The 134272-nt window shown below is 33.3% G+C and overlaps 13 protein-coding genes, 1 long non-coding RNA gene and 2 pseudogenes across 20 annotated transcripts; 12 read left to right on the top strand and 4 right to left on the bottom strand.

The window, feature by feature from the left end:
• Positions 1–2835: 2835 nt before the first annotated feature.
• On the top strand, positions 2836–3466 carry LOC123892195 (two-component response regulator 24-like). Its single transcript, XM_045942012.1, has 2 exons — positions 2836–3078; positions 3254–3466. Exons 1-2 carry the CDS (start codon positions 2836–2838, stop codon positions 3425–3427), a joined length of 417 nt encoding a protein of 138 aa, XP_045797968.1. The 3' UTR covers positions 3428–3466.
• A 250-nt stretch (positions 3467–3716) lies between these two features.
• LOC123889315 (WD repeat-containing protein 70) lies at positions 3717–8121 on the bottom strand. 2 transcript variants are annotated; one of them, XR_006802449.1, is made up of 9 exons: positions 7597–8106; positions 6510–6722; positions 6206–6406; positions 5664–5771; positions 5406–5543; positions 5019–5270; positions 4582–4902; positions 4160–4480; positions 3717–4027 (listed from the first exon to the last, which is right to left on the bottom strand). XR_006802449.1 is itself a non-coding variant. In XM_045938597.1 (8 exons), exons 1-8 carry the CDS (start codon positions 8047–8049, stop codon positions 4313–4315), a joined length of 1854 nt encoding a protein of 617 aa, XP_045794553.1. In that variant the 5' UTR covers positions 8050–8121; the 3' UTR covers positions 4044–4312. The 2 variants fall into 2 exon arrangements, 1 of the variants encoding a protein (XP_045794553.1); XM_045938597.1 differs by lacking the exon at positions 3717–4027 and having other exon boundaries at positions 4044–4480; positions 7597–8121.
• Positions 8122–9066: 945 nt separating this feature from the next.
• Positions 9067–16915, top strand: LOC123889313 (pleiotropic drug resistance protein 1-like). The gene is made up of 23 exons (XM_045938595.1): positions 9067–9329; positions 9431–9551; positions 9905–9987; positions 10241–10336; positions 10388–10575; positions 10684–10760; positions 11090–11143; positions 11237–11312; positions 11408–11709; positions 11804–12085; positions 12172–12488; positions 12592–12750; positions 12801–12933; positions 13028–13184; positions 13255–13430; positions 13741–14073; positions 14770–15060; positions 15133–15216; positions 15318–15451; positions 15602–15829; positions 15921–16092; positions 16185–16439; positions 16552–16915. The coding sequence occupies exons 1-23, from the start codon at positions 9067–9069 to the stop codon at positions 16816–16818; spliced, it is 4248 nt and encodes a 1415-aa protein (XP_045794551.1). The 3' UTR covers positions 16819–16915.
• Positions 16916–19485: 2570 nt separating this feature from the next.
• On the top strand, positions 19486–21134 carry LOC123889319 (DNA-directed RNA polymerase III subunit rpc6-like). Its single transcript, XM_045938606.1, has 2 exons — positions 19486–19632; positions 20334–21134. Exon 2 carries the CDS (start codon positions 20336–20338, stop codon positions 21059–21061), a length of 726 nt encoding a protein of 241 aa, XP_045794562.1. The 5' UTR covers positions 19486–19632; positions 20334–20335; the 3' UTR covers positions 21062–21134.
• A 1560-nt stretch (positions 21135–22694) lies between these two features.
• LOC123889314 (pleiotropic drug resistance protein 1-like) lies at positions 22695–30933 on the top strand. Its single transcript, XM_045938596.1, has 21 exons — positions 22695–23104; positions 23353–23792; positions 24575–24938; positions 25266–25386; positions 25480–25562; positions 25645–25729; positions 25798–25957; positions 26072–26148; positions 26242–26295; positions 26385–26475; positions 26572–26873; positions 26962–27641; positions 27755–27915; positions 28039–28142; positions 28227–28383; positions 28861–29003; positions 29098–29430; positions 29856–30146; positions 30240–30323; positions 30425–30558; positions 30702–30933. The coding sequence occupies exons 3-21, from the start codon at positions 24583–24585 to the stop codon at positions 30931–30933; spliced, it is 3648 nt and encodes a 1215-aa protein (XP_045794552.1). The 5' UTR covers positions 22695–23104; positions 23353–23792; positions 24575–24582.
• Positions 30934–40334: 9401 nt separating this feature from the next.
• Positions 40335–47475, top strand: LOC123889312 (annotated as a pseudogene).
• Positions 47476–52284: 4809 nt separating this feature from the next.
• Positions 52285–60399, bottom strand: LOC123889308 (pleiotropic drug resistance protein 1-like). Its single transcript, XM_045938591.1, has 24 exons — positions 59740–60399; positions 59498–59618; positions 59304–59392; positions 59133–59217; positions 58841–59000; positions 58407–58483; positions 58262–58315; positions 58070–58160; positions 57583–57884; positions 57193–57474; positions 56664–56980; positions 56370–56530; positions 56168–56271; positions 55818–55974; positions 55605–55730; positions 55320–55489; positions 54725–55057; positions 54346–54636; positions 54173–54256; positions 53941–54074; positions 53603–53830; positions 53347–53518; positions 52896–53150; positions 52285–52688 (listed from the first exon to the last, which is right to left on the bottom strand). Exons 1-24 carry the CDS (start codon positions 60063–60065, stop codon positions 52422–52424), a joined length of 4386 nt encoding a protein of 1461 aa, XP_045794547.1. The 5' UTR covers positions 60066–60399; the 3' UTR covers positions 52285–52421.
• A 9873-nt stretch (positions 60400–70272) lies between these two features.
• Positions 70273–74353, top strand: LOC123892193 (annotated as a pseudogene).
• LOC123889320 (ABC transporter G family member 44-like) lies at positions 73821–77787 on the top strand. The gene is made up of 2 exons (XM_045938607.1): positions 73821–74715; positions 74991–77787. Exons 1-2 carry the CDS (start codon positions 74386–74388, stop codon positions 75303–75305), a joined length of 645 nt encoding a protein of 214 aa, XP_045794563.1. The 5' UTR covers positions 73821–74385; the 3' UTR covers positions 75306–77787.
• LOC123889321 lies at positions 75002–78478 on the bottom strand. The gene is made up of 3 exons (XR_006802450.1): positions 78233–78478; positions 77803–77858; positions 75002–75180 (listed from the first exon to the last, which is right to left on the bottom strand). It is a non-coding gene; the product is annotated as an uncharacterized LOC123889321 (long non-coding RNA).
• A 2723-nt stretch (positions 78479–81201) lies between these two features.
• LOC123889307 (pleiotropic drug resistance protein 1-like) lies at positions 81202–89208 on the top strand. 2 transcript variants are annotated; one of them, XM_045938590.1, is made up of 24 exons: positions 81202–81844; positions 81933–82053; positions 82159–82247; positions 82339–82423; positions 82537–82696; positions 83062–83138; positions 83248–83301; positions 83407–83497; positions 83676–83977; positions 84067–84348; positions 84459–84775; positions 85118–85278; positions 85379–85482; positions 85632–85788; positions 85870–85995; positions 86117–86286; positions 86552–86884; positions 86977–87267; positions 87357–87440; positions 87526–87659; positions 87756–87983; positions 88090–88261; positions 88373–88627; positions 88781–89208. In XM_045938590.1, the coding sequence occupies exons 1-24, from the start codon at positions 81534–81536 to the stop codon at positions 89045–89047; spliced, it is 4371 nt and encodes a 1456-aa protein (XP_045794546.1). In that variant the 5' UTR covers positions 81202–81533; the 3' UTR covers positions 89048–89208. The 2 variants fall into 2 exon arrangements, with proteins under 2 accessions (XP_045794546.1, XP_045794545.1); XM_045938589.1 differs by having other exon boundaries at positions 81238–81844; positions 85632–85995.
• Positions 89209–94409: 5201 nt separating this feature from the next.
• On the top strand, positions 94410–106408 carry LOC123892192 (pleiotropic drug resistance protein 1-like). The gene is made up of 20 exons (XM_045942008.1): positions 94410–95012; positions 95122–95242; positions 95343–95431; positions 95519–95603; positions 95705–95864; positions 96263–96339; positions 96372–96428; positions 96539–96855; positions 102241–102401; positions 102483–102586; positions 102789–102945; positions 103026–103151; positions 103226–103395; positions 103684–104016; positions 104104–104394; positions 104475–104558; positions 104655–104788; positions 105201–105372; positions 105484–105738; positions 105890–106408. The coding sequence occupies exons 1-20, from the start codon at positions 94699–94701 to the stop codon at positions 106154–106156; spliced, it is 3474 nt and encodes a 1157-aa protein (XP_045797964.1). The 5' UTR covers positions 94410–94698; the 3' UTR covers positions 106157–106408.
• On the top strand, positions 97298–102296 carry LOC123889316 (pentatricopeptide repeat-containing protein At1g05600-like). 3 transcript variants are annotated; one of them, XM_045938600.1, is made up of 3 exons: positions 97298–97574; positions 100377–101921; positions 102281–102296. In XM_045938600.1, the coding sequence occupies exon 2, from the start codon at positions 100402–100404 to the stop codon at positions 101911–101913; it is 1512 nt and encodes a 503-aa protein (XP_045794556.1). In that variant the 5' UTR covers positions 97298–97574; positions 100377–100401; the 3' UTR covers positions 101914–101921; positions 102281–102296. The 3 variants fall into 3 exon arrangements, with proteins under 3 accessions (XP_045794556.1, XP_045794554.1, XP_045794555.1); XM_045938598.1 differs by lacking the exon at positions 102281–102296 and having other exon boundaries at positions 97299–97574; positions 100377–101983; XM_045938599.1 differs by lacking the exons at positions 97298–97574; positions 102281–102296 and adding an exon at positions 97796–99265 and having other exon boundaries at positions 100377–101983.
• Positions 106409–108169: 1761 nt separating the features above from the next.
• On the top strand, positions 108170–116465 carry LOC123889310 (pleiotropic drug resistance protein 1-like). Its single transcript, XM_045938592.1, has 23 exons — positions 108170–108643; positions 108753–108873; positions 108974–109062; positions 109150–109234; positions 109336–109495; positions 109893–109969; positions 110137–110190; positions 110293–110383; positions 110544–110845; positions 110955–111236; positions 111486–111802; positions 112020–112180; positions 112269–112372; positions 112580–112736; positions 112819–113030; positions 113324–113656; positions 113745–114035; positions 114128–114211; positions 114305–114438; positions 114524–114751; positions 114986–115157; positions 115360–115614; positions 116022–116465. Exons 1-23 carry the CDS (start codon positions 108330–108332, stop codon positions 116286–116288), a joined length of 4290 nt encoding a protein of 1429 aa, XP_045794548.1. The 5' UTR covers positions 108170–108329; the 3' UTR covers positions 116289–116465.
• A 1012-nt stretch (positions 116466–117477) lies between these two features.
• LOC123889318 (phosphomannomutase-like) lies at positions 117478–123142 on the bottom strand. Of its 3 annotated transcripts, none has more exons than XM_045938603.1 (13): positions 122303–123142; positions 121833–121932; positions 121577–121675; positions 121064–121108; positions 120839–120905; positions 120448–120524; positions 119241–119276; positions 118996–119051; positions 118818–118917; positions 118616–118711; positions 118443–118532; positions 117900–117951; positions 117478–117764 (listed from the first exon to the last, which is right to left on the bottom strand). In XM_045938603.1, exons 3-13 carry the CDS (start codon positions 121643–121645, stop codon positions 117709–117711), a joined length of 744 nt encoding a protein of 247 aa, XP_045794559.1. In that variant the 5' UTR covers positions 121646–121675; positions 121833–121932; positions 122303–123142; the 3' UTR covers positions 117478–117708. The 3 variants fall into 3 exon arrangements, with proteins under 3 accessions (XP_045794559.1, XP_045794561.1, XP_045794560.1); XM_045938605.1 differs by having other exon boundaries at positions 121833–121896; positions 122753–123077; XM_045938604.1 differs by lacking the exon at positions 121833–121932 and having other exon boundaries at positions 122303–123139.
• Positions 123143–126447: 3305 nt separating this feature from the next.
• On the top strand, positions 126448–133973 carry LOC123889311 (pleiotropic drug resistance protein 1-like). The gene is made up of 24 exons (XM_045938593.1): positions 126448–127119; positions 127223–127343; positions 127456–127544; positions 127631–127715; positions 127795–127954; positions 128319–128395; positions 128505–128558; positions 128649–128739; positions 128825–129126; positions 129230–129511; positions 129615–129931; positions 130102–130262; positions 130365–130468; positions 130567–130723; positions 130803–130856; positions 130971–131116; positions 131224–131556; positions 131643–131933; positions 132030–132113; positions 132230–132363; positions 132449–132676; positions 132755–132926; positions 133020–133274; positions 133492–133973. The coding sequence occupies exons 1-24, from the start codon at positions 126806–126808 to the stop codon at positions 133756–133758; spliced, it is 4278 nt and encodes a 1425-aa protein (XP_045794549.1). The 5' UTR covers positions 126448–126805; the 3' UTR covers positions 133759–133973.
• The last annotated feature ends 299 nt before the right edge of the window (positions 133974–134272 follow it).

Genomic DNA, 134272 nt, shown 5'->3' with positions numbered 1-134272 from the left:
ACAGACAATAAATGTTTACTAATAATATTGGAAAGTAACGGTTGTTTCAGTGTGGTATTAATATCGTTAAAGATTTCAATTGATCAGTTGCTTTTTTTGGGTATAAATAGAAATTAATTGTAATAAATAAAAGAAATAGAAATTAATTAACATAAACTAAGAGACTACAAGAAGTCTTGCAATGCAAATATGCAATCAATAAAAAACAAAGAATCTAACAAAAGACTTGAGTTTGAACTATAAGTTAAGTTGTCAAATCTGCAGAGCCTCAGAAAAAAAAATATCGATCCATTATTATTATGATTACATAAATATTAGAATTCAATTATTATTTTTTGTCTATAGAAAAAAATAGTAAATACCATCTAAAATTCTTAACACAATTGTGAAGTCCTAAGTTCGAACGACCTTACCGACATTAGAATTCAATTTTAAATTTTGAGTATTGCTATATGTAGAAAAGGATAGGCTTCACGAACCTCCCGAAATAACATGTTAATTTCTTAATGAGTAGTCAAACATCATTCAACATCCCTTCTAGCAGAAAACATGGGAGGATAATGGTGAAATTAAGCAAACATAGAACATTTTCGCTATTTATCACGAAGTCTGCATTTGCGATATACAACATTTTCCTTGAATTTCACTTAAACTTTTATATATCAATAACCTTGAAATTAAATGTAAAAGTAACACGTATAAATAAGCTAAAAAAGTTTTTAATTAAGTATATACCATGATTGTTAATTTTCAGATAATTCAAGTATCACTCAATTTGACAGAGTGATCATCCAATTGACTTTTATTTTCCTAGCTAAGTAGTAACTCCCTATATGGAGACTTTGGGCTACTTGATCATAAAAGTAAAGAAAGTTTAGATTGTTGTTATATACACCCACTCATATACTACTATACACCACCTAACTTTTCATTTTGAAAAATCCTAAATTAAGTCATTAATTAATTAATATTATCATCACACGGTGTTGTTAAGTGTTAACCTTACAAATCTCACAGTTTTGGAGCTTTATTCCAATAATTTAACAGGTTCTATTCCTAAGGAAATTGGTAAAATTTCCAAATTGGAAAAGTTACTTGGACTTGAAGAATATCACTGGTGCTCTAAGAATACTCACATGTGAATATAACTGATATATGAAACGAAACAATAACAAACAACAATGGTTTGGTTAAGTTTGAGATCACGTGAAAAATTGAAAATTGAGAATTTTTTTTGTTTTTAAGTTTTGAGTTTATGGTTCGGTTATTCACTGTTTGGTTTGGTTAACTATGGATCGGTTCACAGTTAGAGAAATGTATTGAGATTAATGGTTCGGTTCGTAAACTTATAGTATGGTTCGGTTCAGTTCGGTTCTTCGGTTCGGTTCATGGTTAATAATGAACGGTCCTAATCTTCACATAGGAGGAATGACTGTTAGAGAAACTTTAGCCTTCTCAGCAAGAGTCCAAGGAGTCGGGCCTCGTTATGGTTAGTTAACAACATTTCTTTTTGCTTATATTCATAATAGAAAAAAGAAGTTGAAGTATTAAGACTTAGTTTGGATTAACAACATAACTAATCACATATAACATAAACTCTTATCACATAAATGCTTAAGTTTAATCTGTTTCTATAACAAAAAATAAAATAAAATCAAACTATTTCATGTAAGCTAAGCTATCCTGGTGAGCTTACGGAAATAAGCCAAAAACAGCTTATGTGTAATAAGTTGTTTCCTTAAGCTCTCTCAAACAATCTCACAAGTGCTTATGTCAGAAGATAAACTCAAATAAGTCAATCCAAGCAAACTGTAAATTTGAAAGTTTTGACCATGTTGTTAAAATTCTGCAGACTTGCTAGCTGAACTGTCCAGAAGAGAAAAACATGCAAATATCATGCCTGATCCAGATATTGATGTGTACATGAAGGTAATACAGAGGAGATTGTACGCATCACATGTTTCTAGTCATACTAGTAAGAATCAGTATAGAATCATTTTTAAACCGTCCATAAGCATTACATGTCTCTGGATTCACGAGACATATAACACTTTGTTTTCCAAGACGCGTTACTTATTTTATTTGAGAGTTAGTATTTGATTGTTAAGTTGTTAGACTAATTTTCATTAAAGAATTCCTAATGTCCTATTTAGATTAATTTTAATTGTAGTAAACACTTCTTAACATACCAAACAAAATGCATTTGTTTTTTTCCCACCAAATACATAACGTGATACAGAAGCAAAGAAAATAACGAACTGATGCAATTTCAGTTACAATACAGTTGAGTTTTTCAGTAACAAACAAAACACGAGTTAGTTAAATTAGTCAGGTAGTTAATTTGTTTGACAAAATCCAAAAACACTTTCTAATTATCTTCACTTCCTTCTTTCTCTTTTCAAAAACACTTTCTAATTATCTTCACTTTCCAAAAACACAACTTATATTACTATATATAGCATACCAAACTAGATAGCTAAATATATTCATTCACAACTTTTATCTTGTTCATAGCATATTCATCAATCTTCATTCTTCCCTTCAAGAATCTTGAGAAAGAAGAGTAATTCACAAGGCAAGTACTGCAATTGCAACATTATCTTGAAGTATATCTTTATCATGAAATTTACATTCTTTTAGAGATTGTAATTTACAACTAGCCATTCATTCATTCATTCATTCATTCATTCATTCATTCATTCATTCATTCATTCATTCATTCATTCATTCATTCATTCATTCATTCATTCATTCATATTTCAATCTTTTTGTCTCAGATTCTGGAGAAGATCAAGAAAAGAAAGTATCAATCTCATTTAAGGAGTTTTGTTCAAAATGGGAAATCAAGAGAAAGGGAAAGGGCTGATGGAATCTCAAAATTCTGCAGACAAATTAACAGCGCTGGTTGTAGATGACGATAAGCTTGTCCGAATGATTCATCAAGGTCTGTTGAAAAGAGCTGGTGTGAAAAATGAAGCTGTGAAAAATGGTAAAGAAGCTGTAGATATTCATTACAGTGGTCAAAGGTTTGACATTATTCTGATGGATAAGGAAATGCCTATCATGACTGGGATTGAGGTACATAGTTACATTATCACATATTTTGAGAAATTATAATTTCAAAGCATTAGTTTTCTTGATTCAGTTTGCTTCTTGTTGAGGCATTGTTTTGTATGCTGTGAAAAGGATGACATAATAGGTAATGATATCTTATTTTATTTTTGATAAAATGTATGCTGCATTTTTTATGCAGGCAACCAAGAAACTGCGTTCAATGGGCATACTTAGCAAGATTATTGGTGTGTCGTCGTGTACAGAAGCAAAAAAACAAGAATTTCTGAAAGCAGGGATAGATGATTATCAAGTGAAACCATTGACCATTGGTGTGCTTAATTCGATTCTTGAAGTTGTAAAAGCTAGAAAGTAGCATGGTCTTTGTGGACGATGTTGTAAGAAACTAGGAGAACCTTCGGTTTTACTGTAGATAGTTTCTTTTGAAAAATATTTGCAAGTTAACTGTGTGATTTTCAATTGTTAATTCAGTATGTCATAATTGAAATTTGAAGTTACTCAAAAGCTGTTTGTTGGTTACAGAGTTTCAAAGTTTTCATTAACTTAGACATATGCAGCCTGCAGAGGTCATGCATTTTCATGAGTCCTCTGAGTGTAGCATCTTTTCAGATAGTATAAACTAGCAAGATGAATATGATTACCAATTTTGATCAAACAAACTTATTACTAATAATTAATAATTAATCAAATAGTGAAACACGCTGATTTTTTCATTTAATAATGTGCATTTCCTATATATTGAACCTGAACATCAAAATCCAATGGATTGCTCTTCTTGCTAGAAATATTTGAAAAGTTGAGGCATTCTTTTATGATTGTTGTCAAGTAAGTGTCTAATCTATTGCTAGCTGTAAAACAAATCTCCGGCTTCTGAAACGTGCTTTCTAAGGATTGTTTCTGATACCAACAATTTAGTTTCATCACCATAGCAGTCATGTCCATACCATGCCAAATTCTATAATGCATAAGTGTTACGAATTAAGATATAGCATTATAATAGCTTTCAAAATACAATTTTACATATTACATCACATAATGTACACATTGATACTTCTTTAACAAGATCGATAATACTTTGTAGACCTACCAAGTTCAACATCATTCCAGCTGTATTAATGAAGCTTTGCCGAGGAGGATGCCTCCCTGCATGTTGGAAAAAGGAACAGTTTCTGAGTTCTGAATCACTGTTGTCTGCTGCCCCTTCTGCAATGATACCATCAATGATAATTTCATGATACACTCATTTCTCTTCATCCTCAGAATCTGACTTTGCAAACAATGGCTCGGGTTGAGTTTCGGCATATGCTGGAGCTATAAACTTTGGTTCTTTAGCTGCAACATCAGCATATTTTAGGATAGCTTCCCTTGGATCTTCATCCATCCATGTCTCCTTAATCATACCACCTTTCTGCAGTTAAGTAAAAAATATAATTACTATCAACTGTCATATTCTAAAGTATGAAGACCGGATAGTCAAGAAAAATGATAAGAAAAAAAATACACACAAACCTTTAGAAGATATTGGGTCAGTAAGCTTCCTTGACTTGTACCAACTCGTCCGCCAAAGCCAGGTCCTGTCATAGGTAGTTCAGGCTTATGGGACTTCAATGGATCCTTTAATACCTTCTCTCGCTGACGCTTGCGGCTTGGCTGATCTCTAAATAGAGGTAAAGCATGAGGATTGTGAATGACAGGATTTGCCTCAAAGTCATCCATTGATTTTTTCCTTGGTGCACGTGCAACACAAACAAGAGCTCCTCTCTCACTGATGGTTGGATCATATAGTATGTGAGTCCCTCCTTGGCTTTTATCACCAACAGTTGCAAAGATCTTTACAGATAAAAGTAAGTTCAAGAATTATTATAATTATAAGCAACAAATCATGTTTCAGAGAATGCAAGATGACGCCAGAAAATTATGGAGTAACATAACTTATAATTTGTTACCTGATTCAGTTTAGGATGCCAAGAACACTGAACAACACTGCAAGTGGGTGATATGCCAACTTTTGAAACAAGCTCAAGATTTAGTCTATCAAAGAAGCACAATAAACCTCCTGTTGCGCTATCCCTTTCTACAGATGTTCCAGTAAAAAATAGTTGCTCATCAGGACTGAAGCCAATATTTGTTTGTCCGTAGTGATTTGGCAACTCTTCAAATACCTTTAATGCTTCCTTTGTTTTGCGCAGATCCCAAACCTACAACATAATTCATTGGTCAATCAAGTTATGTCAGGAAGATTACTAGATTAGATAACTGTATATGTAGGCCTAGTAAAGAAAGAAAACAGCAAACTATGAGCTATCATTTCAAGTATGTGATCATTTATTTACCTTCAATGAATCATCAGAGCTCCTTGACAATAAGGTTCTCCCATCAGAAGAAAATTTCAGACTAGTAATATCATCCTCATGACATTTTTCAATATATATATCAGGCCTACTCCCCCATCCGGGTTTAATACTCCAAATCTGTGAAAATTAATTGAACATTCCAAACAACATAATGAGAAAGGTATAACTACGTAAAACATAAAAGCAAGACTTAGATGTCGACCTTATTACCCAATGTCAGTGAGAAATGATTTTTACCTGTATAGAACCATCTCCTATACCACCAGTAATGCATTTACCATCATGATCCCATGCACATGTGGTGACAGGAACTCTTCCAGGTCTCGCGAGCTTTGGTTTAATGACCTATCATTGAACAATAGCAGCCAGTTACCATCAGATTAATCACCAGTTTCTATTCAGAACATGTACAAAGCATAAAACATGCATATTCTTAACCATAAACAAAATAATAAAATTTTATTTTCCGTAAAGCAATAGTCCAGGGTAGAAGAAGGTTATTATAAAGTTAATGGCAATAAATAAATTTAAAATCTAAAGCAAAGTTGCAGAGATAGTTGTGCATGAAAATGTCTGAAGCAATAGATGTAAAAAACCCATTTTTAATATTTTGCAAAAAAATTCAAAATATTAATATACACATGAATCCCTCAAAGTTTCTATTTCAAGGATTCTCTTCTCTTACCCCAAAGATAGATGAAATATAAAGTGAAAATCATGGAACTACTCCAGAGAAAAAAATATGCCATGGAAGAAGAGTAAGGTGAAATTTTCCATACCTGCTTTTGAGTTGTGAAGTCATTTACATCCCATATGCGGAGCGACCCATCCTCTGATGATGTTAAAATAGTCTCCTTAGTTTTTGGGTGCCACTCTCCACATGTCAATCCAGTTATATGACCCTTGGTATTCTTTAAATCACGAATATACATGTCTCCCTTTACAAACTCACCCAGAGTGAGGCCATCACGATCATAAATCTTCAATGCAATGAAACAAAGTCAGGCAAAGCATAACAAATGGAAAAAACACTACAAAAGTATGAAAGAAACAGACAGAAAGTAATGTTAGGTTCTTATCTACCTTAGCTTGAGCTGATCCGGTCACACACAAAAAGCGATCGGCAGTTGGACTCCAGCTTAAATTGCGAATTTGATGCCCTTCAGACGGCTCAATTTGTCGAAACGATTGTAAACGAGAATTCATCCCTTGAAAATCATACATACGAACCATATAGTCGTAGCTTCCAGATAGTACTCTGGAACCGGTGTGATCCACAGCAAGAGCCGACACAACCTGTTAATAGTTGCCCAAATCTCATCATTAAAAATAAAACCAATAACTACAGCTACTACTCATTCATATAGTCAGTATCCATCTCCTAGTGATTTTAGCTTCTATTTTGCTTATTTGAGTGTACCTATTGGCGTAAGCATTTGTGAGACTCTTTAGGAAAGCTTATAGAAACAACTTATAACATGTTTGTTTGTAAGTTCATTTCCAATTATTTCCATAAACTCTTCATTATAGCTTATGGAAATAGCTTATTACTTATTATTCTTTATAGAAATAAATTCAACATAAGTACTTATGCGATAAGGATTTGTGCTATAAGCGCTTAATTAAGTTGTTTCTATTTGCTGATTTGAACTTTGAGGGTCCATTTGGATTGACTTACTTTTGAGCTTATGAAAAATAGCTTATGCAAATAAATGTAAGCTTTTATGTTAATTCATAAGTACTCACTAATGAAAATTGTATCTTCATAAGCTATTTTTTCAAAAACTACATTGACAAGCTCATGAATAATACATATTTATTTGCATAAGCTGTTTTCATAAGCTCAAAAATAAGTCAATCCAAATAAGCATTTGTAAGATTCACTAGGGGAGCTTAAAGAAACAGCTTATAACATGTTTATATAACTTATGAAAACAACTTATAATTCTTTAGGAGACTCTTGCTAGGATAGCTTATGAAAACAACTTATAACTTATTTTTCATTATAGAAATAACTTAAACTTATATGATAAGCATTTGTGCAACAAGCTCTTAATTAAGTTGATTATCCAAACAAAATCAATTTTATTCATTGGATGCAACACATGCGTTTGTTTGAAGCCATAAAATCACATAAGAAATAAAGTAGGTAGGAAGGAAGAAGATATACCTTAGTATGTCCCTTGAGCACAATCTCGTTACTAAGAGGAATACGAAAGCGGTTACTCGGTTGGTCTTCATCCGAATCGTCGTCTTCGTCATCGGAATCATCCAAATTGGAACCAGGTGGTGGCGGAGGGGGGCCAATCATCTCGCCATCATCATCCTCCTCCTCATTATGTGGTGGCGGTGGAGGAGGTCCGACGAGGGAGTCGTCGTCGTGGAGGGGAGGTGGAGGGGTAGGGTTTTTGGAGGAACGAACGGAATGAAGCCATTCTTTGGAAGAAGAAGAAATGGAAGGAAAATCGTTGGGGGTTTTGGAATTGGGAAGAGCAGAAGAAGAAGAAGTTCGGCGAGTAGCGTTGTGAATGGTTTCGAGAGGGGTTTGAGATTTGGATTGTTTACCGAATGAAAGAGGGAATTCAGCTCTAACGCCGTCGTATATTTCACCTTCTTCCTCCATTCTTTCTCGATGTGTTAGAGTACCACCACCACCACCACCTCTCTCTTCTTATACTCTAGGGTTTAAATCTATAAATTACCTTAAATTAAGGGACTAAACCATAATTATATACACATTATTAAGTAATAGTATGTATGTGATCGAAATAAAATTAGTCTTTTTTTGGGGTCATTTTGAAGAAAATTTTAACTTCCTTAGGCAAAGACCCTTTATTTATTTTGATTTTGATGTTTTTCTTTGTTTACAATGTGCCGGAGATCGAACTCATGACCTATAATATAGTCAAAAATTCAATGTTCGTGAATTTTTTTTGGACACTGATCTGAGCTATCCGACATGTGTCATACGAGTGTTGGACACCGTGACACGCCTAATCATAGAGGTGTTCGTGATTCATAGGCCACACATCTAGAATTTGTGTATCGACTCTTGTGAGTCCAATCCTCACAGTTTGTTGCTACCCTTCCATGTAAGGCTCTGTTTGGTAAAAATAAGCTATAAGCTAGCTTATAGCTGAAAAGCTAGCTTATAGCTTATAGCTAATAGCTGGTAGCTTATAGCTGAAAAGCTAGTATAATAAAATTAAAGTGTTTGGCAAATTTAACTATTGTAAGTATAAAATGACATAAAAATACATAGTTAGTGGTAGTTTTTTTTAAGTGTTAGTGGATAGTTATTACATAATTTAAAAATAAATAAATAAATAAAACTAATAAGGGTAAATATAGAATAAAATAAAAAAGCTATAAGCTATTAGCTCATACGCTATAGGATTAAAAAAAACTATAAACTAGGTAGAGAAGCTCCTTACCAAAACAATTGACATTTTTATCAAACAAACTTATAACCAAGTCCAATAAGCTATACCAAACAGTGCCTAAATAGGATAAACACGTTGTTGGAGGCGATTCAGTTTCTTTCCTATTGCATTGCATGTAAAATACATTTGTTAACATCTTTGAATATCCCAACAAATTTGTTTTACTTTGCAATTTGCAACATTGAAATCGCTTGAGAATGGAGAGTGACGTGAGAAGTTTGAAATGGGCTTCAATTCAGAGACTTCCAACTGTTGCACGTTTGAGGAGAGGTTTATTGACTACCCCTCAAGGAGATACCAATGAAATTGACGTTCACAATATTGGCTTGCAAGAAAGAACTTATTTGCTTCAAAGACTCGTCAAGAATAATATTAACACCGACGACGGCGGCGACGATGATGACGTGAACAATGATCAAAATAGTTCCTTGTTGAAGCTTATGAGAGATCGCATTGATAGGTATGCATGTCATGTCACAACAATATTAATTGTATTTGTGTGCATTATTATTATTATTATTATTCTTTTAATTGTATCTTGTTTTCTACTTTGAATGATAGAGCTGGAGTTGATATTCCTACAATTGAAGTTCGATTTGAGCACTTGAATGTCCAATCACATGTTCAAGTAGGAAAGAGAGCTTTGCCTACAATCACTAACTACATGCTTGACATTCTAGAGGTAATTAGTATTAAGAGCAAATTGAATTGACTTGTTTTTTAGCTTATTAAAATCAGCTTATGCAGATAAATAAGTTTTTTTTGTTAATTCATAAGTTCTCATCGACAAACATAGTATCTTCATAAGCTGTTTGTTTATAAACTATTTTGACAAGCTTATAATAATGCGTAAAAGCTTATTTATTTGTAGAGCTATTCTGCATAAGCTTAAGAATAAGTCAATTCAAACAGACACTTATTCATGTTTAGAGTTTGATATACAATTTATCTGGTTCAAAATTATGGATTGAAATATACGATTAATCTAATTCCCCCTTTATTTATTTATTTATTTATTTATTTTGTATTTCAAAGGCTCCGTTGAACTATATACTAAAAAGAAGAAAACCAAATTTGAATATTCTACAAGATGTCAGCGGAATAATAAAGCATAGCAGGTAATACAACAGTGACACTTTAGATTGAAGCGTAATTGGTGTCCGACATGTGTTGGTGATAACACAAACATGACACTGAGACACCTGGTTACATTGAATTACTTTCATTTTTGCAAATATTATCAATGTTGATGTGTCCGTCCAGTTTCAGTGTCGTGTTTGGTATCAGTTGGTATCAGTGTCTAAGTCGGTACTTCATATATCTCTAACTCCAAATTTATATATTTGCATTTGCTACTCTATATATCTCTAGGATGACATTGCTTTTAGGCCCTCCAAGTTCTGGAAAGACCACACTCCTCTTGGCCTTAGCTGGAAAACTTGATCCCAACTTAAAGGTTATTCATTTGTTAAACAGTGCTTTCACGTTTTGTTATCGCATTTTTTCAATTCTCAATAGGCGTAATGAGGTGCAATTTTATGAACAGTTCACTGGAAAAGTGAGTTATAATGGTCATGAGATGAATGAATTTGTACCCCAAAGAACTGCTGTTTATGCCAGTCAAAAGGATATTCACCTTGGAGAATTGACAGTCAGAGAAACCTTGGCCTTCTCAGCAAGAGTTCAAGGCGTTGGACCTCGATATGGTTAGTATTTGATATTGCATTTTGTGTTATTCATCTCAATTCAATTTCAAAACAGAGTTTTAAATTCGAGAGGAAAAATAATAGTAAAATGCCTTTGGTGTTGTGTAGATATACTAGCAGAGGTGTGTAGAAGAGAGAAAGAGGAAAACATTATCCCTGATCCAGATATTGATGTCTATATGAAGGTAAGAGAGAACAAAAATTTTAAATAGCTGCAGAGAGTTGCACTCATATTCAGCCAATGCGGACTCAACCATTGCATTTTTTGTAACATAAAAAACCTTTATGCAACGGCCCAAATTGCAGCCGCGAACCTTTAGTTAAAACCCGACTGTTTGCAAGTTTGGACGGGAGGACTTTGGGGGGAGTGGGTTAGAGGGAAAAATAGAGAAATCTTCCCTCCAAACTTGCAAATAGGGAGGGTCTGAGAGAGAGTGCAACATCTATTTCTTTTCTATTTATGAATAGAATGGCTAATAACAAAGTGGTTGGGCTTGTGACTTATAATACTTAGGCCGTTGCAACCGAGGACCAAAGAGCAAATATTGTAACGGAGTATATTTTAAAGGTAAACTTTGTACACTCAAAACCTTTTATGATCATCATAAGCTCACATGGAATTTGGTGTTAATTTATCTTTTTATTTGGTGTATATTTTCAGATTTTGGGACTGGATATCTGCGGAGATACTATGTTAAAAGGCATCTCTAAAGGACAAAGGAAATGTGTTACAATAGGTACAAAAAGTCTGATTTCAATATTGAAGTATTAGTATAATCACCACAATATTAATATGCGAGAATCATTAATCATTAAAAATGTATAAATACAGGAGAGATGCTGGTAGGACCAATTAAAGCTTTATTCATGGATGAAATATCTATTGGTTTGGATGATTCGACGACCTTTCAAATTGTGAAATCATTGAAGCAATTTGTCCACCTAGTCAAAAGAACTGCTGTGATCTCACTACAACAGCCATCACTAGAGACTTTCAATCTTTTTGATGACATCATTTTACTCTCTGATGGACACATTGTGTACCAAGGTCCTTGTGAACAAGTGCTTGGTTTTTTTGCTTCAATGGGTTTTATATGTCCCGAGAGGAAAACTGTTGTAGACTTTTTGCAAGAAGTATGTGCAACTTTTAGTCTTTCTACTGTCGATGGGGTTAGGACTTAGTAGTAAAATTTTTGACTATTTAACTTCGGTTGTAATGAAATGGTAGGTGACATCAAGGAAAGATCAGGAACAATATTGGATACAAAAAGAAAATCCTTATAGATTTGTGACAGCTAAAGAGTTTGCGGACGCATTTGAGTCATATCATGTTGGGAGAAGCCTTTGTAATGAACTTGCTACTCAATTTGACAAGTCTAAAAGCCATCCATCTGCTTTGACAACCAAAAAGTATGGCATTGGAAAATGGGACTTATTCAAAGCGTGCTTATCAAGAGAATATTTACTCATGAAGCGTAATTCACTTTACTATATCTTCAAACTTTGCCAAGTAGGTTTGATTTGAACAATGTTTAGATTTTTACTTTATGAAAACTTCACTTAAGTTCATTACTAACACCTTTCTCTTCCTCTAAGATTGCTTTGGTCGCCATCATCACCATGACTGTTTTCCTACCAACTCGAATGCATCATGATTCAGTAGCCGATGGAGGCATTTATGCTGGTGCATTGTTATATGGAAGTACTGTACTTATGTTGAATGGATTTGCTGAACTTGCTATGATGGTTGTGAGGCTTCCTGTGTTTTATAAGCAAAGAGACTTACTTTTTTTCCCTTCATGGGCATATGCTGTTCCGTCGTGGATCCTAAAAATCCCCATAAGTTTTGCAGAAGTTGGTGTTTGGGTATCCTTCACCTATTCTATCATTGGTGATCCAAATGCTGTTGGAAGGTAAAACTTAAAAAGTGCAACATTGCATTGCATTTTCAGTAAAACATATCAAGTTTGACTTTGGAATCTAATATATTTTGTGAATAAACATGTCTTTTTGAAGGACGTTCCTTCTTCTAGTGCTTGTCAACCAAATGGCTACTTTGTTTTGCCGATTAGTTGCTGCAATTAGTAGAGAAATGGCAATGGCCGCGACTCTTGGGACTTTTTCATTGGGAATGCTTCTTGTTGCGGTGTCAAAAGGTATCATAAAGACAAAGATATGAATGTTGATGTTTTTCCTATATATTATTGTTGTAGACTTGGAATAACAATTGTACTCTTGTTCTATATGCTTACAGACAATATACGAAAGTGGTGGTTATGGGAATTCTGGATATCACCTACTATGTATGGACAAAATGCCTTGTTGAATAACGAATTCCATGGGAAGACGTGGAGACATGTATGTTATTCACTGTTCTATATCTACATTTTTGTGCTTGCCTTATCATATAAAAATAATCACACGTTTGGATATGTATATGTTTTTATGAAAGGTTCCACCTAACTCAACGGAACCTCTAGGAGTTCAAATTTTGAAATCTCGCGGCTTCTTTACTCAGTCCTACTGGTATTGGATAGGTTTTGGGGCATTGATTGGATACACGTTATTGTTCGTCTTTGGTCACATTCTTGCGCTCACTTACTTGAACCGTTAAGTTTCATCAACCTTGAATGTTTTAAAACAAAATAAATAATAGCTTAAAGCATGTACTAATACTAGAAATTGATTATGCAGCACTTAAAGAACATCAGGTTGTTAAATCCGCTCAGTCGTTATCCAGGAAGCAACAATCTGTAAGGGATAGTAAACAAAACCAGAAGAGAGGAATGGTTCTTCCTTTTGAACCACAATATATCACCTTTGAAGACGTGACATATTCAGTTGATATGCCACAGGTAATTTATAAACAAAATAAAATTGCGAATGTTTGTTTAGGCCCCGTTTAATTTATGAGAACATTTTCTAAGAATTGTGTTGATTTTACTTCATTATTTCAAAAAATGTACCATCCATAGCGCTGACATTTCTTCTTCTCTACATCACAATGATACACTTCAAGCTTCTCACATCTTCTTATTAACAAGTTAAAATAAGAACATATTTTAGAAAATAAAAATAGAAAATGTTTTCACAAAGTAATCAGGGCCTTAGTTTTCAGAGTTCTTCAGCTTGCCGAACGGGCGAATCCTTACTCTAAACTTGTAGGAAATGAAGAATCAGGGAGTTATTGGGGATAGGTTGAACCTTTTGAAGGGTGTTAGTGGTGCTTTCAGGTCAGGTGTTCTAACAGCACTAATGGGTGCGACTGGTGCTGGCAAAACAACTATGATGGATGTGCTTTCTGGTAGAAAAACTGGTGGATATATTGGTGGGAACATCACAATTTCTGGCTATCCAAAGAATAAGGAAAGCTTTGCTAGAATTTGTGGATACTGTGAACAAAATGATATCCACTCTCCCTATGTTACTGTATATGAATCATTGCTCTTTTCAGCATGGCTCCGATTGTCTGCAGAAATAAATGCTGAAACCAGGAAGGTTAGTATTTGAGTTCCATGTTGAATAATTTTCTATATATAGATTACGCACACGCGATTGCACGCACGGACGCGGGAGTGCACGCACATACACACACTAAGTAAAAAAATTGGTGCCCCTAAAATTTCGGTGCTCTACGTGGTCACCCTCTGGAACCCTAAAATTTTTACTTTTGTAAATTTCTTACCACCTTTATTAATATTTTCACTGTTAGAGCAATTTTAGAACTCACCAGGTTACTTTGAACTTTGAAGTAGCCTATTTAGCGACATTTCATCAATCAGAAGGTGAAGAATTATTTAAATTTTCTATGGATTCTTATTAAACATAGAATTGGATAAGTTAGTTAACTGGCATTTATAATTGTTAGTTAGAGGTTTGAAAGATTCGATAGATATAGCTAATCGGAAGTATAAATTCCACTACCTGTATTCATATTCAGTTTATACGATTTCTTTCATCCGTTCAATGAAAATGAATCTTACAACACTAAATTTTCTAATTTCATATACATTCAATAATTCTCTTCATTGTTGGCTGTTGCATTCAAATCCACATATATTATTTGCATGCAAATTTTCTCAGCACTTGCATGCAGAAGTTCAACGCTTATTGTAATTATTAATGTTGAAGCAAAAAGAGATGGTTGGATGTATTATCTATGTTAACAATTTTGGAGCTAACTAATGGTTTCAGATGTTCGTCGAGGAAGTTATGGAGCTCGTGGATCTGACCCCACTAAGGGATACAATTGTTGGATTGCCGGGTGCTAATGGACTTTCGACGCAACAGTGCAAAAGGTTGACTATTGCAGTTGAGTTAGTGGCCAATCCTTCTATTATATTCATGGACCAACCAACTTCTGGACTAGATGCAAGATCGGTCGCAATTGTTATGAGAGCAATTAGAAATATAGTGGACAACGGAAGAACAGTTGTTTGTGCCATTCATCAACCCAATATTGATATTTTTGAATCTTTTGATGAGGTAAAATATTTTATTTTTAGTTTGTTTTTTCACATCAACAAACTTTTAATCATTATTTTCAACAAAATGTAGCTGTTCTTGATGAAGCAAGGAGGGCAAGTGATATACGCGGGACCAATTGGACATCATTCTTCCGACTTAATAAGTTACTTTGAGGTAGAATCGTGATGAAATTTTGATAATTGAAGTGCATGTTATTATACTCTGATTTTAATCTAGCTAAAAGTTTCACCTGCAAACTCACTTTTGTCGTAAAGGGGATTCAACGCGTCAGTAAGTTTGAAGATGGCTGTAACCCAGCAACTTGGATGTTGGAAGTCACTTCTCCAGAAAAAGAAATGGAATTGGGGATCGATTTTGCTGAGGTGTACAAGAATTCAGAATTATACAGGTATTTGCAATTCTATAAAGTTAATGACTATTGATCTGGAAAATAATCCTATAGAAAGCAATTTGACGGAAAACAAGAAGTATAAGCTTCTTTCTTTTTTATCATTTACAATTTTCTGATGTGAAATTATTCATGTGACATTTGTTTTAGGAGAAACAAAGATCTTATTTCAGAATTGAGCATTCCTGCTCCTGATTCTGAGAATCTTCATTATCCTTCAAAGTACTCAAGGTCCCTTTTCACTCAATGCAAGGCTTGTTTATGGAAACAACATTGGTCTTACTGGCGTAATTCGCGATACAATGGATTAAGGTTTCTCTTCACAACTGTTGCCTCCACCTTTCTCGGGTGCATGTTTTTTGGCATTGGCTCCAAAATGTAAGTCGAAAACTTGAAAATGCTATGCCTTTTAAACACGAATTCGGTTCTATTTTTTTCAAAGAGTAAGTCCATATCAATAAATTTACAGGGAAAAGCAACAAGATCTCCTTAACTCCATTGGCTCAATGTTGATCACTATTCTACTTATCGGTATCAAGAATGCAAATTCGGCGCAAGCAGTGGTAAGTACAGAGAGAGTGGTGTTCTATAGGGAAAATTCTGCAGGAATGTATTCTTCTCTAGCATATGCTGTTGGTCAGGCAAGTGGTGTTCTTCAGTCATTATTTAAACTCTCATATAAATACTTCAGTGTCTATGCTTTTTTTTATCCAATCTTCATATTTGCATGCAGGCTCTAATTGAAATCCCTTATGTTCTTTTACAAGCTTTGATCTATGGAACTATAATTTATGCAATGGTTGGTTTTAAGTGGAGTGTGGCTAATTTTTTTTGGTACATATTTTTTATTTTCTTCATCTCTTTATACTTTACCTACTATGGTATGATGTTAGTAGCCATGACCCGAAACCAAACCATTGCCTCTTTCCTTACCCGTCCGTCTTATGTATTATGGAGTCTTTTCTCAGGATCCGTAATTCCACCACCAGTAAGTTTTTACTTCCTCTAATGATAAGTGCTTATTATACTTTTTAATCATTTGTGTATGTAGTTCATGAATTAACTTTTATTCTTTCATTTTCTTTGACATGTGGTAAAAGAAAATTCCAATATGGTGGAGATGGTTTTATTGGGCAAATCCAGTAGCATGGAGTTATAATGGATTGGTGACTTCACAATTTGGAGGTATAAAAGATCATATTGAATCTAAGGGAAAAAGTGTTTCAGTAGAAGATTTTTTGGAAAATTACTACGGTTTCCGACATGATTGCTTGGGAGTAGTTGCAGCTGTAGTTGTTGGATTCACATTGACTTTTGTATTGGTTTTTGTCTTGTCTATCAAGATGTTTAATTTCCGATCGCGCTAAGGGTGTCATTATAAGTATCCTTGGTGAATAAACCAGATAAGAAGCTACTCGAAACCTCTGGACAGATAGTGATCGCTCAGACGTGATTTAGAGTCGATAGTAGCTTTTGTACTGTTTTAATTTTAAATTTCAGTGTACCTTTAAACATCAGAGACAAAAGGGTCTTCACTACACTATTCTTCATTTTCTTCTTGATTTCTTTAAAAAATAAGTTGGTTGAAACAATTATGTGACTTATTTTATGGAATAACAATTTGGTTTTATCAAATTTCTTATTTTTCTTCTCTTGCTCTTAACTCTAAACTTAATTATTGAATTTCCTTTATCATTTTGGAACAATTATGACTTCACTTATCAGCATTCAGCACACCATCACATAATACAAAAACCCCACCAACTGTATACTGATAAAAAGGGGGGTGCTAGGGTGAGAGAGCATCTAATATCTCTCACCAGTGAGTCATAGCTAAATACCATTAGATTAAGAGAGTCTATAGATCTTATTGTGGTTTATCTGTATGATATTTGTTTCCTTTTGTTTGACCTTGACTTTTTTCTTTTTATAATTCATTTTTTGAAATTTAAAATTACTATTATTGTTTTACAATTTAAAAACGTAAATTAAATTTCCATTAAAAAAAACCCAGAAAAAAATTAATCATCAATCTTCAAAACATAAATTTAATTTTCATCCAAATGAATTTTTTTTCAAATCTAGAAATAACTCATCTTTCTCCAACTTCATCTCCATCTCCTTTTCATTCTCCAATCTCCTTCTCTCTACCAACACCACAAACCCAAATACCAACCTAAAAACAAAGCTGTTGCTCCCAAAACAATAACAACCCCAAAAAATTGCTTCTTCTTTGGCAGGAGCAAAATTACTCAAATAATTTCAAATTAACTTGTTACTTCAAATCTATTTCTTTTTTAGAGCAAAAGAAAAATTTATTTGGGTTTGAATGTTTGAGTTTGGGTTAGGGAAAATGTTTCCATGAAAATTTTCGATGTATTTAATTTGTGAAATTTCATAGTTTGGGTGACTTACCATACCTTCATCTTCATGTTAGTATATTCTCTTGAAGATGAAGATTATGAAAAACATGTTTTTTTTTTTTAAATATAAGTTTTGTTATTTTAAATAATGGTAAATATTATTTTAGTATATTAGCATGAATAAATTTATTTGCTAAAAAATGTTGAATTTATAAAATTAAAACAATGGAAAAATAATGGCGTTTGAGAAGAACTGAAGAAGAGAACAAGAGCAATGATAATGTATAATATATGCATCATGCACCTTTTTCATTGAATGGTTGAGATTCATTATTTAAGTTGTCCACCCATGAGAGATATGAGACAGTCTCTCACGGTAGAACCCGCCTGATAAAAATTCATCTTCCCAATAAAATTAAAAAAGTTCAACTTTTCATTTTTTTTCTTCCTATGACGTTGGATGACCAAAGGTTTTGGATGCAAATTCGGATATAGATATTCAACCTAATGATATAAGTAAGAGACGAATTGCGATCTGCAGCTGGAAATTATCACGCAGTTTGATGCTGTATTTAATAATATCATTCGTTAATTTGAAATCAGACGGTCTAGATTGCAGATTAGTTTTAACTCATTTACACAATCTCAACGGTTTGATTGAGATCTCACAACTGAGAACGGTAATTGTGACATTGTTACAAACTTACAACACCAAATTTGATTATGTATGAGCTCATGTTAACTAATGTCTCTTTGTCGTCCAATTTGCACAACCTTATAATTTTTCATTAAATTGCTTCATATTTCATTAAACTGCTTCTAACCAAACACCATGCATTTTCAAAAATGTAATATCATAATACTGTTTAGTTGCAAGAGTTACACGTATATCATTTCAAACCCAAATGTCAACTTGTTAACGTGATAGATAATTACCTAAAAATAACTAGATAAATACTACTCCTTCTATTTCTTTTTATACGAAACTACTTTGGTTATAATATATTATTCATTTATTTTGTTTTGACCGTATTTTTTTTAATGTAAATATTAGCATATACTAAGATCTTGTTTAATTTGTTTTAATGAGTATTTTCAAAATATTATGTTTTTATAATTTTTACTAATAAACAATTAAAAATATTAATGATTAAAATTGTACATTGACATACGTGCAGTGGTCAAATTAAATCTTATATTTAGGGACGAATGAAATAGTAATTGGTTGGAATGATATGGAGTACCACCATAGAAATATTTGTGATTTACTGATTTCCATAAAAAATGTAGGAAATTAAATCCATCATTTCATTCGAGTCAAATAGAATTAAAAAAGAAAAATCAAATTGAAAACCAAAGTCGTGCAATTACAAAGACAAAATTTGTCATACTATTAATTATTATGTTTTTTACGGACATTTTTCCTACCATAGAATAATCACTAATAAAATTGCGTCAAAAAAAAATAATCACTAATAAACTTATGATTTGCGAGAGATTTTTTTCTCAATAATTTTTTTCATTTTTGGAATCTAAAATTGCCATATTCTTGGCCCTATCTATTACTAAATTTTTTTCTCACTTTTTCATAAACATACTTTCACAAAAAATAATTAATTTAGTAAAAAATAATTAATTAGAAAACCGTTCCGTCAAAAATAATTAGAAAACCCTAAGCATATACACATAAAAAAAAAAAAAAACGGAAAATGCAGCAGGCAGTGTAATTTGAATCACAAACAAATTGGAGTCGCACTAAACTCACATCGCCGGAAAACGCAGTCGGAATCGGTGGTCGTCAGAAGACCACAAGATACAGTGAGTATTTCCATCTTTTCCTTTCCATTTTCCGTTTTTCATTCCCTCTTCTTATGCGCACGCGGTGATGCGATTTCACCACTGCGATAACCGCCACTGCAAAATGTAACCCACCGGTGGTAGCAGAGTTCCACTCGGCACCACCATTCCTTGATTACGCCCTAAATTCTATTGCATTCTAGTTATAATCAAGTTTTTTACTGCAATTTTGAAAATAATAATTGTGAATTAGAGTGTGCTTAGTTTCTGAATTAACATGCTTAAGGTATGTGATTGTGCTCAAAATTGATTGTGCTCGTGTTTGTACTCAACATCTTTAGACAAATTGATCAAACAATAAGGTTATATGAAGCACGGACACCAGACACCGGATACGACACGGACACTGACATGTTGACACGATAATAAAAAATGACCATAATTAAGTGTAATAATAAGTGTCGATGTTGTGTAGGTGTTGTTCAGTGTAATCGTAAGTGTTGATGTTCCAACACCGACACATGTGTGACGCCCTAATCTGAAGAGTGTCCGCACATCTTATGTTATTTGGATTGGCTTATTTAAGTTTATTCTCCAAACTGTGGCTTCATAGTTACAATAGGCGATTCTTTTTCTTATTTCATCATGATTCATGGCTATTGGTGTTTTTAGTCACAGGTTTTTAGTCACTTTACATTTTTTCGACATTTTTCTCTTGCAAGGAATGAATCGTTTGAAAAAATCTTCTTCCCCTGAACGGAAACGACAAAGAGTGTCGTCTGAGCCTTCCTTGACAAATGACGAGCGTCTACTCTATAACCTCATACGTAGCAAGACAGACATAGGGATCTCGGCAGTAGACATGAAAAGAGACACAACCCTTCCTCCTTCTGTCAGTTCTGGGATCAATAAAATCCTGAAGGCACTTGTGGCCAAGGAAGTTATAAAGGACGTTCCTACCATTCAAAACAAAGGTAGAAAGAATTACATGGCAAAAGAATTTGTGCCTTCCACTGAAATCACCGGCGGGCATTTTTATAGTGATGGGGGTCTTGATACGGGACTTATAGACGCTCTAAAGAAAGTGTGTGTGCAATGCATTTCTAATCAGAGAGTTTCCACATGTGATGGATGTTTGGAGTGGTGTAGAAGGAGCGGAGTCTTTACTACTCAAATCACTGAAAAACAAATAAAAGAGATTTTGGAAACTTTGATTTTGGATGATGAGATCATGCAGATGACAAGTACTGGATATGGGGATTTTGCATCTATTCCTGTTGGCAAAACTTGTTACGTAAGCAAACGCAAGGGTGGAGTTAAAGGGGAAAAGAAATCTGTCAACAATACCCTCTTTCCATGTTTTTCTTGTCAACGAATGAGCTTATGTTCACCCGAAGGCGCCATCTCTCCAGAAACATGTGTCTATTTTCAGAAATGGTTGGATTTCTGAATGAGTTTATTACACTACTAATTTGTTTTGTTTCTTTTTTGAAATGACTTTCTTATTTATGACTCTCATACAACAGCTATTGCAGTTTATTTTTTCTTTTTTTCAACTTTATTGTTCAATGTATTTAATCTCCTTCGACATTAAAATAGTTGACTCAATTGCTATAAAAATTCTGTGAAATGATTTGCGCCAATTAGAAAATACACTGGTTGATGGTTATTGTTATCACTTTATCGGAGTAACCTATCTTTACTACCCGTTTTGTAAATTGATTTGCTGTACTGATGCACATTCAACATGTAGGTCAAGTTGAAAGAATGTATGACTTAATTCTCTCCTAAGTTTTTTTTTTTTTTTTTTTTTTGCTTTGTATGAATCTTAAAGTAGTACTAGTATGTTTTATTCTGGGAATAAAGTCATGTGAATCCAATTCCCAAGTAGTTTTTTTTTTTTTTTAAAAAAAACATGTTCAGCTAACGATTCAAATTTCTTGGAATCTTATTTATTTTTTAGAAAAAATCTGTAGAATAACCAATACTTGTTTGGTTTCAATGTATGATTAACGACTTTTCATTCACTTTATAATTTGAGTCAAGTATATTTCACTTGGGTTTAATTTTTGACCGTGGATTGATAAATTTTTCAACTCTTGTGGTTTAATCAACTTTGTGGAACAAATATTTTGATGTAGATTAATCATTGCTTGATACAAAGAATAGTCACTGCTATGTATAGGTAGCAGTTAATATTCATGTTGAAGTTGTTAAATGGTGATGGGTTCATAAGTTATGAGTGCAGCTTCAAAGTTGAACTTTATTTTACTTTTTACAATTGGAACCAAAAGGATCACCATTAGCTGCTATTCATAAGTTAATATTCATGAATCATAACTAATTAATAATAATTATTCAATTGTGATCCTTTTGGTTCCAATTGTAAAAAGTAAAATAAAGTTCAACTTTGAAACCGCACTCAAAATTTTCATGGGGATATAGCAACTTTATTCAAAAGATGAAATAAGAGAGACAAAAGAAAATTTATTTTTAGACCTAATTCAGAATAAAGTTGTGCAAATTTACATGTTAAAATAGTAAGTTTGTATTGGAACTTGTGCATTTTATATTAAATGTATAATTTTTTAATAAATAAATGTTGTTTTTCAATAAAAAATTACTACATTTTTTTTTTGAAAATAAAAATTACTACTTTTGGTTGCTTTAACATGTGCAATATTGCACATGTTAGACAAACCCTAGTTAAAAAGCAAGTTATTGGGCTCAAGTGGTTAATGAGTCCCCCCGAACGAATTGTTCGGGAGAACCCGAATTTGATTTCTGATGAGAACAACTCTTGACCAGACTTTAATTACCTCGCCGATGAACTTTGAGTTACTAGGGCCCATTTTCCTGAGAGGGTTAATAAAAATAAAAAATTGATAGTCTTGTTATAATTAATTTGGTAGATCTTAAATACAGCACTCTCCAGAGATTTTAGTGTGCCGCCAGAGCTGAAGCATTGCCATTTAGGACGGCTATATGCATTTACCTTCCATGTAGATTTTGAATATTAATGCTCCATTGTACAATTTGTTTTTTGTTGACAGGGATGCAGTTTTCTCCCTGCTGGCAGTAGTGGTTGTGGCAACGCGACTACAACGGCTCCTACTGGAGCTCAACCTGCTCCAGCTTCTGCTGGAACTGGTTACATTCCTTCTGCAGGGCCACCTTATGGCACACAGAGCGGCTCTACTTACGATCCACAGACATTTACTAGTTACAATGCATTTAGAGGATCTGCTTACGATGCAATGAGAGGACAAATGTTTGATGCTCAAAGAACTGGCTATGATCCATAGAGAGGTTCGAGTTATGAAGTGCAGAGAGGACATGCTTATGATCCATCAAGAGCAGCATCTGGTTATGATGCCCTATCAAGAGGTGTTGCTGGTCCACGGGGACAAGTTCCTCCTGTGAACAACATGCCTTATGGGACAAGTCATCAAGTCGATTCGGGAAAATCATTAATGAATTATCTTCCGTAGAGGTAGAGCCATGCACATGAATAAGCATTTTGTATTTTACTTCATATCATTTATTGGCTCCCATGTGTTATTCTTTTAAATCTCTACATTCAATTCAAGTCTCCATTTCTCTTCTTTTGTTGCTTCTTCAAAGTATAGGGACTAAAAAATATAGAACAATATTGTGTTTTCAACCATGTTTGTGAATTCATATAAAAGCTTTGGATGTTTTGTTCATGTTAAAAAGCTTGGATCTGACTAATGGTTGCAGATGTTCATCGAGGAAGTCATGGAACTTGTGGAGCTAAACCCACTAAGGGATGCAATGCAATTGTCGGATTAACAGGCATTAGTGGTCTGTCGACATAGCAGCGCAAAAGTTAGGCAGTTGCAGTTGAGTTAGTGGTTAATCGTTCTATAATATTCATGGATGAGCCATATTCCGGGCTAGATGCAACGGCTGATTCTATTGTTATGAGATAAGTTAAAAACATAGTGGACACCATTGGTCTTACTGGCGCATTCCACTGTACAATGCCATGCGGTTTCTCTTTACAACTGTTGTCGCTGTGTTGCTTGGCAGCATGTACCAGAACTTTGGCACTAAAATGTAAGATCAAACCAGAAACTGAAACTTATGGATTAGTCTTTGCCATATTGATAAAGATACTAAATTTCCAACGACGCTAAAATTACCGTTGAACACGGATGGTAAGAACCCTTTTAAATGATTTTTTCTAACATTTTGCAGATGTATTGCTTACTGATGTAGTGTTGATTTAAAACAGTTGCAAGTGTAAGACTGTTGGTTATAAATGATAGCATGACGATATTATAGTTCTAACAAATAATTTTACATTAGAAATTATTATACAAAATCATTTTCTTAAGAAGTATGCATTACAAAAGACAAAAAAAAAAACTGTAAAATTAATTATGTGTTGAGGTTTTGTTTAAAATAATAATATATTTTATTTTTTTGGTTTAGAAAGTAATAATATATTTGTGATAGTCATTACTTTTCTTAAGGGAAGAATAATATTTATTCGAGAGCAACAAAAGTTCACCGCATATGTAATTTTAAACAAGATCATTAATTGAAATATTTCTTTTTTTTATGGTAAGAATTGAAATATTTCTTTGAAGAATGAAGAAAATTATGATTTTTATTTATTTTCTTGATAAAAAATATGATTTAAGTCTTGAGACAATATGGTATGAAATCTTTGACTTTTTTTTGACTAATTTGCTTTGATCTGAAGACAAAGTATCTTGTAATGCATATGTATGTAGACATGCTAAATGGTCAAGAATAAAATTAATTTGGGTTTAATAAATATGATACTATATATGAATCATACATGCATGCTAATCTATATCCTCTAGAAGTGTTGAACAGATCCTATTTATATTTGCATCTTATGTGTATATCATACAAACAAACTTGTGTTTTTGAGCATTCAGTTAGAAAGAAAATTGTAATTGTTTGTCAGAATTGGAAATGGAGAGTGGTACTGATGTTGAGGGAAGATTCAGAGGAAGCAGTAAGAGAAGTATCAGGTTTAACAGTTCATCATCACTAAGCATCAGCAGTGAGGCGGATAATATCTTCCCTAACTCTGTTAATAGGGAGGACAATGATGATGAAGAGGCTTTGAAATGGGCTGCAATTCAAAGGCTTCCAACTGTTAGACGTTTGAGGAGAGGTTTGTTGATTACCTCTGAAGGAGTGGTTAGTGAAATTGATATACACAAACTTGGGATGCAAGAAAGGAAATATTTGCTAGAAAGATTAGTGAGAATTGCTGATATCGACAATGAAAAATTATTATTGAAATTAAGGGGTCGCTTGAACAGGTGACATTTCTACTCATATGTATACTATTAATAGTTAGGTTTAAGTATAATTTTGATCCCTATAATTTGTCTCATTTACAACTTTTGATTCTAGTTAGAATACGATTTTGACAACATTTTGTAGAATGTAATCTGTATTTTTTTCTCACATCATCAAAAATCAAACTCAAGTGTATAGGCGGGAAGACATTTTAAAAACCGAGTGACCAAAAAGTCGCAAATGAGGCAGAAGACTAAAACTGTATTTACATTTTATTGTTATTATTGTCGTTTTCTCCTGCAACATAAAGATGCACTAAAGTTTTCGCTTTCGTCTGGCATTCCCAGAGTTGGAATGGAGATGCCTACGATCGAAGTTCGATTTGAGCACATGAAGATCGAAGCAGAAGTTCACATAGGAAAAAGAGCTTTGCCTACCCTCACTAATTACGCGCTTGATATGGTAGAGGTGAGTAATAACAGTTTACAGATTGCCAATACCATTGATGTAGAAACTCTGATATACTAATTCCCTTATCTTTTCATTTTTTGGATTTCAAAGGCTCCATTTAACTATATACTAAGAAGAAGAAGACAAAAAGTGAACATTCTCAAGAATGTTAGTGGAATAATAAAACCTGGCAGGTAACAATGAACATGTATTCCAAGTATATATGATATGTATCAAGTATAATATACTTACATTTGCTAATCTATACATCTCCAGGATGACATTGCTGTTAGGCCCTCCAAGTTCTGGAAAAACGACACTCCTTTTGGCCTTAGCTGGAAAACTTGATCCCAAGCTAAAGGTAAGTTAAGACAAATGAAAATATGTTATTTATGTTTGTGCACTAACAATCTTTAATTTCATTATCAGTTCTCTGGGAAGGTGACTTATAATGGTCATGAGATGAATGAATTTGTACCTCAAAGAACTGCTGCTTATGTCAGTCAAAACGATCTTCACATTGGCGAATTGACAGTTAGAGAAACTTTGGAATTCTCAGCAAGATTCCAAGGTGTTGGGCTTAGATATGGTTAGTACACGACGTTGAATCTTTTGCTAATTTTTTCATCTCGATGCAATTCTAAAACATATGACAATTGAAAACATGACATGTTGATTAAAAAATATCATTGGTAAAATGCAGATATGCTAGAAGAAGTATCAAGAAGAGAAAAAGAGAGAAACATTATCCCTGATCCAGATATTGATGTCTTTATGAAGGTAACGTTTACGCAACATCTTTTACTTTTCCAATTTTCAAATAGAATGGATAATAACACAGTGCATGAGCTTGTGATTTGATAATATGCTTAGGCTATTGCAACTGCGGGCCAGAAATCAAATCTTGTAATAGATTATTATTTAAAGGTAAAAATTCATACACTCAAAACTTTCTTTGATATTTATACAGTACTATTAATAATTAATTTATAGTTTTACTTGCTTTATATGTTCAGATTTTGGGACTAGAGACCTGTGCAGATACTGTGGTGGGAAATGCAATGTTAAGAGGTGTCTCTGGAGGACAAAGGAAACGGGTTACGACAGGTAAACCAGACTTCATTTCAACATTGAGGTATACATCATCATTCACCATGATATATAGAGTAACAGTGAGAAAATATTTTGAATGTATCAATACAGGGGAGATGCTAGTAGGAACAGCTAAGGCTCTATTCATGGATGAAATATCTACTGGTTTGGATAGCTCAACAACTTTTCAAGTTGTGCAATCAGTGAGGCAGTCTGTCTACCATCTCAATGGAACTGCTGTTATCTCACTCCTGCAGCCACCACCAGAGACTTACGATCTTTTTGACGACATTATTCTACTCTCTGAGGGGCACATTGTGTACCTGGGTCCTTGTGAACACGTGCTTGAATTTTTTGCTTCATTAGGTTTCATGTGTCCAAAAAGAAAATCTGTGGCAGACTTTTTACAAGAAGTATGTGTAACTTTATTGCTTTCTACATTCCAAATCTATATGGATATGAGTGAATGTTAACTATTTAATTTTGGCCATTATGCTATAGGTGACATCAATGAAAGATCAGGAGCAATATTGGGCAGAAAGAGGGAAGCCTTATAGATTTGTAACACCTAGAGAGTTTGCGGAGGCATTTCAGTCATTTCATGCCGGGAGAAACCTTGGTAATGAACTTGCTACTCAATTTGACAAGTCTAAAAGTCACCCAGCTGCTTTGGCGACTAACAAGTATGGAACTGAAAAGTGGGAATTGTTCAAAGCTTGCTTATCAAGAGAACTTTTACTGATGAAGCGCAATTCATTTATATATAAATTCAAACTTTACCAAGTAGGTTCTAACAATTTGAACATTATAGTATTTCACTATGTATATGCTATTCTATTACTAATACATTTCCCCTTCTTCAAGCTTGCTGCGATGGCTATCATTACCATGACCGTTTTTCTCCGAACTGAAATGCACCATGATTCAGTGATTGACGGCGGCATATATGCCGGTGCATTGTTCTATGGAAATATGGTGCTTTTATTTAATGGATTTGCTGAACTTTCAATGACTGTTGCGAGGCTTCCAGTCTTTTACAAGCATAGGGACATGCTCTTCTACCCTTCTTGGGCATATGGTATTCCTTCATGGATCCTTAAAATTCCCATAACATTGGCTGAAGCAGTTGTTTGGATAGCCCTCACCTATTTTGTCATCGGTTACGATCCTGAAGTTGGAAGGTAAAAAAGAAAATTTTCAATATGAATTCAGAAAAACTTGTCAATTACTCTTCAACTCAGTTTGATTTGATCGCTAAGGTGTAATTAACGGTATCTTTTGTGTATGATTATAGATTATTTAGACAATTCCTTCTTCTCATAATTATCAACCAAATGGGTACCGGACTATTCCGATTTCTTGGAGCAGTTGGTAGAGAAATGACAGTAGCTCTAACACTTGCGTCATTTATGTTGTGCTTCTTCATTGCCATGGGTGGTCTGGCCCTCTCGAGAGGTACTACAGTTCATAGGTTGAAGTAGTTAAAGTTAATGTTTCTCCTATATATATATATATATATTTTATTGTCAGAATTTAGAATAACAATACTTTCCCTCCTTGTCTGCTTTTTGGTTTCAGATGATATAAAAACAGGGTGGATATGGGGATTCTGGATATCGCCTATAATGTATGCTCAAAATGGCTTAGTGAATAACGAGTTCCTAGGGAAGACATGGAGACATGTATGCTCTGCACTGTTCTACATCTACATTTTCTATATCTGATAAATATAGTTTGATGACTGGATACATATTTTCTTTTGAAAGGTTCTTCCTAACTCAACAGACCCGCTAGGAGTTGAAGTTTTGAAATCCCGTGGGTTCTTTACAGAGCCGTACTGGTATTGGATATGTTTCGGGGCATTGATTGGATATACATTATTGTTCAACTTGGGTTACATTCTTGCTCTAACATACTTAAATTGTAAGTTTCTTTACATTAATAAGAATATTTTATAACAAGGCAAATGCTACGGTGGACCACCTTCACAAGTGGTCCACCGTGGACAAGTGATCTACCGAATATGAATTTTACGAAATTCACTGTTGGATTGAATGTTTATATCGTATAGATCATCCATAAATTTTTTAAATTTTTTTGAAAATCATTTGATATATTATTGAGATCCATCAAGATTTACGTTATTTAATAAACCGTTAATCTTGATATGTCTCAATAACATATCAAATGATTTTCAATTTTTCTAAATTTTTCTATAGATGATCTACACGATATAAACTTTCAATTCAACGGTGGATTTTGTAAAATTCGTATTCGTTATAATGTTATTCATGACTGGTCCACCATGGACCACTTGATGAAGTGGTCCATATTAGAAATTATCTTTATAACAAAGCTGAGCCTAAAATATGAATTAATATTGCAAAACTAATTATGCAGCAATTGAAAAGCATCAGGTTGTGAAATCAGAGCAATCTCAAAGCAGTGAAGAGAATGGTCGAAGTAAAAGTGGAATGGTTCTTCCTTTTGATCCACATTGTATAACTTTTGATGAGGTCTCATATTCTGTAGACATGCCTCAGGTAACACATATATTCAAATGAAAAAGGTTTATATTCCACTCTCAGTTCTTAATTTCTAAATGAGTTTCATTAAATCCTTGTTCTAAACTTGAAGGAAATGAGGAGTCAGGGTGTCCTTGAAGATAAGTTGGTTCTTTTGAATGGTGTTAGCGGAGCTTTTAGACCAGGTGTTCTCACTGCACTAATGGGTGTCACCGGTGCCGGAAAAACAACTTTGATGGATGTACTTGCTGGTAGGAAAACTGGGGGATATATTACTGGAAACATCACAATTTCTGGCTATCCTAAAAACCAAGAAACCTTTGCAAGAATTTCTGGATACTGTGAACAAAATGATATACACTCTCCTCATATTACTATCTATGAATCCTTGCTCTATTCAGCATGGCTCCGATTGCCGGAGGAAATCAATACAGAAACTAGGAAGGTTGGCATTTGAATATCGTGTTGTGTATGATTTTCTATATACATAATATGTCGACAGTCACACCCATCTTTCTACCTACAAATGTGCATGCACACATATCATGTATAATTTTTGTACAGCTAGTTTACTGCCATCTGTGACCTTCTTGCTACATTCATTAATGCTTGCATTTTTTATGCATTATTTGAAACACCACGCGCGCGCGCGCACACTCTCCTTACTTTCGTGTTAAGTTATTATATGTTTTTAAGTATGATACAATTGTTATTAACCTGATTCACCAGATTTTTTTTGAGTTGCCTATTTAGACACACAACATGGATGATGAGCAAGTAATTTTTTAAATTTTTTGCTGTTGTATTCAAATTCATATGCACTTATTATTTTGGAAGCAAGAATAGTTTGGAGCTAACCAACGGTTACAGGTGTTCGTGGAGGAAGTCATGGAGCTAGTTGAGCTGACCCCACTTAGGGATGCATATGTTGGTCTCCCTGGTATTATCGGTCTCTCAACTGAACAGCGTAAAAGATTGACTATTGCAGTTGAGCTGGTGGCTAATCCTTCTATCATATTCATGGATGAACCAACTTCTGGGCTAGATGCAAGAGCTGCAGCTATTGTTATGAGAGCAGTTAGGAACATAGTAGACACCGGAAGAACAATTGTGTGTACCATTCACCAGCCCAGCATTGATATCTTTGAATCTTTCGACGAGGTAAACAAGAAGAGCTAAAATTCATAACAATTTATTGTTAGTTTGTTTTCTTCTTTTATAAAGATTTTGATCTTTATTTTCAATGAAATTAAGCTTTTCTTAATGAAACGAGGAGGACAAGAGATATATGTGGGGCCACTAGGACGTCATTCTTCACATTTAATTAACTACTTTGAGGTAGAATTATTCTGAATATTTTTTGAATTGAAGTGCATGTTTTACATCTATAATCTATCGTAGCATGAAACTTACCTTTGTGCACACTTTTTTTCATAAAGGGAATTCAAGGTGTCAGTAAGATTAAAGATGGCTACAACCCATCAACTTGGATGTTGGAAGTTACAAGTTCAGCAAAAGAAATGGAAATGGAGATTAATTTTGCTGAGGTGTACAGAAGTTCAGAATTGTACAGGTATTTTCTGTTGTGCGAAGTATTGAAGTTGAAACAATATGGTAGATAGCAAATAACTGCAAAAAACGCAAAACAATTGTTGTTGTGAATTGTTATACATGCACAGGTTATTTAAGTAGAAACTTATGTGACATTTTTTATAGGAGAAACAAAGCTATTATTGAAGAATTGAGCACTCCATATCCTGGTTCAAAGAGCCTTTATTTTCCTTCGAAGTACTCGAGGTCCTTTTTTACCCAATGTATGGCTTGTTTATGGAAACAACATTGGTCTTACTGGCGCAATCCGTTGTACAATTCAATAAGGTTTATCTTCACAATCGCTGTTGCCTTGTTGCTTGGGGGCATGTACTGGAAAGTTTCCTCCAAAATGTAATAAGAACTAACTTGAAACTACTAGGAGTTGTATATTGCTTTCAAAGTTTTGCTTCTAGTTATTCTAAATGTGAATTTCTTATTGCAGTGAAAACCAAAAAGATTTCTTTAATGTCACGGGCTTTATGTATACTGCTACTTTGATTATTGGTGCCAAGAATTGTAATTCTGTGCAACCACTGGTAGGTATAGAGCGAGTGGTCTTTTATAGGGAAAGGGCTGCAGGAATGTATTCAGCATTGGCATATGCTGTTTCTCAGGCAAGAACTGAACTTATCTTTATATACATAGTTCCATGTATGGAAATAAAGTTTTCTCTACATTTTCTAATCTTCAACTTTTCCTTCATGTAGGCTCTAATTGAAGTCCCTTATAATCTTGTTCAAGCGGTGGTTTATGGGATTATAGTTTATTCAATGCTTGGTTATGAGTGGAGCATCACTAAATTTTTATGGTACATCTTTTTCATGTTCTTCACCTTCCTTTACTATACCTACTTTGGCATGATGACAACAGCCATGACCCCAAACCTAGCTATGGCTTCTTTATTCAATAGTACGTTCAATTCGTTGTGTAATCTCTTCTCTGGATTCTTAATCCCACAACCAGTAAGTTTTAGCTTCCTTTGATGTTTATTTTTTATTTTTTTTACAAGCAGCTTCCTTTGATGTTAACTGCACAGGTTTCTACTTTACAAATGATTAATTGATTTTTGGCTTCTTTTCAATAATTTTCTGAAATGGGTTTGCAGAGGATCCCTATATGGTGGAGATGGTTTTATTGGATAAATCCAACAGCTTGGACTCTAAATGGCCTGGTGACTTCACAATTTGGAGATGTAAAGGATAGTTTGGATTTTAATGGAAGAATTGTTCCAATACAAGACTTTTTGCGGAATTACTTTGGTTTCACGTATGATTTTTTAGGAATTGTTGCAGTTATAGTTGTTGGATTTACAATAGGTTTTGTATTGATCTTTGCCATATGCATCAAGAAATTAAATTTTCAACGACGCTGAGAGTCGTTATATATTTAGTGTAGAATCAATTATTGTATTTTATGTGTAATAATGAAAAATCGCAATTTGCAACTCAAAAAATAAATCAGATGTAGATTAATATCATGCTTTAGAGTTACAGTTGTATTTTATCTATATCTTTATCTTTGTGGTGTTGTTAGGGATCAATATCTAAAGACTTCCAAGACAACAAGAATAGTATTTTCAATGGGATCATCTCTAAAAGGACAACATGTTTGCAGTAAGATCCACAGGCAGCATTGTCTGTGAACATCTGCTAAATAGACGTTAGACGGACTCTAGTCCCCTATTAGCCAAACTGCCGGAGATATAAGGAATAGTTAGCACTGGCTTGGTCCATGCTAGTCATTGTTTATTTCGCCAACTCGTGTTGGCCAAGCTAATATATATTAAATGTTTTTCAAAAAATGAAGGAAAGAAAAACGAAAAACCTAACTTTTCTGGCAAAATTTTGTTGCTAGACAAATCCATAACAAATAACTCTCATTAGTTGATTATATACAATTATAATGATTTATCATTCTCAATGCACAAAACATAGCAATTAGAAAATCCAAAAAATACGAGCCTAATTTCCCATTTCAATTTTTTACTTCCATATTTCAACCTATTATTAACATTCTAACAAATTATAATATTTCAATACATTTAAAAAAAAACCTAAATAAACATAAAGAATAAAATTAAGAAACGAAACAATTGTGACAAGAAAGATAAGTTGAATGTATTTGGTACCTTGAAGTTGAAGATAAGCTGATATATTAATTAGGGCATTTTGTTTCCCCGCAGACAATGTGGAACTTCAGTTGTGGGAAAACAAGACTGATGATGAGCCTCATTGGAGTTTAACCGCCAGGATGGTGGTTAGAGAGGGTGCGGCGGCGGTTTTCGCCGTCGTTATGGCTGCACGATGGTGGAAATTATCACGTTTAATTACAATTTTGTCCTCCAACTTTTCCTAATTTTAATTCAGTCTATATTTTTTAGTGAAATAAAATACTGTATATTATTGGGATTATTATATTTTGAACTAGTTAGAATTTTTTTTATATGAATTTAATTTATATACACCGTCACCGTAAAATGATTTTACGGAATTTTTTTTATATGAATTTAATTTATATACACCATCACCATAAAATGATTTTAAAAATAATAAGGATAAAAGTGAAAGAAAAAACGGTAAGTTATAAGTTTATAAACTACTTGAAATAGTGTTTAAAAAATAAACTATAAACTAGCAAAATAAACTATAAGCTCTTTTTAAAGAACTGTTACCAACAAGTCTTTTTTAGTCAAATAAATTTATAAGCTATAAGTTAGCTTATCTATCTTCCAAAACACAACCTAAGTCACCAATTTTTTTTTTTTTTTTTGATATAATGGAGGTCCTAGGTCCGAAAGGAAATTAGGAATAGTAATCCTAGCTTGATCATCAAGAAAAATATGTGTAATTTGAGTCGGACATGACTCATAAAAAATCACAGAAGAACCTAACTCACACCCGATATGCGCAAGAGCATTAGCACATCGGTTCGCTTCACGGTAAGTAGGCAAACTAAGACCTCCATTCCGATTGCATTAATCTTCTAATGTGCTTGAACACACTCCAACCTTCGGTAATGACACACTCCTCACTACTCAACCTCTTGACCACACTCAAGGAATCACTCCTCAGCTCCACATGACGGAACTCCAACCTCCAAGCAAGATGCAGACCTTCCAATACCCCCCATAGCTCAGTAATTATAATACTACAATCTCCTAAGCCTCTCGCATAACCTCCCACCCATTCACCACTGCTGTCACGAACAACTCCACCACAACCACAACTCCCTGCACTAGTCCTTGCGCCATCTGTATTAACAACAACCTAATCAAGCTCCGGCGGTTTCCAACCTATGTTTTGGTGCACACGGTTGCGGACGTGCACTATACTATCACCCCTCTTTGCTATATCATAATCTCTAGCATAATTCTTTATCACAACATGAGGGTTATATGGCCAGTTAAAGCTTCCATCATGTGCTTCCTTGTTATACCACTTCCAAATCGAGTGACAAGCAATAGCCCGAAAATTCGACCAATTCTCTATACCAATACCACCAATAGCTCCATTAATATTCAAATTAATCCACTGCTGCAGATCAGAATTGAAAAAACAGATGGCGCGACTGCTGATCCACGCTGCAAAGCCACACTCCCATGCATTTCAGACAGTCCCTTAATACATGAAGTTCTGTCTCTATACCATTTTAACAATATAAACAATACGGAGAGATTAAATGCATTTTACTCTTCCGATACCGAGTCAATACTCTGTCATGCTTCATTAACCAAACGAAACTTCGAACTCGCTCCGGTACATGCAATTTCCAGACCTTACTCCACACATCCTCACTCAATTGTTTGCATATCTTTGTAAATCCTTCATAATCTATCTGGAACTTCTATGACTATGATGAAGAAGATGCATCTCCTGATTCACTTATATTACGAGACTGTTTTTTCTGCGGTAAGAAGTCTTCGCACCCGGAAGTAAAATCATGCATTCTCAATTATAATAGATGCTTATTGAAAATCCTCACTCCAAGATTCCAAGCTAAAGTGCAGTACGGTTCCAAAAGCTTTACACACTCCTAAGTCCTCTGAGCAATACATGCATAACAACATCAGAAAACCATGAAACACTTACCTCGTGATGCTAGAACACTGTTAGAGGCGTTTGAATCCTTAAGAACCTGATAAAATAGCAAGTGCAATACCATTTTATTAAAGCCTTATAATTAATTGACATTTTCAAATTTTCTATCCACCATTATAAAGAGGTTTTGTGTATCGAAAAGAAACGTTACTCCAAAATTTACATTTTCACTTTCCTTTCCTTATTTCTTCCTCTGTCTTCACAACAGACATAAGAGAAGATTTAAGATGAACAAACAACTCAAACTTATCTTTCCATATTTCAGTCATTTCATGTCGGGAGAAACCTTGATAATAAACTTGCTACAAACAAGTATGGAACTGGAAAGTGGGAATTGTTCAAAGCTTGCTTATAAAGAGAACTTTTACTCATGAAGCGCAGTTCAATTATATATAAATTCAAACTTTGCCAAGTAGGTTCTAAGAATTTGAACATTATAGTATTTCACTTTATGTATAAACTATGTATTTAACGGTATCTTTGCCAAGTAGGTTCTAGCAATTCCTTCTTCTCATACTTATCAATCAAATGGGTACCGGACTATTCCGATTTCTTGCGTCATTTATGTTGTGCTTATTCATTGCCATGGGTGGTCTGGCCCTCTCGAGAGGTACTACAGTTCATAGGTTGAAGTAGTTAAAGTTAATGTTTCTCCTATATATATATTATTGTTAGAGTTTAGAATAACAATACCTTCCCCCCTTTTTTGCTTTTTGGTTTCAGATGATATAAAAATAGGGTGGATATGCACAAAATGCATGGCTTAGTGAATAATGAGTTCCTAGGGAAGACATGGAGACATATAGTGATCCTCTGCAAGCCCATTTCAGAAAATTATTGAAAAGAAACAAAAAATCAATTAATTATTTGTACAGTAGAAATTTGTGCAGAAGGAAGCTAAAACATACTGTTTGTGGGATTAAGAATCCAGAGAAGAGATTAAAGAAGCCCTAGCTAGTTAGGTTTGGGGTCATGGCTGTTGTCATCATGCCAAAGTAGGTATAGTAAAGGAAGGTGAAGAACATGAAAAAGATGTACCATAAAAGGCAATTAAGACTGATTCATGGTAAGATACCATAAATTTTGTTGCTAGACAAATCCATAACATATAACTCTCATGAGTTGATTATATACAACTATAATGATTTATCATTCTCAATGTACAAAACGTTGCAATTAGAAAATGCAAAAAAATAGGAGCCCAATTTCCCATTTCAATTTTTTACTTCCATATTTCAACCTATTATTAACATTCTAACAAATTTTTTACTTCCACTCGACGTAATTCGAATTGACAACGCAAATTTTATTAAAATTGAAATTAGTAATATAGAATAAATTAATCCATGTGTTATGTTTTAATCGGTCACAGTAAAAACTGCTTCTATGGTTGTACCAAAAAAAAAAGTTTCTATGGAACTGTTTCTAAGTTTTGTTCTTAAATATATTTAGTTGAATTAAAAATTAACTTAATTGAATATTGGCTTGAAGTTTATAAATCAAGTTGATATTAAAAAAATTCAAAGAAATATGTGTAGACAAATATAAAATAAACGGACAAATATAGCATTAATATTTTATTTTTTTTAGGTAATTAGTATTGCTTGCTTATTGATGAAAACTTTTCATATAAAAATTTTCAGAAAATAAAAAAAAATGAAAACATAAAATAAAAGGATGACTATTATTGTTTTAAGTAAGATTAAAAACATATGTGTAGACAAATATAGCATTAATATTTTATATTTTTAGGTAATTAAAAAAATGGATTTGTAGATAAAAAGAAAAAAAAATGTGGGAGAAGTAACAAATAAAGTGAGGTAATTTAGATTAAAAAATAAATAAAAATAAAGTGCGGTAATTTGAATTTGGGTTACATACAAAAAATTGGATTTGTAGATAAAAAAGAAAAAAAAGTGTAATCTACCTATATTAAAAAAACGTGACAGATGGTCGATGCCCAGTTATAATAAATATGTATAGGATATATTGATGTTCAATTAATAATTGATTTTTATTTAATAAAAAAATTGAATTTGTATAAAGCGAGGTAATTTGAATTTGGGTTACATATAAAAAATTGGATTTGTAGATAAAAAGAAAAAAAATTCGTCGTAGTTTTTAGATTAAAAAAAAAAGGTGGGAGAAGTAACAAATAGAGTGGGGTTTTGTGGTTATAATTAGACATTTAACTCATATTGACTATATGTTGGTTACAAGAATATATCAAATTAATTGATATAGCTTAGTAGTAAATGTAATAAGAAGTGTAATGAAAAGGTCAGGGGTTCGGATCTTGTTGATAAATTTTTTAGCATTTTAATATTTTACTAACTTTTTTTTGAATAAAGACACAAAATAACCTTAATTGAATGATGTGGCAAAAAATTAAAAAGGGGCAAACTGGGAATTTCTTATGTATATAGGTAGATAAGCTAACTTATCTCTATCTCCCAAACACAACCTTAGTCACCAAACTTTAGAAAGAATTCATCTCTTACTTGATTGAGACATCAGTCGGATATATTATTCAGAGTCATGTTCGAACTCCGGTCACTCTATTTATTCACCTTTACGCTTGTTCGGATGCGAAAGAAATCGAAAAGAGAGAAATAGTGAAGAGAGAAATAGAAGAGAAGAGAAATAGGAAAGAAGTTGAGTAGAAATTTTGTATTGTTTGGATGAATAGAAGTACAAAAGAAATATTACTAGAGAGAAATTAATAAAAATGGTAAAAGACCAATTTAGCCTTTATAATTATAATTTTAATATATTTCATTATTATAATATTTTTCACATCTACTAATAAAATTAAAATCAATAATTTAAATATCACCATCAATTTTTTTGACGAAAATATCATCACATAAAAATTAAAATTAAAAAATTCTGCAACGAGAAAAAAAAAAAAAGCTACCGAAGCTTAATAGCTTATGACGTTATTGTGTAATAATTTTTCTTTACGATATGATTTATATAATAGTGGTTATGAAAATTTTAAAAAAAAAATAAAAAATCATGAAATTGATTAGAGAGGTATCTTTAAATTTTGATTACTTATTGTCTGAATACATAGATGAGATTACAAAATCCAAGAGATTAATACTAAATTAAGAACTGAAAACATAAAAAAACTAAATCTTATACAAAATATAACATAACACGAAGTCAGCTCAACTAACATAATCCAAGTATCTGAACTCCATGCTTGCAGACCATGATATCTTGATCAACATGTGTATCTGAAATCAAATAAGTGGGGATGAGACAGTCACTTCGTTTCGGTGGATTCCTACTACCTAATTACTATTGGTGTCTACACCGGGACAACCGATGAACTAAAAGTTCCTTGATCCTGATTGTCGGTCTCTATACATAATTTCATAAATATAGTAATATAAAGGTGTATCACAAATTAATTATCTTGTTCGTTTTAACCTTCAAAGGACACTCTGAGGTGACCGGTCTCAGATGCCTGACATATCCGTCGTCGATGATTCTACGCATCGGCACAACATGAAGCTCACAATCGTAACTTGATTGGATTCCTCGGATCCTAACAACCATGAGTTTCCTTAACCTAACTTAATTATCCTATCCTGCCCATAAATTCCCTCTCGGGTTAAATAACTTGCCTTGATTTCCTGATTATGTAATTAACATTTTAATTAAGCATTACACTTGTAATATTCACAGAAAAAGGTCTAGGAAGGTCTAGGATTGAAAAGTATAAAAGAATTTCAAATTCCAATTCCACAGAGCTCTGAACTGGTATTATCGCTTAGCGAGAGTCAGCTCGCTTAGAGAGAAACAGACAAGATGTTCCAGAATCCATAAATATCAATTCACATCTCTGTTTTGCGATTTTCATCAGTTTTGCATAAATTTTTTAACACAATCTTTCTCATTCCTAGCCATAAATATCACAGTGTCTAATAAATGATTAAAATGGAGATCAGAAGCTTTGGAATTAAGCTTCTCTCATACACTAATTAACCCTAACGTATGTTATCATACAATAATTCATAAGCTCCTCTCATGCACTAATTCTTCCAACGTTCACCAAACCAATTGCTTCCATCTTCAATTCTGTTCACTTCCACTTTAAATCCCAGTTTATATTAAATACCCAAAGGTTCATAAATGCTTTAATTTCACATGCAACCACCACAAGTTGAAGGATTGGAAATGAATGAGCAATTTAGTGAATAAGGGTTTGGAGGCTAAGAATGAATGATTTGGGTTAAGGTGGAGAGGAAGATTATTGCGTGGCAGAGAAGGAAGTTATGGGTTCTAATCTTGCTTCTTGAGACTCAAAGAATTCAATTCCTAACCTGCATGCATGCAACATTGAAGTGATATTAGTGGGATGAGCTTTGATGTTGGGGGTGGTAATGAAAGAGAGAGAGAGAGAGAGAGAGAGAGAGAGAGAGAGAGAGAGAGAGAGAGAGAGAGAGAGAGAGAGAGAGAGAGAGAGAGAGAGAGAGAGAGTGTTGGGGTGAGAGGTGCTCTGAAAGTTGCTTTATAAAATATGAAGTAGCTTGGATCTGACTAATGGTTGCAGATGTTCATCGAGGAAGTCATGGAACTTGTGGAGCTAAACCCACTAAGGGTTGCAATGCAATTGTAGGATTGCCAGGCAATAGTGGTCTGTCGACAGAGCAGCGCAAAAGGTAGGCAGTTGCAGTTGAGTTGGTGGCTAATCGTTCTATAATATTCATGGATGACCCATCTTCCGGGCTATAGATGCAACGGCTGATTCTATTGTTATGAGATAAGTTAGAAACATAGTGGACACCATTGGTCTTACTGGTGCATTCCATTGTACAATGCCATGCGGTTTCTCTTTACAACTGTTGTCGCTGTGTTGCTTGGCAGCATGTACCAGAACTTTGGCAATAAAATGTAAGATCAAACCAGAAACTGCAACTTATGGATTAGTCTTCGCCATATCGATGAAGATACTAAATTTCCAATGACGCTAAAATTACCGTTGAACACGAATGGTAAGAACCTTTTTGAATGATTTTTTTCTAACATTTTGCAGATGTATTGCTTATTTAGAAGTATGCATTACAAAAGACTAAAAAAAAAAGAACTATAAAATTAATTATGTGTTGAGGTTTTGTTTAAAGTAATAATATATTTTATTTTTTTGGCTTAGAAAAGAATAATATATTTGTGATAGTCATTACTTTTCTCAAGGGAAGAATAATATTTATTGGAGAGCAACAAAAGTTCACCCGCATATATAATTTTAAACAAGATCATTAATTGAAATTTTTTTATTTTTTTTTATGGTAAGAATTGAAATATTTCTTTGAAGAATGGAGAAAATTATGATTTTTATTTATTTTCTTGATAAAAAATATGATTTAAGTCTTAAGACAATATGGTAAGAAATCTTTGATTTTATTTTGACTAATTTGCTTTGATAAGAAGACAAAGTATCTTGTAATGCATATGTATGTAGACATGCTAAATGGTTTAATAAATATGATACTATATATGAATCATACATGCATGCTAATCTGCATCCTCTAGAAGTGTTGAACAAATCCTATTTATATGTGCATCTTATGTGTATATCATACAAACAAACTTGTGTTTTTGAGCATTCAGTTAGAAAGAAAATTGTGATTGTTTTTCAGAATTGGAAATGGAGAGTGGTATTGATGTTGAGGGAAGATTCGGAGGAAGCAGTAAGAGAAGTATCACATCAGCACTATGCATCAGCAGTGAGGCGGATAATATCTTCCCTAACTCTGTTAATAGGGAGGACAACGATGATGAAGAGGCTTTGAAATGGGCTGCAATTCAAAGGCTTCCAACTGTTAGACGTTTGAGGAGAGGTTTGTTGATTACCTCTGATGGAGAGGTTAGTGAAATTGATGTACACAAACTTGGGTTGCAAGAAAGGAAATATCTGCTGGAAAGATTAGTGAGAATTGCTACTATTGACAATGAAAAATTATTATTGAAAATCAGGAATCGCTTTAACAGGTGACATTTCTACTCTTTGTATACTATTAATTGTTAGGTTTAAGTATAATTTTGATCCCTTCAATTTTTGTCATTTACAATTTTTGACTCTATTTAGAAATACACAATTTTGACTACATTTTTTAGAATGTAATCAGTATTTTTTTTTTCCACATATGCATTTTGAGATTGAACTTTTGATGATGAAACAAGTGAGATGTGTGTAACAACTCCGTTTATGACATGATAATTCTCACTTGACATTTGATTTTTATTTCATCAATATATACACTATTCTATAAGTGAGTTCTGGCCTAATAACTCATTTTCAATTTCATCAGTTCAGTTTTGACATAATTATATGACCTTTTACATCATCAAAAATCAAACTCCAATGTATAAGTGGGAAGAGATTTTAAAAACCGAGTGACCAAAAAGTCGCAAATGAGGCAGAAGACTAAAACTGTATTTAAGTTATATTGTTATTGTTGTTGTTTTCTCTTGCAACATAAAGATGCACTAATATTTTCGCTTTCACCTGGCATTCATTTCATGACATCCCAGAGTTGGAATGGGGATGCCTATGATCGAAGTTCGATTTGAGCACATGAAGATCGAAGCAGAAGTTCACATAGGAAAAAGAGCTTCGCCTACCCTCACTAATTACACGCTTGATATGGTAGAGGTGAGTAATAACAGTTTACAGCTTTCCAATACCATATGTCATTGATGGAGAAACTCTGATATACTAATTCCCTTATCTTTTCATTTTTTGGATTTCAAAGGCTCCATTTAACTATATACTAAGAAGAAGAAGACAAAAAGTGAACATTCTCAAGAATGTTAGTGGAATAATAAAACCTGGCAGGTAACAATGAACATGTATTCCAAGTATATATGTTATGTATCAAGTATAATATACTTACATTTGCTAATCTATACATCTCCAGGATGACATTGCTGTTAGGCCCTCCAAGTTCGGGAAAAACGACACTCCTTTTGGCCTTAGCTGGAAAACTTGATCCCAAGCTAAAGGTAAGTTAAGACAAATGAAAATATGTTATTTATGTTTGTGCACTAACAATCTTTAATTTCATTATCAGTTCTCTGGGAAGGTGACTTATAATGGTCATGAGATGAATGAATTTGTACCTCAAAGAACTGCTGCTTATGTCAGTCAAAACGATCTTCACATTGGCGAATTGACAGTTAGAGAAACTTTGGAATTTTCAGCTAGATTCCAAGGTGTTGGACATAGATATGGTTAGTACATGACATTCAATTTTTTGCTAAATTTTTCATCTCGATGCAATTCTAAAACATATGACAATTGAGAGAAACATGATTACATGTTGATTAGAAAATATCATTGGTAAAATGCAGATATGCTAGAAGAAGTATCTAGAAAAGAAAAAGAGAGAAACATTATCCCTGATCCAGATATTGATGTCTTTATGAAGGTAACAAACAACGCAACATCTTTTACTTTTCCAATTTTCAAATAGAATGGATAATAACAAAGTGCATGAGCTTGTGATTTGATAATATGCTTAGGCTACTGCAACTGGGGGCCAGAAATCAAATCTTGTAATAGATTATTATTTAAAGGTAAAAATTCATACACTCAAAGCTTTCTTTAAAATTTATAAAGCACTAGTAATAATTAATTTATAGTTTTACTTGCTTTATATGTTCAGATTTTGGGACTAGAGACCTGTGCAGATACTGTGGTGGGAAATGCAATGTTAAGAGGTGTCTCTGGAGGACAAAGGAAACGGGTTACGACAGGTAAACCAGACTTCATTTCAACATTGAGGTATACATCATTATTCACCATAATATATAGAGTGACAGTGAGAAAATATTTTGAATATATCAATACAGGGGAGATGCTAGTAGGAACAGCTAAGGCTCTTTTCATGGATGAAATATCTACTGGTTTGGATAGCTCAACAACTTTTCAAGTTGTGCAATCAGTGAAGCAGTCTGTCAACCTTTTCAATGGAACTGCTGTTATCTCACTCTTGCAGCCACCACCAGAGACTTACGATCTTTTTGACGACATTATTCTACTCTCTGAGGGGCACATTGTGTACCAGGGTCCTTGTGAACATGTGCTTGAATTTTTTGCTTCATTAGGTTTCATGTGTCCTAAAAGAAAATCTGTGGCAGACTTTTTACAAGAAGTATGTGTAGCTTTATTGCTTTCTACATTCTACAATCTATATGGATATCAGTGAATGTTAACTATTTAATTTTGGCCATTATGCGTTAGGTGACATCAATGAAAGATCAGGAGCAATATTGGGCAGTCAGAGGGAAGCCATATAGATTTGTGACACCTAGAGAGTTTGCGGAGGCATTTGAGTCATTTCATGTCGGGAGAAACCTTGGCAATGAACTTGCTACTCAATTTGACAAGTCTAAAAGCCACCCAGCTGCTTTGGCGACCAACAAGTATGGAACTGAAAAATGGCAATTGTTCAAAGCTTGCTTATCAAGAGAACTTTTACTCATGAAGCGCAATTCATTTATCTATAAATTCAAACTTTGCCAAGTAGGTTCTATGAATTTGAACATTATAGTATTTCACTTTATGTATCAACTATGTATATGCTATTCTATTACTAATGCATTTCCCCTTCTTCAAGCTTGCTGCCATGGCTATCGTTACCATGACCGTTTTTATCCGAACTGAAATGCACCACGATTCAGTGATTGACGGGGGCATATATGCCGGTGCATTGTTCAATGGAAATATGGTGCTTTTGTTTAACGGATTTGCTGAACTTTCGATGACTGTTGCGAGGCTTCCAGTCTTTTACAAGCATAGGGACATGCTCTTCTACCCTTCTTGGGCATATGGTATTCCTTCATGGATCCTTAAAATTCCCATAACATTGGCTGAAGCAGTTGTTTGGATAGCCCTCACCTATTTTGTCATCGGTTACGATCCTGAAGTTGGAAGGTAAAAAGAAAATTTGTCAATTACTCTTCAACTCAGTTTGATTTGATCGCTAATGTGTAATTAACGGTATCTTTTGTCTATGATTTTAGATTATTTAGACAATTCCTTCTTCTCATACTTATCAACCAAATGGGTACCGGACTATTCCGATTTCTTGGAGCAGTTGGTAGAGAAATGACAGTAGCTCTAACACTTGCGTCATTTATGTTGTGCTTCTCCATTGCCATGGGTGGTCTGGCCCTCTCGAGAGGTACTACAGTTCATAGGTTGAAGTAGTTAAAGTTAATGTTTCTCCTATATATATATATATATATATATATATATATATATATATATATATATATATATATATATATATATATATATATATATATATATATATATATATATATATATATATATATTAGAATAACAATACTTTAGAATAACAATACTTTCCCTCCTTGTCTGCTTTTTGGTTTCAGATGATATAAAAAAAGGATGGATATGGGGATTCTGGATATCGCCTATAATGTATGCTCAGAATGGCTTAGTGAATAACGAGTTCCTAGGGAAGACATGGAGACATGTATGCTCTGCACTGTTCTACATCTACATTTTCTATATCTGATAAATATAGTTTGATGACTGGATACATATTTTCTTTTGAAAGGTTCTTCCTAACTCAACAGACCCGCTAGGAGTTGAAGTTTTGAAATCCCGTGGGTTCTTTACAGAGCCATACTGGTATTGGATATGTTTCGGGGCATTGATTGGATATACATTGTTGTTCAACTTGGGTTACATTCTTGCTCTAACATACTTAAATCGTGAGTTTCTTTACATTAATTAGAATATTTTATAACAAGAATGAGCCTGAAATATGAATTAATATTGCAAACTAATTATGCAGCAATTGAGAAGCATCAGGTTGTGAAATCGGAGCAATCTCAGAGCAGTGAGGAGAATGGTCGAAGTAAAAGGGGAATGGTTCTTCCTTTTGAACCACATTGTATAACTTTTGATGAAGTCTCATATTCTGTAGACATGCCTCAGGTAACACCTATATATTCAAATGAAAAAGGTTTGCATTCCACTCTCAGTTCTTAATTTTTAAATTAGTTTCATTAAATCTTTGTTCTAAACTTGAAGGAAATGAGGAGTCAGGGTGTCCTTGAAGATAAGTTGGTTCTTTTGAATGGTGTCAGTGGAGCTTTTAGACCAGGTGTTCTCACTGCACTAATGGGTGTCACCGGTGCCGGCAAAACAACTTTGATGGACGTACTTGCTGGTAGAAAAACTGGGGGATATATTACTGGAAACATCACAATTTCTGGATATCCTAAAAACCAAGAAACCTTTGCAAGAATTTCTGGATACTGTGAACAAAATGATATACACTCTCCTAATATTACTATCTATGAATCCTTGCTCTATTCAGCATGGCTCCGATTGCCTGCGGTAATCAATACAGAAATTAGGAAGGTTGGCATTTGAATATCGTGTTGTGTATGATTTTCTATATACATAATATCATGTATAATTTTTGTACAGCTAGTTTACTGCCATCTGTGACCTTCTTGCTACATTCATTAATGCTTGCATTTTTTATGCATTAATTGAAACAACACGCGCGCGCACACACTCTCCTTACTTTCGTGTTAAGTTCTTATATGTTTTTAAGTATGATACAGTTGTTATTAACCTGATTCACCAATTTTTTTTGAGTTGCATATTTAGACACACAACATGGATGATGAGCAAGTAATTTTTTAAATTTTTTGCTGTTGTATTCAAATTCATATGCACTTATTATTTTGGAAGCAAGAATAGTTTGGAGCTAACCAACGGTTACAGGTGTTCGTGGAGGAAGTCATGGAGCTAGTTGAGCTGACCCCACTTAGGGATGCATATGTTGGTCTCCCTGGTATTAACGGTCTCTCAACTGAACAGCGTAAAAGATTGACTATTGCAGTTGAGCTGGTGGCTAATCCTTCTATCATATTCATGGATGAACCAACTTCTGGGCTAGATGCAAGAGCTGCAGCTATTGTTATGAGAGCAGTTAGGAACATAGTAGACACCGGAAGAACAATTGTGTGTACCATTCACCAGCCCAGCATTGATATCTTTGAATCTTTCGACGAGGTAAACAAGAAGAGCTAAAATTCATAACAATTTATTGTTAGTTTGTTTTCCTCTTTCAAAAAGATTTTGACCTTTATTTTCAATGAAATTAAGCTTTTCTTAATGAAACGAGGAGGACAAGAGATATATGTGGGGCCACTAGGACGTCATTCTTCACATTTAATTAACTACTTTGAGGTAGAATTATTCTGAATATTTTTTGAATTGAAGTGCATGTTTTACATCTATAATCTATCGTAGCATGAAACTTACCTTTGAGCACACTTTTTTTCATAAAGGGAATTCAAGGTGTCGGTAAGATTAAAGATGGCTACAACCCATCAACTTGGATGTTGGAAGTTACAAGTTCAGCAAAAGAAATGGAAATGGAGATTAATTTTGCTGAGGTGTACAGAAGTTCAGAATTGTACAGGTATTTTCTGTTTTGAATTGTTATACATGCACGATTGTTGTTGTGAATTGTTATACATGCACAGGTTATTTAAGTAGAAACTTATGTGACATTTTTTATAGGAGAAACAAAGCTATTATTGAAGAATTGAGCACTCCATGTCCTGGTTCAAAGAGCCTTTATTTTCCTTCGAAGTACTCGAGGTCCTTTTTTACCCAATGTATGGCTTGTTTATGGAAACAACATTGGTCTTACTGGCGCAATCCGTTGTACAATTCAATAAGGTTTATCTTCACAATCGCTGTTGCCTTGTTGCTTGGGGGCATGTACTGGAAAGTTTCCTCCAAAATGTAATAAGAACTAACTTGAAATTAATAGGAGTTGTATTTGGCTTTTAAACTTTTGCTTCTAGTTATTCTAAATGTGAATTTCTTATTGCAGTGAAAACCAAAAAGATTTCTTTAATGTCACGGGCTTTATGTATACCGCTACTTTGATTATTGGTGCCAAGAATTGTAATTCTGTGCAACCACTGGTAGGTATAGAGCGAGTCGTCTTTTATAGGGAAAGGGGTGCAGGAATGTATTCAGCATTGGCATATGCTGTTTCTCAGGCAAGAACTGAACTTATCTTTATTTACATAGTTCCATGTATGGAAATAAATATTTCTCTACGTTTTCTAATCTTCAACTTTTCCTTCATGTAGGCTCTAATTGAAGTCCCTTATAATCTTGTTCAAGCTGTGGTTTATGTGATTATAGTTTATTCAATGCTTGGTTATAAGTGGAGCATCACTAAATTTTTATGGTACATCTTTTTCACGTTCTTCACCTTCCTTTACTATACCTACTTTGGCATGATGACAACAGCCATGACCCCAAACCTAGCACTGGCTTCTTTACTCAATAGTACATTCAATTCATTGTTTAATCTCTTCTCTGGATTCTTAATCCCACTACCAGTAAGTTTTAGCTTCCTTTGATGTTAACTGCACAAATTTCTACTTTACAAATGATTAATTGATTTTTGGCTTCTTTTCAATAATTTTCTGAAATGGGTTTGCAGAGGATCCCTATATGGTGGAGATGGTTTTATTGGATAAATCCAGCAGCTTGGACTCTAAATGGGCTAGTGACTTCACAATTTGGAGATAGAAAGGACAGTTTGGATTTTAATGGAAGAATTGTTCCAATACAAGACTTTTTGTGGAATTACTTTGGTTTCAAGTATGATTTTTTAGGAATTGTTGCAATTATAGTTGTTGGATTTACAATAGGTTTTGTCTTGGTCTTTGCCACATGCATCAAGAAATTAAACTTTCAACGACGCTGAGAGTCGTTATATAGTTAGTGTAGAATCAATTATTGTATTTTATGTGTAATAATGAAAAATTGCAAATTGCAACTCAAAAAATAAATAAGATGTAGATTAATATCATGCTTTAGAGTTTCAATTGTTTCAATAGATTTGACAAAAATATGAATATCTACAACAGGCAATTAAGACCAATTCATGTGTGTCTGTGATAATTCATTACACACATACTCTTTGGTTTTCAAGAGAAGGGACCTTGGTAATCCTGAGTCCGTTTGTAAAGTAAGTAAATTTTGACTAAAAATTAATACATTCAAGAATCAAACTCAGATTCTTCCCAATGATTTATCTTTTTGTGAAGTTAACAATCCATTTGAACTCAATCACTTGACTTAATATGATAAGTGGTCTTTATTTCTAGGGTTAATGTGATTATTCACATATATGCAACGTAAAAAACACACTTTAAAATATACTCCATTAGTGTTGATTTAAATCAGTTGCAAGTGTAATGATCCATCACTTAAAGAAACACACTTTACAAAGAAACATATTTGTATGATATAACTGTATCCTTAAGCCGCCCCATCATATTTACCAACCCTAATTTCTTTTTTTCTTTTTATTTTTTATTTTTATAATCCAGTAGAGAGGGGTGATTTGAAGATCAGACTTCTTTATATTTTTATTTTATTTAAAGATCAGACTTCTTTATATTTTAAAATATTAAAACTGTATTAAAATATGAACCATTTGATGTTAATCAGATGACTGCATCATATCGACTGCAATCAGTGAAATGCTAGTAGGAACAGCTAAGGCTCTATTGATGGATGAAATATCTACTGGTTTGGATAGCTCAACAACTTTTCAAACCTTCTCAATGGAACTGCTGTTATCTCACTCTTTGCAGCCACCACCAGAGACTTACGATCTTTTTGACGACATTATTCTACCAGGGTCCTTGTGAACATGTTCTTGAATTTTTTGCTTCATTAAGTTTCATGTGTCCTAAAAGAAAATCTGTGGCGGGCTTTTTACAAGAAGTATGTGTAACTTTATTGTTTTCTACATTCTACAATCTATATGGGTAGGAGTGAATGTTAACTACTATTTAATATGCTATAGGTGACATCAATGAAAGATCAGGAGAAAATTTGGACAGAAAGCGGGAAGCCTTAAAGATTTGTGACACCTAGAGAGTTTGCGGAGGCATTTCAGTCATTTCATATGTAGGAGAAATCTTGGTAATTGTTAAGAATATAGATAGTTAGTTAATCAACTAGAGTTAGTTGATAGGTTACCAAGTTAGTTAGGAGGTTAGAAAGTTAGTTACTCCAAATAGTCCTATAAATAAGCTACTCCATTGTACATTTTGATTCATTCTTTTATCAATCTATATTCATTCAATATGAATTTCTATGAGTATCTTCCTCATGAATACTCTTATGCACTCTATCTTGCCGACATCTATGATCTTTATCCCTTTGATTCCATGATTCATAACATGGTATCAGAGCGATACCCAAGGGATGAAGACGAAGATTCCGCTGCCGATTTCGATTCAGCCATTGAGAAAGACGAAGATCTTTCTCGTGATGCAGCTATGGAGGTTTCTGCATCAGAAATTCAACCTTCAACCCTCTGCAATCACATCATTTTCGGCAATTTCGGGAATTCAGATTTTACTACCATTCAATCACCTTTGATCACTCCAATCAAGCCAACAATTGATGGATTTTCCATCAAGATTGGCAAGATAACATGTATTCTTGCGGATTCATGTTGCAGCATTATCGAGGAATCTGCGTTCCAAGAATCTGAGTTTGCCGCTTCGGAAGACGACGAGAAATCGAAGAATCTTGATTCTGAAGTTGTGGCTTCTGAAGCAATCAAGGGATTGAACCACAACGAATCTGAATTTCGCGTTTCTGCAGAAATCAAGCAATCAGAGAATCAGGTCAAAGGTAGAGTTCCGTTATGATCTGTTTACGGCGTTGCCGCCATAAGGCTTTTCGCTTCTTGGTTCTATGTCGGAAAACAGAAACAACAAATCAGTAGCACCGCAATCAACAACCAGGTTTGGCTTTTCGAACTACATGATGAGTGCATCGTCGATTTTGATCCCGGTGGAATTATGTCAGTGATTTCCAGTTCTGCTACTATGCTCTCTATTATGTCAATTTTCGATTCAATTTCACTCTTTCCCTTCGATCCCAGTGGAACTTTCCTATGTCAAATTGGTCTTTGTTTTCTGTTTGGTTTCTGTTTTCCAAACTCATACTAAGTATTCTCTTACTATGAGTTTGAGGGAGGCTATCACAATATAGGGGTCAGCTCTGTAAGATGGTTCAAGTTTTGGTTATGCAACATTGTTCAAGATTGATTGATGGTAGTTATGACTTCAATACCTTTGGAAGCATACTTGTGTGTTTGTGATGATTAGTTGTTATTTGCCTCAATTGTGAAATTGAATGAATTCTTAGAATCAATGAATAAGTGTAGACTTTGTTGTAAATGAAGTAAAGTCACAATTTCTTGTGGATTTCTTTTACCTGGTTTTGGTCTGTGCAAGACTGGTTTATGGGTCCAAGTCTTATGTGATTTGTTCTCTCAGTTCGATTAGAATGTTGTGAGTATGGATATAACCTCTTGAGTAGCAGATTGGTTATAATGCTCATGGTTTTTGTTGCTTACTAGTAATTTGTTTGTGTCACTGCTACTATAATTTTGGCTGCTCAATTTGGTAAAGACTTTTTGGAAGTCAACATGTTACCTTCTCCTGATTTGCCTGTGTTGATATCCTGGTTTGGTTTCACAGTGTTAAATGTCTATAATTGGGTTATTTGAATCAAGCTATGGATTGAGTCTGAGATTGGAATGTCATCTATGCAATTTTATGATTCTTGCTTGCTCAAAGTAAATGTGGAGATGGTTAAAGTGGATTGTTGCTTAAAGTGGAATGTCATCTATGAAAGCTTTGGATGTAGTAATCGGTTCTCTGGATGTTCATATGTGGGAGTTCCTTTTGCTGTTTTGGAGTTGGTAATCTATCATCATGATTAGTTTACTGCTACAGTTTGAAATTGTTTGGATTTGGTTTGGTGGAGCATTGCTTAAACCTATACTATATGGAGGAATTACTTGGATTTTAGTAGCACAAGGCACTGTCAGTGTTGTTGGCCTTTGTAGTTTATGAGTGGTTTATTGGAGTTGCATACCATTGATAATTCCCTGTTTTGGAATGGTTGCTGATACTATCCTCCTGCAAGTTTGATTTGCTCACATCAGAATTTGTGAAGGTTTGACTTTTGAGGCTATTGGTGCAAATTCAAACAAAGCACTTTCATTGGAGATTATCATAACATAATGTTTTTTTGTTACACGAAAGTTTGAGAACTACATGTAATTCAAACTCAAATTGGAAAACTTTCCAATGTTGAGTTTGAGGGAGGCTGTTAAGAATATAGATAGTTACTTAATCAACTAGAGTTAGTTGATAGGTTACCAAGTTAGTTAGGAGGTTAGAAAGTTAGTTAGGGAGTTAGTTACTCCAAATAGTCCTATAAATAAGCTACTCCATTGTACATTTTGATTCATTCTTTTATCAATCTATATTCATTCAATATGAATTTCTATGAGTATCTTCCTCATGAATACTCTTATGCACTCTATCTTGCCGACATCTATGATCTTTATCCCTTTGATTCCATGATTCATAACAGTAATGAACTGCTAGGGGGTGTTTATGGTTCATGGTTCATGAACTATGTTTCAGTTCAGTGACTGAAACCATTTTTTATAAAAGTGTTTCAGTTCAGTGACTGAAACCATTTTTTATAAAAATCAGTTACAGTTCGGATTAGAACCGGCTTACATCTTTAAACTGGTTTAGTTTCAGATAACTGGTTTAAAACCGGTTTTCTTTAATAAAAATCAGTTTATTTTTGAAAAACTGGTTTTAAACCATTTTTAGAAAAAAAAACTTTTTTTCCCGGAAAAATTGGGAACTTTTTTCAAAAAAAGATATAATTTTTTTTTCTGAAAAAATATTGAAAACCTTTTTTCCGAAAAAATATCGGAAACTTTGTTCTAGAAAAAACACCGGAATTTTTTTCCCCGAAAAAATCAGGAACTTTTTTCCGAAAGAAATCGAAAAAAAATTCCTGAAAAAATATCGGATACTTTTTTCCTGAAAAATCAGGAACTTTTTCTCCGAAGATAAAAAATTATGGCTATATTGGAGTTTAACCGCCAGGATGGTGGTTAGAGAGGGTGAGGCGCCAGTTTTCGCCGTCGTTATGGCTATACGATGGTGGTAGGAAGATAATTCGCGGAAATTATGATGTTTAATTACAATTTTGTCCTCCAACTTTTCCTAATTTCAATTCAGTCTATATTTTTCAATGAAATAAAAGCCTAGTATATTATTGGGATGAGTTTAATTTATATGCACCGTAAGTGTAAAGTTTAATTTATCTACCGATTGGGATTCTGAATCCGACACCGAACAAGACCACCCTCAAGAGCCTCACTGTGAGGAGGCATCTGACGAAGACCTCTTCGGCTGAATTTGACATGCTGATCAAACTTCAGAATCAAATGGATCACTTTTTAAGGATTGACTTAACCTAAAATCAATCTTGAGACCTTTGTTTTTTCTCTTATGTTACTCTGTTTGGTGTCTTAGCCTACTTCTCTAATGTTGTTGTTGTTATTAGTAGTCTTTGTTTTCAGGAACAAGTTAATACCAAGCTATTCCTTAAGTTTAGAGAGGTAATCTCTCAAAATTGTGAATGAGGAGGATTTTGAAAGAATAAAATTAAGAATAGGTAGGGTGTATAAAAATGATATGTATTTTCATGTAAGTGAGACCAAATAGAGTGATCAAATGTTTGTGACCATATAAGTATTTTTCTTAAGGTGAACAAAAATTTGACTCAAGAAGTAAAAGTTGAGTGTCCTTAACGCCTTTGGAAATTGAACATCTTGATTGATACGGCAAAGACCAAAGCAAAAGCTATTGGAAATGCAACATTAACAATAGCAACCACTCCTAGAAAATCATGCTTGAAACCAAAGTAATTTCTCACAAAACCTTCTACTGTTTGTCTTCCATCATTGGTATCAATGTTGTGTTTTATATCTCCATATTGTGAAGCCACTAATCCATACAAACTCCAAGCCATTGGATTTATCCAACTGTACCACCTCCACCACACTGGAATCCTCTGTTACCCCAAACCACAGAAAAATATACAATGAATTAGCTATATACTGATGTGTGAATCGATCGGTTGAATGCACTGGAATCCTCTGTTACCCCAAACCGAACTAAGGTTATAAGGTCAGACTCTTACCAATGAGCTAACACCTCAAGGGAAAAAAGCATGAAATCAAAATGCAATAAGACTTTGAGGAAGTTACTTAAAACTTACTGGTCTTGGGATTACGAATCCTGAGAAAAGATTCCATAAGGTATAGAATGCAGAGGAAACTATAGTCGAAATGTGGTTGTTTGGGGTCACGGAAACTGCCATCATGCCAAAGAAGGTGAAGTAGAGGAAGGTGAAATACATGAAGAATAGGAAACACAAAACTTTAGCCACATTCCACTCAAAACCAATCATAGCATAAACTATAAATCCATAGACCGCAGATTGTACAAAAACATATGGAAGCTCAATTACAACCTGCAATGCAAAAGAATATTTAGATTGTACAAGTGAATTATTTACACATATAGTTTTAAAGATCTCAAAGCCAACTACGATTTAATCAGAGCGAAAATCTAAGATGTTGTTCACTTTTGTTTGGAATAGTAATTTGTTTAGGAGGATATTGCAACAGTCAAACAAAAGACGAGTTTTTAAACTAAGGGATACTTGCCTGACCAAATGCATATGGGAAAGCTGAATACATTCCGGCTGCTCTTTCTCTATAAAAGACCGTTCGTTCTACAGAAACCACTGGCTGCACCGAAGTTGAATTTTTTATGCCAATTAAGAGAACAGCAGCATACATGGACCCCATGGCATTAAAAAGATCTCGTTCCTTTTCACTGCAATTATTTGATATGAAATTTTACCATTAGACAAATAAAACTTTATATTACACAAACATAAGATTTTGAATGTGATATTACATTTTGGAGCCAAGGTTCCAAAACATGGTTCCAAGCAAAACAGCTACCACGGTTGAGTACAGAAATCTTATGGCGGTATATAGAGGATTGCGCCAATAAGACCAATGTTGTTTCCATAAGCAAGCCATGCATTGTGTCAAAAACGATCTTGAGTACTGTGAATGAAAATAAAGATCTTTTGAGCCAGAAGCTGGAGTACTCAATTCTTTGATAAGTGCTTTGTTTCTCCTGAAACAAATTTATCAGCATACATTGTATGCTTTGTATCAGTGCTTTCTAGTAGATTATTTTTCAGTTCTATTCCATAGTTTGATTAGCTTTCATACAAGAAAAAATACCCGTATAATTCTGAATTTTTGTACACTTCTGCAAAATCAATCCCCAATTCCACTTCTTTAGATGAAGTTGTGACTTCCAACATCCATGTTGCTGGATTATAGCCGTCTTTAATTTTGCTTACACCTTCGATTCCCTTCATCACAAAAAAGAGTGTACATGTTGAAATATTAACGGGAAGATAATTATTAGAAGCATAAAATAATTTTCATTGCATATCTAATTTCAACATACTTCAAAATAACCGATTAAATTAGAAGAATGATGTCCAAGTGGCCCCATATAAGTCTCTTGCCCTCCTTGCTTAAGTAGCAAAAGCTGCATTTCATTGTAACAAAAATATTAGAAACTTTACAATGGAAGAAAGCAAAATAAAATCTCAAAATTCTTGAGTTTTCATTTTTCACCTCATCAAACGATTCAAATATATCAATGCTAGGCTGGTGGATGGTACAAACAACTGTTCTTCCGGTGTCTACTGTGTTCCTAACTGTTCTCATCACAATAGCTGCAGCCCTTGCATCTAGCCCAGAAGTTGGCTCATCCATGAATATTATAGACGGATTGGCTACCAACTCAACTGCAATAGTCAACCTTTTGCGCTGCTCTGTTGAGAGACCGCTAACACCAGGCAGTCCTACTAATCCGTTTCTTAGTGGTTTCAATTCCACAAGTTCCATAACTTCCTCAATGAACATCTGCAAGCATTACTCAGATTCAAACTTAGAAACACTGATAAAACATACAAGTATTTGTGCACAAATTTCAAGTTATTCTGATGCCAACCTTCCGGGTTTCAGCATTGATGTCAGGGGACAATCGGAGCCATGCTGAATAGACTAAGGACTCATAGACAGTAACATGAGGAGAGTGAATATCATTTTGCTCACAGTATCCAGAAATCCTTGCAAAGGTTTCTTGCTTCTTTGGATAACCAGAAATTGTGATGGTCCCCTCGATATACCCACCAGTTTTTCTACCAGCGAGCACATCCATCAGAGTTGTTTTGCCAGCACCAGTCACACCCATTAGAGCAGTGAGAACACCTGGTCTGAAAGCTCCACTGACACCTTTCAAAAGAACCAACTTATCCTCAACAAAACCTCGGTTTATCATTTCCTGCGAGTTCAGTCTAAGCATCTGAGAATCTTTTATTCACAAATCACAATAATGTCTGAAAGTTCAATATGAATTTTTGCCACTGTCAATTATATTCATCACTACTTAAGATCATTAGAAACTTTGACTTTAATTGTAATAACTACTTCTAAAATCACTCATAAGTCATATATAATTGATTGTGATTTGCTGACAATGTAAAACTTTTTATGCTGACAATGTGTCAAAATTAAACTCTTCACTAATTTGGTTTCTATATTACCTGCGGCATGTCAACAGAATATGTAACTTCATCAAAGGTGATTGAATGTGGTTCAAAAGGAAGAACCATTCCTCGTTTCCTACTATGATTTGTCTCTGCAGCAACAGTTTCCTGTCCACTAGATAAAGTACTAGGAGAGATGCTTCCACTTGTACATTCGCCGTTTCTCACTGTGAAGTAGCTCCAATGTTATCCATAAGGTGTTATGTGAATTGAAAATCTACTATTACTAATCTATAGAAAACACCATATTATAAGTAATTATGAATTGTGACATGCAACTACCTCTATTTGAGTGCTGTGAAAAGTTATCCTTTATGAACTTCAATACGTTAGTTCTTTTTCTGCTATCACCATTTTGCTCATTGTTTTGAGATTCCTCTGGAATAACAGTTTGATGCTTTCCAAGTGCTGCATGATAAAAAATTTAGTATATTAGAGATTCCTCCGGGACTAGACTTGTTTGTTTTATTATACATCTAAGGCGAAGACACTCACAATTCAAGAAAGTGAGAGCAAGGATATAGCCAAAGTTGAAAACTAATGTATATCCAATCAAAGCAACCACACCAATCCAGTACCAGTATGACTCGGTGAAATACCCGCGAGATTTCAAAACTTCAACTCCTAGTGGCTCCGTTGAGTTGGGAAGAACCTTTCATAAGAAGACATACCAAGACATCAGCACATTATATATATTTTTTGATGAGTAGGTTTAAACTCGGTACTCTAAAGTTTACAACATTCACGCATATTGCACATCAACCATTTGCACTAAACTTGGTGATAAATCAGATTATTTATATGATAATGAACATAGAAAATAGTAAAAAAAAAGAAAAACTTACATGTTTCCAGTTATTACCAAGGAACTCATTATTAACCATGGCATTTTGTCCATACATCATAGGTGATATCCAAAATCCCCATATCCACCATTTTTTTATACTATCTGTGAGCATAAAGCAATGTAAAGGAAGGAAAACTCTTAGTATAATACATAATGAGACACACACTGATTTTTTATACTATCTTATTTGTTTATTCTACCTTTTGATAGGACAAAACCACTCATGGCAAAAAGGTTGGCAATTACAAATGATCCAAATGTTAAAGCAACTGTCATATCTCTCCCAACTGCTGCAATGAATCTGAATAATCCAGAAGCCATCTGGTTTACTAGTACAAGAATAAGGTATTGTCTGAAAAATCTGCATTTGGTAGTAGACAGGTAAATGCCTATCATTATATGTTTAGTAGACAGGTAAATAACTTATACATAAGTACTTATATGATAAGTGCTTGTGCTTAATTAAGTTTCTTATAAAAACATATCTTTCTTACCTTCCAATATATGGATCAAAACCAATGACATAATAGGTGAGGAATACCCAAACAGCAACTTCCACAAAAGTCAAAGGGATTTTTAGGATCCATGCAGGAAGAGCAAATGCCCATGGAGGATAAAAGAGGTATCCCCTTTGCTTGTAGAAAACAGGAAGCCTTGAAACTACCATGGAAATTTCAGCCAATCCATTGAACATTATCACTACAACACCATAGAACAATGCACCTACATATATGCCTCCATGAGTCACAGAATCTCTGTGCATCTCAGTCCGGAAGAAGATAGTCATCGTAACAATTGCCATTATAGATAGCTTAAAGGAGAAGGAACCATCATCAGTAGTGGATTTGAATAATGTACAACAAATGACTCCCACATTGTGTGAGAGTCGAGGTTAAGGGTGGTTTATAAACACCCACCGAAATGCTTTTTAACTAAGGCCGAAAACGGATAATACCTAGCAGTACAGAAGACTTGATGTCATAACATAATGTTAAAATGAAAATTAAGAATTTCAAAACTTACTTGGCAAAGCTTGAAAATGTAGACAAATGAATTGCGCTTCATAAGTAAATATTCTCTTGATAAGAGAGCTTTATACAGTTCCCATTGTCCCACGCCATATTTCTTGGTTGTCAAGGCAGATGGATGGCTCTTAGACTTGTCAAATTCAGTACCAAGTTCATCACCAAGTCTTATGCCAACATGAAACGATTGAAATGCATCAGAAAACTCTTCAGCTGTGACAAATCTATAAGGTTGTTCCTTGTGTTCCCAGTACTGCTCTTGATCTTTCCTTGATGTCACCTATAATAACATAATAATTTTCATAGAAAAAATTAAATTGTTATTGCATAGTATGGATTATAAATCCTTCTATTTTCAAAAAAATAGAGAAGAAACAATGACACTCACTTCTTGCAAAAAATCTGCCACTCCTTTCCTGTTAGGACATTTAAAACCGATTGATTCAAAAAATTCAAGTACGTGCTCACGAGGACCCTGGTATATAATGTGACTATCAGAGAGTAGAATAATGTCATCAAAAAGATTGTAAGTCTCTGGCGGTGGCTGCAGGAGTGAGATAACCGCGGTTCCTTTGAGAATGTGGACATATTGCTTCATTGAATTCACAATTTGAAAAGTTGTTGAGCTATCCAAACCAGTAGATATTTCATCCATGAATAGAGCTTTATACGGTCCAACCAACATCTCCCCTACATTTATATATTCATAATAATCAATTTATTTGAAGTGATTAAGGCTGAGTTTAAGTTATGGTAAAGAAGAAAATACTAACAACTACTAATATACAGTTATTGAAGTGATTAATCATGATGTGTGTTAATATATATTTTTTGATACAAGATGTGTGTTAATATTGAAATAAGATTTGTTTTACCTGTTGTAACGCGTTTCCTTTGTCCCCCAGAAATACCTCTTACCATTGCATTTCCTACAAAAGTATCAGCACAGATCTCTAATCCCAAAACCTGAAAATGTACAAAAAAATAAACAAAAGACTTTAAAACATGATACTAAAATGTATTTATTATGATGACTGAGATGGTTTTGAAAGTATAAATTACTTTACCCTTAGTACGTAATCTGTTATCAAATTTGTCTTCTGGCCTTCAGTAGCTATAGCCTGCGAGCATTATGAATCAAAAGAACAGCCACTTTATTATCAGTCTCATTTCTATTTGTATGGAAAAGATATAAAAGAAGCTCTATATTACCTTCATGTACACATCAATATCTGGATCGGGTATGATATTTGCTTGTTTTTCTCTTCTGGACAGTTCAGCTAGCAAGTCTGCAGAATTTGAACAATATTATGGTTTGCATGGATTGATTTATTTGTGTTTATCTATGGACATAAGCACTTGTGAGACTGTTTGAGAGATCTTATGTAAACAACTTATGCGATAAGCTCTTTTTGGCTTATTTCCATAAATAGCTTTTGAAAACAGCTTATACGCTTACATGAAATAGATTGATTTTATTTTATCTTTTGTTATAGAAACATATTAAACAAAAGGACTTATGTGATAAACGTATATGTTATAACTTATAAGTGTCTAATTATGTTGTTTTATCCAAACAAATTCTTAATACTTCAACTTCTGTTTTCTATTATGAATATAAGCAAAAAGAAATGTTGTTAACTAACCATAACGAGGCCCGACTCCTTGGACTCTTGCTGAGAAGGCCAGGGTTTCTCTAACAGTCATTTCTCCAATGTGAAGATCATGTTGATCTACATATGCAGAAGTTCTCTGGGGCACAAACTCATTCATCTGATGACCATTATAAGTAACCTTTCCAGAAAACTGATCATGAAGTCGCACAACAATACCGATTTAGCTAGAGATACAAGGTTGAAAGTAGAGAGCTAAAATATGAAACCGTAGATAATATAAGACTCGTGCGCATGTGTGTGAGTGTTCATTTTAATGTCTAACCTTCAATGTTGGATCAAGTTTTCCAGCCAAGGCCAACAAGAGTGTAGTTTTTCCAGAACTTGGAGGGCCCAAAAGCAATGTCATTCTGAAAAGAACCAAATTGAAACATGTTATATTGATTCAAGAGATCCAAAGAGAAATCAATGAATAGAGCATTATTTGTATTGATACCTTGAAGGCTTTATTATTCCACTAACATCCTTCAGAATATTTAAATGTTGTTTTCTACTTGGAATTACATGAAGAGAGTTCAATAGTCCCTTCAAAGTTAAAATTTTAAATGAAGAAAGCAAATTGTTTAGTTAAAATATCAAATAAAAAATAACATAACAAGTTAGTACTATTTATAAAACTGAGTAGTTTACCTCAACTATATTAACCATGAAGTTAGTGAAGGTTGGCAAAGATCTGCTTCCTACACGAGCTTCTGCTTCGATATTCAAGTGCTCGAATCGAACCTCTATCGTAGGAAGATCAATTCCAACTCTGATACCATCCAACGAACAAGAAAAGCATGATAACATTGATAAGCAAAGAAACCAGTGTATTTCAAAAGCAGCATCTCTTTTAAAATCACAAGAGGAACAAAAAGTAATGGAATATAAACCTGTCAATTCGATCCTTGAGTTTAAGCAAAAACTTTTCATTGTCCTCTTCAGCAAGTCTAACGAGTCTTCCAAGCAAATCTTTTCTTTCTTGCAACCCAAGTTTCTCGATATCGATCTCAGTGGCTTCACCTTGAAGTGAAGTAAGCAAACCTTTCTTCAAACGAGCAAACGTAGGAAGTTTCTGAATCGCAGCCCATTTAAGAGCCTCTTCATCATCATCTTGTTGGTGAAAAGAATTTGAAAAAATCTCATCAGCATCAGTGTTCCTCCAAATTGATGAACTACCAATCCTAAAACTATCTCCACCCTCCATCGCCATCGCCATCACCACCACCACCACAACAACAACAACAAAATGTAATTGTAACTAACTACAAATTTGGAGAAAATTAAAGGGTATATTGAAAATCATTAGCTATTTGTTAACTTATTTTACGGTTTATTTCTGTTGATGTTGTTTTGTGTAGACAAAAGGACCCTTTTCCTTTCTCTTTGGAATTTTAATGAATGTGAAACAAAATTAAACAATGTTGATGTGTGTGTGCGTGTATGTGTAGAGAGTCACAATGATACTCTTCATTTTATATGTTCATATTCCATAGTAGAAGTGGCGGAGCCAGAATTATTATATAGATTGGGTAAAATTTTACTTTTGTGATATAATATATAAATAGTTTAATAAAAAATCTTAATTTTGTCATAAAAATTTCATTTTGCCCTAAACTAACCCTTAAAAATACCAACAATTTTAGTCAGGGACAATCCCCACCCCAGCTAGCATAGTAGTAAGTTTATGAGGCAATGTAAGTAGCCACCACCAACATGCTAGCTATATTACACTGTACAGATTATTATTATTATTATTATTTTCTTTTTTACTTCCTTTTAGGGAAAAACATCTTCAAATAAATGATGAATGAGAATGAATTATCGTATCATGGTTTACTAAGAGAAATTTCATTTTTTTTTTAGATATATTGATTAATTGTATTAATGTATTTAGTCTACATTAGTTATTCAATGTATTTGAATCCTGGGGCGGGGCGGGTACCTATAGATATGAGTATTAATCAATTTATTTTCTCTATTTATTTTCTTTGTATAAATATTGTTGAAAAAAGTAGTTTTCCACTTTTAACTCTTTTATTTATAAAAAAACACTACAACACAACTGAAGTCCATATGGAGGTAGGGCTGAATGGGAATACCCGAATCCCATAAGAATACATGAACCCCGTTGGGTATGGATTTAGGTATCTAATTTTCATCCCCATTGAGACTTGGGATAGGTATGGGGATACCCGAACTTTATGGGTTTGAGTTTGGAGAGGGCAAAATATGCCCTGCCCCATTATGATGTCTATTTAAGATGGAATTTCTTAGGCTACTAGATAAAAAAGAAATTGACTACTTTATTAGACGGTGTATGTGACTTTATGTTAGTGTATTTTTGGTTCTCTGGTGAAAAAATTGATTCTATAAAGTTGATTATGATTAAAATAATGTTTGAATACAATCATATAAAAGTGAGTTGAGTAATAATTTGAGTATTAAATTAAATTATAAGAATAATAAGCTACAATTTCCAACTTCAAGTAAAATTAAATTTTACTTGAGCAATCAAACATATCAAAATTTTATTTTATTTTTTTGGTTACAAAACATGTCAGAATTAATTATACCCCTCTAAAATTAGTTTTAGCTCACCCGAAAGTTAAACCAAACATACACGTAGTCCAATAGTTTTTTAATTTAAAAACAAAATATATGCACGTGTAATAATAGTTCAAAAAATTGCATGATTTCCTTCAAATATGTTTCATTCTCTATATATCTTTCTCCAGTATCGATGAGATTGCGATATCTTGCTATTGTTGGAACATTAAAAATATATCTTACGAAAAGCTCGTGTAGCTATGATATATTGCCAATAATGCTCATCAGATTTTTTCTTTAATTAATAAATAAACAATTCAACACCAAAATATAAAGACAAAAAAAATTAAAAAGTTAGGTAGATATTTGAAGACCTTCATCAAATTGATGTGCTTTTTGTGGATAAGTTGAAATTGAAAGGTTGAATGTGCTAGTACCTCATGATCCATGAACCTGCATTATTTTGTCAAAAATAATAGTAATTCAAAAAGGTGCAAAAGACCTAACTTTCACATTGTGACACATTATTGTATGATCTCAAATTAAAAGAGTACCAGCACTTTAGTATTTTCTAAATTGTAAAGGGTTATGCTAAATAGTGCTCGGGATACTCTTTAAGTATTCCATTTAAGAAAATTATTTATTCAAAAAGTAAAACATTTCAATTTTCAATACGTTGACTTCACACATTTTCATAAATATTTTACAAAAACTTATTATTTAAGGTGTTTAAAGAGTGACCCGAAGGTCTTGGGATGGTCTAGTACTCTAGTGGTGTGTTGAAATAAGCTCCTTTTAAAATTTCATGTTTGATTTATATATATATATATATATATATATATATATATATATACCAATTTCGATGGATTATAGCTATATAGTTTTTTTTGTCATATAGTTTAGTGGTTAGAAATTTTATCTTTAAGGTGGATAAGTGGATGACTAGGATTCGAACTTCGACCCCTGCATATATAAATGTCTCTGCCAACTGAGTTAAGTTCACAGAAAAGTTTATATAGAGCTCTATTTTAACTTTAAATGGGACTCTCGCAAGTGAAAGTGTGATTGAACCTCTTAGATTAATCGGTCCTTGAACTGAATACCAAATTTCAAAACTAATTTTTGAAGTGTATTAATTTGTAACAAAATACAAATAAAATTAGATAAAAATAAAAGTTAATATGTACTATTTAACTTGAATTTTAAATCAGATATGGTAGCTTTCTTTGATTTAATTTTGTTTATATTTTACTAGCGGGCCAGACAGGCGCCTGCCTGTGTCTAACTTATGTCCAAAAAAAAGACATGTCTTATGTTATGGTAAGTTTGTTAATAAAATATTTTTGCTGCTAAAAAAAGATGTGCCTTATATTATGGTAAGTTTGTTAATAAAATATTTTGGTTGCTGCTAAAAAAAATCAAGCATATTGTTGGTATTATGAAAAGTCGACACCAAAATTTTTGTATCCTGATTTTATTTAGATATAGATTGCAAAAGAAAGTACACAATTAACAAACTTTGGAAATGCTTGGTTAAAAGTTTTGTTAAAGATCAATACATTATCACTTTTAACCTAAGCACGAACTCTGACACGGACATCGCGACACGACACGGACACTGCGATACCGCTAATGTAAAAAATATAAGACACCGACACCGCTACAAATTGATAAAACATATAAATTGAGAATCAAAATATATACATGTAAATCAAATTTGAGCAAGTTACTTCTAAAAAAAGTTTTAAAACAATATATGATTGTAATAAAAATGTAATGTTTTTGATCCTTCATTAATTAATATTGTTGTTTCAACACATCTTTAACTCTTGTAGATATGTCTGATATGTGCCTAAGGAGAGTATAAGCAAAGAAAAAATAATTTTTTTTGGGACACTTATTCGACACGTGTCGTACGAGTGTCTAACAGATGTTGGACACCGATCAAAGGAGTGTCAAAGTAAAGAAAAAATTGAGTTTTTTCCGATAGCGATATGAGCTATCCGACACGAGTCGTACGAGTGTTTTACGAGTGTCGGACATCGCGACACCTCTAATCATAAAGGTGTCGGTGCTTCATAGCTTTTAACCAATATAAGAAGGTTATTTCTTCGTATTATAAATTAAAATTAATGGTCTAAATATGTATTAATATGTATTAACTATGTCCCTAAAAATATACTAATTTTTTATTTTTTTAGTCCTTATAAAAAATATTTATTGTTTTTAATCGTTTCAAATTTACAATTCTAGTTGATATTTGGTTCTTGTTATTTTTAGTTTCAGTAAAAAAATTTTATATGTACACTAATATTGGATGCATCTCCCTTGATATCCTAATATCGTTGCAATTCACCCGCCATAATACTCTTAATCCAATGCAACAAAAAATTCAATTACTAAATCAATCTCCCACCATAAAACGAATCCTCTAACAAGTTCAAACGTCAATAATCACTGGACCTACTAATGATTGGTTAAACTTTGTCCTCTTTATTAAAAAAAATCAAATAATAACAATCTATTTTAATTTTCTTTTTACGCAATATTAATAACAATCTATTAATGCATATGGTCACGGAACTATGATATATAATAATAATAATAATAATAATAATAATAATAATAATAATAATAATAATAATAATAATAATAATAATAATAATAATAATAATAATAATAATTAATAACCTATTGATGCATATGGTCACGGAACTATAATCGAATATTAATAATCTATTAATGCATATGGTCACAAAAGAAGAAGAAGAAGAAAAAAAAGCTGGAAATTTGTGTTTCATTGGCTTACTAAGCATTAGCAATACGCAAGCCATTAGGTAATGCTAACTATTTTTTAATGAATGAATTTATTTATACGATTAATTGTTATTGTTATACTATGATTTACCCATTTTGTCAACTTTTACTTAAATAATTTTGAATGAAGTTTTTCTTTATTAATTAATCTTTCTTAACATATTACTCCCTCCGGTTCTTTTTACAAGAAACTTTTGACTTTTCAGGTTTATTCAATAATTAATATACAGTATTTGGTTTATATCATAGATCAAATATATTAGTTATTCAATGTACCTAAAAAATTGATTGTTTCTTATAAAAATGACCAGAGGTAAAATTTGATTAAATCACATGAAAATTATTCATGTTGATAGTGTAAAATATTTTACATGAAAATTAAACTCGCTGGTTAGAGAGCTGAATATATTTTAATACTAATGTAATTTAAGGTATGACTTCTTTCAACTTGGCTCAGTGTCATTCCAGATTTTATTATTTCGGTTATGTTAAATGCACCAAAATAACAATGTTACTCTTCCTACCGTCGTAATGTCCTCGTTTCTATACATTTCAAAAAAGAAAGAAATGAAGCATCTGAGAAGGCCACCATGGAAATAGCAAGACAACAATAGCAGATGTTGATGAGATGAAGATGATACATATATATCACAACTGTCGAAAATTTCTAGTTTATAAATCAAAGTATTAATATGAGGGTGTTACAATTCATTCAAACCAATACTTCAATCAGATTTTTATTCTTAAAAAAAAGCAAAATGATTTTTACGAAAATCTATTTGAAATAACTTCAAAATTAAGAGATTTTTGGAAATTTTGATATCCAATTTTTTTTCAATAAAATGATGAAATACCTAAAATAACATTTTAAGAATAACTATTCAAACTTTGTCAACAAAAAAAAAATATAACTATTTAAACCAAATTTTCACTTTTATAAAAAACTTCTTTATAAATATTTTTTACGCAAAATTATATTACACTACAAAAATCTATTTAAAAAAAAAATATAACAAACATGTGAAGTGAATCCATTAACAACTCTCAAATTGTGTAACTTTCACTTGTTTGATGGACTAAGAGAGTTGTGTAAGTTATGGCATGACTTGATGACTTTAAGATACCCTTCAAAACTTAGAGTATGTCAATAATTTTAGGTAATACTTCTGCGACTCATACATATTTATTATAATATAAAATTATGTGATTCGTATATCTAAAAACTATTTAATATGATCCAGGGGCGTCTCTGAGTTTTAGGAGACTCTGTGCAAAATTTAAAAGTGATCCCTTAATAAAAAAATATAAATTTTTTTTCAAAAAAAAATTATCGATTTAAATTGTATATAATATAATAAAAAATCATTTTTATTCTTGTAATCATATAAATTATCAATATTAAACCAATTGCATTAAATCAAATAGAACAAGAAATACAAAATAATTATCTTTGTATATAACGTCAAAAAGGAACATCTTAATCTAAGATTAAATTTTATGCAAAGATTAAAATTGACTAGAACTATATTTCCGAGTATAGATAACTAATCTATTGATACTCATATGATATTTTATGAACATTAATAATATATAACTATTATTTTAGGACCTAAAATTTAACCTATTAATATACATCTGATATTTTATGGGTATAAATAATATATAAGTAATATTATATGACCTCAAAATTTTGAGTTTAGGCCCGATGCCGTCGCACTTCCCGCACATGTGTGCAGGCCGGCTCTGATATGATCCATTAAATAAGTCAATTTATGTACAACAACAAAAAAGTCAATAGTAAATCGATGATACGGTACTTTAAATAAAATATTTGAATCATTTTTTAGATACTAAGAATAAAGTATAATTAACCTATGAAACTCCAATAAAAAAAAAAAACGAACAGATCATTAACTTATGAAACTCCTGTAGATATCTCCATTAGAGATTCTCTTAGAATAGTTCAGTGATCGACCTATATTAATTAATATTTTATTTGGATAAATAATTAGGGTCATGCAAAATAGTGTCATTGGGGCACTAGTTAAGCATATTTAAAAAGGAAATAAAAATATAAAATTAATAATAGGAAGATGAGTTTGTGCATATTTAATAGGTGGCATTTAGCACGGGGAAGTAAAATCTTTTCCCACCATGAGCAAGTTGGCTTTTTGCCCTTGGATCAAATAAGGAACATAATTTTATCATGGTCTCTGCACATTATATTTTTCTTTCTTTTCTTCCACACTCAGATCTGGCCTAGGAAGCACCGACACTTCAGATTAGGCGTATCCGTGTCGGACACGTGTCGATGATTACACTAAATTATGTCATTTTTCCAAATTTTTATCGGTGTCAACGTGTCAGTGTCGTGTCCGATGTCCGTGATTCATAGGATCTGACAGACCATCTCTATAACAGTATAACCCTTCTCCTTCGCCCAGCCAAAATTCATGTTCATGTTCAAACTCAAACTAATCTTCTCCATTAACTTCAAAACTACATGAACTTATAGATCCATCTAACAAGAACCAAAATTTCGGTTTCCCTTACCAACACATTGATTCGGCTACAAAGGAATATGAAACCCATGATCTTATTTATTTGTCAATAAAAATATAAATTTTCACATGATATTATCATTAATAGATTGAAATCATAAACGATTCCATTTGTTAATTAGTTGAAACTTAAAACATCCTTAGCATGATATTGGATGGAAAAGATCCAATTTATTAGATCTGGAACAACATCTATGTAAAGCTTGCACCAATTTTGTCAAAATGAAGATTTTGATAAAAAAAATATAAGAATTCAGATGAATTAAGATTTGTGTCGCTGGGTATATTAGTTTGATGATGATATGTATTTACATATATTTCTTGGTTTCAATCAGATTCAAGAACCTCCAATTAACTGGAGGAAAATAAAAATGAAATGTTAATTATACATAGAATGGTTGTGGGAAGAGAATGATTGTGGAAGACAATGTAAAAAATATAATGCGGAGAGACCGATAAGTAACTTTATGTGATGTTTGTTATTCCTATTTATTTTAGTTATTGTCTGATCATAAGACGATCATTCAATGTTTTGAGTCATTTTTATGTATTTTGAGTCTGGTATGTAAATAGGACTTAATTGTAATCCTTCGTCCAAAAAGAGGCTTTTTGGTGATAACTTGAGTCAAGACAGACCACTGGACCTAAAGCAAGACAAAAAGGGTTCAGATCTATCTCATGTTAATTAGAGTCAAGACCCGAGTTCCGTACAACAAGGATTGTGTGGAGTCGCATGTGCAGTCAAAGCTCCATGTATGCTGTGAAAGAAGACAAAAGCACTACCGGACGAAGCTAAGACAGCTGGCAGATTTCTCATGTGCAGATTGTATTGTCTGTTGTTATCTTAAGGGAATATGTCTTATTCTTTTGGGCTGTCTTATTCTAAGTGGTTAGGGCCCATAATCCAAGATTGATCTCTATATAAAGGAGCCAATAACCCTAAATCTATATGACATGACATACAAGGAGAAGGAAGTGCTAGCTTGGAGGCAGAATACCTAAGTTTCGTGGAGAGCTACTTGAGCCGCTGCCGCAACTCTGATGCAATTCCGATAACTGGAGGCGCGACGTTTCTGACTTGGAGGTCGAGACATCATCTCTAGGTGGTTGTGTTTGTAGGTTTACATTTCTATTCTCATCTGATGTGTAGATCTATTCCTCTTGTTATTTGTATTGTAAAGCTCACCATGAGCTAAACCTCTTGATGTTGGAATTATGTGAAGTTCAATGAAAGTTTAATGTCATTTATGTGATGTGTTGTATGTTGTTATGCTATTTTGGTTCATTTGTTATTTTGTTATATATTTGATTCTGAGCTTGATCAACTTAGAATTAGATACAAGTTTATTATTATGAGACATCTAATAGTAAATGGATTGAATGAACTAATATGGTTAAATAGAATATGGACACATACTTCTTACTCTAGGAATTAGACATCACATAAGCCTTGAGGCCATTGTGATTTAAAACAAGCAAGATCTTTTCTGAACTAAAATGAATTAAGCGTGACCTAGACATAGACCCACCTTATCCCTCATTTTATTATCTAATGTTGTAGACATACACCACAAGGAAGCTTGGTCACAATAGTCATGACGACACTTATCACACACAAGCATTAAACCGTAGTTGAACTGATCATTGATTCCAAGAACTTTCCAACTCTTGTCATCAAAACCTATTTTCATTATTGTCATTTATATTCTCTGTTATAAAAACCCAAAATGATATTTTGTTACCTTTATGCTCATAAGTTAAGAGTTGAAATTAAGTTCCACTCGCAATCCCTGTGGGAACGACACTCTATCTTATTACTTTTCTGCAATTGACTGTGTATACTTTTACAAGTCTTACAAAGGCCGGACAAAGACCATGATAAAATTATGTTCCTTATTTGGTCCAAGGGCAAAAAGCCAACTTGCCCATGGTGGGAAAAGACTTCACTTGCCCAAGCTAAATGCCACCTATTTAATACGTTGAATGCACAAGTTTCAAGATAAATTTTATATATTGGTATGCTTAACCAGTGCCCTCAAGGGCACTCTTTAGCATTTTTCAAATAATTTATTTACACTTTATAGTGTAAGCGCTTTTGTCTAATCTATTTTTAAACCAAAAGATAAAATAAATTTAAATTATTATTTTTGTATAACACAAGCATTTATATCAAACGAGTTTATAGCAAAAAACTAGTTGATAGAGATTTTAACGGATAAATTAACTAATTTAATTTGAAGTGTCCGGTAAAACTAGGTAGTAGTTGGATTGACAGAAGTATAAAATGACGTAGAAAAAATGGTTAAATATGTTTTTAACTCTCTATAATTTAAAAATAGTCCCTACATTTCAAAAACTATTTAAAAAAACCTTATAATTTGTCTTCGTTGCCAATTTAATCATCGATGTTAAATTTTTAACCGATTGCTGATGTGACATCAATTTCTATTAAATTAAATGGTCTTGCTAACTAGTGTTCTGACTCCCGAATTACTCTTTAAGCGTGTGTTTGGTATATGTGAATTACTAGAGAGAGAAGTTGAGGCGAGAAAGATAGAAGAGAAGATGGACATTTCTCTTGTTTGGCGGACCACATAAATAAGGGAGAGAATTAAAACGTGTGGGGTGATTCTTTATATAAGTGTAGGGCCGACACTTATATAAAGAATGACAATTTTAGTATTATTATGATTAAATTTTAATAAAAATTGGATGTAACTAAATTTTTTTAGGGTGCGATTAGAAAATTTCAAAGTTATATTTTTAATATTGACTTTATTTTTAGTTTCGTTTTTAATATACTCTACATGATCCTATCTTTAAAACATAATCTTCAGTATTCTTTTAGTCAAAAAAGAAATAATAGCTTAAGGGGAGGTACCGTATATTTTCCTTTTATTATATTTTTAATTTACTAATTAAGAAAATTAAATATAGTAAATATATCTTAAAATGTGTATAGTGAATTTTTTTAATTGAAATTAGTTAATATTTTTAAATTAGAATAATATTATTTTTAATAAAAATTTACCTTTTTTTTTTCAAAGACACTAGTTGGCCAAAAAGAAAAAATTCACATAAAAGTGAAGTTGTTTTTTTTGTTGACTAAACTTAGACAATAATAAAAATAAAATGTCTTGAACAAAAATAGAATAAAATGTTAGATATCATAAACTTTTGAAGAAACATTGTTCAAATCACAGTCAAACTAGGATGAATTTCTAAAAAAAGAAAAAGTGGAAGATATTATATACACAATGGATGTGCATTTGTTTAAAAGGCTAAAATGTAAACAAAATCAAGAAATAACACACAATAAGAAACAACACAATATATGAATCATGCATGCATGCTAATCTGCATCCTCTAGAAGTGTTAAAAAAAATAAAAAATAAAATCCTATTTCTATGTGCATTTTATATGAATATCATACATACAAACTTGTGTTGCTGAACATTTAGTTAGAAAGAAAATTGTGATTGTTTGTCAGAACTGGAAATGGAGAGTAGTATTGATGTTGAGGGAAGATTCAGAGGAAGCAGTAAGAGAAGTTTCGGGTTTGACAGTTCATCATCACTAAGGATCAACGGTGAGGCGGATAATGTCTTCCCTAACTCTGTTAATAGGGAGGACAATGATGATGAAAAGGCTTTGAAATGGGCTGCAATTCAAAGGCTTCCAACTTTTAGACGTTTGAGGAGAGGTTTGTTGATTACCTCTGAAGGAGAGATTAGTGAAATTGATGTACACAAACTTGGGTTGCAAGAAAGAAAATATCTGCTAGAAAGATTAGTGAGAATTGCAGATATCGACAATGAAAAATTATTATTGAAGTTAAGGGACCGCTTTAAAAGGTGACATTTCTACTCATATGAATATTATTAATCATTAGGTTTAAGTATAGTTTTGATCTCTATAATTTGTCTTATTTACAATTTTTTACTCTCTTTCGAAATATACAATTTTTGACTGCATTTTTTATGATGAAATAAGTCGGATGCGGGAATTCTCACGTATTAACTCAGTTTCAATTTAATCAGTTCAGTTGTAACATAATTATATGACCAATCACATCATCAAAAATCAAACTCAAGTGTATAGGTGGGAAGACATTTTAAAAACTGAGTTACCAAAAAGTCCCAAATGAGGCAGAAGACTAAAACTGTATTTAAGTTTATTGTTATTGTTGTTGTTTTCTCCTGCAACATAAAGATGCACTAATGTTTTCACTTTCACCTTGCATTCATTTCATGACATCCCAGAGTTGGAATTAAGATGCCTACAATCGAAGTTCGATTTGAGCACATGAAGATCGAAGCAGAAGTTCGTGTAGGAAAGAGAGCTTCGCCTACCCTCACTAATTACGTGCTTGATATGGTAGAGGTGAGTAATAACATTGATGGAGAAACTCTGATATACTAATTCCCTTATCTTTTCTTTTCTGTTATTTCAAAGGCTCCAATTAACTATATACTAAGAAGAAGAAGACAACAATTGAACATTCTCAAGAATATTAGTGGAATAATAAAGCCTGGCAGGTAACAATTGAACATGGATTCCAAGTATATATGATATGTATCAAATATATTTAATTTAATATACTTACATTTGCTAATCGATACATCTCCAGGATGACATTGCTGTTAGGCCCTCCAAGTTCTGGAAAAACGACGCTCCTTTTGGCCTTGGCTGGAAAACTTGATCCGAAGCTAAAGGTAGCTTAAGAAAAATGAAAACATGTAATTTAGTTATATTTTCCATTTTCAATTTCTAGCTAGGTAACAATCTTTAATTTCATTATCAGTTCTCTGGGAAGGTGACTTATAATGGTCATGAGATGAATGAATTTGTACCTCAAAGAACTGCTGCTTATGTCAGTCAAAACGATCTTCACATTGGCGAATTGACAGTTAGAGAAACTTTGGAATTCTCAGCTAGATTCCAAGGTGTTGGACATAGATATGGTTAGTACACGACATTGAATTTTAAAACATATGACAATTGAAAACATGATTCCATGTTGATTAGAATATATCATTGGTAAAATGCAGATATGCTAGAAGAAGTATCTAGAAGAGAAAAGGAGAGAAACATTATACCTGATCCAGATATTGATGTCTTTATGAAGGTAACAAACAACACAACATCCTTTACTCTTCTTATTTTCAATTACGAATAGAATGAATAATAACACAGTGGATGAACTTGTGACATGAGAATTTAGGCAATTGCAACTGGGGGCCAGAAATCAAATCTTGTAATAGATTATTATTTAAAGGTAAAAATTCATATACTCAACTTTCTTCGATATTTACAAAGTACTAGTAACAATAAATTTATAGTTCACTTGCTTTATATGTTCAGATTTTGGGACTAGAGACCTGTGCAGATACTGTGGTGGGAAATGCAATGTTAAGAGGTGTCTCTGGAGGACAAAGGAAACGGGTTACGACAGGTAAGCCAGACACCATTTCAACATTGTGGTATACATCCTGATTCACCATAATAGAGTGACAATAAGAAAAACGTTTGAATGTGTTAATACAGGGGAGATGCTAGTAGGAACAGCTAAGGCTTTATTCATGGATGAAATATCTACTGGTTTGGATAGCTCAACAACTTTTCAAGTTGTGCAATCAGTGAAGCAGTCTGTCCACCTTCTCAATGGAACTGCTGTTATCTCACTCTTGCAGCCAGCACCAGAGACTTACGATCTTTTTGACGACATTATTCTACTCTCTGAGGGGCACATTGTGTACCAGGGTCCTTGTGAACACGTGCTTGAATTTTTTGCTTCATTAGGTTTCACGTGTCCTAAAAGAAAATCTGTGGCAGACTTTTTACAAGAAGTAAGCGTAATCTAAGAAGTAATTGTAACATTATTTCTTTCTACATTCTACAAATCTATATGGATATGAGTGAATGTTAACTATTTAATTTTGGCCATTATGCTATAGGTGACATCAATGAAAGATCAGGAGCAATATTGGGTAGAAAGAGGGAAACCTTATAGATTTGTGACACCTGGAGAGTTTGCAGAGGCATTTCAGTCATTTCATGTCGGGAGAAACCTTGGTAATGAACTTGCTACTCAATTTGACAAGTCTAAAAGCCACCCAGCTGCTCTGGCAACCAACAAGTATGGAACTGGAAAATGGGAATTGTTCAAAACTTGCTTATCAAGAGAACTTTTACTCATGAAGCGCAATTCATTTATATATAAATTCAAACTTTGCCAAGTAAGCTCAAACAACTTGAACATTACAGTATTTCACTTTATGTATAAACTAAGTACATGCTACTCTATTAATAATGCATTTCTCCTTCTTTAAGCTAGCTGTGATGGCTATTGTTACCATGACTGTTTTTCTCCGAACTGAAATGCACCACGATTCAGTGATTGACGGGGGCATATATGCCGGTGCATTGTTCTTTGGAAATATGGTGCTTATGTTTAATGGATTTTCTGACCTTTCGATGACTGTTGTGAGGCTTCCCGTGTTTTACAAGCACAGGGACATGCTCTTCTACCCTTCTTGGGCATATGGTATTCCGTCATGGATCCTTAAAATCCCCATAACAATTGTTGAAGCAGTTGTTTGGACAGTCCTCACCTATTTTGTCATCGGTTATGAACCTGAAGTTGGAAGGTAAAAAAGAAAATTTTCAATATGTATTCATCAAAACTTGTCAAGTATTATTCAACTCAGTTTGACTTTGAACCCTAATGTGTAATTAACAGTATCTTTTTGTGTATGATTACAGAGTATTTAGGCAATTCCTTCTTCTCATACTAATCAACCAAATGGGTACTGGACTATCCCGATTTCTTGGAGCAGCTGGTAGAGAAATGACAGTGGCTACAACAATTACGTCATTTATATTCTGCTTCTTTGTTGCCATGGGTGGTCTGACCCTCTCAAAAGGTACTATTGTAGTTCATATGTTGAAGTAGTTAAAGTTAATGTTTCTCCTATATATTATTGTTAGAATTTAGGATAACAATACCTTCCCCCCTTTTTTGCTTTTTGGTTTCAGATGATATAAAAATAGGGTGGATATGGGGATTCTGGATATCGCCTATAATGTATGCACAAAATGGCTTAGTGAATAACGAGTTCCTAGGGAAGACATGGAGAAAGGTTCTTCCTAACTCGACAAACCCGCTAGGAGTTGAAGTTTTGAAATCCCGTGGGTTCTTTACAGAGCCGTACTGGTATTGGATATGTTTCGGGGCATTGATTGGATATACATTATTGTTCAACTTGGGTTACATTCTTGCTCTAACATACTTAAATCGTAAGTTTCTTTACATTAATTAGAATATATTATAACAAAGATGAGCCTAAAATATGAATTAATATTGCAAACTAATTATGCAGCAATTGAGAAGCACCAGGTTGTGAAATCAGAGCAATCTCAAAGTAGTGAGGAGAATGGTCTAAGTAAAAGTGGAATGGTTCTTCCTTTTGAACCACATTGTATAACCTTTGATGAAGTCTCGTATTCTGTAGACATGCCTCAGGTAACACATATTTATTCAAATGAAAAAGGTTTGCATTCCACTCTCAGTTCTTAATTTTTAAATGGGTTTCATTAAACTTGAAGGAAATGAGGAGTCAGGGTGTCCTCGAAGATAAGTTGGTTCTTTTGAATGGTGTTAGTGGAGCTTTTAGACCAGGTGTTCTCACTGCACTAATGGGTGTCACCGGTGCCGGAAAAACAACTTTGATGGATGTACTTGCTGGTAGAAAAACTGGGGGATATATTACTGGAAACATCACAATTTCTGGGTATCCTAAAAAGCAAGAAACCTTTGCAAGAATTTCTGGATACTGTGAACAAAATGATATACACTCTCCTCATATTACTGTCTATGAATCCTTGCTCTATTCAGCATGGCTCCGATTGCCGGAGGAAATCAATACAGAAACTAGGAAGGTTGACACTCTATTTACTTTCATGTTAAGTTTTTAGATGTTTTTAAGTATGATACAGTTGTTGTTATCCTGCTTCACCAGATTTCATTAATTTTTCTAAAATGTTTGCTGTTGTATTCAAATTCATATCCACTTATTATTTTCAAGTAAATTTTCAGTACCCAAGTGCATAATTTCGAGATTTGGCATAATTATCATAAATTTTAGATAGAACTATTATGTCCTATAAAATAATGTTGGAAGCAAGAATAGTTTGGAGCTGACCAACGGTTACAGGTGTTCGTTGAGGAAGTCATGGAGCTAGTGGAGCTGAACCCGCTAAGGGATGCATATGTTGGTCTCCCTGGTATTAACGGTCTCTCAACTGAACAGCGTAAAAGATTGACTATTGCAGTTGAGCTGGTGGGTAATCCTTCTATCATATTCATGGATGAGCCTACTTCTGGGCTAGATGCTAGAGCTGCAGCTATTGTTATGAGAGCAGTTAGGAACATAGCAGACACAGGAAGAACAATTGTGTGTACCATTCACCAGCCTAGCATTGATATCTTTGAATCTTTCGACGAGGTAAACAAGAGCAAAAGTTCATAACAATTTATTGTTAGTTTGTTTTCTTCTTTTAAAAAGATTTTGATCTTTATTTTCAATGAAATTAAGCTTTTCTTAATGAAACGAGGAGGACAAGAGATATATGTGGGGCCACTAGGACGTCATTCTTCACATTTAATTAACTACTTTGAGGTAGAATTATTCTGAATATTTTTGGAATTGAAGTGCGTGTTTTACATCTATAATCTATCGTAGCATGAAACTTACATTCGGGCACACTTTTTTCGTAAAGAGAATTCAAGGCCTCGGTAAGATTAAAGATGGCTGCAACCCAGCAACTTGGATGTTGGAAGTTACGAGTTCAGCTAAAGAAATGGAAATGGAGATTAATTTTGCTGAGGTGTACAAAAGTTCAGAATTGTACAGGTATTTTCTAATTTGTGAAGTATTGAAGTTGAAACAATATGTCAGATAGCAAATAACTGCAAAAAGCAGAGGTTATTTTTTTTTTTTTTTGACAAACATGCACAGGTTATTTAATTAGAAACGTATGTGTCATTTTTTATAGGAGAAACAAAGCTATTATTGAAGAATTGAGCAATCCATATCCTGGTTCAAAGTGCCTTTATTTTCCTTCGAAGTACTCGAGGTCCTTTTTTACCCAATGTATGGCTTGTTTATGGAAACAACATTGGTCTTACTGGCGCAATCCGTTGTACAATTCAATAAGGTTTATCTTCACAATCGCTGTCGCCTTGTTGCTTGGGGGCATCTACTGGAAAGTTTCCTCCAAAATGTAATAATAACCAACTTGAAATTACTAGGTGTTGTATATGGCTTTCAAAGTTTTGCTTCCATTTATTCTAAACGTTAATTTCTTATTTCAGTGAAAACCAAAAAGATTTCTTTAATGCCATGGGCTTTCTGTATACTGCTACTTTGGTTATTGGTGTCAAGAATTGCAATTCAGTGCAACCACTGGTAGGTATAGAGAGAGTAGTCTTTTATAGGGAAAGGGCTGCAGGAATGTATTCAGCATTGGCATATGCTGTTTCTCAGGCAAGTGTTGAAATAGTCTTTATGTACATAGTCCCATGTATGTAAATAAATTTTTGTCTTATTTTCTAATCTTCAACTTTTCTTTCATGTAGGCTCTAATTGAAGTCCCTTATAATCTTGTGCAAGCTGTGGTTTATGGGATTATGGTTTATTCAATGCTTGGTTATGAGTGGAGCGTCACTAAATTTTTATGGTACATCTTTTTCATGTTCTTCACCTTCCTTTACTCTACCTACTTTGGCATGATGACAACAGCCATGGCCCCAAACCTAGCTATAACTGCTTTGCTCAGTAGTGCATTCAATTCATTCTTTAATCTCTTCTCTGGATTCTTAATCCCACAAACAGTAAGTTTTAGCTTCTGTTTGTTAACTGCACAGATTTGTACTGTACAAATAATTAATTGATCTTTTGTTTCTTTTTAATAATTTTCTAAAATGGGCTTGTAGAGGATCCCTATATGGTGGAGATGGTTTTATTGGATAAATCCAGCAGCTTGGACTCTAAATGGGCTAGTGACTTCACAATTTGGAGATAGAAAGGACAGTTTGGATTTTAATGGAAGAATTGTTCCAATACAAGACTTTTTGCGGAATTACTTTGGTTTCAAGTATGAATTTTTAGGAATTGTTGCAGTTATAGTTGTTGGATTTACAATAGGTTTTGTATTGATCTTTGCCATATGCATCAAGAAATTAAATTTTCAACGACGCTGAGAGTTGTTGAATATTAGTGTAGAATCAACCATTGTATTATATGAGTAATAATGAAAACTTGCAATTTACAACTAAAAAAACAAAGCAGATGTGGATTAATATTTAATATCATGCTTTAGAGTTATAATTTTTTTTTCTCTTTTTCTTTATCTTTGTGGTGTTGTTAGGGATACAAGTTAATTGCTGATATAGTGGAAGGTTTTTAGGATCAATAGCTAAGATAGGAGTTGTAAGTTGTAACTGCTTATAGAGATGTTTTTGAGTTTTAAAATGTATGAAGTATTAAAGTTATGACCCCCAAGACAACAAGAATAATATTTCCAAAGGGATCATCTCTAAAAGGACAACTAGTGTTTGTCTCTAACATGTTAGCTGTAAAATCCACAGGCAGCATTGACTGTGAAAATCGGCTAATTATCTGGCCGATGCTAAATAGACGCTAGACGGACTCCAGTCCCCTTTTAGCCAAATTGGCGAAGATATAAGGAATAGTTAGAATTGGCTTAGTTCACACCAATCAGTGTTGGTTTAGCCCATGCTAGTCATCGTTTATTTGGCTTGCTCTTAATTAGGTGTTGGCCTTTACTGTTGGCCAAGCCCGCACAAAATATATTTAAAAAAACGGAAAGAAAAACGAAAACCCTAACTTTTCAGGCAACATTTTCATTATCAGCATTGCTTATCAAAGAGAAGCCAAACTTAAAGACTTTAAAGAGACACAGACAGTGCATAAAAGCAAGAAAGAATATGAAGTGTGAACTTACTAGCAACGTCCCACAAGCCGAAGTTGACAATTCTCCCGTCCGTAACATAAAAATATCTACAAGCAAGACAAATTCATGGTATGTGAGTGACAACTGACAACAATGATAATTATAATCATATATATGAATATCTACAACAGGCAATTAAGATCAATTCATGGTAAGATATCATAAGTTTTGATTTGATTAAGACAAATCCATAACATATAACTCTCATGATTTGATTATATACAGCTATAATGATTTATCATTCTTAAACCACAAAACATAGCAATTAGAAAATGGCAAAAATAGGAGCCTAATTTCAAATTTCAACATATTTATTAACATTCCAACAAATTATAATATTCCAATACATCAAAACCCCAAAAAAAAACCCTAAATTAACCCTAAATTGTGACAAGCAAGATAAGTTGAAATTATTTGGTACCTAGAAGTTGAAGATAAGCTGATATATTAATTGGGGCATTGTGCTTCCCCGCAAACAATGTTGAGCTTCAGTTGTCGGAGAAGAAGACTGATGAGCCTCATTGGAGTTTAACCACCAGGATGGGGATGGTGGTTAGGTTAGAGAAGGTGCGGCGGCGATTTTCGCCGTCGTTAAGGCTACACGGTGGTGGCAGAAGATAATTCGTGGAAATTATGACGTTTAAGTTCAATTTTGTCCTTTGTCAAAAAAAAAAAAAGTTCAATTTTGTCCTTTTGCTTCTAAAAAACGAAAAGTACAATTTTGTCCTCTAACTTTTCCTAGATTCAGTTAAGTAACGTACTTTGCGAACTTCCTTAAAAAAAAAAACATTTTAAGAGGTGATATAAGGTAAAAAAGAAAATGCTTAAGTTTTTATCTTTTAACAAGATAAAAAAAAAAAAAAAAAATTGCATTCATATAGTGTTGTTCCCGTTAAGGATCTGGACCGGTTCTGTGGAAGAAACTAGAAGTGGGATGGACAAAATATAATGTTGATGTTGTGTTTGTAGTTGGTTATGGTGAGACTTCTATAGGTCTTTGTTTTCGCGATATTAATGTGCATTTTATGGTAGCAACCTGTTTACTTCGTATAGTGGAAGGCAGAGCATGAGCTCTATTACATGCTATGAACGAGGTTATTTATCGTGGATTTGAACGAGTTCAATTTGAAAACGATTCAAAATTGTTGATTGATGCTATCCATTCTAAAAAATGAGGCAATTCGAAGTTTAATTTAATTGTTAATGACATTATTATTCTTTTTAGTGGACATGTTGATCTTATAGAGGATCCTTTACTCATATGTTTAACCTTTGGCAAAATTACACCGTAGATATTTTATCTTATTTTTTCGTAACACTTTCATTTTTTTGTAACACTTTGATTCTTATCTTATTTATTTAGAAAAAATAAAGGACCTAAATATTACAAATAAAAAAAAGACCATAGTATTACAAAAGAAAGATAAAGGACCAAAGTATTAAAAAAAATAAAGATCAAAGTGTTAAATTTTTTTTGATAAAAACATGGAATGTAATTCTGCCTTAACCTTTTTATTTGAGATCATACAATGTGTCATGTGTGTATGAAAGTTATGCACAAACCAATAGCGGCATTTTGAACCTTTTTGAATTATTATTTTGACAAAAATAACGCAGGTTCATGAATCATGAGCTACTCACACATTAAACCTTTTCAATTCCAACTTACTGGACCACAATATATGTCGTTTTGACACTTTTATGAATATTAAGAAATGTAATGAATATTGTATGAAAAAGAGAAATTATGAGTTAGTTTACAAATTTATCCTTTATTAATTGTATGAAAAAGATAAATTGAAGAATTGAAAGAAGAGAGAGAAATAAATAATTAATGGTATAATAGAAAAAATAACATTTAATGTTTTATTGGGAATGTAAAGCGACATATATTGTGGTACACATTTTTCATCCAAAGTGACAAATATTGTGGTACAGAGGGACTACTATATCGGGCACTAGTCAACGAAGTTAAAAAAATAATTTTCACATTAAAAAAAATAGAATACACAAATTTATTATTTATTTACCATATTCAATTTCTTAACTAATGTCTTAGTGACATTAGTTAAGATATTTCTCTTGTGGAGAGGTTTTATTGTTATTGTATATATTATGGCATATCTTGTGCCTTTTCCTTTCTTAAATAAATTTTTCTTTAGACTTTTACTAACCACTTTCAAAATAAACACGAAGAATTATTGTAAAAAAATAATAATTATAATACTCATGCATCAAGTTTAATAATGTTGGACGTAAGAAAATATTTTAAGAAAAATTAATAATTGATTTTCTATCTTTTTTTTAAGTTCAACCATGATTAATTTCAACCGTTAATTAATTATTATGTAGAATCTTTCTTTTTAAATTGAAAGACTCAAGTGTTCAAGTAGAAGCTCCAAATAGTAGCATTACCATACCACATGATCAATATGTATTCATAGTAAAAACAAACATATACACTGATTTTATAAATACTAAATTGATCAATCTTACAATTTTTTGATTAAATGTGTGATTTAATCAAATAGATATGTTAAGGCACATGTTAGTATTTTCTAATTATATATTTAAGATTAATTAAAGAAACAATTCATTCAAAATTATTTGTAAGTAAAAGTTGACAAAATCGATAAATCATAATTCTTTTTTGTGTAAATTGAATGTCTTTTGCATGCAAGTGCAGAGACTAATTACTCAAACCTTGTGAGATCTAAATAAGTGGTAAATTCCCCTTCAAAATTTTAACACCGTCGCTGCATGCTCAAGTCAAAGATCAAACTCAAAATCTTTGATAAATCATAGTATATTAATATATTAACAATAACAATTAATCGTATAAATAAATTAATTAAAAAAATTTAGCATTACCTAATGGCTTGCGTATTGCTAATGCTTAGTAAGCCAATGAAATCACTGCTGATGACATTAGTTTGGTTATGCTTAAACACCCAATCACAAATTTTAGTATTTTTAATCCCTTTCCCCTTTCGAATCAAAATATCAAATCACAAATTTCCAGATCCTTTTTTCTTCTTCTTTCGTGACCATATGCATTAATAGATTATTAATATTCGATCATAGTTCCGTCACTTCCGTGACCATATGCATTAATATTGCGTAAAAAAAAAATATCGTTATTATTCGATTTTTCTTTTAGAATAAAGAGGATAAAATTTAACTAATTGTTAGTTGATTCATTGGTGATTAAGGCTGAACTTGATAGAATTAATTTTTTCAAACATTTCCTAATGCAAAGTCACATACGGCGTCTAATAAAGTAGTCAGCTTGTTTGTCCAATTGATATTATATTAAAAATGTCACCTCTAAAAAAGTCAACTTTTTAAGCTTCCTAAATATAATCAGTGATGTCAGTTAGGCCATTATTTATCCAAAAAAAATGTTCTCTCCAGTGTTACGTTTAGCTTAATTAGAATAATTGAGACTGAAATGAGTAAAAAGGAAAATAATAATAATCTCTACAACGTAATATAGCTGCAATGTACGTGGTGGTTACATAACATTGTTTATTTTTGTTTCACATTCATTAACTTCCAAAGAGAAAGGAAAAGGTTATTTTTGTCTACACAAAACAACATTAACAGAAATAACTGGAAAAAAAATTTAGCAAATAACTAATGATTTTCAATATACCCTTTAATTTTCTCCAAATTTGTAGTTAGTTATAATTTGATTTTTTGTTGCTGGTGTGGTCGTGGTGATGGAGGGTGGAGGTAGTTTTAGGATTGGAAGTTCATCAATTTGGAGGAACACTGATGCTGATGAGATTTTTTCAAATTCTTTTCACCAAGAAGATGATGAAGAAGCTCTTAAATGGGCTGCAATTCAGAATCTTCCTACTTTTGCGCGTTTGAGGAAAGGTTTGCTCACTTCACTTCAAGGTGAAGCTATTGAGATTGATATCGAGAAACTTGGGTTGCAAGAAAGAAAAGATTTGCTTGGAAGACTTGTTAGACTTGCTGAAGAGGACAATGAAAAGTTTTTGCTCAAACTCAAGGATCGAATCGACAGGTTCAAATTAAATTATTTTTTGTTCATCTTTGAAATATACTGGTTTCTTTGCTTATCATTCTTTTTCTTGTTGATTGGATGGTATCAGAGTTGGTGTTGATCTTCCTACGATAGAGGTTCGATTCGAGCACTTGAATATCGAAGCAGAAGCTCATGTAGGAAGCAGATCTTTACCTACCTTCACTAATTTCTGGGTTAATATAGTTGAGGTAAAATACTCACTTTTATAAATAGCACTAGCTTGTTATGTTATTTTTTATTTGAGATTTTAACTAAACAATTTGCTTTATTTCTATAACATTTTAATTTTGAAGGGACTATTGAACTCTCTGCATGTACTTCCAAGTAGAAAACAACACCTAAATATTCTCAGGAATGTTAGTGGAATAATAAAGCCTTCAAGGTATCAATACTAATAATGTTCTATTCATTGATTTCTCTTTGGAGCTCTTTGAACCAATATAACATGTTTCAATCAATTTGGTTATTTTCAGAATGACATTGCTTTTGGGTCCTCCAAGTTCTGGAAAAACCACACTCCTGTTGGCCTTGGCTGGAAAGCTTGATCCAAAATTGAAGGTTTGAATACTCACATACATGCGCACGTTATCTACGGTTTTCATATTTTGGCTCTCTACTTTCAACCTTGTATCTTTAGCTAAGTTGGTAATGTTGCGTGACTTCATGATCAGTTTTCTGGAAAGGTGACTTATAATGGGCACGAGATGAATGAGTTTGTGCCGCAAAGAACTTCTGCTTATGTGGATCAACATGATCTTCACATTGGAGAAATGACTGTCAGAGAAACCTTGGCCTTCTCAGCAAGAGTCCAAGGAGTCGGGCCTCGTTATGGTTAGTAGTTAACAACATTTCTTTTTGCTTATATTCAGAATAGAAAACAGAAGTTTAAGTATTAAGACTTTGTTTGGATAAACAACATATTTAAACACTTATAACATAAGCGTTTATCACATAGATACTTATGTTTAATCTATTTCTATAACAAGAGAAAATAAAATCAAACTATTCTCAATAAAGCTAAGCTATCCTGGTGAGCTTACGGAAATAAGCCAAAAACAGCTTATGTGTAATAAGTTGTTTCCTTAAGCTCTCTCAAACAATCTCACAAGTGCTTATGTCAGAAGATAAACTCAAATAAGTCAATCCAAGCAAACTGTAAATTAGAAAGTTTTGACCATGTTGTTAAAATTCTGCAGACTTGCTAGCTGAATTGTCCAGAAGAGAAAAACATGCAAATATCATGCCTGATCCAGATATTGATGTGTACATGAAGGTAATAGAGAGGCTCTTTTATACTTGGTGAATCTTCTATATCTTTTCCATACAGATAGAAATGAGACTGATAATAATGTGGCTGTCCTTTTGATTCATAATGGTCACAGGCTATAGCAACTGAAGGCCAAAAGACTAATTTGATAACAGATTATGTCCTAAGGGTAAAAATAACTTAACTTTCAAAACCATCTCTAGTCATCATAATAAATACTACATTTTAGTATCATGTTTTAAAGTCTTTTGTTTATTTTGTTGTACATTTTCAGGTTTTGGGATTAGAGATTTGTGCTGATACTTTAGTAGGAAATGCAATGGTAAGAGGTATTTCTGGGGGACAAAGGAAACGCGTCACAACGGGTAAAACAAATCTTATTTCAATATTAACGCACATCATGATTAATCACCTCAGTAACTTCATTTTGATAGACAAATGATAATATATTAGTAGTTGTGTTAGTATTTTCTTCTTTTCCATAACTTAAACTCAGCATTAATCACTTCAAATAAATTGATTATTATGAATATATAAATGTAGGGGAGATGTTGGTTGGACCTAATAAAGCACTATTCATGGATGAAATATCTACTGGTTTGGATAGCTCAACAACTTTTCAAATTGTGAATTCAATGAAACAATATGTTCACATTCTCAAAGGAACCGCGGTTATCTCACTCCTGCAGCCACCACCAGAGACTTACAATCTTTTTGATGACATTATTCTACTTTCTGATAGTCAAATTATATATCAAGGTCCCCGCGAGAACGTGCTTGAATTTTTCGAATCAATGGGTTTTAAATGTCCTAACAGGAAAGGAGTGGCAGATTTTTTGCAAGAAGTGAGTGTCTCTTTTTCTTTCTTCCCTTTTGAATAAAAAGAAGGTTTTCTAATTTGTACTATGCAATAACAATTATTATATTATTATAGGTGACATCAAGGAAAGATCAAGAGCAGTACTGGGAACACAAGGATCAGCCTTATAGATTTGTCACAGCTGAAGAGTTTTCTGAGGCATTTCAATCATTTCATGTTGGCATAAGACTTGGTGATGAACTTGGTACTGAATTTGACAAGTCTAAGAGCCATCCATCTGCCTTGACAACCAAGAAATATGGCGTGGGACAATGGGAACTGTATAAAGCTCTCTTATCAAGAGAATATTTACTCATGAAGCGCAATTCATTTGTCTACATCTTCAAGCTTTGCCAAGTAAGTTTTGAAATTTGACATTTTCATTTTAATATTATGTTATGTCCTAAGGTATTATCTGTTTTCGGCCTTACTCAAATCCATTACTGATGGCTTCCCTCTCCTTTTAGCTGTCTTTAATGGCAATTGTTGCGATGACCATCTTCTTACGGACTGAGATGCACAGAGATTCCGTGACTCATGGAGGCATATATGTAGGTGCATTGTTCTTTGGTGTTGTAGTGATAATGTTCAATGGAATGGCTGAAATTTCCCTGGTAGTTTCAAGGCTTCCTGTTTTCTACAAGCAAAGGGGATACCTCTTTTATCCTCCATGGGCATTTGCTCTTCCTTCATGGATCCTAAAAATCCCTTTGACTTTGGTGGAAGCTGCTGCTTGGGTATTCCTCACTTATTATGTCATTGGTTTTGATCCATATATTGGAAGGTAAGAAAAATATATGTTTATACAAGTTCTGAGTGTACCTGTGAATTGGACCGTTGTTATACCATAAGACCTTATCATATAAGTGCTTATGTATAAGCTATTTCTATAATAAAATAAAGTCAAATTGTTTTCATATAAGCTATGCTTGAGAGTTTACCAAAATAGGCTGAAAACAACTTATTGATATGTTGTAAGTTGTTTATGTAAGCTCTTACATACAGTCTTACAGGTGTTTATGCATGTAGATAAGCTCAAATAAGAAAATCTGAACAATCCCTTGATCTTTTTCGGTTTCTTTCCCAAATAATGATATGCATTTATCCTTTTTACTACATGATGCAGATTTTTCAGACAATACCTTATTCTTGTACTAGTACACCAGATGGCTTCTGCATTATTCAGATTCATTGCAGCAATCGGGAGAGATATGACAGTTGCTTTAACATTTGGATCATTTGTACTTGCCATCCTTTTTGCTATGAGTGGTTTTGTCCTATCAAAAGGTAGAATATCATGGATATAAAACAAATTAAAAATCAGTATTTGTCTCATTATGTATTATACTAAGAGTTTTCCTCTCTTTACTTTGCTTTATACTCACAGACAGTATAAAAAAAGGGTGGATATGGGGATTTTGGATATCACCTATGATGTATGGACAAAATGCCATGGTCAATAATGAGTTCTTTGGTAATAGCTGGAAACATGTATGTTTTTTCACGATTATATGTTCATTTTCTGTGACTTCATTATCACATAAATAATCTGATTTATCACCAAGTTTAGTGCAAATGGTTGATGTTGCAAAAAATATATATATAATGTGTTGATATCTTGGTATGTCTTCTTATGAAAGGTTCTTCCTAACTCAACGGAGCCACTAGGAGTTGAAGTTTTGAAATCTCGCGGGTATTTCACCGAGTCATACTGGTACTGGATTGGTGTGGTTGCTTTGATTGGATATACATTAGTTTTCAACTTTGGCTATATCCTTGCTCTCACTTTCTTGAATCGTGAGTGTCTTCACCTTAGATGTATAATAAAACAAACACGACTAGTCCATGTACTAATATACGAAAAAAATTATCATGCAGCACTCGGAAAGCATCAAACTGTTATTCCGGAGGAATCTCAAAACAATGAGGAAAATGGTGGTAGCAGAAAAAGAACTAATGTATTGAAGTTCATAAAGAATAGCTTTTCCCAGCACTCAACTAGAGGTAGTTGCATTTGCATGTCACAATTCATAATTACTGAAAATATGGTGTTTTCTATAGATTAGTAATAGTAGATTTTCAATTCACATAACAACTTATGGATAACGTTGGAGCTACTTCACAGTGAAAAACGGTGAATGTACAAGTGGAAGCGTCTCTCCTAGTACTTTATCTAGTAGACAGGAAACAGTTGCGGCAGAGACAAATCATAGTAGGAAAAGAGGAATGGTTCTTCCTTTTGAACCACATTCAATCACCTTTGATGATGTTACGTATTCTGTAGGCATGCCGCAGGTAACGTAGAAACCAAATTAATGAAGAGTTTAATTTTGACACATTAACCACAAAAAGTTTTACATTGTCAGCAAATCACAGTTATGAGTATTTTAAAAAGTAGTTATTATTATATAGTAAAAAAAAAAAGTAGTTATTATAATTAAAGTCAAAGTTCTAATGATCTGAAGTAGTGACGGATATGATTGATTGACGGCATAAAACATATTTACATTGACAATGGCAAAAGTTCATATTAACTTTCAAACATTATTGTGATTTGCAGGAAATGAAAAACCGAGGTTTTGTTGAGGATAAGTTAGTTCTTTTGAAAGGTGTCAGTGGAGCTTTCAGACCAGGTGTTCTCACTGCTCTAATGGGGGTGACTGGTGCTGGAAAAACAACTTTGATGGATGTGCTCTCTGGTAGAAAAACTGGTGGATATATCGATGGGAACATTACAATTTCTGGCTATCCAAAGAAGCAAGAAACCTTTGCAAGAATTGCTGGATACTGTGAGCAAAATGATATCCACTCTCCTTATGTTACTGTCTATGAGTCCTTGCTCTATTCAGCATGGCTCCGATTGTCCCCCGACATCAATGCTGAAACCCGGAAGGTTGGCATCAGAATCACTTGATAATTGTCCATAAAAAAATACTTGTATGTTTTAACGGTGTTTCTAAGTTTGAAACTGTATAATGCTTGCAGATGTTCATTGAGGAAGTTATGGAACTTGTGGAATTGAAACCACTACGAAACGCATTAGTAGGACTTCCTGGTGTTAGCGGTCTCTCGACAGAGCAGCGCAAAAGGTTGACTATTGCAGTTGAGTTGGTAGCCAATCCTTCTATAATATTCATGGATGAGCCAACTTCTGGGTTAGATGCAAGGGCTGCAGCTATTGTGATGAGGACAGTTAGGAACACAGTAGACACCGGAAGAACAGTTGTTTGTACCATTCACCAGCCTAGTATCGATATATTTGAATCTTTTGATGAGGTGAAAAATGAAAACTCAAGAATTTTATTATTTGTTTTTGCTCTCTTCCATTGTAAAGTTTCTAATATTTTTGTTACAATGAAATGCAGCTTTTGCTACTTAAGCAAGGAGGGCAAGAGATATATGTGGGGCCACTTGGACATCATTCGTCCAATTTAATTGGTTACTTCGAAGTATGTTGAAAATAGATATCCGATGAAAATTATTTTCTGCTTCAAATCGTTATCTTTGTACTAATATGTCACTTATGTGTTGAAGGGAATCCAAGGTGTTAGAAAAATTAAAGACGGTTATAATCCAGCAACATGGATGTTGGAAGTCACAACTTCATCTAAAGAAGTGGAATTGGGGATTGATTTTGCACAAGTCTACAAAAATTCAGAATTATACGGGTATTTTTTCTTCTATATGAAAGCTAATCAAACTATTGAACTGAAAAATAATCTACTACTAGAAAGCACTTATATAAATTGTACTTATTGTTTCAGGAGAAACAAAGTACTTATCAAAGAATTGAGTAATCCAGCTTCTGGTTCAAAAGATCTTTATTTTCTATCACAGTACTCAAGATCCTTTTTGACACAATGCATGGCTTGTTTATGGAAACAACATTGGTCTTATTGGCGTAATCCTCTATATACCTCCATAAAACTTTTGTACTCAACCTTGGTAGCTGTTTTGCTTGGAACAATGTTTTGGAACCTTGGCTCTAAAATGTAAGATCAATTTGGAAAAATGTAAATATTTTTATGGCTTCAAAATCTTGTGTTTGTATAACTTCTTTTTTATCTAACAGTAAAATTTCATATCAAATAATTGCAGTGAAAAGGAGCAAGATCTTTTTAATGCCATGGGATCCATGTATGCTGCTGTTCTCTTAATTGGCATAAAAAATTCTACCTCAGTGCAGCCAGTGGTTTCTGTAGAACGAACGGTCTTTTATAGAGAAAGAGCAGCCGGAATGTATTCTGCTTTCCCATATGCATTTGGTCAGGCAAGTATCCCTTAGTTTAAAACCTGCATTTGGTCAGGCAAGTATTCCTTATTCTGTTTCACTGTTACAATATCGTCATGTGTAAGTAATTCATCTTATCTTGCATTGCAGGTTGTAATCGAGCTTCCATATGTCTTTGTACAAACTGTGGTCTATTGCTTTATAGTTTATGCTATGATTGGTTTTGAGTGGAATGTGGCTAAAGTTTTGTGGTGTCTATTCTTCATGTATTTCACCTTCCTCTACTTCACCTTCTATGGTATGATGTCAGTGGCCATGACCCCAAACAGCCACATTTCCACTATAGTTTCCTCTGCATTCTATGCTGTATGGAATCTCTTCTCAGGATTCATAATCCCTAGACCAGTAAGTTTTAAGTAACTTCCTCAAAGTCTTATTGCATTTTGATTTCATGCTTTTTTTTTCCCTTAGATGTTAGCTCATTTGTAAGAGTTTGACCTTATAACCTAAGTTCGGTTTGTTGTACTAACAAATTCCCTGCATTCACCGAATTCGCAGAGGATTCCAGTGTGGTGGAGGTGGTACAGTTGGATAAATCCAGTGGCTTGGAGTTTGTATGGATTAGTGGCTTCACAATATGGAGATATAAAACACAACATTGATACCAATGATGGAAGACAAACAGTAGAAGGTTTTCTCAGAAATTACTTTGGTTTCAAGCATGATTTTCTAGGAGTGGTTGCTATTGTTAATGTTGCATTTCCAATAGCTTTTGCTTTGGTCTTTGCCATATCAATCAAGATGTTTAATTTCCAAAGGCGTTAAGGACACTCAACTCATACTTCTTGTATAGGAAATCCTATAGGACGCTTATTGTATTTTTCAGATTTACCAATCAAATATTGTATCATCACAGCTAGAGATTAGATAGTGTAAGTTACATTAGAAACATACAATACAGTTGAATATAGATCCCATAACCATTATTGTCTTTTTTTTTTTTTTTTTTCTTTTTCCAAGAAGTTAAATTATCTCATCCAAATTGATACTTTAAGTCAGTTAATTATTAATCAAAAGTTTATTACAAGAAAGTACAAAATCAAAGAACTAGTCCAAAAAATGAGCACCCTCGCTCGCTCGCACGTAAGAGTGAACAACTATATTCACTTATTGTCAAACTTTACTACAAGAGCAACACAATTGGTTCTTCTTGCATAACAACAACACTGTACAACTAATCTGAAGCAACAACAACAACACAATTGATTGAGATTAGTCCCATATGAAGCAACTCCAGGTTTCTAGTCCCATCCACATACAGCATTTTAAATCCCCTAAGGATTTAAAACGACTCTTTCTCTGCAATCCAACAACAACAAGAAGAATGGGTTCGATTCGAACAAGTACAGGCTCCGTTAAGAAGAAGAAGAAGAAGAAGAAGAAGATGAATAAGGTTCTTTCATATCCTAGTTTATCTAATTCGGAGTTCGGTTCTGTCATCAAGTGGTTTCAATTCCCTCCTGAATCCCGATCGCAGTTGCAGAGTATTGAACCGTGATCCTCTCTACCAAGTTTAATGTCAATCATCACTGAACCAATCAACAATTGATTTTTTAAGATCATAGTTTATAATTAGAGAATATTATAATACACATCTTATTCAGGCCTACCGATTTTTTTAAGTGAAATTATGGATTCGAATCCTGATCTCTACATATTATAAGCAATGTTTCTATCAATTGATCGCGAAACTAACGGGTACAATTCTAATAATCCATCTAAATAAGACATGGACAGAATAATTTCCCTTTAAAATTTTAAATAATAAGAAGGAAAATTAAGTTTGACATGGAGAAAGCGACAAGTAATGGACAAAATGAAGAGTGGACCAAATATTTGGGTGAAGAGTGAACCGAATCTTTGGATTTTTTTAATTGGGACCAAAATTGTAGAAAAAAAATTGTAGATTTAATAAAAATCAAAGAAAAAACTGAAATTTATATCCTTTACTAAACTACAGCCGGACAACTTTTTGTCCTCTATGCAAATTATCTAAAATAATATTTTGCCTACCAAATATCGTACAAAACAAAATTTATTCAATACTTTATAAACGTTTATATTTTGTTGTCATGTTCGTTATTTTTTTTTTGGTAAACTAAAGCTATTCTTTGCGCGCAACTGAAGAGACTAATCCCCTCGAGATAACTGAGATCCATTTAAGGGGTTCACCTCTCCCAACAAATGCTTCTCCATACGCACCGACCGGGAATTGAACTCATGACCAAATGGTTAAGGGACCCAAGTATCTACCACTGAGATCCATTAACACTATGTTGGTCATGTTCGTTATTTTTTGCAAATCAAACAAACTCTTAAAAATACTCATTTTTAATTAGAAGTCCCCTTTACGGTTTTAAAGACATAATCAATGATATCATCATGCCATTATGTATACTAACTAGGGGTAACCCCGTGCGTTGCACGGGTTTGATTAAAATATATAATTAAAATATTTTTATAAATAAAAAATAATAATTGTGATAACTATAATCACATATATTTAAATAATAGATATTATTTTAAAATATGATTATATTTAATATTAGTATATGGGTAAAAAAAAGTTGTTTAGAAATATTAGATTTTTTATTAATTTATATCGTAGTTTGTTCATATTTTAATGTAATAGATCTCTTATAATATTTCATAAGTTTGAAAGGATGTATCATTTTTTATTTTATTAGTGTAATCATATAAGATTTTAGTTTTCTTTATATGAGTTGCAATTTTATAGTCAGATGTCACTTTGTTTTTTTATTTTTGATGTATCCCTTATTTTATTATTTTTAATAAGAGTTGGAGGCATACCTAATTATACTTGTAGACAATATTGCTCATGAGAAATGTTAAAATAAGTTTTGATTATAGAATATGATTCATATATGGTGGCTTTGACTATTTGTTCCACGAGATCTCATTTTTTGAAAATTATGTCTCAAACAGCGTATTTGCTTACCACGTTCTATGCAATTTAAGGTTCCAAATAGCTTATTTACTTACTCATCTCTCGTTCTCTTGGAGTTTAATCTCACTTATTCACTTGCTGAAATTTTATTCCAACTTTATTAGTCCCAATTTTTTAGTCTATTGTTTGGTTCACATTTTTTTTTGCTTGGTCCTTTTGTTTTTGGTTTGTTTTTCTTTTTCTTGGTGGGGTTTGTGTCTCTTCAAAATTATTGTTAATTTTTGTCCCTCTTATTTAATATTTTCTTGAACATTTATTTTATTTTTCTTATTATATTATATAAACTTGAATATTTGTTGTTGTCAATATATAACTTTGGACGAAGATTTTATATATTTGAATTTAGGTTTAGTTATTTGGTTAAGGTAAATAAAGTCTTATAGATGAATTTAAGATTTAACATGTGTCATTTTCTTATTTGCTTAAAAAAATGTCATCTTATTCTTATAAATATTCAACTATTTTATTTTCAGCCGTAACGTAAACATTCTTTTAGAATATGTAATTAATTTATCCAAAAAGTTATATTATTACGTAAATTAAATTAATAATTTTTGAATTATTGGTGAATTTTAGTTGTGTGTAAATATGTTTAAATATATGTGTGATTATATTTTCTAAATATATGTAAATATATTTTAACATCTACGGTTTTAATAATTTCTAAAATTTATTTTGACAAATGAGCATCAACAATTTTTATTTAATAATTTTTGTCTTTTTTTAATTTAATTTAGAAAGTTTTTAGTACAATTCTAAGTGGGAGGAAAAAGTATATTAGCACAATTTCTAAACTAACATGTTTTTAGCACAATTCTTTTCATCGATTCATTTTATGGTTGTAAGAATAAGATGTCATGCGTAGATTAAAATAGGACCATCTATTAAAATTCATATATATTCATATTGAACCATCCAGATTTAGGCAAGTGTTATACGATAAATGCATGAAGATTATATATTTGGACAACCTCTAAGTCAAGTTGAATCAATATACTTCTTGCAGGTATTACAATTATAAGAACCACATGACTTGAGTATCAACTACAAAAAAAAAAAAAAACTTATTTTAATTTCTACTTTGTTATTGTTTCTATATTTCTCTTGATTGAGATCAAGTAGATTACCTACACATTGTAGACAATATAGTATTTAAAAATGAGACACATATTTATATTTCTAAATTATTTGGATTGTCTTCTTTTAATTGAATTCCTCCAACATCAATATACCCTCGATCTATATAAATTTTAAGGGACTTCAAAATCAATAAATAGAAGTCTCTTTTATCCTCTTCAACTTATTCACATGAAAAAAATTAATTATATTCCCATTAATCAACAATTTTTTATACAAATCTTTTACCTTATATAAAATAATAAATGAAAAAGAAAATAAGAAACAAATAAGCTAAAACATTAGACTAATAAAATAATAAATGAAAAAAGAAAGTTGTCTAATTACAAACATTATATTATATCAATTAAAAAAAATGATGGTTTACAAACTGCCATCAGAGTTAAATACACATCCTCACATGAGGTGCCATTTCATAGGTTTACAAACATTCATAGGATGCAACGTAAGCAAAAATAGAAGTATGTTTTATCCTGTTCTCCTCCTTCACATGAAAAAATAGTCATATTTATATTAATCGATTCAACTCAAAGTTTAATTAATCATCGAACAAAACACCGGTTGATATTTAAAAAAATATCCAACCTAAAAAAGAAATATAAAAAATGATTAGAGATGTTCTAAACTCAGAGTAATAGAAAAATTCCAATTTACAAACATATTAATAGGCAACTATCACATATATGTATATCAATTTCTTAATCAACCAAATGTAGACGTACCTGATACTCTAAGAGGTTAGATATCATCACCTACCAAGGACAAAAATCAATATACTTATGAAGTAACTATATATATGCACACAATAGCTTTTAACTCAATTCAAGACACTATAATGTGTAACTTTAACATATGGAAGGTGAAGAAGCATAACTTTTTCTCATGGAGATGTTAGACAAAGAAACCATAGAGTTTTTGCTATGAGATAGATAAATTAAAATTTTGTTAAAACATAGAAGGTAGACTTCCTGATATGGTGGTGGTGATAATTAGCTTTCGGGTTAACTTTATATAGAGCTTGTGTTTGATAATTAGCTAAATTAACATATTCAATATTAGTGTCTCCAAGAATTCTTTGTTTTCAATTGCATTAATAGGGAAATGTAACATACAATATATATTTTAATAATATATTGCAATGCAATTAAAACAATAACATGATGCATCATTCAACCTTTCATTGCTTGCAATTCATTTTTGTCTCAATTCAACAACAATAAACTGTGTTAGTTTTTTTTTAATATATTATTATTATTTATTATTAGAGTAACTCTATTATATGAAAAAATATGAAAAGGTTTTAATAGAGATTGTAAACTTTTCTTATAGAGTGTCACATCATCACAATGCTTGCTTGTGAACAACTCAATCTTCCTTTTAAAGGATTGTTTGATAAATTTATTTGTCATAGTTAAAGAATAAGAGTTAAGGAATACGAAAGAATGGTAGTTTAAAAGTTGGTGTGACTAAGTTAATTATTTTTTTTTAAATAATAGCACAATAGTAATTAATTAATAAACAATATAACTAAAGTATTTTTTTTCATAAAATTTATTTATTTATTTTGTCAAGCATGAAATTTTTTTGAGGAGTAATTTTTTTATTTGGTTTATTTATTTAAAGTAAAATTTTACAAATTGCAAATCATATTTACGCATGCATGATTTATATTTTATGTTTGGTAGTGTAAAATATGAAAGAGCATATATCTATTCATTGTTCTTTTGTAATTTGATCTTTTTTTTCTTTTCTTTCATTCATTATTATTGGGAGTCATTATTATTGTAACATATAGATAATTATTTTGGAGGATGAATGGACACACAAAATAAATTGTGGGACAAATTTTAAATAGATATGAGAAGCTCTCTAAAGCATGTCACATCATCACAATGCTTGCTTTTGAGCAACTCAACCTTCCTTTTACTAGTAAAAGATGTGTGTTTATAACATTTCTGTTTTAATTATTATAGTACCATGATGATTCTTTATTTATATTGAGGCTGCTTTTATTAAGGAAGTAGCAAAGAGATCATAACTGGCAAATTCGAACACATTCCCTCAAACTATATGGAATATGAACATGTGCTATTCCAATTTTCACGTCATAGAATATAAAAATCACCCATGTTACTTCATTTCTCTCAATATATATACCTCAACATTGTCTGTTTCACATTCATTCATAAAAGAAAGTGATTTTTTCAATACCCTATACTCCAAATTTGTTTTTAGATACTAGTTACAAAATTTTAATTGGAGTATCATAAAGGATAAACCATTTTTTGTTGATATTGTTAGTTGTGATGAAATGATGGAGGGTGGAAGTAGTTTTAGGATTGGTAGTTTATCAATTTGGAGGAACACTGATGCTGCTGAGATATTTTCAGATTCTTTTCACCAAGAAGATGATGAAGAAGCTCTTAAATGGGCTGCAATTCAGAATCTTCCTACTTTTGCGCGTTTGAGGAAAGGTTTGCTCACTTCACTTCAAGGTGAAGCTACTGAGATTGATATCGAGAACCTTGGGTTGCAAGAAAGAAAAGATTTGCTTGAAAGACTTGTTAGACTTGCTGAAGAGGATAATGAGAAGTTTTTGCTCAAACTCAAAAAACGAATCGATAGGTTCAAATTCAATTATTTTTTGTTCGTCTTGTGATTTTAAAAGACATGCTTTTGAAATACACTGATTTCATTGTTTTTCATCCTTTTCTTGTTGATTGGATGATTTCAGAGTTGGAATTGATCTTCCTACGATAGAGGTTCGATTCGAACACTTGAATATCGAAGCCGAAGCTCATGTAGGAAGCAGATCTTTGCCTACCTTCACTAACTTCATGGTCAATATAGTAGAGGTGAAGCACTATAACTTCACTAACTTTCTAAGTGATTTTATATTGAAGGAGATTCTAACTAAACAATCTTGTTTTATTCTTTAAAATTTTAATTCTGAAGGGCCTATTGAACTCTCTGCATGTACTTCCAAGTAGAAAACAACAGTTAAATATTCTCAGGAATGTTAGTGGAATTATAAAGCCTTCAAGGTATCAATACAAATAATGTTCTATTCATTGATTTCTCTTTGGAGCTCTTTGAACCAATATAACATGTTTCAATTTGGTTCTTTTCAGAATGACATTGCTTTTGGGCCCTCCAAGTTCTGGAAAAACCACGCTCCTGTTGGCCTTGGCTGGAAAACTTGATCCAAAATTGAAGGTTAGAACTCTAAAAATAAGACACACTTGCACACATCTTAACTATGTTATTCTTAGTTTAGCTATAGTTTCCAATCTTGAATCGTTTGGTTTCATAATCAGTTTTATGGAAAGGTGACTTATAATGGTCATGAGATGAATGAGTTTGTGCCTCAAAGAACTGCTGCTTATGTGGATCAGCATGATCTTCACATAGGAGAAATGACTGTTAGAGAAACTTTGGCCTTCTCAGCAAGAGTCCAAGGAGTCGGGCCTCGTTATGGTTAGTTTACAACATTGATTTTTGCGTATATTAATTACTAAAAAGTGAAAACACAAGTCGAAATATTATGACCTTGTTTGGGCAAACAACTTTATTAAATGCTTATATCATAAGCATTTATCATATAAGTGCTTATGTATAATTTATTTCTACAATAAAAGATAAAGTAAAATCGAACTATTTTAAATTAAGCTATATGTTGTTTTCATAAGATATCCTGGAGAGCTTATGGAAATAAGCTGAAAAGAGCTTATGGACATGTCATAAGTTTCTCCATACGCTCTCTCAAATAGACTTAAAAGTGTTTATGCCAATAGATAAGTTCAAATAAGTCAATCCAAACAAATCGTAAATGTGAAAGTTTTCACCATGTGTATAATATTGTTCAAATTCTGAAGACTTGCTAGCCGAATTGTCCAGAAGAGAAAAAGATGCAAATATCAAGCCTGATCCAGATATTGATGTGTACATGAAGGTAATATAGATGCTCTTTTATAACATGTATCAAGAGAATATTTACTCATGAAGCGCAATTCATTTGTCTACATCTTCAAGCTTTGCCAAGTAAGTTTTGAAATTTGACATTTTCATTTTAATATTATGTTATGTCCTAAGGTATTATCTGTTTTCGGCCTTACTCAAATCCATTACTGATGGCTTCCCTCTCCTTTTAGCTGTCTTTAATGGCAATTGTTGCGATGACCATCTTCTTACGGACTGAGATGCACAGAGATTCCGTGACTCATGGCGGCATATATGTAGGTGCATTGTTCTTTGGTGTTGTGGTGATAATGTTCAATGGAATGGCTGAAATTTCCCTGGTAGTTTCAAGGCTTCCTGTTTTCTACAAGCAAAGGGGATACCTCTTTTATCCTCCATGGGCATTTGCTCTTCCTTCATGGATCCTAAAAATCCCTTTGACTTTGGTGGAAGCTGCTGCTTGGGTATTCCTTACTTATTATGTCATTGGTTTTGATCCATATATTGGAAGGTAAGAAAAATATATGTTTATACAAGTTCTAAGTGTACCTGTGAATTGGACCGTTGTTATACCATAAGACCTTATAATATAAGTGCTTATGTATAATCTATTTCTATAATAAAATAAAGTCAAATTGTTTTCATATAAGCTATGCTTGAGAGTTTACCAAAATAGGCCAAAAACAACTTATGGATATGTTATAAGTTGTTTATGTAAGCTCTTACATACAGTCTTACAGGTGTTTATGCATGTAGATAAGCTCAAATAAGAAAATCTGAAAATCCCTTGATCTTTTTTGGTTTCTTTCCCAAATAATGATATGCATTTATCTGTCTACTACATGATGCAGATTTTTCAGACAATACCTTATTCTTGTACTAGTACACCAGATGGCTTCTGCGTTATAGGACTTAAAGCACATCGTCTAAGTTTTCTTCTCCTTGTGTCAATTTTTTTTTTCTTCTCCTAATAAAATACAGATTTTTCTACTCACACCCCAAAAAAATCTGGTTACACCCCAGATTAGATTGACTAAAATACCCGTACAATAAATTAATTTTCCAATACAATCCAAAAACCTTACGTCTTGCCTCCATCCCCTTCCTCCTTAATTCACACCAAAACCTCAAGTTGTCGTCGCCGTCGCTTAAACTGCCGTTGCCGTTCTCCGCCGCTCAAATTTCTGCCGCGTTCATCTCCATCTACGCTTCTGAAACTCAATTTGAAAGGTAAGTTTTTGAGTTACCTATTCATGATTCTAGGATTTCTTTGAGTTCGATTGTGAATCTGCTACAAGTTCCTTATGAAATTAGGTTGATTTTGAGTTTCATCTCTCAATTTTGATTTTCTGGATTTGAAGTGGTTAACGTGAATTCATTTCACGTACAGACGAGTTTGTTTGTTTACATATGTAAACTGAGTTTGCGTATTATCTATCTGAACTGAGTTTACGTACGATTTCTTCTGTTTAAATTAACTTGGTTATGTATGTAATTTGTTGGAGTTAGACTAAATTCAAATCCTTCCCAATTGATGTCAGCTTGATTATTTTCACCTATACCATTGCATTTACTTACAAAAATGGGTGATCAATGAATTGAAAATTGATAGTAATAACTAATAACTTCTAAAAGAAAAATTGTACCTTTCCGCCCTAAAACCAAAAACTAAAAATGAGCCTTGCGACGAGACGCGGACATCCCCATGCTGCGGTTCACTCCGGTCCGTTCTCGGGTTGGGTTAGGAACCTTTCAAATTTATTTACCCTGGTTTTAGATTGACAAAAATAAAATAAGTAAGGAATGGTTTTAAATTGGTTCGGCACACGACTTTGTGGAAAATTTAGAACTAAAGGAACAATCACATCACATAATTAATAATGTGAGAAAGAATCCTAATGAACACTCACACATTTTAGTGCACTTACCCCTCACGGGTTTAGGGTTCTTCTTCCAAAGCCTATACTTTCCGCTTCATTCACAAGCAAGAATTAGCTTTGTCCTTGTTCTAGGTTTTGCTGTGGCTCTTTCAGACCTATAAATCACAACTGCAACACCATTTTTCTTCCTAACCTTTTTAGCCCATTTTAATAAATCACCACGTGTAGCAAACACTTTGTCAGTGGTAAATACAACTGTAGAATCTACTAATTGTGCATTTTGAGGTTCCACTCCATCTCTAGGTGCGTTAACATTTTCATTTTCCATGTCCGTTTAATACATAAAGAAAGAAAAAGAAAATTAAATCGATTGAAAATCATGTGTAAGTTGTAGAAATCTATACTATAAGTAATGACTAATGAGAGTTTACATAGATTAAAAAGAAAACAAAAACGAAAGGTAAGTGTGAACTGAGTTTACATAAGATTATGTGATTTGAGTTTAAGTAGTTATGTATTATGTAAACTGAGTTTATTTAAGTTTATTTAAGTTTAGAAATCCCTCAATTGAGTTCAAGTAGTTTGTGTCAAAATATCATTTCTCTTAAATCAGTTTGTGTGTAACTAGATTTTTTTGGGGTGTGGGTAGAAAAAATCTAAAATACAGTGGTTTTCATAAAAATATCAAAACATAAAAAAGGCCCCTCGTTTGTCTTCCTCATCTCTGGCGTTCTGTACTATAAAGAAGGTCGTGTCTCTGTTGTGGGCGGCCATTGGGTCGAGGAGTTTTGTGCTTCACAACCCTTCAGTCGCGTTGCCACCGTCGTATTTCCGGTTGTTGGCATCACTTGAGTTACTTGGTAATATTTCCAGATTTAGGGATTGGGAGTTATTTGGCTTTTCTCTTTCAAAATTCCTACAGTTAGATTGAATCAAAAGAAGGAGAGGATCTGATTCCGTCTCGTTCAGCTACTTCCGCCACTCACTTCATCGTCGCCCCCGTTCGTCGTCGTCGCTATTCATCCTTCAACTCAAGGAACTGTGAGTTTAATCCTTCCTTTATCCTAAATAATAGTTAGATTGAAAACTAAATTGGTTCAGATTCCAATATATTGTTCTTATTTGGAATCCATCAAAATTTAATCATTTTTTCCATGGTGCTTAGTTATCCAAAATCGTTCTTGTTGTTTTGAACTTAATACAAAACAGAAAGGGTAAATATAGGGATTTCTAGTTGAGAACTGATTTAAGAGAAATGATATTTTGACACAAAATTTAATTCAACCGATGGTTAACGAATATGATAAGATATCATGACTCAATAAACCATCCACTTAACATAATTAACCACTTAAAGTGTTTAAACTGTAGCACCGGGTTCGCCTGATAGAAGTCGGTGTCCTACAATTAAATTCAATTATGTTATTTTTCATATAATTACTGGTGTTGATGCGTGTCAGTGTCGTGTTTGGTGTCCGTGTTTCATGAAAGCTATTATTGATCAACTAAATTGTGTTCAAATAAACATGATTTTCATATGTTCAGATATACTATACTCCTATAACCACAATTTGTGTTCAATATTCACCTGAAAATCATGGTTAACTACATTTCATAGATGTTAATGATTTACTATTGTTGTTCGGTACTTTGCATTGGAAGTATTGTACAAGAAAATAGTATGGACATAATTTTTGGGTTTAATCATATATTATGTATCTGTTATTAGGTTTTATCAATGTTATTGGCTGATTCCATGTAGTCTTACTTTTATCTTGTTCAAAATTATATCAACCTTTTTGAAACTATTTGTGTGGATCAGAAAAATAAAGATGAAGAATAAAATTATTGATTATTTTTTAAGAGGAAAGCATATGGGAATGAGGGAGATAAAAAAAAAATAGTTTTCACAACTGTACTGGAAAAAGCTCTTGAGAATTCAAGAATTGAGGAAAATGAGAAGCTTATTTCCAAGTCACCAAAACTCGCATAGCAATACTTTAAGATCATTCTAGTCATTTATTCACTTTAATTATTTTTATAATCAAATTTGTGTTTGAATTGCAAATTTACGAATTAAATTTGTGATATACAATATGATTTATATATTTGATTTATGTATTAAAATTTTAAAAAAACTTTGCACTCCCAGATTTTTTGTTAAGTTCTGCTACTGCATGAGTATAAGGTGGCCAAGGGTGTTGAATCCAACTTACCTTTCTCAGATTATAAGAACTCAAAAGAACCCTTTAAAGGCTTTGGACATTTTCAATGAAGCCAAATCAAAGTACCCTAAATACTCTCACAATGGTCCTGTATATGCCACCATGATCACTATCCTTGGAACATCAGGGAGACTCAAAGAGATGAGGGATTTGATTGAACAAATGAAACAAGATTCATGTGAGTGCAAAGATTCGATCTTTGTGTCTGCTATTAAAACATATGCCAAAGAAGGGCTAGTAGATGAAGCAATTTCTCTTTATAAGAACATTCCTCAGTTTAACTGTGTGAATTGGACACAATCCTTCAATTCCCTTTTGGAGATAATGGTGAATGAGAATAAGCTTGAAGATGCTCATAGTCTTTTTGTTGAGAGTTGTTGTGGTTGGGAAGTGAAGTCTCGTGTTCAGGCGTTGAACTTGCTTATGTATGCTTTGTGTCGTAAGAGTCGATCGGATTTGGCATTGCACATATTTCAAGAGATGGATTATCAAGGCTGCTGCCCTAATAGGGATAGTTATTTAATTGTGATGAAGGGATTGTGCCAGGAAAAGAGGTTGCACGAGGCCACTCACTTGTTGTATTCAATGTTTTGGAGAATCTCTCTGAAAGGTAATGGTGAGGACATTGTAATATATAGAACTCTTTTGGATGCTTTATGTGATGATGGAAAATTTGATGAAGCTGTGGAAATTCTTGGTAAAATTTTGAGGAAAGGGCTGAAAGCTCCAAAGCGATGTTACAACCGACTTGATCTCAGTCAATGTGGTGATGGTAAAGATGCTGAAGTCACTAAACGCTGGATTCATGAAGCTTTGGTCAGGGGTTCGGTTCCTAGTACTGCTAGTTATACTGCCATGGCGGTTGATCTATACGAAGAAGGTAAGATAGACGAGGCTGATAAAGTTATCATTGAAATGAAAAACAAACGCTTTAAACCAAACCATTCTATTTTTGAGGCAAAGGTAGCTGCATTGAGTATGGTTGGTAAGGTAGATGAAGCAATCAAGGTAATTGAAGAGGACATGGTTGAAGTCAATTGTCTACCAAATGCTAAAGTTTATAATGTTCTCTTGAAAAACCTTTGTAATGCAGTTGGAAATTCGACGTCAGTGCTCAAGAGCTTGAACAAGATGTCTAAAAAGGTAAATTGCATGGCTGACAAAGAAACGTATAGCATTTTACTTGAAATGCTTTGTCGTGAGAGAAAGTATCTTGAGGCAAGCCAACTTCTGGAGCAGATGTCAATTAAATCATATTGGCCTTGTGCCAATAGTTACAATTTGCTCATTGAAGGTCTTTGTTCCTTAGGCAGGCAATATGAAGCCATTATGTGGCTGGAGGACATGATAAGCCAGGGAAAGCTTCCTGAAATTTCTGTTTGGTATTCATTAGCGTCTTCATTTTGTAACCCTGAGATGATGAAAGTGTCCTCTGAGACATTTAATCGCCTAAGAAGTTTGTGATTCTGAATGTAAGTGTAAACTAGAATGATTCATTAAATAATGAATAGAATCGTGTTCTACCATTTTTCCCCCAAATATACTTATGCTTCTTCATTAGCTTTAAAGAATTGCTTTATAGTTTTTGCCTTTTGCAGACCATTGAAGTTTGGTATTCATTGATGAATTCAAACCAAACATTGTTAAATCAATGGTGCATGAACTTTTGCACGAATAATACATATCTTGTTCGACATAATTTGATTGACCAAGTTCGTTGCACGAATATTGGGCCTGTTTGGATAAGCAACTTAATTGCATAAGCATTCATTCGTCTACTACCTGATGCAGATTTTTCAGACAATACCTTATTCTTGTACTAGTACACCAGATGGCTTCTGCGTTATTTAGACTCATTGCAGCAGTTGGGAGGGATATGAATGAGGCTCTCACACTTGGATCATTTGTACTTGCCATCCTTTTTGCTATGAGTGGTTTTGTCCTATCAAAAGGTAGAATATCATGGATATAAAACTAATTAAAAATCAGTGTTTGTCTCATTATGTATTATACTAAGAGTTTTATGCTCACAGATAGTATAAAAAAAGGGTGGATATGGGGATTTTGGATATCACCTATGATGTACGGACAAAATGCCATGGTCAATAATGAGTTCCTTGGTAATAGCTGGAAACATGTAAGTTTTTTCACTATTTTATATGTTCATTTTCTGTGACTTCATTATCATATAAATAATCTGATTTATCACCAAGTTTAGTGCAAATGGTTGATGTGCAATATGTGTGAATGTTGTAAACTTCAGAGTACTGAGTTTAAACCTACTCATAAAAAAATATATATATAATGTGCCGATGTCTTGGTATGTCTTCTTATGAAAGGTTCTTCCTAACTCAACGGAGCCACTAGGAGTTGAAGTTTTGAAATCTCGCGGGTACTTCACCGAGTCATACTGGTACTGGATTGGTGTGGTTGCTTTGATTGGATATACATTAGTTTTCAACTTTGGTTATGTCCTTGCTCTCACTTTCTTGAATCGTGAGTGTCTTCGCCTTAGATGTATAATAAACAAACATGACTAGTACATGTACTAATATACGAAAAAAATTATCATGCAGCACTCGGAAAGCATCAAACTGTTATTCCGGAGGAATCTCAAAACAATGAGCAAAATGGTGCTAGCAGAAATAGAACAAATGTATTGAAGTTCATAAAGGATAGCTTTTCACAGCACTCAAATAGAGGTAGTTGCATGTCATAATTCATAATTACTGAAAATATTGTATTTTCTATGGATAACGTTGGAGCTACTTCACAGTGAGAAACGGAGAATGTACAAGAGGAAGTGTCTCTCCTAGTACTTTACCTAGTAGACAGGAAACAGTTGCTGCAGAGACAAATCATAGTAGGAAAAGAGGAATGGTTCTTTCTTTTGAACCACATTCAATCACCTTTGATGAAGTTACATATTCTGTAGGCATGCCGCAGGTAATGTAAAAACCAAATTAACAAAGAGTTGAATTATGACACATCAATCACAAAAAAGTTTTACATTTTCAGCAAATCACAACCAATTATATATGACTTATGAGTGACTTAAAAAGTAGTTATTATAATTAAAGTCAAAGTTCTAATGATCTGAAGTAGTGACAGATATAATTGATTGACAGCATAAAACATATTTACATTGAAAATGGCAAAAGTTCATATTGAAATTTCAAACATTATTGTGATTTGTGAATAAAAGATTCTCAGATACTTAGACTGAACTCGCAGGAAATGAAAAACCGAGGTTTTGTTGAGGATAAGTTAGTTCTTTTGAAAGGTGTCAGTGGAGCTTTCAGATCAGGTGTTCTCACTGCTCTAATGGGGGTGACTGGTGCTGGAAAAACAACTCTGATGGATGTGCTCGCTGGTAGAAAAACTGGTGGATATATCGAGGGGAACATCACAATTTCTGGCTATCCAAAGAAGCAAGAAACCTTTGCAAGGATTTCTGGATACTGTGAGCAAAATGATATCCACTCTCCTTATGTTACTGTCTATGAGTCCTTGCTCTATTCAGCATGGCTCCGATTGTCCCCCGACATCAATGCTGAAACCCGGAAGGTTGGCATCAGTATCACGTGAAATTTGTCCATAAATACTTGTGTGTTTTATTGTTTTTCTAAGTCTGAAACTGTATAATGCTTGCAGATGTTCATTGAGGAAGTTATGGAACTTGTAGAATTGAAACCACTACGAAACGCATTAGTAGGACTGCCTGGTGTAAGTGGTCTCTCGACAGAGCAGCGCAAAAGGTTGACTATTGCTGTTGAGTTGGTAGCCAATCCTTCTATTATATTCATGGATGAGCCAACATCTGGGCTAGATGCAAGGGCTGCAGCTATTGTAATGAGAACAGTTAGGAACACAGTAGACACCGGAAGAACGGTTGTTTGTACCATCCACCAGCCTAGCATTGATATATTTGAATCTTTTGATGAGGTGAAAAATGAAAACTCAACAATTTTGAAATTTTTTTTCCATTGTAAAGTTTCTAATATATCTGTTACAATGAAATGCAGCTTTTGCTACTTAAGCAAGGAGGGCAAGAGATATATGTGGGGCCACTTGGACAATATTCTTCCAATTTAATTGGTTACTTCGAAGTATGTTGAAAATAGATATCCGATGAAAATTATTTTCTGCTTCAAATTGTTATCTTTGTACTAATATGTCAAAATGTACACACTTATGTGTTGAAGGGAATCCAAGGTGTTAGCAAAATTAAAGATGGTTATAATCCAGCAACTTGGATGTTGGAAGTCACAACTCCATCTAAAGAAGTGGAATTGGGGATTGATTTTGCAGAAGTGTACAAAAATTCAGAATTATACGGGTATTTCTTCTAGTATGAAAGCTAATCAAACTATAGAACTGAGAAATAATCTACAAGAAAGCGCTGATATAAACTGTACTTACTGTTTCAGGAGAAACAAAGAACTTATCAAAGAATTGAGTACTCCAGCTTCTGGTTCGAAAGATCTTTATTTTCAATCACAGTACTCAAGATCCTTTTTGACACAATGCATGGCTTGTTTATGGAAACAACATTGGTCTTATTGGCGTAATCCTCTATATACCTCCATAAAACTTTTGTACTCAACGCTGGTAGCTGTTTTGCTTGGAACCTTGGCTCCAAAATGATAGATCAATTTGGAAAACTGTAAATGTTTTTATGGCTTCAAAATGTTGTGATTGTATAACTTATTTTTTATCTAACAGTAAAATTTCATATAAAATTATTGCAGTGAAAAGGAACAAGATCTTTTTAATGCCATGGGGTCCATGTATGCGGCTGTTCTCTTAATTGGCATAAAAAATTCTACTTCGGTGCAGCCAGTGGTTTCTGTAGAAAGAACGGTCTTTTACAGAGAAAGAGCAGCCGGAAAGTATTCTGCTTTCCCATATGCATTTGGTCAGGCAAGTATTCCTTATTTTAAAACCTGCATTTGGTCAGGCAAGTATTCCTTATTCTGTTTCATTGTTACAATATCGTCATGTGTAAGTAATTCATCTTATCTTGCATTGCAGGTTGTAATCGAGCTTCCATATGTCTTTGTACAAACTGTGGTCTATTGCTTTATAGTTTATGCTATGATTGGTTTTGAGTGGAATGTGGCTAAAGTTTTGTGGTGTCTATTCTTCATGTATTTCACCTTCCTCTACTTCACCTTCTATGGTATGATGTCAGTGGCCATGACCCCAAACAGCCACATTTCCACTATAGTTTCCTCTGCATTCTATGCTGTATGGAATCTCTTCTCAGGATTCATAATCCCTAGACCAGTAAGTTTTAAGTAACTTCCTCAAAGTCTTATTGCATTTTGATTTCATGCTTTTTTTCCCTGAGATGTTAGCTCATCTGTAAGAGTTTGACCTTATAACCTAAGTTTGGTTTGTTGTACTAACAAATTCCATGCATTCACCGAATTCGCAGAGGATTCCAGTGTGGTGGAGGTGGTACAGTTGGATAAATCCAGTGGCTTGGAGTTTGTATGGATTAGTGGCTTCACAATATGGAGATATAAAACACAACATTGATACCAATGATGGAAGACAAACAGTAGAAGGTTTTGTGAGGAATTACTTTGGTTTCAAGCATGATTTTCTAGCAGTGGTTGCTGTTGTTAATGTTGCATTTCCAATAGCCTTTGCTTTGGTGTTTGCCATATCAATCAAGATGTTCAATTTCCAAAGGCGTTAAGGACACTCAACTCTTACTTCTGTATAGGAAATCCTATAGGATCCCATAACCACCATTATTGTATTTTTCTGATTTACCTATCAAATATTGTATCATCATAGCTAGAGATTAGATAGTGTAAGTGACATTAGACACATACAATACAGTTGAATAATTTTTTTTGTCCGTGATGAAATGAAAAAGTACCTCTTAAGGGTGTGTTTGATCTACTAAAAAACAAGGGACTGAATAAACGTGTGTTTGATCTGCTAAGAATTGTTGTCCCTCACTGAACCACACAGTACAACTATAAAAAATACGAAAATATTCATTTTATTTCGAATATAAAAATATTATCGCCCTATATCTGTCCGGTACAGTTTTGTTATGCCCTGTATTATCTTGTTATGTCTTGTATTGTTCTGTTGTCTGGTCCTTCTATTTTAGGTATCAAACGCACCCTAAAACTCGCGCACACAGTTGTGAGGTCTCGAGTTCAATCCTGGATGAATGTGTCCAACATTTGAGAGTGAACAAAAACCTTAACTCAGTTCATTATTAATCAAAAGTTTATTATAAGTAAGTACAAAATCAAAGAACTAGTCTAAAAAATGAGCACCCTCGCACGGAAGAGAGTGAACAAATATATTAGCTTATTGTCAAACTTTACTCCAAGAGCAACACAATTGTTCTTTCTTGCATAACAACAACACTGTACAACTAATCTTAAGCAGCAATAACAACAACACAATTGATTGAGATTAGTCCCATATGAAGCAACTCCAGGTTTCTAGTCCCATCCACATACAGCATTTTAAAACGACTCTTCCTCTGCAACTCCAGCAACAAGAAGAAGAATGGGTTCGATTCGAACAAGTACAGGCTCCGTTAAGAAGAAGAAGAAGAAGAAGAAGGTTCCTTCATAACCTAATTTTAATTTATGTTTTTTTTTTTATAGTATTAATTTATGTTTTCTAAGATCGTATTTTGAAATTAGTCAACATTTCGATACACATGTATCTAACGATTTTTTTTTAAGTAGTCTAGGGGCTAAAATTTCACATTTTTTTAGGTAAAATTACGGGTTCGAATCTCTATTTCTATATATAGTTTAGGGGCTAAAATTTCACATTTTTTTCTTATTTGGGTTGACCTAGTGGTGTTGGTTTGAGACCTTGAAGTGTGCTTCTCTCAAAGTCTCAAGTTGGATTGTCTCTAGTGTCAATTTTAGTGGGCTAATCCATACAAAGTAAAAAAATACTCTAGCTTTAAACGGGCCCCGCAAGTGGACGGTGAGATTAGTCTCTTCAGATTAGTCGGTCCTTGGACCGGATACCGAGTTTTAAAAAAATAATAATAATTTAACTAAAATTTTAAATACTAGTAAGAAGGAATATTAAGTTTGACATGGAAGTAAAGGACAAAATGAAGAGTGGACCAAATATTTGGATTCTTTTAATTGGGACCAAAATTGTAGAAAAAGAAAATAGGTAGACTAAACTTGTAGATTTAATAAAATAGGGATTAAAACTCCATTTAACTAAATTTTTAAAAATCAAAGAAAAAACTGAAATTTGTATCCTTTACTAAGCTACACCACAACTTTTTATCCTCTACATAAATTGTCTAAAATAATAAAATAACATTTTTTTGGTACATAATAAAATAACATTTTACCTACTAAATATCGTACAAAAAATAATTTATTCGTTATTTTTTTGCAAATCAAACAAACTGTTTAAAATACTTATTTTTAATTAGAAGTCATCTTTACACTTTTAAAGACATAATCAATGATGTCATTATTTATACTAATATATGTGTGTTTATACAACATTTCAGTTATCATTTTTATAGTACCATGATGAGTCTTTATTTATATATTGAGGCTGCTTTTATGAAAGAAGTAGAAAAGAAAATAATATATGGAATATGAACATGTGCAATTCCAATTTTCACGTCATAGAAAATAAAAATTACCCATGTTACTTCATTTCTCTCAATATAAATATATATATATATAGACACACACACACATACCTCAACATTCTCTGTTTCTGTTTCACATTCATTCATAGAAAGTGATTTTTTCAATATACCCTATACTCCAAATTTGTTTTAGTTACTAGTTACAAGATTTTAATTGGAGTATCATAAAGTATAAACCATTTTTTGTTGTTGTTGTTGTGATGGAATGATGGAGGGTGGAAGTAGTTTTAGGATTGGTAGTTCATCAATTTGGAGGAACACTGATGCTGCTGAGATATTTTCAGATTCTTTTCACCAAGAAGATGATGAAGAAGCTCTTAAATGGGCTGCAATTCAGAATCTTCCTACTTTTGCGCGTTTGAGGAAAGGTTTGCTCACTTCACTTCAAGGTGAAGCTACTGAGATTGATATCGAGAACCTTGGGTTGCAAGAAAGAAAAGATTTGCTTGAAAGACTTGTTAGACTTGCTGAAGAGGATAATGAGAAGTTTTTGCTCAAACTCAAAAAACGAATCGACAGGTTCAAATTCAATTATTTTTTGTTCCTCTTGTGATTTTAAAAGATATGCTTTTGAAATACACTGATTTCATTGTTTTTCATCCTTTTCTTGTTCATTGGATGATTTCAGAGTTGGAATTGATCTTCCTACGATAGAGGTTCGATTCGAGCACTTGAATATCGAAGCCGAAGCTCATGTAGGAAGCAGATCTTTGCCTACCTTTACTAACTTCATGGTCAATATAGTAGAGGTGAAGCACTATAACTTCACTAACTTTCTAAGTGATTTTATATTGAAGGAGTTTCTAACTAAACAATCTTGTTTTATTCTTTAAAATTTTAATTCTAAAGGTCCTATTGAACTCTCTGCATGTACTTCCAAGTAGAAAACAACATTTAAATATTCTCAGGAATGTTAGTGGAATAATAAAGCCTTCAAGGTATCAATACAAATAATGTTCTATTCATTGATTTCTCTTTGGAGCTCTTTGAACCAATATAACATGTTTCAATTTGGTTCTTTTCAGAATGACATTGCTTTTGGGCCCTCCAAGTTCTGGAAAAACCACACTCCTGTTGGCCTTGGCTGGAAAACTTGATCCAAAATTGAAGGTTAGAACTCTAAAAATAAGACACACTTGCACACATCTTAACTATGTTATTCTTAGTTTAGCTATAGTTTCCAATCTTGAATCGTTTGGTTTCATAATCAGTTTTATGGAAAGGTGACTTATAATGGTCATGAGATGAATGAGTTTGTGCCTCAAAGAACTGCTGCTTATGTGGATCAGCATGATCTTCACATAGGAGAAATGACTGTTAGAGAAACTTTGGCCTTCTCAGCAAGAGTCCAAGGAGTCGGGCCTCGTTATGGTTAGTTTACAACATTGATTTTTGCGTATATTAATTACTAAAAAGTGAAAACACAAGTCGAAATATTATGACCTTGTTTGGGCAAACAACTTTATTAAATGCTTATATCATAAGCATTTATCATATAAGTGCTTATGTATAATTTATTTCTACAATAAAAGATAAAGTAAAATCGAACTATTTTAAATTAAGCTATATGTTGTTTTCATAAGATATCCTGGAGAGCTTATGGAAATAAGCTGAAAAGAGCTTATGGACATGTCATAAGTTTCTCCATACACTCTCTCAAATAGACTTAAAGTGTTTATGCCAATAGATAAGTTCAAATAAGTCAATCCAAACAAATCGTAAATGTGAAAGTTTTCACCATGTGTATAATATTGTTCAAATTCTGAAGACTTGCTAGCCGAATTGTCCAGAAGAGAAAAAGATGCAAATATCAAACCTGATCCAGATATTGATGTGTACATGAAGGTAATATAGATGCTCTTTTATACTTAATTAGTGAATAATCTATTTCTTTTCCATAATAACTACACTGTAATATCATGTTTTAAAGTCTCTTGTTTTTTTTCCATACTTAATTACTAGAAATGAGACTGATAAGAAAATGGCTTCTTTTTGATTCATAATGGTCGCAGGCTATAGCAACTGAAGGCCAGAAGACAAATTTGATTACAGATTATGTCCTAAGGGTAAAGTAATTTATACTTACAAAACCATCTCTACTCACCATAATAACTACATCGTAATATCATGTTTTAAAGTCTTTTGTTTCTTTTTACAAACATTTGCAGGTTTTGGGACTAGAGGTTTGTGCTGATACTTTTGTAGGAAATGCAATGTTAAGAGGTATCTCTGGTGGACAAAGGAAACGAGTTACAACAGGTAAAACAAATCTCATTTCAATCTTAATGCACATCAAGATTAAACACTTCAGAAAACTTCTTTTTGGATAGACCAATAATAGTAGTATATTAGTTGTTGTGTTAGTATTTTGTCCTTTACCAGAATTTAAACTCCACCTTAATCTGATATGTAAATGTAGGGGAGATGCTGGTTGGACCAACTAAAGTTCTATTCATGGATGAAATATCTACTGGTTTGGATAGCTCAACAACTTTTCAAATTGTGAACTCAATGAAGCATTATGTCCACATTCTCAAAGGCACCACGGTTATCTCACTCCTGCAGCCACCGCCAGAGACTTACAATCTTTTTGATGACGTTATTCTACTCTCTGATAGTCACATTATATACCAGGGTCCCCGCGAACACGTGCTTGAATTTTTCGAATCAATGGGTTTTAAATGTCCTAACAGGAAAGGAGTGGCAGATTTTTTGCAAGAAGTAAGTTTCATTGTTTCTTCTCTATTTTTTTTGAAAAAATAAGGATTTATAATCCATACTAAGCAATAACAGTTTAATTTTTTCTATGAAAATTATTATGTTATTATAGGTGACATCAAGGAAAGATCAAGAGCAATACTGGGAACACAAGGATCAGCCTTATAGATTTGTCACAGCTGAAGAGTTTTCTGAGGCATTTCAATCATTTCATGTTGGCATAAGACTTGGTGATGAACTTGGTACTGAATTTGACAAGTCTCAGAGCCATCCATCTTCCTTGACAACCAAGAAATATGGAGTAGGAAAATGGGAACTGTATAAAGCTTGCTCATCAAGAGAATTTTTACTTATGAAGCGCAATTCATTTGTCTACATTTTCAAGCTTTGCCAAGTAAGCTCGGAAATTGGACTTTTTCATTTTAACATTATGTTATGACCTCATGTCTGGTGTACTGATATTTTGAGATATTATCCATCTTTGTCTTTAGTTGAAAGACACTTTGGTGGGTGTTTATGAACCACCCTTAACCTTGATTCTCAAACATTGTCGGACTTTTTTTTGGTGTACTGGAACACATTATAATGCAATGTATATGTACATTTTTCAAATCCATTAATGATGGCTTCCCTCTCCTTTTAGCTGTTTATAATGGCAATGGTTGCGATGACCATCTTCTTCCGGACTGAGATGCACAGAGATTCTGTGACGCATGGAGGCATATATGTAGGTGCATTGTTCTATGCTGTTGTTGTGATAATGTTCAATGGAATGGCTGAAATTTCCATGGTAGTTTCAAGGCTTCCTGTTTTCTACAAGCAAAGGGGATACCTCTTTTACCCTCCATGGGCATTTGCTCTTCCTTCATGGATCCTAAAAATCCCTTTAACTTTTGTGGAAGTGTTTGTTTGGGTATTCCTCACCTATTATGTCATTGGTTTTGATCCCAATATTGGAAGGTAAGAAAGATATGTTTTTACAAATCCTAGGCGTACTTTTTAATTGGACCATTCCTTAGATAAACAACTTAATTAAGCGCTTATAACATAAGCAATTATCATAAAAGGGTTTATGTATAAGTTATTTCTATAATAAAACTTAGATATATCATTGATTATTCTTATCCTTTACTAAACAAATAATGGCATGCGTTCGTTTGTCTACTACCTGATGCAGATTTTTCAGACAATACCTTATTCTTGTACTAGTACACCAGATGGCTTCTGCATTATTCAGACTCATTGCAGCAGTTGGGAGGGATATGAATGTAGCTCTCACATTTGGATCATTTGTACTTTCCGTCCTTTTTGCTATGAGTGGTTTTGTCCTATCAAAAGGTAGAATGCCATCGATATAAATCAGTGTTTGTCTCATTATGTTATATACTAAGAGTTCTCCTCTTTCTTCTTTGCTTTATGCTCACAGACGGTATAAAAAAATTGTGGATATGGGGATTTTGGATATCACCTATGATGTATGCACAAAATGCCATGGTAAATAATGAGTTCCTTGGGAATAAATGGAAACATGTAAGTTTTTTTTTAATATTTTATATGTTCATTTTCTATGACTTCCATTCCTTATCATATAAATAATCTGATATATCACCAAGGCTAATGTAAGTGGTTGATGTGCCGTATGTGTGAATGTTGTAAACTCCAGATTTCCAAGTTCTATCCTACTTATAAAATAATATATAAAATCTGTTGATGTCTTGGTATATTTTCTTATGAAAGGTTCTTCCTAACTCAACGGAGCCACTAGGAGTTGAAGTTTTGAAATCTCGCGGGTACTTCACCGAGTCATACTGGTACTGGATTGGTGTGGGTGCTTTGATTGGATATACATTAGTTTTCAACTTTGGCTATATCCTTGCTCTCACTTTCTTGAATTGTGAGTGACTTCCCCTTAAATATATAACAAAACAAATAAGACTATATATATGTACTAATATTCTACAAAATATCTCATGCAGCACTTGGAAAGCATCAAACTGTTATCCCGGAGGAATCTCAAAACTATGAGCAAAATGGTGGTAGCAGAAAAACTGTCTCTCCTGTTACTTTATCGGTGCAGGAAACAATTGCCGCAGATACAAATCATAGTAGGAAAAGAGGAATGGTTCTTCCTTTTGAACCACATTCAATCACCTTTGATGAAGTTACGTATTCAGTAGGCATGCCACAGGTAATATAGAAACCAAATAAGTGAAGTTTTTAATTTTCACACACTGTCAGTGTAAAAAGTTTTACATTGCAACAAAACACAATCAATCATATGTGACTTATGTGTGATTTTTGACGTAGTTATTAATATTATAATTAAATTCAAAGTCTCTAATGATCTGATGTAATGGCAGTTAATTGATTGAGTATAAAAAATGTTTATAGTGAGTCATTGACAGTGGCAAAAGATCATATTGAACTTTTTAAGCATTATTGTGAAGAAAATATTCTCATATACTTAGACTGAACATGCAGGAAATGCGTAACCGGGGTGTTGTTGAGGATAAGTTAGTTCTTTTGAAGGGTGTCAGTGGAGCTTTCAGACCAGGTGTTCTCACTGCTCTGATGGGTGTGACTGGTGCTGGAAAAACAACTCTGATGGATGTTCTTTCTGGTAGAAAAACTGGTGGAGATATCGGTGGGAATGTTACAATTTCTGGATATCCAAAGAAGCAAGAAACCTTTGCAAGGATTTCTGGATATTGTGAGCAAAATGATATCCACTCTCCTCATGTTACTATCTATGAGTCGTTGCTCTATTCAGCATGGCTCCGATTGTCCCTCGACATCAATGCTGAAACCCGGAAGGTTGGTATCAGAATCACTTGAGATTTGTCCAGAAAGACTTGTATGTTTTATCGGTCTTTCTAAGTTTGAAACTGAGTAATCCTTGCAGATGTTCATTGAGGAAGTTATGGAACTTGTAGAATTGAAACCGCTACGAAACGCATTAGTAGGACTGCCTGGTGTTAGCGGTCTCTCAACAGAGCAGCGCAAAAGGTTGACTATTGCAGTTGAGTTGGTAGCCAATCCGTCTATAATATTCATGGATGAGCCAACTTCTGGGCTAGATGCAAGGGCTGCAGCTATTGTGATGAGAACAGTTAGGAACACAGTAGACACTGGAAGAACGGTTGTATGTACCATCCACCAGCCTAGTATTGATATATTTGAATCTTTTGATGAGGTGAAAAATGAAAACTCAAGAATTTTGAGAATTATTTTTGTTTTCTCTCTGCATTGTAAAGATTATAATATATTTGTTGCAATGAAATTCAGCTTTTGCTACTTAAGCAAGGAGGGAAAGAGATTTATGTGGGGCCACTTGGACATCATTCTTCCAATTTAATATGTTATTTTGAAGTATGTCGAAAATAGATATCATATGAAAATTATTTTATGCTTCAAATCATTATCTTCTTAATAGTTTAACATGCACACACTTTTGTGTTTAAGGGAATTCAAGGTGTCTGCAAAATTAAAGACGGTTATAATCCAGCAACATGGATGTTGGATGTCACAACTTCATCTAAAGAAGTGGAACTGGGGATTGATTTTGCAGAAGTGTACAAAAATTCAGAGTTATACAGGTATTTTTTTTCTTGTATATAAAACTATAGAAATGAAAAATAATCTACAAGAAAGCACTGATATAAACTGTACTTACTGTTTCAGGATAAACAAAGCACTTATCAAAGAATTGAGTACTCCAGCTTCTGGTTCGAAAGATCTTTATTTTCATTCACAGTACTCAAGATCCTTTTTGACACAATGCATGGCTTGCTTATGGAAACAACATTGGTCTTATTGGCGCAATCCTGTACATACCGCCGTAAGATTTTTGTATTCAACCATCGTAGCTGTTTTGCTTGGAACGATGTTTTGGAACCTTGGCTCCAAAATGTAAGATCAAATTGAAAAACTATAAATGTTTTTTGGCTTTAAAATCTTAATGTTTGTCTTAGAATTAGGGGTTGGACCTAACTCAACCCTACAAAACCAGCTTGTAAGGTGAAGATTGTCTCTTATTTATAAACTCATGTTCAGGCCAAACACATCTGATCATGTGGGACTTCTTAATAGTTTGTATAACCTTTTATTTGTCTAACGGTAAAATTTCATATCAAATAATTGCAGTGAAAAGGAACAAGATCTTTTTAATGCTATGGGGTCCATGTATGCTGCTGTTCTCCTAATTGGCTTCAAGAATGCTAATTCAGTGCAGCCAGTGGTTGCGGTTGAAAGAACGGTCTTTTATAGAGAAAGAGCTGCCGGAATGTATTCAGCCTTTCCATATGCTTTTGCTCAGGCAAGCAATACCTTATTTTAAAAACCTGTATTTAGTTTGACATATTCAATAGTTTATGCAATTATTGTTCCCAAGAAAAGTGAAGAACATATTAGATTTTAGGTTTCTTATACCATATTAGATGACTTTAGTATGTGTAAGTAATTCACTAGTGTTTTCTTTTTTTTAAAAAAAAAAATCTAAATATTTTATTGTATTGCAGGTTGTTATTGAGCTCCCACATGTTCTTGTACAATCTGTGGTCTATTGCTTTATAGTTTATGCTATGATTGGTTTTGAGTGGACTGTGGTTAAAGTTTTATGGTACCTATTCTTCATGTTTTTCACCTTCCTCTTCTTCACCTACTACGGTATGATGTCAGTGGCCATGACCCCAAACAGCCACATTTCCGCTATAGTTTCCTCTGCATTCTTTTCCGTATGGAATCTCTTCTCAGGATTCATAGTCCCAAGACCAGTAAGTTTTTAACTAACTTCCTCAAAGTCTTAGTCCATTTTAATTTCATGCTTATTTTCCTAAGGTGTTAACTCATCAGCAAGATTATGATCTTGTAACCCTTAAGGGACAACCAAAAACGGTTGTATATATAAATGGATTTGGGTATGTCTTACTAACAAATTCCACGCATTCATCCGGTTAGTACATTGGTGGCCGCTAGATCTAGATCAGACGGTCCAATCAATGTGTTGACTGTGTGGATTCGTGAATTTGTGGCTGCAGTTTGCAGCAAATTCAAATTCATAGTAAATTGATCATGAGTGTCTACTTTTCTGATTTTCGTTTTTATATCATGTTTCTTTCGAGCACAGAATAGAAGTATATAGCTAATTCATTGTATATTTTTCTGTGGTTTGGGGTAACAGAGGATTCCAGTGTGGTGGAGGTGGTACAGTTGGATAAATCCAATGGCTTGGAGTTTGTATGGATTGGTGGCTTCACAATATGGAGATATAAAACACAACATTGATACCAGTGATGGAATACAGACAGTGGAAGGTTTTCTTAGAAATTACTTTGGTTTCAAGCATGATTTTCTAGGAGTGGTTGGTGTTGTTAATGTTGCATTTCCAATAGCTTTTGCTTTGGTCTTTGCCGTATCAATCAAGATGTTCAATTTCCAAAGGCGTTAAGGACACTCAACTCTTACTTCTTGTATTGGAAATCCTATAGGACACTTATTGTATTTTTCAGATTTACAAATCAAATATTGTATCATCATAGCTAGAGATTAGACAGTGTAAGTGATACATACAATAGAGTTGATGTGTGTGACCAAATCAAGTGACCAAATCTTTGTGACCACCCAAGACTTCCTCTCGATGTAATCTGATATATTCTATCTATTTTAGCACATGCAATGATAATGGAGTGTTGAGATGAGAAAATTCTTTTACAAAATTGGGACCTAATTTTTTTAAAAAAATATATTTTATCATTTTAATTGTGTTTGTTATAGATTTTTAAAAAATTATTTTTAACCTTAAAATTAAAAATTATTTTTAGAATATAATTTTTAAAAAAATATGTTTAACGTAATCCTAATAGCATTTTTAGAATATATATTTTTTTTTGTAAACCAAATGTATCCTCCACACGCAACTGCAGAGACTAATCCCCTCGAGGTAACTGAGATCCATTTAAGGGGTTGACCTCTCCCAACAAATGTTTCTCCATACGCACCGGCCGCAGATCAAACCCTGGACCAAAATGGTTAAGGAACTCAAGTATCAACTACTTGTGTCACACTATGTTGGTAGAATATATATATTTTTTAAAAAAAAAATTAGAAAACCTAAGTGTAAGCATTTTACATTTTAACAAACAGAAAGTAACTCTAGATTTGTACCATTACCATTCATTACTCTTAACTTATTTCAATTATTCGCAGATTTCTAACAAAACAATTCAATTAGTGACAAAAACAAAACCCAAATTAATCCCTGATATTTTTATACCAGATGTTAATCCCTACTAGATGTTAATCCCTCTATTATAACGAATCATGTATTAGTTTCTCTCCAATATGCAAATGTTAGACTAATTTGAGTTTTTTTTTTTTGCCAAGGACCGAATTGGCCGTCGAAAGATCAAAATAAGTCGTTACTCTTATTTTAGTTAATGAAGGATAACTTTGTAGAGTTAAAGACTAATTAATAGTTTAACTATTTAGTTTTAAATTAGTATTGATACATCATAAACTACAAGCCTGGATTTGCTGCAATAAAAAATAATGCAATCACTAGAATAATAGAATAAAAATGTTGGATAGTTTATCTTTATCCAACTAATCTTAGCAAAAGAAATTCAGAACACAAAAACTGAATAAGCAAAGATGAAATTTAACTATAGTGACTTCATTATTTCCAGGAAACACATCAATTACAATTAAGGATTACTAGAACAAATCAAGTACTCTATCACAGATGATGGAAAATCCAGTATAACAATTTAAGACTGTTTAGGCTTTATGAGATTTGAATCCTGTGGTCTTCTCTGTAAAACATTGCTCCATGTTGTTCAGTATCAGTTATGATGTGCAGCTGCAAAATCTTAATTTTCCACGAACAAAGATTTACACTGCTTTATGGTATCTTCAGGGCTGGTAACTGAAAAACCGACCAATATTAACGCATGAGGTTCACATGGACAACAATTTTTAAGTTGCATTCATTTGGTTTAGTTTATCTATTACAAAGAAACCAAAATCTTCTCCATATGATGTTACAATATAGAGCACATACCTGTGTGACCAACAGTCCGTTCAGATTCATAGATTTCATGGTCATTTCCACCCTGCTCAGTGAAAATGAAAAAAGTTTAGGTAATTAATTAATGTATTTCAGCTAATATCCATAAGCAATGCTTAAGGAAGCTATAAATCATTCGGCGAAATAAAATGATAAATGTCTTGCAAAGCGAGGAACCGTCCTAAACTAACAGAAAATTTGGAGGTGATGTTTCACCATTATGTTATTAATTATCTTTAGAGTCTCCTTTAAAATGAAGGGTACACTTTAAAATATAATGAAGTGCGGTAACTAAATTAAATTGCCACATACATTCTTGTTACAACAATTTCTGCTCCAATTCATTTCCATGATTTTCATGAAAATGATCGTATGTCAAACCGGTGGATGAAAGACAAGTGCTAAAAAATCACGACTCCGTAAAATACAAAAAATTGCTTGCATGCAAAATGCAGGGAGATAGAAAATGTAACAAAATATTGATTTTGTAGTTGATAGACCAAACAAGTACTGCACAATAAAAACTTATGTACTAACCTTGTAAGTTTTGTCACCAAAAAAGTGGATTTCCTTGAAATCATCAAGGTATCTCAAGCAGTATGTTTTGTCCCAACCTTGAGGGAAAACCTGATATATAGAAATCAAGACTTGTTGTTGGCTACTTAACCAAAAAATAAATTCACCATATTATTATGAAGATCATCACTTACATCAAAGCTTATCTGTCCTCCAATGGAAAATGTTAAGTTAAGGTGTGCAAACTTCTCGCGAAGTATAGAAACCATTGTTGAGCGGATGTTCTGAACCTGAAATCATATTGTAAATTTTCAGGATAAAATTATACCCTTAGCATTTCAAATTATTAAAGAGAGTGAAGAGTTCTAGTGAAATGGTAAAAGAAAAATTAACCACCTTGTCATACTTCTCAAATTCATCTCTTTCTTCTTGGCTACAGTTTCGCCCAATCGGCGACACATTCAGCATCCCACTACGGAACTCTATAAATGTTCCCCTAAAAGTATTCATATATCAATTAGGATTCAACTGTTTCCTATGACAAACATGTGATTAAACACTGAATCTCACTAACCTCTTAATAGGGATATCCAAGTCAGCAATGTAATGAAGCGTAAAATTAATAAATTCCTGCAAAATACCCTATGTCAGTATTGATTAATCATTATTATTTACTAACAGGAAGTTTGTTATTATAATTTTTTTTATATATTAATTACATTATTCAATTTTACAAATGGAACACAAAAGTATATTCTTCTTTATTCACATATCTTCTAAGTAAGACGTCATATAAATAAATGGAAATATAGGCATTACCTTGAGCTTTTCGTCCCCAACAAATGTCTTCAGGCTCTGAAAAGAGAAAGTTCACAATTCATCACGGTGAGTCAGACAAAAAGTTTACATTTCTAAACAGATGGAGAATGTGTTTGTGTGTGGGGATTGGGAGAAGGTGTTTTACCAAAGTTTGTTAGCGCAAAATTCTACAGGTGTTAAGGGCTATACTTTCAGTTATATAAAAAAATAGGTTTACAAAGTTTTAATAGTCACCGCTTCAGTTACAAGTCACAATCTAGGTCCATTAGTTATGTTTTGTTAAATAACACAGGGAATCAGCAGAAATCTATTAAGATAGATTTAGAAATCTTCTTTAGAGCAGATGGCAGCTCGTCAGTATCTACATTTCTTGTTGATCATGAAATTAATTTGAGGATTTACTTGTAGATGGATGCTGTTGTAAATTCAAGCAATTGGGTGTGAACTATCTTTCTTTATTTTTCATTAGTTTGTTATTTAAGTTTTCCTTCATTGATTATTAGGTAGGAGTAGGAATGCAGAAAAGAGAAATGGGAAATTGATAGAAACAAACAATAATAACAGTCAATGTTATTGTTATTGAAGGATCTAACTAGTAACTAGTAGTTTCTCTAAATACTTTTGCATCTTAGCAACATTGAAGGATCTATCCTGCAACAATTTGAGTCACAAAGTTGTTCCTTGTGGTCCTAGAAATTTTAACCAATAGACCACGGGAGTATTGGAAGTTATGTATGAAAGTTGAATTTGATTTTGATCTGAGAACTAGATTGGAGTGAGGTACTGTTTACTTCTCCTAGTTATTTGTTATGTATGGTTTCCAGCATGCTACATATTAGGTGCAGGGCCTGAACTTTGAATCTTAATGGGAATGTGTATGAATTTGTATTTCACTAGTTGTATATTGGAAGTTACCAAGATGCTACTTTTATTTTTTCATTTCATTAGCGTATTCAAACCTATTGCTTCTGCTTTCAAGTAAGTAATAAATTGATAGTCACAGTGCTTAACTTTGTCATGGAAATTAATCATCAAATTATGTTACAGCCATCAGCTTATTGCATCATTCTGGCTACTTTCAAATATATTCTCTAACTGCATAAGTTCCTTTTAGACTCTGCATTGTTAATAATTTCTTTGTTTTATATGGAGACTTTGATGGAAACTTGAATGATGATGGAAACTATAGGAGCTTGTGTTTCTTTACCTGAGTTCCAATGAGCTTTCCTTGCTTATGAGCCACAAGACCATTCTCAGAAAATACATAATCATAGTCATTGGTAACTGCAACAAGTAAATAGTGACAGGACCATCAACACTCGAGATAGTAGATTATCTAATATTTATGTTTTTTTCGAAGTTGAGAAAAAGAAGAAAGTAGAGAATGTAACAATAATTATCAGCTTAGATTAGAACACATAATTTCATCAGAATACAACAAACAAGGACAAGAAAGAAAGAAAAAAAAAAGATAGGAATTCATTGGTGATGAATCTAGAAAAACCAAAATCAATTTTCACAAAGTGGCTTCCTAGTTCCTACATGATTTAAACACTGCAACATCAGAAACCAATGTGGTACTTATATTTATAGCTAACCTGTCGGGCCAAGTTGCTCAGATATCTTCACAAGATCAGAACCGCCAACAACTCCAACCGTTACAATCTGTGTGACCAAACAATGCCAGATTCAACAACATAAACAACAGAAAAAAACTTTAAAAACAGGTTTATGCATGATGCAGTGGATGAAAGTTGGAGATCAAAGACAACAACAAATAAAATGTATGTAATATAAGGAAAAAAAATTCCCGAATAACATACCTTACGTAGTTCTTGTATGAATTTTAACATCTCTGGAGTAGCCCCCTAGCAATTGAGTAGGCAACAGTAAATAGATGTGATAAAAAGCCAAACAATACAAAATAGTAAATCCACATTTTCTAGTTTTGTTCAGCAAGGAGAAATCGCGGCATTTTATGACGAGTGAACTGATGAGTAACATTAGGTACTTAACAACAATTTTGCCAATTGCGGATCGCGGAAAATAACAGTTTGTTCAAATTCCACTATATTATTATTATCCTATAACGCCACTATAACCATGATTTAACAACACTCAATATATACTAAATAGCATATCACAGAATGATAGCGATTTGTTCAAATTCTGCTACTCTATAAAGCTATAGCCGATAATTGACAATACTGCTTAACAGACAATAGATCTAATAAGAAGTATGAACCATATGAAATTAGTGCATTGCTACATTGATTGCAACAAAATAGCTATATTAATAGATTGTCATTATCTCCATATATATAAGAATGAAATACCTTCCTAGGAGCAGTAAGAGTCCCATCAACATCAAACAAAGCAATGACACCAGGTTTGAGAGCAGCCATTATTATAACTAGTTAATCAAGCACCCAAACCTGCAAAATTTTGAAGCTTTTCATCAAATTTCAAGCAAAAATATGTACACACTTGCAAATAAATAAATAAATAAATAAAATCCAAAAAGTGTTTTGCTTCATCAAACAATCAATGAAAAAATATTAAATTATAGAAGCAGAATTGAAAGGTACCTACCTGAGAGGAGAGTGTGGAAATAGAGGAGAAGGATGCAGAGATGGAAGAAAATGGATCTTGAATGGGTGGGTTTATATAGATAGATTGGATGAGGTGAGATCTGTGAAACAGTGAAAGAGGAAGATTCATAGAATAAAGTTGGTGTTGTTTTGTTTCATAGACAAGGACAAGGATATATATTAAGGAAAAGTTTGAGAATTATTTTTGTTTTCTCTCTCTCCATTGTAAATAAAGATAATAATATATATATATATATATATATATATATATATACACACTACCTGAAAGTGAATAAACTACCTGAAATCTGAAAAATATCTCATATGTTCGTTCACAGTAGCTAAAAATTTGTATATATCATTCAAATCGGAAACACCAACCACACTACAAATTCTCATGTTTGGGTAATAAACAACGCACAATAAATGATAATCAAAATCGGAAAGCAGAGCATAGTTAAACATACATACCGTGAGATTGGGAAATTGAAGAAATCTATTTGAGGGATTTAAGGTGTGTGAAGAGTGGCGATTGGGGATTTGAGGTGTGAAGAGAGAAATCGGAGATAGATCTGAGGCGTGAAGAGATTTGGGTTTTACGAGTAGAGATCTGAGGCCAGAAGGAAAACTGAAATCGATAAGCGGCGATTCAAGAAGTGTTTGGGTTTGAGGCGTCAAATCCCTCTTCTTCCATTCTCAATTGGAGATCTCTCTCATTCTGATAGAGAAATACTTTTCTGCTAAAGGTTTGAACATAGTTGGTTATTTTCATGCCAATGAGGGGTCTGATGAATTTGAGCTTGGTGGTGTGGCAAAGAATATTGGTGATCATATCAGTCGTTACTTTCCTCAAGCTGCTATTCTATTGTTAGATAACAAGAGCCTTGAAGCTTTGAAAAAGAGCAAGGGTAGCGGTGCTATAGTGCAGCACAAGAAATCCAGATCTTGCTATTTTGCTAACTGGAATTCACTATCATAGTTTTCCGGTACCAATCTTCATCTCATCATAGATTGTTACATACCGGATTTCTTTCTTTAAGTATTCCGGTTTGAAATTTTGAGGATAAAAAAAATTTAATGTTATGAAAAAAAATTGTAGGGGTAAAGTCAAATAATGAAAAGGATAAAATGGGAAAAAAATAATTATTTGTAGGGATGAAAGTATAATTGTTGGGGTCTCGTAATTTTATTATTAGTTTTAAAAAGGCCTCATATGGCGATTCGCTTCAACACGTTGGCTAGACGTTGAGCAACCAAGCTCATAAGATGGTTGATACTTGATATATGATTGCAGATAACTGTCCAATCAATCCTTCATCTAAAAAAAAAACCATCCTTAATAAAAATAAAATCTAAATTAGTCCAAGTCATTTTCACACTGAGAATAAATTAGTTAATTTGTTATAACGAATGAGTCATTAGTTTGTTCACTATGAAAATGTTAAAGATTAATTTAGATTTTAGTTTTATCGATGACTAAAATTAACTCATCAGAAATTTGTGAGGGATCAAAATAGTAGTTCAGTATTTACTTTTTGTATATAGAAATTACAACTAAAGAAGACTAGATCCGACAACCATTATTGTTTTATTTTTATTCGTCATAACCAATGTAAGAGCCATAAATTTTGAAAAGAGGACCGCTATATATAAATTTGCAGCGTTAAAGATATATGTTTTAGAGTATATATAATATACATTGTCCACAAGTCATAGTTCAATTAGTAAAAAAAATTTGAAATTGCTATGCCAGATGCTATGACTTGGATCCGAACCTAGGCTTATGTGTGAGTTTTGCGATAGCTTTGTCATTTTGTCTATGTATAAAAAAAAAGTATAAATATACATTACAAATTTTCTCTACTGTCATATTTTGAAAATATTGAATGATTTTCTCATTTTCAATCTTAATATATCTCGAGCTCTGTCTCCGTGAGTCGAGGTACAAACACTGAACACTCCACTTATTCACTTTACAGTTGAAATTCTAACCACAATATTATGTGTGACAAAGAAAAATAAAATAAAAATCTCTCTTATCACCTTGAACATAGTTGGTAAGAACTAGAGCTGTCAAAATGGGCTAGCCCGAATGGGCCGGCCCGCCAAGCCCGATTTTTTCCCGGGCTCGGGCTTTGAAAATCCTAGCCCGAATTATTTCCGGGTTTTTAGCCCGGCCCGACAAAGCCCGATTAAAATATGGGCTAGCCCGAATGGGCCGCGGGCGGCCTGCAAGCCCGAAAAAATTAAAATTAAAAAAATAAAATAAAATATAAATATAAAAAGTTTGTTTTGGATGATTTGAAATTAGTTTGTAATATAAATTATAAAACACCGTCCGCTACTTAAGTAGTAGATGAGTAAAAATTGGGCACCCAAGAAACTCGTAGGTAGCAGATGAGTAAAAATAGGACGCGCGAGAAACTCGTACGTAGTGGATGAATAAAAATAGAGCGTGCGAGAAACTCGTACGTAACGGATGAGTAAAAATAGGGCGTGCGAGAAAGTCGTAGGTAGCGGATGAGTAAAAATATGACGCACGAGAAAATCGTAAGTAGCGGATGCGTAAAAATAGGGCGCGAGAAACTCGTAGGTAGTGGAAGAGTAAAAATAGGGCTCGCGAGAAACTCGTACGTAGTGGATGAATAAAAATAGGGCGCGCGAGAAACTCGTACGTAGCGGATGAGTAAAAATAGGGCGTGCGAGAAACTCGTAGGTAGCGGATGTGTAAAAATATGACGCGCGAAAAACTCGTAGGTAGTGGATGAGTAAAAGTAGGGCGCGCGAGAAACTCGTAGATAGGGGATGAGTAAAAATACGCCGCGCGAAAATTATTATTATATATATATATATAGCGGATGAGTAAAAAATAGGAGGCGCGAGAATTATTAATGGTATTTACTTGGTTGAGTTTGAGCACTAGAAGTAAAAAAAAAAAAAAAAAAAACAGGGCCGGCCCGAAAGCCCGACTACCCGTACCGAGCTGGGCTCGGGCACTAATTTTGGTAGCCCGTTTTTCATCCGGGCTTTTTAGCCCGGCCCGACGAAGCCCGAAGTCCGACCGGGCCGGCCCGAAATTGTTCGGGCCGCCCATTTTAACAGCTCTAGTAAGAACATTCCAGTATACAAGGGCCGAGTTCGAAACTTAAACTTCATCGTAGCTATAAATTAGATAGTCTAAGTAACATTTGATATAGTATCCTTATTAAATGTGGACTTTTGTCTTTTGCTAATATTTTTCATCCCTTCTAAGTCTTAATTATTAATTTATTATTTCATCTATAATAATTCACTTTATGTGGTATTTTTTGGCCTTTGATATTTTTAAGCATTTTTTTTTACAATATTTTTAAGCATTTTTTTTTTTACAATATTTTTAAGCATATCTTATCTTGTGGTTTGTGTTTTTGGTACATTCTTATCTTGTGGTTTAGTAATTTGTTTTTTTGAGTAATTTTTTTGTGATTTGTTTGTTATTTTCCTTTTGCAAATATATTGGATATTTTCTCTTCATGTTTCTTTTTCCTCCCCATGATTTTTTTTTTTCCCTTCAATAAAAACTCTGGTTTCTATATATTTACCGAATTTTTTTGCCTTAAAAAAAACTTCGGTTTCTATTTTCCAAGTTTTTCCTAAATTTGCAATGGGGTATAAAAAAAACATGGGATCAGAGAGAACTTATCAATATATTGCTATTTTATTTTTGAATGGGCCTTCTTTTGGGCCAGGCAGCCGCAATTGTGATCAATATTAAGAATATTTTTTCCTGAGTGTTTCTTTTTTGTGTCCGTGTTTTCACGCATCCCTTAGAATTCCAAAAATACTCCCTTGCAAGATAACTAACTACTGTTGAAGGGGTGCAAAATCTGGAGAAACACAGTTCGTTATTTAAGTGTGAACGAACTGAGTTTGTACTTTTACTAGCTAGCAAACCTCATAAAAATATTAGATTTTATAAGGTTCGCATTTTAAGTAGCGAACTATATTTTTCTAAAGTTTGCGCCCCGTTTAACATTCGCTAGTTATATTACAAGGGGGTATTTTTGGAATTTTAGGAGCGGTGCGAGAAAGGCAAGGGCGCAAATAGAAATGTTCTTCCTTTACGTTTTTTCACATGTCTCTTGAGATTATCAAAATACCCCTTCTGCTACTTAACGTGTGAACTGTGTTCCCTACTTATCATGCAAACACTTCTATACATGACATTTTCAGAATTTTATGCCGTCTTCTACTTAACATGTGAACTGTGTGTTCTCTAGTTATCATGTGAACATCCCATATACATGAAATCTCATGATTTTATTACCCAATTAATCCTTCATCTCAAGTCAACTCATTAATTCCATCAATATCATCCATGTAACAATGATATCATCAACAATAAAAAAAAAAAAGTATAATATATATGAAACTCAAGTGATGTAATCACAGTAGATATTTTCTCAAGCCATTCTCAAGGAACTTGTTTAATTAAGACCATAAAGAGTCTTTGTTTAGTATTTTTACACTTAATAAAGACATAATGATATCAGTTATGCCATTATATTATTATAGTATGATTGATAAGTCATTTTTTATTTGAGGCTTCTTCTTTTCCTTAAAGAAGTAAACGAGAAAATAATAATAAATGTAGCTGTCATGTTCGTGTGGTAACAACCTTTGCATCAAACTATATGCAATATGAACATGATCTATGTTATGTCCCTCAACATGGTAAATTAAAATACACATGCTAATTCCTCTCTTTTTATATATATATATATGCCTCAACATTGTTTATTTTTGTTTCACATTCATCCATGAAGAGAAAAGACCTTTTGAGTACCTAAAACAGAAGCAAAGTCAATGGAAATAGCAAATGAGTTTTAATTTTGAATACCCTTTTGTCCAAATTTGTTGTTAGTTACTAGTTAAACTTGGATTTTAACTGGGGTATCAAAAAGTATAAAACTTTTTGTTGTTGTTTTGGTGGGGATGATGGAGGGTGGAGGTAGTTTTAGGATTGATAGTTCATCAATTTGGAGGAACACTGATGCTGCTGAGATTTTTTCAAATTCTTTTCATCAAGAAGATGATGAAGATGCTCTTAAATGGGCTGCAATTCAGAAACTTCCTACTTTTGCGCGTTTGAGGAAAGGTTTGCTTACTTCACTTCAAGGTGAAGCCACGGAGATCGATATTGAGAACCTTGGGTTGCAAGAAAGAAGAGATTTGCTTGAAAGACTTGTTAGACTTGCTGAAAAGGACAATGAGGAGTTTTTGCTCAAACTCAAGAATCGAATTGACAGGTTCGAATTCAATTTTTTATTGTCCTTCTTGATTTTAAAAGAGATGCTTTTGAAAATTCACTGATTGGTTTTACTCTTTTTCTTCTCCCTTGGATGATATCAGAGTTGGAATTGATCTTCCTACGATAGAGGTTCGATTTGATCACTTGAATATCGAAGCAGAAGCTCATGTCGGAAGCAGATCTTTGCCTACCTTCACTAACTCCATGGTTAATATAGTTGAGGTGAGTCAGTAACTTTATTAAAATAGTGCTAATAACTTTCTAAGTGATTTTATATTGAAGGAGATTCTAACTAAACAATCTTGTTTTATTCTTTAACATTTTAATTCTGAAGGGCCTATTGAACTCTCTGCATGTACTTCCAAGTAGAAAACAACAGTTAAATATTCTGAAGGATGTTAGTGGAATAATAAAGCCTTCAAGGTATCAATACAAATAATGCTCTATTCATTGATTTCCCTTTGGACCTTTTGAACCAGTATAACATGTATCAATTTGGTTATTTTCAGAATGACATTGCTTTTGGGCCCTCCAAATTCTGGAAAAACCACACTCCTGTTGGCCTTGGCTGGAAAACTTGATCCAAAACTGAAGGTTAGAACATTAAAAATAAGACACTTACAGACATCTTAACTATAGTTTCCAATCTTGAATCGTGTGGTTTCATAATCAGTTTTCTGGAAAGGTGACTTATAATGGTCATGAGATGAATGAGTTTGTGCCTCAAAGAACTGCTGCTTATGTGGATCAACATGATCTTCACATAGGAGAAATGACTGTTAGAGAAACCTTGGCTTTCTCAGCAAGAGTCCAAGGAGTCGGGCCACGTTATGGTTAGTTTCCAATATATCTTTTTGGTTATATTCATGTTAGAAAACAAAAGCTGAAGTACTACGGCCTTGTTTGGATAATCAGCTTAAATAAGTGCTTATAACATAAACGAGTATCGTGCAAGTGTTATGTCTAAGTTATTTGTATAAAAAAAGATAAAATAAAGTCAAACTGATGTCATATAAGCTATCAACTGTTTTCATAAACTATCATAGAGAACTTAGAAATAAGCTGAGAACAACTTATGAATATGTCTTAATCAATTTCCGCAAGCTCTCTCGAACCGGTTGAAAACTTCTTATGTTAGTAGATAAGCTCAAATAAGTCAATCCAAACTAGTGCTTATGTTAGTTGGACATTCTGCAGACTTGCTAGCAGAATTGTCGAGAAGAGAAAAACATGCAAATATCATGCCTGATCCAGATATTGATGTGTACATGAAGGTAATATAGAAGCTATTTTATACTTATTTCGGATGATCAATTTCTTTTCCATAGAAATAGAAATGACTACTTAGTAAGTGGCTGCACTTTTGATTCATAATGGTCACAGGCTATTGCAACTGAAGGCCAGAAGGCAAATTTGATAACAGATTATGTCCTAAGGGTAAAACAATTTATACTTTCAAAACCATCTAATGTCACCATAACTACATTTTAAGATTATGTTCTAAATTCCTTTGTGATATATTTTCAGATTTTGGGACTAGAGATATGTGCTGATACTGTTGTAGGAAATGCAATGTTAAGAGGTATCTCTGGTGGACAAAAGAAACGCGTTACAACTGGTAAAAAAAAATTCCAATTTCACTCTCAACGTGGTTCGTGATTAATCATGTCAATAAATTGATTGTTATGAATCTATAAATTTAGGGGAGATGTTGGTTGGACCATATAAAGCTCTATTCATGGATGAAATATCTACTGGTTTGGATAGCTCAACAACTTTCCAAATTGTGAATTCAATGAAGCATTATGTGCACATTCTCAAAGGAACCGTGGTGATCTCACTCCTGCAGCCACCACCAGAGACCTACAATCTTTTTGATGACATTATTCTACTCTCTGATAGTCACATTATATACCAGGGTCCGCGCGAGCACGTACTTGAATTTTTCGAATCAATCGGTTTTAAATGTCCTAATAGAAAAGGAGTAGCTGATTTTTTGCAAGAAGTGGGTGTCATTGTGTCTTCTGTCAATTTTTTAAAAAGGTTTTATAATTTATACTATGCAATAAGAATTTGATTTTTGCTATATGAAAATTATTTTGTTATAGGTGACATCAAGGAAAGACCAAGAGCAGTACTGGCAACACAAAGCTCAGCCATATAGATTTGTCACAGCTGAAGAGTTTTCTGATGCATTTCAATCATTTCATGTTGGCATAAGACTTGGTGATGAACTTGGTACTGAATTTGACAAGTCTAAGAGCCATCCATCTGCCTTGACAACCAAGAAATATGGAGTTGGAAAATTGGAACTGTATAAAGCTTGCTTATCGAGGGAATATTTACTTATGAAACGCAATTCATTTGTCTACATCTTCAAGCTTGGCCAAGTAAGTTTAGAAATTGGACATTTTCATTTTAACATTATATATCATAGAAAATTGCAATTTTGACAACTGTATGCACTATTTATCTTTCTCCTTCTCCTTTTAGGTATGTATAATGGCAATGATTGCAATGACCATCTTCTTCCGGACTGAGATGCACCATGATTCAGTGACTCATGGAGGCATATATGTAGGTGCATTGTTCTTTGGTGTTATAGTGATAATGTTCAATGGAATGGCTGAAATTTCCATGGTAGTTTCAAGGCTTCCTGTTTTCTACAAGCAAAGGGGATATCTCTTTTACCCTCCATGGGCATTTGCTCTTCCTGCATGGATCCTAAAATTCCCTTTGACTTTTGTGGAAGTTGCTGTTTGGGTATTCCTCACCTACTATGTCATTGGTTTTGATCCATATATTGGAAGGTAAGAAAAATATGTTTTTATAAGTCCCAAGTGTAATTGTCAATATTAGGCCTGTTTGGATAAGCAACTTAATTAAGCATAAGCACTTATCATTCAAGTGCTTATGTATAAGCTACTTACCTGTCTACTAAACATATAATGATATGTATTTATCTGTCTACCAAATGCAGATTTTTGAGACAATACCTTATTCTTGTACTAGTACACCAGATGGCTTCTGCATTATTCAGATTCATTGCAGCAGTTGGAAGGGATATGACAATGGCTCTTACATTTGGATCATTTGCACTTGCCATCCTTTTCTCAATGAGTGGTTTTGCCCTATCAAAAGGTATTATATCATGGATACAAAACAAGTAAACAATCACAGTGTTTTTCTCATTATGTTCTATACTAAGAGTTCTCCTATTTCTTCTTTGCTTTATTCTCACAGACAATATAAAAAAATGGTGGATATGGGGATTTTGGATATCACCTATGATGTATGCCCAAAATGCCATGGTAAATAATGAGTTCCTTGGGAATAAATGGAAACATGTAAGTTTTTTTTACTATTATATATGTTCATTTTCTATGATTTCTATTCCTTATCATATAAATAATGTTATATCTTGATATGTGTTTTGTTATGAAAGGTTCTTCCTAACTCGAAAGAGCCTATAGGAGTTGAAGTTTTGAAATCTCGCGGTTTCTTCACTGAGTCATACTTTTACTGGATATGCGTCGGTGCTTTGATTGGATATACATTAGTTCTCAACTTTGGATATATACTTGCTCTCACTTTCTTGAATCGTGAGTGTCTTCGCCTTAAATGTATAATAAAAAACATAAGACAAGCTCATGTACAAATGCTAAAAAATTGATCATGCAGCACTTGGGAAGCATCAAACTGTCATACCAGAGGGGTCACAGCACTCAAATAAAGGTACTTTCATCTCATTCTCATAAATACTGGAAATGTTGTAATGTCTTGTGTTGAGTAATAATTGATTTTCAATTCACATAACAACTTATGGATAACATTGGAGCTACTTCACAGTGAGAAATGGCGAAATTACTTTATCCAGTAGAAAAGAAACAGTTGTTGTAGAGACAAATCATAGTAGGAAAAGAGGAATGGTTCTTCCTTTTGAACCACATTCAATCACCTTTGATGAAGTTACATATTCTGTAGACATGCCACAGGTAATGTAGAAACCGAATAAATAGAGAGCTTAATCTTAATACAATGTCAGCAAATTACAGTCAATTATATGTGTGACTTTAAAAGCATGCTTACATTGAACTTGCAGGAAATGCGGAACCGAGGTGTGCTTGAGGATAAGTTGGTTCTTTTGAAGGGTGTAAGTGGAGCTTTCAGACCAGGTGTTCTCACTGCTCTAATGGGAATCACTGGTGCTGGCAAGACAACTCTGATGGATGTACTTTCTGGTAGAAAAACTGGTGGATATATCGGTGGTAACGTCACAATTTCTGGCTTTCCAAAAAAGCAAGAAACCTTTGCAAGAATTTCTGGATACTGTGAGCAAAATGATATCCACTCTCCTTGTGTTACAGTCTATGAATCATTGCTCTATTCAGCATGGCTCCGATTGTCCCCAAACATCAATGCTGAAACTAGATCGGTTGGTATCTGAATCACGAGACATTTCCATAAAGACTTACATGTTTTATTAATGCTGCTAAGTTCTGAAGATACTAATGCTTGCAGATGTTCATTGAGGAAGTCATAGAACTTGTTGAACTGAAACCACTGCAAAACGCATTAGTAGGATTGCCTGGTGTTAGTGGTCTCTCAACGGAGCAGCGCAAAAGGTTGACTATTGCAGTTGAGTTGGTAGCTAATCCTTCTATAATATTCATGGATGAACCAACTTCTGGGCTAGATGCAAGGGCTGCTGCTATTGTGATGCGAACAGTTAGGAACACAGTAGACACTGGAAGAACGGTTGTTTGTACCATCCACCAACCTAGCATTGATGTATTTGAATCTTTTGATGAGGTAACAAGGAAAATTCAAGAAATCAATACTTTTTTGTTCGTTCTCGTCCATTACAGTTTACCAAGTTTCTAATATTTTTGTCACAATGAAATGCAGCTTTTGCTACTTAAGCAAGGAGGGCAAGAGATGTATGTAGGGCCACTTGGACATCATTCTTCGAATTTAATCAGTTACTTTGAGGTAGGTAGAAAATAGATATCCAATGAAAAGTAGAGAATACTAAATTCACTTTTATGCTTCAAATTCATTATCTTCTTGTTAACATTTTATCTCATGAACACATTTTTGTGCTGAAGGGTATCCAAGGTATTAGCAAGATTAAAGACGGTTATAATCCAGCCACATGGATGTTGGAAGTCACAACATCATCTAAAGAAGTGGAATTAGGGATTGATTTTGCAGAAGTGTACAAAAACTCAGAGTTGTACAGGTATTTTTCACTTGTATGAAGGATAAGAATCTGCAATATTAAAAGTGTATGCTGATAAGAACTGTACTTAATCATTCTGTTTCAGGAGTAACAAGGCACTTATCAAAGAATTGAGTACACCGGCTCCTGGTTCGAAAGATCTTTATTTTCATTCACAATACTCAAGATCCTTTTTTACACAATGCATGGCTTGCTTATGGAAACAACATTGGTCTTACTGGCGTAATCCTGAATACACTGTCGTAAGATTTCTGTACTCATCCGCGGTGGCTGTTTTGCTTGGAAGCATGTTTTGGGACCTCGGCTCCAAAATGTAAGATCAAATTGGAAAACTATAAATTTTTTATTGCTTCAAACACGAGTGTTCGAAATTTAATACCAATTATTGCAGTGAAAGGGATCAAGATCTCTTTAATGCCATGGGATCCATGTATGCTGCTGTTATCCTAATCGGCGTAAAAAATGGTAGTTCAGTGCAGCCAGTGGTTGCAGTTGAAAGAACAGTCTTTTATAGAGAAAGAGCGGCCGGAATGTATTCAGCTTTCCCATATGCTTTTGGTCAGGCAAGTATCCCTTATTTTAAAAACTTGTAAGTTGTTTAACTGTTGCAACTTGCAATATCCTCCTAAAGTAATTCATCTTATCTTGCATTGCAGGTTGTGATTGAGCTTCCATATGTGTTTGTACAATCTGTGGTCTATGGCATTATAGTGTATGCTATGATTGGTTTTGAGTGGACTGTGGTTAAAGTTATGTGGTGCATATTCTACATGTTTTTCACCTTCCTCTACTTCACCTACTATGGCATGATGTCAGTGGCCATGACCCCAAACAATCACATTTCCACTATAATTTCCTCTGCATTCTATTCAGCATGGAATCTCTTCTCAGGATTCATAGTCCCAAGACCGGTAAGTTTTAACTTCCTCGAATTCTTAACATGTCAACTCAGTAGTAATAGTCTGACCTTATAATCTCAAAAAACCGTGTAAACTGATCATTAGTATCACTTTAATTTAGGAATCGTTTCTCTTTACATTTTATTTATTTATTAAATTTCATTATTTTTTTATGCATATAAGTATATAATTTATTGTATAATTTTTTGTTGGTGGTTTGGGCTGACAGAGGATACCAGTGTGGTGGAGGTGGTACAGTTGGGCAAATCCAGTAGCTTGGAGTTTGTATGGATTAGTGGCTTCACAATATGGAGATATAAAACACAACATTGATACCAATGATGGAAGACAAACAGTAGAAGGTTTTGTGAGAAATTACTTTGGTTTCAAGCATGATTTTCTAGGAGTGGTTGCTATTGTTAATGTTGCATTTCCAATAGTTTTTGCTTTGGTTTTTGCCATATCAATCAAGATGTTCAATTTCCAAAGGCGTTAAGGACACTCAACTTTTACTCTTTGTATAGGAATTTTATCTAAAGAAGAAAAATAAGTAAAATATTAATAAAGTGTATAACGGGACATTTTATCATAGCTAGAGATTAGATAGTATAAAGGGACATTTGATACGGTTGTTTGTTCTAGTGGTGTTGCCTTGAGTCCTTTTAAGGTCTCGGGTTCGATTCCCCCTGGTGCCAATTTTGGTGGGCTAAGTTCATACATAGGAATAAAAAAACTCTGACTTTAAATCGGGCCCCAGCAGCAGCAAGTGGACAGTAAGATTGGTCCCCTTGAATTAGTCGGTCCTAAGGCCGGAAACCAAATTTAAAAAAAAAAGATTAAACTGATTTTCAAGTAGTGAAAACTCTAACTATAGTGAATAAAGTAGTTTTGGATGGGTGTACTCTAAGACTTCTTAAATCAATATTTTACAATTATATCTTTTAATTATTACTATTTTCATTCAAATAAATAATAAATACGGAGTAATTTTTAAAGACAAATAAGTAAAA

Source organism: Trifolium pratense, linkage group LG6 (genome assembly GCF_020283565.1).
Source record: "Trifolium pratense cultivar HEN17-A07 linkage group LG6, ARS_RC_1.1, whole genome shotgun sequence".
Lineage (NCBI taxonomy): Eukaryota > Viridiplantae > Streptophyta > Magnoliopsida > Fabales > Fabaceae > Trifolium > Trifolium pratense.
Note: the sequence above shows the minus strand (reverse complement) of the source record. Positions and strands in the feature narration are given on the sequence as shown.

Bases quoted from the DNA above. Each gene is read 5' to 3' on its own strand.
- LOC123889313 (XM_045938595.1), top strand. From the start codon at position 9,067: ATGGAGAGTGACGTGAGAAGTTTGAAATGGGCTTCAATTCAGAGACTT. The intron at 15,452-15,601 runs GTATTTGCAATT...CATTTGTTTTAG, and splicing joins AAGAATTCAGAATTATACAG to GAGAAACAAAGATCTTATTT. The intron at 16,440-16,551 runs GTAAGTTTTTAC...ATGTGGTAAAAG, and splicing joins GATCCGTAATTCCACCACCA to AAAATTCCAATATGGTGGAG.
- LOC123889310 (XM_045938592.1), top strand. From the start codon at position 108,330: ATGATGGAGGGTGGAAGTAGTTTTAGGATTGGTAGTTCATCAATTTGG. The intron at 112,373-112,579 runs GTAAGTTTTTTT...TTCTTATGAAAG, and splicing joins TTGGGAATAAATGGAAACAT to GTTCTTCCTAACTCAACGGA. The intron at 113,031-113,323 runs GTAATATAGAAA...CTGAACATGCAG, and splicing joins ATTCAGTAGGCATGCCACAG to GAAATGCGTAACCGGGGTGT.
- LOC123892195 (XM_045942012.1), top strand. From the start codon at position 2,836: ATGGGAAATCAAGAGAAAGGGAAAGGGCTGATGGAATCTCAAAATTCT. The intron at 3,079-3,253 runs GTACATAGTTAC...TTTTTTATGCAG, and splicing joins CTATCATGACTGGGATTGAG to GCAACCAAGAAACTGCGTTC.
- LOC123889308 (XM_045938591.1), bottom strand. From the start codon at position 60,065: ATGGCGATGGCGATGGAGGGTGGAGATAGTTTTAGGATTGGTAGTTCA. The intron at 59,619-59,739 runs GTTTATATTCCA...GGATGGTATCAG, and splicing joins CTCAAGGATCGAATTGACAG to AGTTGGAATTGATCTTCCTA. The intron at 59,218-59,303 runs GTATCAATACAA...GGTTCTTTTCAG, and splicing joins GGAATAATAAAGCCTTCAAG to AATGACATTGCTTTTGGGCC.
- LOC123892192 (XM_045942008.1), top strand. From the start codon at position 94,699: ATGATGGAGGGTGGAAGTAGTTTTAGGATTGGTAGTTTATCAATTTGG. The intron at 96,340-96,371 runs GTAATATAGATG...TAACATGTATCA, and splicing joins ATATTGATGTGTACATGAAG to AGAGAATATTTACTCATGAA. The intron at 104,017-104,103 runs GTTGGCATCAGT...TAATGCTTGCAG, and splicing joins TCAATGCTGAAACCCGGAAG to ATGTTCATTGAGGAAGTTAT.
- LOC123889318 (XM_045938603.1), bottom strand. From the start codon at position 121,645: ATGGCTGCTCTCAAACCTGGTGTCATTGCTTTGTTTGATGTTGATGGG. The intron at 120,906-121,063 runs GTATGTTATTCG...TTGGTCACACAG, and splicing joins TCATACAAGAACTACGTAAG to ATTGTAACGGTTGGAGTTGT. The intron at 119,277-120,447 runs GTAAAGAAACAC...TTCTCTTTTCAG, and splicing joins GAAAGCTCATTGGAACTCAG to AGCCTGAAGACATTTGTTGG.
- LOC123889307 (XM_045938589.1), top strand. From the start codon at position 81,534: ATGGAGGGTGGAGGTAGTTTTAGGATTGGAAGTTCATCAATTTGGAGG. The intron at 82,054-82,158 runs GTAAAATACTCA...TTAATTTTGAAG, and splicing joins TCTGGGTTAATATAGTTGAG to GGACTATTGAACTCTCTGCA. The intron at 85,483-85,631 runs GTATGTTTTTTC...TTCTTATGAAAG, and splicing joins TTGGTAATAGCTGGAAACAT to GTTCTTCCTAACTCAACGGA.
- LOC123889316 (XM_045938600.1), top strand. From the start codon at position 100,402: ATGAGTATAAGGTGGCCAAGGGTGTTGAATCCAACTTACCTTTCTCAG.
- LOC123889314 (XM_045938596.1), top strand. From the start codon at position 24,583: ATGGAGAGTGGTACTGATGTTGAGGGAAGATTCAGAGGAAGCAGTAAG. The intron at 26,149-26,241 runs GTAACGTTTACG...TAATATGCTTAG, and splicing joins ATATTGATGTCTTTATGAAG to GCTATTGCAACTGCGGGCCA. The intron at 29,004-29,097 runs GTAACACATATA...CTAAACTTGAAG, and splicing joins ATTCTGTAGACATGCCTCAG to GAAATGAGGAGTCAGGGTGT.
- LOC123889311 (XM_045938593.1), top strand. From the start codon at position 126,806: ATGATGGAGGGTGGAGGTAGTTTTAGGATTGATAGTTCATCAATTTGG. The intron at 130,469-130,566 runs GTAAGTTTTTTT...TTGTTATGAAAG, and splicing joins TTGGGAATAAATGGAAACAT to GTTCTTCCTAACTCGAAAGA. The intron at 132,114-132,229 runs GTAGGTAGAAAA...TTTGTGCTGAAG, and splicing joins ATTTAATCAGTTACTTTGAG to GGTATCCAAGGTATTAGCAA.
- LOC123889315 (XM_045938597.1), bottom strand. From the start codon at position 8,049: ATGGAGGAAGAAGGTGAAATATACGACGGCGTTAGAGCTGAATTCCCT. The intron at 5,544-5,663 runs GTAAAAATCATT...TAATTTTCACAG, and splicing joins TAGGAGATGGTTCTATACAG to ATTTGGAGTATTAAACCCGG. The intron at 4,903-5,018 runs GTAACAAATTAT...TTATCTGTAAAG, and splicing joins GGCATCCTAAACTGAATCAG to ATCTTTGCAACTGTTGGTGA.
- LOC123889320 (XM_045938607.1), top strand. From the start codon at position 74,386: ATGAGGAGTCAGGGTGTCCTCGAAGATAAGTTGGTTCTTTTGAATGGT. The intron at 74,716-74,990 runs GTTGACACTCTA...CAACGGTTACAG, and splicing joins TCAATACAGAAACTAGGAAG to GTGTTCGTTGAGGAAGTCAT.
- LOC123889319 (XM_045938606.1), top strand. From the start codon at position 20,336: ATGAATCGTTTGAAAAAATCTTCTTCCCCTGAACGGAAACGACAAAGA.